Below are 135989 nucleotides of genomic sequence, written 5' to 3'. Positions count from 1 at the left end.
CTGCAAACACTTACCAACCATCACATTGTTGGGTATTTCAGGAAGAGGTCTGATATCCTCCTCATGAATCAGGGAGAGGTGGGGATGGGCGGGGTCCGGGATGTAGGGTCCCATGTAAATGATGTGGGCCCCCACATCTTCAATTGGTGGTTCCGGTGGCACTTCCTGACACCTTCTGTGGATTGAAAAGAATAAAATACCAGTGAGTGGTCCATTGCCTTCTCCATAAGGATCACAAAGCTCATTCTTATAGATTGGGGGTTGGGCTAGAAGACCTTCAAGGTCCCTTCCAGCTTGGAGGGAGACTATCTTTCTTCCTATTAGCCCAACCAGGATTGAAACTGAGTAACTGAAGAGAATCACAAAAGAATCCAGGTATCGGATTCCACATAAATGATGTGAGCCTACTCATCAATCAGGAAAATGTAGGGATAGCTGGAATCCGGAATCTCGGATTCCACATTAATGATGCGCTCCTCCTCATCAATCAGGAAGAAGTGGGGAGGTATGGGCTCCGGGATGTAGGGTTCCACATAAATGATGCGAGCCTCCACATCTTTGTTTTTTGTTTTTTTTAATCTTTTTATTAATTTTTCATAAAATAGACAAACAGTCATACATATATTTAACATAAAAGGGTGGGGACGTATATTCCCCGCTTATCTCGAAAGTATATATTTCAATACAGAAAAAAGAATACATAATTGAATATATAATTGAATATTAGAAAAAATGATTTGTTAAACTTTTCATTTAAAAAAGAATTCTTCTCATAATAATTCTTAATATATAACCTAATTCTACTATATTTCTAAACCAAACTTAGTTTATCTAAAACTACTATAACCTAAAAAAAATCTTATCCTTACCAAAACAATTACACATTTGTATCTTAATTTTCTATTATTTTTTCTTATTTATCCATATACAGTATAAACTTTGTTCCACGTTTCATAAAATTGTTGATCATTTAAGCGTCTTGTCATCATATCCATCTCGGCGCAGTCTAATATTTTAGTGATGACTTCTTCTTCTTTGGGGATATTCTCTTTGTTGTATGGTTCCGGTGACACTTGCTCCCATCGCCTTTTGTGGAGTGAAGAATACAAAAAGAACAAAATATCAGTGAGTGGTCCATTGCTTTCTCAATAAGGATAACAAAGCTCATTCTTATAGATTGGAGGTTGGGCTAGAAAACCTTCAAGGTCCCTTCCAACCCCGAGGGAGACTATCCTTCCTCCTATTAGCCCAACCAGGATTTGGGGGGGCCTTGCCAGAGCCCCAGGCCTCCCTCGGTTGTGGAGCCACTTACTTGCAGTAGCGCAAAAAACCCACAGGCAACAAAAGTGTATGTTCCAAGGATGAGGACAGTCACTTTAAACGCTAGGTCCTTTGGCGGATCCATAGCTGAAAGAGAAAAGGGGAGCGGGAGAAGAGTAAATTTCTGCTCTCCATGGTTGGTGCTTCCCTACTAAGATTAAATATCCCAAGGTGGAATGCCAAGGAAGGGGAAAAAAAATTCCCGGGACTAAAAATAAAGTCCTGCTTACCACTCGGCCTCGCTGTGGATGTAGTTATGGTCTTCCTCTGCCAATGCCCCTCTCTTTCTTGATCTCTCTCTCTCTCAGACACCACTAAAACTGAGTAACTGAAAAGAATCCCAAAAGAATCCAGGTATCGGATTCCACATAAATGATGTGAGCCTCCTCATCAGTCAGGAAGATGTGGGGAGGGATGGGCCCCGGGATGTAGGGTTCCACATAAATGATGCGAGCCTCCACATCTTTGTTGTGTGGTTCCGGTGACACTTGCTCCCATCGCCTTTTGTGGAGTGAAGAATACAAAAAGAACAAAATTTCAGTGAGTGGTCCATTGCTTTCTCAACAAGGATAACAAAGCTCATTCTTATAGATTGGAGGTTGGGCTAGAAAACCTTCAAGGTCCCTTCCAACCCCGAGGGAGACTAGTCTTCGGAGAGGGGCGGCATACAAGTCCAACTAATAAATAAAATATAAATAAATAAATCCTTCCTCCTATTAGCCCAACCAGGATTTGGGGGGGCCTTGCCAGAGCCCCAGGCCTCCCTCGGTTGTGGAGCCACTTACTTGCAGTAGCGCAAAAAAACCACAGGCAACAAAAATGTATGTTCCAAGGATGAGGACAGTCACTTTAAACGCTAGGTCCTTTGGCGGATCCATAGCTGAAAGAGGAAAGGGGAGCGGGAGAAGAGTAAATTTCTGCTCTCCATGGTTGGTGCTTCCCTACTAAGATTAAATATCCCAAGGTGGAATGCCAAGGAAGGGGGAAAAAAATTCCTGGGACTAAAAATCAAGTCCTGCTTACCACTCTGCCTCGCTGTGGATGTAGTTATGGTCTTCCTCTGCCAATGCCCCTCTCTTTCTTGATCTCTCTCTCTCACAGACACCACTAAAACTGAGTAACTGAAAAGAATCCCAAAAGAATCCAGGTATCGGATTCCACATAAATGATGCGCTCCTCCTCATCAGTCAGGAAGAAGTGGGGAGGGATGGGCTCCGGAATGTCGGATTCCACATTAATGATGCGCTCCTCCTCATCAATCAGGAAGAAGTGGGGAGATATGGGCTCCGGGATGTAGGGTTCCACATAAATGATGCGAGCCTCCACATCTTTGGGTTTAAAAAAAATCTTTTTATTAATTTTTCATAAAATAGACAAACAGACATACATATATTTAACATAAAAGGGTGGGGATGCATATTCCCCGCTTATCTCGAAAGTATATATTTCAATACAGAAAAAAGAATACATAATTGAATATATAATTGAATATTAGAAAAAATGATTTGTTAAACTTTTCATTTAAAAAAGAATTCTTCTCATAATAATTCTTAATATATAACCTAATTCTACTATATTTCTAAACCAAACTTAGTTTATCTAACACTACTATAACCTAAAAAAAATCTTATCCTTACCAAAACAATTACACATTTGTATCTTAATTTTCTATTATTTTTTCTTATTTATCCATATATAAACTTTGTTCCACGTTTCATAAAATTTCGTGTCTTCTTGATCATTTAAGCGTCTTGTCATCATATCCATCTCGGCGCAGTCTAATATTTTAGTGATGACTTCTTCTTTGGGGATATTCTCTTTGTTGTGTGGTTCCGGTGACACTTGCTCCCATCGCCTTCTGTGGAGTGAAGAATACAAAAAGAACAAAATATCAGTGAGTGGTCCATTGCTTTCTCAACAAGGATAACAAAGCTCATTCTTATAGATTGGAGGTTGGGCTAGAAAACCTTCAAGGTCCCTTCCAACCCCGAGGGAGACTATCCTTCCTCCTATTAGCCCAACCAGGATTTGGGAGGGCCTTGCCAGAGCCCCAGGCCTCCCTCGGTTGTGGAGCCACTTACTTGCAGTAGCGCAAAAAACCCACAGGCAACAAAAATGTATGTTCCAAGGATGAGGACAGTCACTTTAAACGCTAGGTCCTTTGGCGGATCCATAGCTGAAAGAGAAAAGGGGAGCGGGAGAAGAGTAAATTTCTGCTCTCCATGGTTGGTGCTTCCCTACTAAGATTAAATATCCCAAGGTGGAATGCCAAGGAAGGGGAAAAAAAATTCCAGGGACTAAAAATCAAGTCCTGCTTAACACTCTGCCTCGCTGTGGTTGTAGTTATGGTCTTCCTCTGCCAATGCCCCTCTCTTTCTTGATCTCTCTCTCTCACAGACACCACTAAAACTGTGTAACTGAAAAGAATCCCAAAAGAATCCAGGTATCGGATTCCACATAAATGATGTTAGCCTCCTCATCAGTCAGGAAGATGTGGGGAGGGATGGGCCCCGGGATGTAGGGTTCCACATAAATAATGCGAGCCTCCACATCTTTGTTGTGTGGTTCCGGTGACACTTGCTGCCATCGCCTTTTGTGGAGTGAAGAATACAAAAAGAACAAAATTTCAGTGAGTGGTCCATTGCTTTCTCCACAAGGATAACAAAGCTCATTCTTATAGATTGGAGGTTGGGCTAGAAGACCTTCAAGGTCCCTTCCAACCCCGAGGGAGACTATTCCCTTCCAACCCCGAGGGAGACTATCCTTCCTCCTATTAGCCCAACCAGGATTTGGGGGGGCCTTGCCAGAGCCCCAGGCCTCCCTCGGTTGTGGTGACGCCACTCCCCTGATCAGGAGCCATTTACTTGCAGTAGCGCAAAAGAAACCACAGGCAACAAAAAATGTATGTTTCCAGGACCAAAACAGTCACTTTAAATGCTAGGTCCCTTGGTGGATCCATAGCTGAAAGTGAAAAGGGGGGGGGGGGGAGAAGACAAAATTTCTGCTCTCCATGGTTGGTGCTTCCCTACTAAGATTAAATATCCCAAGGTGGAATGCCAAGGAAGGGGGAAAAAAATTCCCGGGACTAAAAATCAAGTCCTGCTTACCACTCTGCCTCGCTGTGGATGTAGTTATGGTCTTCCTCTGCCAATGCCCCTCTCTTACTTGATCTCTCTCTCTCACAGACACCACTAAAACTGAGTAACTGAAAAGAATCCCAAAAGAATCCAGGTATCGGATTCCACATAAATGATGTGAGCCTCCTCATCAGTCAGGAAGAAATGGGGAGGTATGGGCTCCGGGATGTCGGATTCCACATTAATGATGCGCTCCTCCTCATCAATCAGGAAGAAGTGGGGAGGTATGGGCTCCGGGATGTAGGGTTCCACATAAATGATGCGAGCCTCCACATCTTTGGTTTTTTGTTTTTTTTTAAATCTTTTTATTAATTTTTCATAAAATAGACAAACAGATATACATATATTTAACATAAAAGGGTGGGGATGTATATTCCCCGCTTATCTCGAAAGTATATATTTCAATACAGAAAAAAGAATACATAATTGCATATATAATTGAATATTAGAAAAAATGATTTGTTAAACTTTTCATTTAAAAAAGAATTCTTCTCAAAATAATTCTTAATATATAACCTAATTCTACTATATTTCTAAACCAAACTTAGTTTATCTAACAGTACTATAACCTAAAAAAAATCTTATCCTTACCAAAACAATTACACATTTGTATCTTAATTTTCTATTATTTTTTCTTTTTTATCCATATATAAACTTTGTTCCACGTTTCATAAAATTTCGTGTCTTCTTGATCATTTAAGCGTCTTGTCATCATATCCATCTCGGCGCAGTCTAATATTTTAGTGATGACTTCTTCTTCTTTGGGGCTATTCTCTTTGTTGTGTGGTTCCGGTGACACTTGCTGCCATCGCCTTTTGTGGAGTGAAGAATACAAAAAGAACAAAATATCAGTGAGTGGTCCATTGCTTTCTCAACAAGGATAACAAAGCTCATTCTTATAGATTGGAGGTTGGGCTAGAAGACCTTCAAGGTCCCTTCCAACCCCGAGGGAGACTATCCTTCCTCCTATTAGCCCAACCAGGATTTGGGGGGGCCTTGCCAGAGCCCCAGGCCTCCCTCGGTTGTGGAGCCACTTACTTGCAGTAGCGCAAAAAAACCACAGGCAACAAAAGTGTATGTTCCAAGGTTGAGGACAGTCACTTTAAACGCTAGGTCCTTTGGCGGATCCATAGCTGAAAGAGAAAAGGGGAGCGGGAGAAGAGTAAATTTCTGCTCTCCATGGTTGGTGCTTCCCTACTAAGATTAAATATCCCAAGGTGGAATTCCAAGGAAGGGGGGAAAAAATTCCCGGGACTAAAAATAAAGTCCTGCTTACCACTCGGTCTCGCTGTGGATGTAGTTATGGTCTTCCTCTGCCAATGCCCCTCTCTTTCTTGATCTCTCTCTCTCACAGACACCACTAAAACTGAGTAACTGAAAAGAATCCCAAAAGAATCCAGGTATCGGATTCCACATAAATGATGTGAGCCTCCTCATCAGTCAGGAAGATGTGGGGAGGGATGGGCCCCGGGATGTAGGGTTCCACATAAATGATGCGAGCCTCCACATCTTTGCTGTGTAGTCCCGGTGACACTTGCTCCCATCGCCTTTTGTGGAGTGAAGAATACAAAAAGAACAAAATATCAGTGAGTGGTCCATTGCTTTCTCAACAAGGATAACAAAGCTCATTCTTATAGATTGGAGGTTGGGCTAGAAGACCTTCAAGGTCCCTTCCAACCCCGAGGGAGTCTATCCTTCCTCCTATTAGCCCAACCAGGATTTGGGGGGGCCTTGCCAGAGCCCCAGGCCTCCCTCGGTTGTGGAGCCACTTACTTGCAGTAGCGCAAAAAAAACACAGGCAACATAAATGTATGTTCCAAGGATGAGGACAGTCACTTTAAACGCTAGGTCCTTCGGCGGATCCATAGCTGAAAGAGGAAAGGGGAGCGGGAGAAGAGTAAATTTCTGCTCTCCATGGTTGGTGCTTCCCTACTAAGATTAAATATCCCAAGGTGGAATGCCAAGGAAGGGGGAAAAAAATTCCCGGGACTAAAAATCAAGTCCTGCTTACCACTCTGCCTCGCTGTGGATGTAGTTATGGTCTTCCTCTGCCAATGCCCCTCTCTTTCTTGATCTCTCTCTCTCACAGACACCACTAAAACTGAGTAACTGAAAAGAATCCCAAAAGAATCCAGGTATCGGATTCCACATAAATGATGTGAGCCTCCTCATCAGTCAGGAAGAAGTGGGGAGGGATGGGCTCCGGAATGTCGGATTCCACATTAATGATGCGCTCCTCCTCATCAATCAGGAAGAAGTGGGGAGGTATGGGCTCCGGGATGTAGGGTTCCACATAAATGATGCGAGCCTCCACATCTTTGGTTTTTTGTTTTTTTAAAAATCTTTTTATTAATTTTTCATAAAATAGACAAACAGATATACATATATTTAACATAAAAGGGTGGGGATGTATATTCCCCGCTTATCTCGAAAGTATATATTTCAATACAGAAAAAAGAATACATAATTGAATATATAATTGAATATTAGAAAAAATGATTTGTTAAACTTTTCATTTAAAAAAGAATTCTTCTCATAATAATTCTTAATATATAACCTAATTCTACTATATTTCTAAACCAGTTTATCTAACACTACTATAACCTAAAAAAAAATCTTATCCTTACCAAAACAATTACACATTTGTATCTTAATTTTCTATTATTTTTTCTTATTTATCCATATATAAACTTTGTTCCACGTTTCATAAAATTTCGTGTCTTCTTGATCATTTAAGCGTCTTGTCATCATATCCATCTCGGCGCAGTCTAATATTTTAGTGATGACTTCTTCTTCTTTGGGGCTATTCTCTTTGTTGTGTGGTTCCGGTGACACTTGCTCCCATCGCCTTCTGTGGAGTGAAGAATACAAGAACAAAGTATCAGTGAGTGGTCCATCGCTTTCTCCACAAGGATAACAAAGCTCAAAATATCAGTGAGTGGTCCATCGCTTTCTCCACAAGGATAACAAAGCTCATTCTTATAGATTGGAGGTTGGGCTAGAAAACCTTCAAGGTCCCTTCCAACCCCGAGGGAGACTATCCTTCCTCCTATTAGCCCAACCAGGATTTGGGGGGGCCTTGCCAGAGCCCCAGGCCTCCCTCGGTTGTGGAGCCACTTACTTGCAGTAGCACAAAAAAACCACAGGCAACAAAAATGTATGTTCCAAGGATGAGGACAGTCACTTTAAACGCTAGGTCCTTTGGCGGATCCATAGATGAAAGAGAAAAGGGGAGCGGGAGAAGAGTAAATTTCTGCTCTCCATGGTTGGTGCTTCCCTACTAAGATTAAATATCCCAAGGTGGAATTCCAAGGAAGGGGAAAAAAAATTCCCGGGACTAAAAATCAAGTCCTGCTTACCACTCGGCCTTGCTGTGGATGTAGTTATGGTCTTCCTCTGCCAATGCCCCTCTCTTTCTTGATCTCTCTCTCCCACAGACACCACTAAAACTGAGTAACTGAAAAGAATCCCAAAAGAATCCAGGTATCGGATTCCACATAAATGATGTGAGCCTCCTCATCAGTCAGGAAAATGTGGGGAGGGATGGGCCCCGGGATGTAGGGTTCCACATAAATGATGCGAGCCTCCACATCTTTGTTGTGTGGTTCCGGTGACACTTGCTCCCATCGCCTTTTGTGGAGTGAAGAATACAAAAAGAACAAAATTTCAGTGAGTGGTCCATTGCTTTCTCCACAAGGATAACAAAGCTCATTCTTATAGATTGGAGGTTGGGCTAGAAAACCTTCAAGGCCCCTTCCAACCCCGAGGGAGACTAGTCTTCGGAGAGGGGCGGCATACAAGTCCAACTAATAAATAAAATATAAATAAATCCTTCCTCCTATTAGCCCAACCAGGATTTGGGGGGGCCTTGCCAGAGCCCCAGGCCTCCCTCGGTTGTGGAGCCACTTACTTGCAGTAGCGCAAAAAAACCCACAGGCAACAAAAATGTATGTTCCAAGGATGAGGACAGTCACTTTAAACGCTAGGTCCTTTGGCGGATCCATAGCTGAAAGAGGAAAGGGGAGCGGGAGAAGAGTAAATTTCTGCTCTCCATGGTTGGTGCTTCCCTACTAAGACTAAATATCCCAAGGTGGAATGCCAAGGAAGGGGAAAAAAAATTCCCGGGACTAAAAATCAAGTCCTGCTTACCACTCGGCCTCGCTGTGGATATAGTTATGGTCTTCCTCTGCCAATGCCCCTCTCTTTCTTGATCTCTCTCTCTCACAGACACCACTAAAACTGAGTAACTGAAAAGAATCCCAAAAGAATCCAGGTATCGGATTCCACATAAATGATGCGCTCCTCCTCATCAGTCAGGAAGAAGTGGGGAGATATGGGCTCCGGAATGTCGGATTCCACATTAATGATGCGAGCCTCCACATCTTTGGGTTTAAAAAAAATATTTTTATTAATTTTTCATAAAATAGACAAACAGACATACATATATTTAACATAAAAGGGTGGGGATGTATATTCCCCGCTTATCTCGAAAGTATATATTTCAATACAGAAAAAAGAATACATAATTGAATATATAATTGAATATTAGAAAAAATGATTTGTTAAACTTTTCATTTAAAAAAGAATTCTTCTCATAATAATTCTTAATATATAACCTAATTCTACTATATTTCTAAACCAGTTTATCTAACACTACTATAACCTAAAAAAAAATCTTATCCTTACCAAAACAATTACACATTTGTATCTTAATTTTCTATTATTTTTTCTTATTTATCCATATATAAACTTTGTTCCACGTTTCATAAAATTTCGTGTCTTCTTGATCATTTAAGCGTCTTGTCATCATATCCATCTCGGCGCAGTCTAATATTTTAGTGATGACTTCTTCTTCTTTGGGGCTATTCTCTTTGTTGTGTGGTTCCGGTGACACTTGCTCCCATCGCCTTTTGTGGAGTGAAGAATACAAAAAGAACAAAATATCAGTGAGTGGTCCATCGCTTTCTCCACAAGGATAACAAAGCTCAAAATATCAGTGAGTGGTCCATCGCTTTCTCCACAAGGATAACAAAGCTCATTCTTATAGATTGGAGGTTGGGCTAGAAAACCTTCAAGGTCCCTTCCAACCCCGAGGGAGACTATCCTTCCTCCTATTAGCCCAACCAGGATTTGGGGGGGCCTTGCCAGAGCCCCAGGCCTCCCTCGGTTGTGGAGCCACTTACTTGCAGTAGCGCAAAAAAACCACAGGCAACAAAAATGTATGTTCCAAGGATGAGGACAGTCACTTTAAACGCTAGGTCCTTTGGCGGATCCATAGATGAAAGAGAAAAGGGGAGCGGGAGAAGAGTAAATTTCTGCTCTCCATGGTTGGTGCTTCCCTACTAAGATTAAATATCCCAAGGTGGAATGCCAAGGAAGGGGAAAAAAAATTCCCGGGACTAAAAATCAAGTCCTGCTTACCACTCGGCCTCGCTGTGGATGTAGTTATGGTCTTCCTCTGCCAATGCCCCTCTCTTTCTTGATCTCTCTCTCTCACAGACACCACTAAAACTGAGTAACTGAAAAGAATCCCAAAAGAATCCAGGTATCGGATTCCACATAAATGATGTGAGCCTCCTCATCAGTCAGGAAAATGTGGGGAGGGATGGGCCCCGGGATGTAGGGTTCCACATAAATGATGCGAGCCTCCACATCTTTGTTGTGTGGTTCCGGTGACACTTGCTCCCATCGCCTTTTGTGGAGTGAAGAATACAAAAAGAACAAAATTTCAGTGAGTGGTCCATTGCTTTCTACACAAGGATAACAAAGCTCATTCTTATAGATTGGAGGTTGGGCTAGAAAACCTTCAAGGCCCCTTCCAACCCCGAGGGAGACTAGTCTTCGGAGAGGGGCGGCATACAAGTCCAACTAATAAATAAAATATAAATAAATAAATCCTTCCTCCTATTAGCCCAACCAGGATTTGGGGGGGCCTTGCCAGAGCCCCAGGCCTCCCTCGGTTGTGGAGCCACTTACTTGCAGTAGCGCAAAAAAACCACAGGCAACAAAAATGTATGTTCCAAGGATGAGGACAGTCACTTTAAACGCTAGGTCCTTTGGCGGATCCATAGCTGAAAGAGGAAAGGGGAGCGGGTGAAGAGTAAATTTCTGCTCTCCATGGTTGGTGCTTCCCTACTAAGATTAAATATCCCAAGGTAGAATGCCAAGGAAGGGGAAAAAAAATTCCCGGGACTAAAAATCAAGTCCTGCTTACCACTCGGCCTTGCTGTGGATGTAGTTATGGTCTTCCTCTGCCAATGCCCCTCTCTTTCTTGATCTCTCTCTCTCACAGACACCACTAAAACTGAGTAACTGAAAAGAATCCCAAAAGAATCCAGGTATCGGATTCCACATAAATGATGTGAGCCTCCTCATCAGTCAGGAAGAAGTGGGGAGGTATGGGCTCCGGAATGTCAGATTCCACATTAATGATGCGCTCCTCCTCATCAATCAGGAAGAAGTGGGGAGGTATGGGCTCCGGGATGTAGGGTTCCACATAAATGATGCGAGCCTCCACATCTTTGGGTTTTTGTTTTTTTTTTAAATCTTTTTATTAATTTTTCATAAAATAGACAAACAGACATACATATATTTAACATAAAAGGGTGGGGATGCATATTCCCCGCTTATCTCGAAAGTATATATTTCAATACAGAAAAAAGAATACATAATTGAATATATAATTGAATATTAGAAAAAATGATTTGTTAAACTTTTCATTTAAAAAAGAATTCTTCTCATAATAATTCTTAATATATAACCTAATTCTACTATATTTCTAAACCAAACTTAGTTTATCTAACACTACTATAACCTAAAAAAAATCTTATCCTTACCAAAACAATTACACATTTGTATCTTAATTTTCTATTATTTTTTCTTTTTTATCCATATATAAACTTTGTTCCACGTTTCATAAAATTTCGTGTCTTCTTGATCATTTAAGCGTCTTGTCATCATATCCATCTCGGCGCAGTCTAATATTTTAGTGATGACTTCTTCTTCTTTGGGGCTATTCTCTTTGTTGTGTGGTTCCGGTGACACTTGCTCCCATCGCCTTTTGTGGAGTGAAGAATACAAAAAGAACAAAATATCAGTGAGTGGTCCATTGCTTTCTCAACAAGGATAACAGAGCTCATTCTTATAGATTGGAGGTTGGGCTAGAAAACCTTCAAGGTCCCTTCCAACCCCGAGGGAGACTATCCTTCCTCCTATTAGCCCAACCAGGATTTGGGGGGGCCTTGCCAGAGCCCCAGGCCTCCCTCGGTTGTGGAGCCACTTACTTGCAGTAGCGCAAAAAAACCACAGGCAACAAAAGTGTATGTTCCAAGGTTGAGGACAGTCACTTTAAACGCTAGGTCCTTTGGCGGATCCATAGCTGAAAGAGAAAAGGGGAGCGGGAGAAGAGTAAATTTCTGCTCTCCATGGTTGGTGCTTCCCTACTAAGATTAAATATCCCAAGGTGGAATTCCAAGGAAGGGGGGAAAAAATTCCCGGGACTAAAAATCAAGTCCTGCTTACCACTCGGCCTCGCTGTGGATGTAGTTATGGTCTTCCTCTGCCAATGCCCCTCTCTTTCTTGATCTCTCTCTCTCACAGACACCACTAAAACTGAGTAACTGAAAAGAATCCCAAAAGAATCCAGGTATCGGATTCCACATAAATGATGTGAGCCTCCTCATCAGTCAGGAAGATGTGGGGAGGGATGGGCCCCGGGATGTAGGGTTCCACATAAATGATGCGAGCCTCCACATCTTTGTTGTGTGGTTCCGGTGACACTTGCTGCCATCGCCTTTTGTGGAGTGAAGAATACAAAAAGAACAAAATATCAGTGAGTGGTCCATTGCTTTCTCAACAAGGATAACAAAGCTCATTCTTATAGATTGGAGGTTGGGCTAGAAGACCTTCAAGGTCCCTTCCAACCCCGAGGGAGACTATCCTTCCTCCTATTAGCCCAACCAGGATTTGGGGGGGCCTTGCCAGAGCCCCAGGCCTCCCTCGGTTGTGGTGACGCCACTCCCCCGATCAGGAGCCATTTACTTGCAGTAGCGCAAAAGAAACCACAGGCAACAAAAAATGTATGTTTCCAGGACCAAAACAGTCACTTTAAATGCTAGGTCCCTTGGTGGATCCATAGCTGAAAGTGAAAAGGGGGGGGGGGGGGAGAGAAGACGAAATTTCTGCTCTCCGTGGTTGGTGCTTCCCTACTAAGATTAAATATCCCAAGGTGGAATTCCAAGGAAGGGGGGAAAAAATTCCCGGGACTAAAAATCAAGTCCTGCTTACCACTCTGCCTCGCTGTGGATGTAGTTATGGTCTTCCTCTGCCAATGCCCCTCTCTTTCTTGATCTCTCTCTCTCACAGACACCACTAAAACTGAGTAACTGAAAAGAATCCCAAAAGAATCCAGGTATCGCATTCCACAGAAATGATGTGAAGCCTCCTCATCAGTCAGGAAGATGTGGGGATGGGAGGGGTCCGGAATGTCGGATTCCACATAAATGATGCGCTCCTCCTCATCAATCAGGAAGATGTGGGGAGGGATGGGCTCCTGGATGTAGGGTTCCACATAAATGATGCGAGCCTCCACATCTTTTTTTTTTTTTAATCTTTTTATTAATTTTTCATAAAATAGACAAACAGCCATACATATATTTAACATAAAAGGGTGGGGATGTATATTCCCCGCTTATCTCGAAAGTATATATTTCAATACAGAAAAAAGAATACATAATTGAATATATAATTGAATATTAGAAAAAATGATTTGTTAAACTTTTCATTTAAAAAAGAATTCTTCTCATAATAATTCTTAATATATAACCTAATTCTACTATATTTCTAAACCAAACTTAGTTTATCTAACACTACTATAACCTAAAAAAAATCTTATCCTTACCAAAACAATTACACATTTGTATCTTAATTTTCTATTATTTTTTCTTATTTATCCATATATAAACTTTGTTCCACGTTTCATAAAATTTCGGGTCTTCTTGATCATTTAAGCGTCTTGTCATCATATCCATCTCGGCGCAGTCTAATATTTTAGTGATGACTTCTTCTTCTTTGGGGCTATTCTCTTTGTTGTGTGGTTCCGGTGACACTTGCTCCCATCGCCTTCTGTGGAGTGAAGAATACAAAAAGAACAAAATATCAGTGAGTGGTCCATTGCTTTCTCAACAAGGATAACAAAGCTCATTCTTATAGATTGGAGGTTGGGCTAGAAGACCTTCAAGGTCCCTTCCAACCCCGAGGGAGACTATCCTTCCTCCTATTAGCCCAACCAGGATTTGGGGGGGCCTTGCCAGAGCCCCAGGCCTCCCTCGGTTGTGGTGACGCCACTCCCCCGATCAGGAGCCATTTACTTGCAGTAGCGCAAAAGAAACCACAGGCAACAAAAAATGTATGTTTCCAGGACCAAAACAGTCACTTTAAATGCTAGGTCCTTTCGCGGATCCATAGCTGAAAGTGAAAAGGGGGGGGGGGAGAAGACAAAATTTCTGCTCTCCGTGGTTGGTGCTTCCCTACTAAGATTAAATATCCCAAGGTGGAATGCCAAGGAAGGGGGAAAAAAATTCCCGGGACTAAAAATCAAGTCCTGCTTACCACTCTGCCTCGCTGTGGATGTAGTTATGGTCTTCCTCTGCCAATGCCCCTCTCTTTCTTGATCTCTCTCTCTCACAGACACCACTAAAACTGAGTAACTGAAAAGAATCCCAAAAGAATCCAGGTATCGGATTCCAGATAAATGATGTGAGCCTCCTCATCAATCAGGAAGAAGTGGGGAGGTATGGGCTCCTCATCAATCAGGAAGAAGTGGGGAGGTATGGGATCACTGTAACTGAAAAGAACCCCTAAAGAATCCCGGTATCGGATTTCACATAAATGATGTGAGCCTCCTCATCAGTCAGGAAGATGTGGGGATGGGAGGGGTCCGGAATGTCGGATTCCACATAAATGATGTGAGCCTCCTCATCAGTCAGGAAGATGTGGGGAGGGATGGGCTCCAGGATGTAGGGTTCCACATAAATGATGCGAGTCTCCACATCTTTGTTGTGTGGTTCCGGTGACACTTGCTGCCATCGCCTTTTGTGGAGTGAAGAATACAAAAAGAACAAAATATCAGTGAGTGGTCCATTGCTTTCTCCACAAGGATAACAAAGCTCATTCTTATAGATTGGAGGTTGGGCTAGAAGACCTTCAAGGTCCCTTCCAACCCCGAGGGAGACTATCCTTCCTCCTATTAGCCCAACCAGGATTTGGGGGGGCCTTGCCAGAGCCCCAGGCCTCCCTCGGTTGTGGTGACGCCACTCCCCCGATCAGGAGCCATTTACTTGCAGTAGCGCAAAAGAAACCACAGGCAACAAAAAATGTATGTTTCCAGGACCAAAACAGTCACTTTAAATGCTAGGTCCCTTGGTGGATCCATAGCTGAAAGTGAAAAGGGGGGGGGGGGGGAGAGAAGACGAAATTTCTGCTCTCCGTGGTTGGTGCTTCCCTACTAAGATTAAATATCCCAAGGTGGAATTCCAAGGAAGGGGGGAAAAAATTCCCGGGACTAAAAATCAAGTCCTGCTTACCACTCTGCCTCGCTGTGGATGTAGTTATGGTCTTCCTCTGCCAATGCCCCTCTCTTTCTTGATCTCTCTCTCTCACAGACACCACTAAAACTGAGTAACTGAAAAGAATCCCAAAAGAATCCAGGTATCGCATTCCACAGAAATGATGTGAAGCCTCCTCATCAATCAGGAAGATGTGGGGAGGGATGGGCTCCTGGATGTAGGGTTCCACATAAATGATGCGAGCCTCCACATCTTTTTTTTTTTTAATCTTTTTATTAATTTTTCATAAAATAGACAAACAGTCATACATATATTTAACATAAAAGGGTGGGGATGTATATTCCCCGCTTATCTCGAAAGTATATATTTCAATACAGAAAAAAGAATACATAATTGAATATATAATTGAATATTAGAAAAAATGATTTGTTAAACTTTTCATTTAAAAAAGAATTCTTCTCATAATAATTCTTAATATATAACCTAATTCTACTATATTTCTAAACCAAACTTAGTTTATCTAACACTACTATAACCTAAAAAAAATCTTATCCTTACCAAAACAATTACACATTTGTATCTTAATTTTCTATTATTTTTTCTTATTTATCCATATATAAACTTTGTTCCACGTTTCATAAAATTTCGTGTCTTCTTGATCATTTAAGCGTCTTGTCATCATATCCATCTCGGCGCAGTCTAATATTTTAGTGATGACTTCTTCTTCTTTGGGGCTATTCTCTTTGTTGTGTGGTTCCGGTGACACTTGCTCCCATCGCCTTCTGTGGAGTGAAGAATACAAAAAGAACAAAATATCAGTGAGTGGTCCATTGCTTTCTCAACAAGGATAACAAAGCTCATTCTTATAGATTGGAGGTTGGGTTAGAAAACCTTCAAAGTCCCTTCCAACCCCGAGGGAGACTATCCTTCCTCCTATTAGCCCAACCAGGATTTGGGGGGGCCTTGCCAGAGCCCCAGGCCTCCCTCGGTTGTGGAGCCACTTACTTGCAGTAGCGCAAAAAAACCACAGGCAACAAAAATGTATGTTCCAAGGATGAGGACAGTCACTTTAAACGCTAGGTCCTTTGGCGGATCCATAGCTGAAAGAGAAAAGGGGAGCGGGAGAAGAGTAAATTTCTGCTCTCCGTGGTTGGTGCTTCCCTACTAAGATTAAATATCCCAAGGTGGAATGCCAAGGAAGGGGGAAAAAAATTCCCGGGACTAAAAATAAAGTCCTGCTTACCACTCGGCCTCGCTGTGGATGTAGTTATGGTCTTCCTCTGCCAATGCCCCTCTCTTTCTTGATCTCTCTCTCTCACAGACACCACTAAAACTGAGTAACTGAAAAGAATCCCAAAAGAATCCAGGTATCGGATTCCACATAAATGATGTGAGCCTCCTCATCAGTCAGGAAGATGTGGGGAGGGATGGGCCCCGGGATGTAGGGTTCCACATAAATGATGCGAGCCTCCACATCTTTGTTGTGTGGTTCCGGTGACACTTGCTGCCATCGCCTTTTGTGGAGTGAAGAATACAAAAAGAACAAAATATCAGTGAGTGGTCCATTGCTTTCTCCACAAGGATAACAAAGCTCATTCTTATAGATTGGAGGTTGGGCTAGAAGACCTTCAAGGTCCCTTCCAACCCCGAGGGAGTCTATCCTTCCTCCTATTAGCCCAACCAGGATTTGGGGGGGCCTTGCCAGAGCCCCAGGCCTCCCTCGGTTGTGGTGACGCCACTCCCCCGATCAGGAGCCATTTACTTGCAGTAGCGCAAAAGAAACCACAGGCAACAAAAAATGTATGTTTCCAGGACCAAAACAGTCACTTTAAATGCTAGGTCCCTTGGTGGATCCATAGCTGAAAGTGAAAAGGGGGGGGGGGGGAGAAGACGAAATTTCTGCTCTCCGTGGTTGGTGCTTCCCTACTAAGATTAAATATCCCAAGGTGGAATTCCAAGGAAGGGGGGAAAAAATTCCCGGGACTAAAAATCAAGTCCTGCTTACCACTCGGCCTCGCTGTGGATGTAGTTATGGTCTTCCTCTGCCAATGCCCCTCTCTTTCTTGATCTCTCTCTCTCACAGACACCACTAAAACTGAGTAACTGAAAAGAATCCCAAAAGAATCCAGGTATCGGATTCCACATAAATGATGTGAGCCTCCTCATCAGTCAGGAAGATGTGGGGATGGGAGGGGTCCGGAATGTCGGATTCCACATTAATGATGCGAGCCTCCTCATCAGTCAGGAAGATGTGGGGAGGGATGGGCTCCAGGATGTAGGGTTCCACATAAATGATGCGAGTCTCCACATCTTTGTTGTGTGGTTCCGGTGACACTTGCTGCCATCGCCTTTTGTGGAGTGAAGAATACAAAAAGAACAAAATATCAGTGAGTGGTCCATTGCTTTCTCCACAAGGATAACAAAGCTCATTCTTATAGATTGGAGGTTGGGCTAGAAGACCTTCAAGGTCCCTTCCAACCCCGAGGGAGACTATCTTTCTTCCTATTAGCCCAACCAGGATTTGGGGGGGGGGGGTGCATTGCCAGAGCCCCAGGCCTCCCTCGGTTGTGGTGACGCCACTCCCCTGATAGAATAGAATAGAATAGAATTTTTATTGGCCAAGTGTGATTGGACACACAAGGAATTTGTCTTGATGCATATGCTCTCAACGTACATAAAATAAAATATACATTTGTCAAGAATCATGTGGTACAACACTTAATGATTGTCATAGGGGTCAAATAAGCAATGAAGAAGCAATATTAATAAAAATCTTAGGATATACGCAACAAGTTACAGTCATACAGTCAACATGGGAGGAAATGGGTGATAGGAATAATGAGAAAAACTAGTAGAATAGAAGTGCAGATTTAGTAGAAAGTCTGACAGTTTTGAGGGAATTATTTGTTTAGTAGAGTGATGGCGTTCGGGAAAAAACTGTTCTTGTGTCTAGTTGTCTAGTTGTCTAGTTGGTCAGGAGCCACTTACTTGCAGTAGCGCAAAAGAAACCACAGGCAACAAAAAATGTATGTTTGAAGGACGAGGACAGTCACTTTAAACGCTAGGTCCTTTGGTCCATTCCTGACGATTTTCCACCATAGTCTCAGGAGAGCGACAGACCCACCATCTCCACACCACTATATTTATAATGAGCTGAAGTAGCGGTTCAGCTAGGTCTTCAGCTCCACCAGAAAGAGTCTAAAAAGTCTAAGGACAGCTTCCTACTCTCTTGCGTAGCATCTTGACTTTGATCTTTCTGGAAGTTCTCCCTGAAGGTCAGGTCTTGAGAAGGTCTGAATGAATCTCCCTTCCTCGGGATTCCCAGTTCCAGCTTCCATGGATTTCTCCCTGGCACGTGGGGCGATGGCATAGAATCGCACAGCTGATAGAAAGAGCAAACAGCTTTTCAAGTTCCCCTCTCCTGTCTTGGGAAAGGCTCTGGCGCATCTCATGAAAGTGAAGTATGGACTCTGTACATTAAAAACAAAACCCAAAATTTGGAATAGGCACAAACTGGAATGAATCTGAGTCTGTATCATGTTACTTTGAAGGTATAAAGCTACTATTAGACATCAAAGCAATTCCCCACAACTTGCAAAACCAAAGACGTTCATATTTCCAAAAGCGGCATAAAATATCCCTGCAGTAGTTAACATATATACAAAGCTAATTCAATGTTTTTTGCAGGAATATATGATTTAATAACAGTTAATAATAATATCCCAGGTCAAAATGGAAAATTCAACTTTTAAAATTTTCTACCTAAGCAACAAAAACAAATCTATAATCAATAAGAATAAATGTATAGAAAAAAGTAGCATATAGAAAGAACATTATTTAACAGGCAAAAAAATCAGCTGGGATGATAGAAAACATCGGTCTAGCAAGGAAGATCACTGTCATTCTTCTAGCAGTCTGCAGCAATCTCAGATTCCATTATTATTTTGACTGACCTGTTGTGATCCGCCCTGAGTCCACAGAGAGGGGTGGCCTACAAGTCCAATATATAAATATTCCAGTCTATTGTGGCCATCCAGGGCGAACCCGAGAACGTCCCTGGAGATCCTGGACAGTGACCTTCTTCATCCTTGGGGTCTGTGCATGCTTGGCCATTGCGTTCAAGAGGTTGCAAGTGTCACCAGAACCATTGGGTGAAGATGAGCAGGCGGCCTCCATCACTGTTGGACCCCCATCCCAGAATCCATCAATTCCCACATCCCCAAAACTGATGAACGAGGAGGTCAGACCTTCAGCCCTGCTCGACAATGTCATGGTCGCCGCGATTTGTCCCTGGACAAAAAAAGCACAGTGTGGATGCTGTCAAAGTCCCTAGTGAGGGCAATGCCCTCAAAAGGGGCTAAGTGCAACCCAGCCGTGTGGGGTCACTCACAAACGTGAATCCTAGAAAGAAAGCTTGGACACATTGTCTCTCTCTGGGTGAAGTGACATAGTGTAGAGCCATGTACTCCTTTTTATTTGGGAACATAAGGAAATGGGGGATAATTACATATACATGTCAAATGATACATCAATAACATTACTTCAAACGTATCTTTTGAGTTCTTCCTATTCCCATAGATATCAAGAAACAATTTCCAAGAAAACTCTTTCCAAGAGCAGATGTTCTCACACCTAATTTCTCTGAAGTCTTCTTATCTCACTAATCTTCCTTAATTACTCTGTCGTCCTGTTGTATGCTTCAGGCAATGTAAACCCCCCCCCCCTTGATCCTATAACTTGTTCTATAATCTGTCCGGAGTGGTGAAAACTTCCTTTATTGTGAGATGTTTATTTGAGCCCTTTTGTTTCCCTGTAGTAATTGCCAGGAATGCAGATTAGGCAGGTTAGTGCCCTTCCTTGTCCTGGGTTATAGAATCAGGGTGAGTAGAGTATTCTTATGCTAGAGGTCCGGATTTATAATTATAATTATAATCCTATTCTAACATTCATGCTATACTGCAACATCTCCTCCTTTTTTATTTGAACGCAAGTACCTATGTGAGTACTCTGTTCTTATTTTTTCATCCCTGGAGAAGTGAAAGGGCTTCTTCTTTTCCATCGGATCATCACAAAACGGTCCGAGGGGGGGTTTGAGGGGCTGAGCAGACTTATACAACACATCGTGAACAAAGGCAGAACGACACATAGAAAACAAGGAAGGAATGCATTGGATAAAACAACATAACAATATAGCGGCTGAAATGATACCTATCACATACATAAAAATTACCCTTAACCAAGAGCCATCCGGAAGCCATGACCATAGAGCATTCCACCAATTGGGTAATATGTCCGTGCCCATGTTGTCCACCAATTGTTTCATCTCCTTAATCTGTTCTTCTATGGTGGCAGAGTTATCAGTGAGATTGAAACAACACATGTTCTTAACTGCCTGACAACCTTGAGGGTGGAGTAACAGTAAGAAGTCAATGGCAGCCCTGTTATCTAATATTGCATGTCTCAGGTCAGATTGCTCTTCATTTAAGGCAGCCAAGGCGATGGAGGTTCTGTTAATATCTTTTGCCAAGGCACAAGCAAGATTTCCTATCAAATGCTGATTGTACACTGCCAAAGCGGGCACCCCTAGAAGTGAGGCAGTTAAAGGAATATATTCAGCTTTGTTCAATAAGGCAATGCTATCATCACAGGTGTTATCCAAGGGAATAATAGTTCTGCGCTGCCGATAATGGTGAGGCAAAAGTACATCTTGCTTGGAGGGGAGAACAGGAACTAGGCGGGTCAGGCTACAAACGGTTTCAGATAAGTTTGCTGGAATATAGTTGAAGGTCCTGTCACCACATGTAAAAAACCAGCCTGGGGGAAGCAGAACATGACCATAGGCAAATGATACATTTTGAACGGTTGAGCAATTGCGCTTCCACGTGGCAGGTGACAATTTCAAGCAGCGTGGGTGGGACTGATGGGTGGAACAATTAACAATACGGGCACACGTCACATCTGCTCCTATGGCAACGTGAGGGATATATAATGACATTGCTCCAGAAGGGAGACGATATGACTTGGGACCCCATTCATAAAACCGGGCATAATGTAGTTCCTGGGCAGTTAAAAACATCGACAAAGAGGAATCATTAAGGAACACAGAAAAGGGGGTGCATACAGGAATCAGACAATGCCCAAGAACCATATGCATATCAACAGTTTGCGACAAACAGAATGTATATTTTAATAACAATGAACAAAGAAACAAGAGAATAAATAAAACAGAGCAACCAAATTAACATTAAAGGCTCCGACCTTTCTTGCCTGTTAGCTTCCACTGCTTGGAAGCCTGGCACAGCTTCCCTGTGGTTTCTTCCTCCTGACCTGGGCCTCCCTTGCGCCTCTTTTTCCCTCTGGGGGCCACCACGAGAAAGCCCGAGCTGGCCAGGAGAGGGCTCTTTGTGGCAGGCTGATCCAGGCAGGGCAGGAGGGAGGAGAGGAACTGGGGGATTGGAAAACGGGGGCATTAATTGCGAACACTCCAGTAAAGCAGGTCTCCGCTCAAAAGCCCAGTTAAATCCTTAACAAGGTTTCTTGGAAGATTCATCTTTATTCCTCAATCCTTGTGTTAGCTTATCTAGCTCTGCACAATCATACTTTTTTTTAATCATAACTCTCTCTGTTGGTGTTTCTCCTTTTTTCCAATTTTGACCTATGCATATCCTGGTTGCCGTAATGATGTGTTGGATCATTCTTCTAGCAATCCACAGCAATCTCAGATTACATTGTTGTTTTGACTGATCTGTTGTGATCCGCCATGAGGGGCGGCCTACAAGTCCAATATATAAATATTCCAGTCTGTTGTGGCCATCCAGGGCAAGCCCGAGAACGTCGCTGGAGATCCTGGACAGTGACCTTCTTCATCCTTGGGGTCTGTGCATGCTTGGCCATTGCGTTCAAGGGGTTGCAAGTGTCACCAGAACCATTGGGTGAAGATGAGCAGGCGGCCTCCATCACTGTTGGACCCCCATCCTGGAAGACATCAACTCCCACATCTCCCTGCTTAACAATGTCAGGGTTGCCGCCATCCTCATTTTGGGCATCTTTCCACCATTTACTACAACATTTTTTAATTTATATTTTTAATGCCTCCCTTGTTCTTTTTAAGAAACCACTCTGGGTGGCCAAGACACTCCCCTTGTTTGTCTCCCCTTTGCCCCCCAACAGCAGAAGCCCCTGGGCTGGGAGAGAGACAGGGGAGGGCTGGCCCAGAGGAGGGGGCTGCTAAGGGGGAAGGGGGAGGTGGGTTCGCCCCTGCGGCTCTGAGTGCTGGCCACGGGTGCACCTGGGCCATGGGTGTACCTGCGTGTCCGCACACAATTTTGCTACCTGCCCAGGTGCAGTAGTGTAATTGTATTGGGCTCCGCCAGCACTCAGGGCGAGCAGCCCCCCCTCTGGGTGACACCCTTTTCAAGCCAGGTCCTGGGGGATTTTATTTTCAACATATACAGTGAACCCTCGATTATCGCAAGGGTTCCGTTCCAGGACCCCTCGCGACAGTCGATTATTCGCGAAGTAGCGGCGCGGAAGTAAAAACACCATCTGCGCATGCGTGATCTCTCTCTTTTTAAAAAAAATGGCCGCGCATGCGCAGATGGTGGGGCGACGGCAGTTCGGAGGCTGGCAATGTTTACTTTCCATGCCGGCCACCCCCCCCCAGCGCCTCCGAGCTCCTCGCCGCTACACCCCACCCGCCCGATTCGCCCCTCTCCCCGATTCGCCCCGTTTTTTTGCCCTGCCCAAGTTGCTAGCTCTCAGTGAGGAAAATTTACTTTGTGATTCTAAACTTCATTTGTAACCAGGTTTTTTGCCCTGCCCAACCAAGTTGCTAGCTCTCAGTGAGGAAACTTTACTTTGTGATTCCAAACTTCATTTGTAACCAGGTTTTTTGCCCTGCCCAACCAAGTTGCTAGCTCTCAGTGAGGAAACTTTACTTTGTGATTCCAAACTTCATTTGTAACCAGGTTTTTTGCCCTGCCCAACCAAGTTGCTAGCTCTCAGTGAGGAAACTTTACTTTGTGATTCCAAACTTCATTTGTAACCAGGTTTTTTGCACTGCCCAACCAAGTTGCTAGCTCTCAGTGAGGAAACTTTACTTTGTGATTCCAAACTTCATTTGTAACCAGGTTTTTTGCACTGCCCAACCAAGTTGCTAGCTCTCAGTGAGGAAACTTTACTTTGTGATTCCAAACTTCATTTGTAACCAGGTTTTTTGCCCTGCCCAACCAAGTTGCTAGCTCTCAGTGAGGAAACTTTACTTTGTGATTCCAAACTTCATTTTTAACTAGGTTTTTTGCCCTGCCCAACCAAGTTGCTAGCTCTCAGTGAGGAAACTTTACTTTGTGATTCCAAACTTCATTTTTAACCAGGTTTTTTGCCCTGCCCAACCAAGTTGCTAGCTCTCAGTGAGTAAACTTTACTTTGTGATTCCAAACTTCATTTTTAACCAGGTTTTTTGCCCTGCCCAACCAAGTTGCTAGCTCTTAGTGAGGAAACTTTACTTTGTGATTCCAAACTTCATTTGTAACCAGGTTTTTTGCCCGGCCCAACCAAGTTGCTAGCTCTCAGTGAGGAAACTTTACTTTGTGATTCCAAACTTCATTTGTAACCAGGTTTTTTGCACTGCCCAACCAAGTTGCTAGCTCTCAGTGAGGAAAGTTTACTTTGTGATTCCAAACTTCATTTGTAACCAGGTTTTTTGCCCTGCCCAACCAAGTTGCTAGCTCTCAGTGAGGAAACTTTACTTTGTGATTCCAAACTTCATTTGTAACCAGGTTTTTTGCACTGCCCAACCAAGTTGCTAGCTCTCAGTGAGGAAAGTTTACTTTGTGATTCCAAACTTCATTTGTAACCAGGTTTTTTGCACTGCCCAACCAAGTTGCTAGCTCACAGTGAGGAAACTTTACTTTGTGATTCCAAACTTCATTTGTAACCAGGTTTTTTGCACTGCCCAACCAAGTTGCTAGCTCTCAGTGAGGAAACTTTACTTTGTGATTCCAAACTTCATTTTTAACCAGGTTTTTTGCCCTGCCCAACCAAGTTGCTAGCTCTCAGTGAGGAAACTTTACTTTGTGATTCCAAACTTCATTTGTAACCAGGTTTTTTGCCCTGCCCAACCAAGTTGCTAGCTCTCAGTGAGGAAACTTTACTTTGTGATTCCAAACTTCATTTGTAACCAGGTTTTTTGCCCTGCCCAACCAAGTTGCTAGCTCTCAGTGAGGAAACTTTACTTTGTGATTCCAAACTTCATTTTTAACCAGGTTTTTTGCCCTGCCCAATCAAGTTGCTAGCTCTCAGTGAGGAAACTTTACTTTGTGATTCCAAACTTCATTTGTAACCAGGTTTTTTGCACTGCCCAACCAAGTTGCTAGCTCTCAGTGAGGAAACTTTACTTTGTGATTCCAAACTTCATTTGTAACCAGGTTTTTTGCACTGCCCAACCAAGTTGCTAGCTCTCAGTGAGGAAACTTTACTTTGTGATTCCAAACTTCATTTGTAACCAGGTTTTTTGCACTGCCCAACCAAGTTGCTAGCTCTCAGTGAGGAAACTTTACTTTGTGATTCCAAACTTCATTTTTAACCAGGTTTTTTGCCCTGCCCAACCAAGTTGCTAGCTCTCAGTGAGGAAACTTTACTTTGTGATTCCAAACTTCATTTGTAACCAGGTTTTTTGCACTGCCCAACCAAGTTGCTTCGTAAAAAGCACTTAAACAATGACAGAATAAAAAACCCCAGCCCTCACCTGTGTTTGAATTTCATTCACTCAGTCATTCATTCATTCTTCTCTATGCCACTTAGTCCCAACACTGTCAACCCACAAATTACCATTTCCCATCCCCTTAATGTACTGTACTGTACCTCTACCTGTACCTGTACCTGTACTGTACACATTGAATAACACACTTAGTCATCCTGATAGAAATAACAAAAATATTTATTTACAGTTTTACATTTTTGGGGGGGGGGTTAGCATAACTAGGATAAATCGGGATCTTCTTCTATCACCATGTCTACAATGGACGCTGCAGGTGATGGTGTGACAGACCTCTTGGTTTTCGTGACAAACATAGTTATGGGCAGTTGTTGGCGCTTTTTCTTTTCCTTGGCTAACAAGGCTCTGTATGGTGCAATGGTGTTGTCAAGGGAGGCCTTAAATTGAAAATAGCGAGTCATGTGGGGATCCCAAAGTTCCGCCATGCGTTGGAGATTTGCAGCAGCTTTGTTCATTTCTGCAAGCCGCTCAAGCGTTAGGCCAACATCTTCTTGTTCCTCAGCTTGTTCAGCTCCCTCTTCCTCCTCTTTTTCACTCGCTGACCTGGTCAGCTCCTCCAGATCTCTGTCTGTCAGCGGTAGGCCATGCTCATCAAGCAAACCATTGACTTCCTCTGGTGTCATGTCAACGAAGCCTTCTCCACCCAGTGCCTGTGCCAGCTTCACAGAGTTCTGGACTGCAGCATCTTGAATTTCTTCGGGAGCAAATCCCCTGTGAGCATGCACCACTTCTGGCCACAATTTCTTCCAGCAGGCATTCATTGTCTGTGACTTCATATCCATTAAGGCACTCTGAATGTTCGTCAGACAAGATGCAATTGTGTACTGACGCCAGTAGGCCTTCAATGTGAAGTTTGCATCAGCATCCATTGCTTCCACGATGCTTGCAAGAGAATTGCGCATGTACAGTGCCTTAAATGCGCGGATAACACCTTGATCCATTGGCTGGATAAGCGATGTGGTGTTTGGTGGCAAGAATTCGACTTGCACCCCATCATGTTCATGTTCCAGGTGATCATGGCCTCCCGCATTGTCCATTAGGAGAAGCACTTTGAAATTGAGTCCTTTGGCAGCCAAATAAACCTGCACCTGTGGGATGAAGCACTGATGAAACCAGTCCCGCGTGAGGGGTTTTGTAATCCATGCTTTAGGATTATGCATCCAGTACACTGGCAATGAATTCTTATTTCTGTTCTTGAGGGCTCTTGGATTTCGTGACCTATAGATTAGCCCTGGCTTCAGCAAAAAGCCTGCTGCATTCCCACACATGATCAAAGTCACCCGATCTTTCATGGCCTTAAAGCCAGGGGCTTTGGCTTCATCTTGCATCAAGAAAGTCCTTGAAGGCATCCTCTTCCAGAACAGGCCTGTTTCGTCCATGTTGAACACCTGTTCTGGAAGGTAGCCCCCTTCTGCAATTAGGTCTTTAAACGTGCCCTGGACAAAGTTTTCGGCTGCACCTGTATCTGCTGAGGCAGCTTCTCCGTGCAATGACACACTCTTCAGGCCATAGTGCCGTTGAAATTTCTCAAACCACCCTTTGCTTGCTGTGAATGTGGCTGGGGCTGAGGCTGAAGAAGCAGAAGATGTTGACGGCTGGGGGTCTCCAGGGTCATCAGCGCCTTCATCTACAGAGAATGACAGGAAAGGGAGAGAGAAGTGACTTGAATGAAAGCATACAGTCCTTCCTTCCATCCATCCCTCCTTCCTTTCTCTCCCTCCTTCCTTCCATCCATCCCTCCTTCCTTTCTCTCCCTCCTTCCTTCCATCCATCCCTCCTTCCTTTCTCTCCCCCCTTCCCTACCTCCCTCCTTCCTTAAAAAACACTTAAATACACTTATAAAAAACACCATTCCTTACCTCGGTCTACCCCATCTGCATCTGTGTCTTCAAGACGGTTGTACAATTGCTGCGCCTTGGTTCGGATAGTGTTCGTATCCAAAGCAATGCTCTTTTTTCGGCAGTCTTCTAGCCACACAGACAAACCAGCTTCCATCTTCATAAGGCGTTTGTTTCTAGGCATCACTACTCTTTTGGCAGCCTTGTTGAATGATATCAGAGAAGTTTGCCTTATCTTCTTCTCATCTTTCTTAATGTATCGCACAGTCGATTCGTTGAGCCCATAATGGCGACCAACCTCTACATTAGAATGTCCCGCTTTCAGCATGTCCAACAGTTCAATCTTTTCCTTGATTGTCAGCATCTTCCGGGTCTTTTTAGCATCGCCGCCGCCTCCACTCCGCATGGAACGTTTAGGTGCCATCTTCAAAGAAGTCTTCACAAACAGATCCAAGAAACAGATCCCAGACACAGATTCAAGAAACAGATCCCAGACACAGATCCAAGGAACAGATCCCAGACACAGATGCAAAGCACAACAACTCCAAGGCACAGATGGAAGACACAGCTCGAAGGAACGGCTCGAAGAAACGGCTCGAAGGAACGGCTCGAAGGCTCGAAGGAACGGCTCGAAGGAACGGCTGCAAAAACTTTTGCAAAAGTTGCAAAACTGATTGCAATGGCAAAGCTGATTGGCCGAGATTTCGGCCAACCAGCAATGACGCGTGACGTCATCGGGCGGGAAAAACCAAGCACGTATTTTTTTTTTTTTAAAAAAATTTTCCGGAAAATCGTGATGTAGCGTTCGCGAGGATCGAGATGGTAACAATTGCTTTAAAATAGCGAAATAGCCCTTTCGCGATGCTCGAGGACGCGAAACTCGAGGGTTCACTGTATCCATACAAATGTCAATGCATATATAACAAATAGCACATTAGTCCATATTTTCCATTTCTATATCCTTATTTATTAAATCAGAAACTGAATAAAAACTATTTACACTTTATGGACACCCCTTTCCCCTTTCCCCATTTGAAACTGAATAAACTATTTTTAAATTAAATTACAAACTATTTACAAAAAAAAGAGAAGGGGTTGCAAGTGTCACCACAACCAGTAGGTGAAGATGAGGCGACAACCATCAGTTTGGATCCTCATCCCGGAAGTCTCCAATTCCCACATCTCCCTGCTCGACAATGTGTTGATCGCTGTCATCTGACGCTGGGCAAAAAAAGCGCAGATTGAATATTTTAATAATGGAGAAAGAAACAAAAGAATAAATTAAAGGCTCCTACTGTTCTTTCCCGCTAGCTTCCATCCTCCAAGCACCCCTACCCAAGGTTCTGGTGACGCCACTCCTCCGATCAAGAGCCACTTACTTGCAGCAGTGCAAAATATAGCAGAGGCAAAGTACCATGTAGACCCCAAGGAAAAAATGGGTTATTTTAATGGGTCGGTCACTGGGTAGGTCCAACTCTTCATTTGGATCCATAGCTGAAAGAGAAAAGTGGGGGGGAGAATAAGTGTCACCAGAACCAGTGGGTGAAGATGAGGAGGCAACAACCATCAATGTTGATCCTCATCCCGGAATCCATCAATTCCCACATCTCCCTGCTCGACAATGTGATGGTCGCTGTCATCTGACCCTGGGCAAAAAAAGCACAGATTGAATATTTTAATAATGAAGAGAGAAACAAAAGGATTAGAAAAAAACCGAGCAACCAAATTCACATTAAAGGCTCAACTTTTCTTTCCCGCTAGCTTCCATCCTCCAAGCACCCCTACCCAAAACAGGAAATGCAAATGCACAAAATACTGGGAGAATTAAATAACACCAACAATAAAAACAGAATAAATTTCAGATAGAAAAATAAAGAAAAATTGATGACCAACTTAGCGCAAACACTTACCAACCATCACGTTGTCGTGTATTTCAGGAAGAGGTCTGACATCCTCCTCATGAATCAGGGGGAGGTGGGGATGGGAGGGGTCTGGGATGTAGGGTGCCACGTAAATGATGTGGGCCTCCACATCTTTAATAGGTGTTTCCGGTGGTACTTCCTGAAACCTTCTTCGGTGGATTGAAAAGAACAAAATATCAGTGAGTGGTCCATTGCTTTCTCCACAAGGATAACAAAGCTCATTCTTATAGATTGGGGGTTGGGCTAGAAGACCTTCAAGGTCCCTTCCAGCCCCAAGGGAGTCTATCCTTCCTCCTATTGGCCCAACCAGGATTTTTTTGTGGGGGGGGGCTTTCCAGGGCGCCAGGCCTCCCTTGGTTGTGGTGACACCACTACCCCGATCAGGAGCCACTTACTTGCAAAACCGCAAAAGGTGCCAGAGACCATTCATAAGAATCGTCACCACAAAAAACCTCTCGTTTTCCATGGCTGAAAGAGAAAAGGGGAGGGGGAGAAGAGTAAATTTCTGCTCTCCATAGTTGGTGCTTCCCCATCAAGATTCAATATCCCAAGGTGGAACTCCCAAGGTTGTGGTGACGCCAGTACCCCGATCAGGAGCCACTTACTGGCAATAGCGCAAAATTTGCCAGAGACAAATGAAAAAGTAGGCCACAAAGATGGTAATTGTGACTATTGTGGCTGCATCTTTTTCTGGCTCCATGGCTGAAAGAGAAAAAGGGTGGGGGGGAGAGTAAATTTCTGCTCTCCATGGATGGTGCTTCCCCACCAAGATTAAATATCCCAAGATGGAACTCCCAAGGTTGTGGTGACGCCACTCCTCCGATCAAGAGCCACTTACTTCCAGTAGTACAAAATATAGCAGTGGCAAAGTGCAATGTAGACCCCAAGGAAAAAATGGGTTATTTTACAAAAAATCAAAAATCAAGTCCTGCTCACCATTCTGCACCTGGGCCACGGGTGCACCTGCGTGTCCGTACGCAACTTTGCTACCTGCCCAGGTGCAGTAGTGTAATTCTACTGGGCTCTGCTAGCACTCAGAGCGAGCGCACCTTAGCAGCCCCCCCTCTGGGTGACACCCTTTTCAAGCCAGGTCCTGCCACCTTTTTGGGGGGGATTTTATTTTCAATACATATCCATACAAATGTCAATGCATATATAACAAATAGTACATTTTCTATATTCTTTCTATATTCTTATTTATTAAATCAAAAACTGAATAAAAACTATTTACAATTTATGGACTCCCTTTTCCCCTTTCACCGTTTGAAACTGAATACACTATTTTTAAATTAAATTACAAACTCTTTCTTTGGCTCTGTCTTTGTTAACAGCAATGACTCATTCCCCAATTTCATCAATCGCACCTCAAACTCCCTCAACGACTTAACCCAAGTAGACTTCACTGAAGACCAAGTTGAAAAAGCATCACGTGACCTTAAACCTTCTCTATCAGTCGGACCAGATGGTCTATGTGCATACTTCCTAAAAAAGCTCTCTTCTGCCATAGCTGAACCACTAAGCATAATTTTTGAAAACTCCTTCAGAACCAGCACACTTCCTAAGCTATGGTCGAAAGCAATGGTCATCCCCATCTTCAAAAAAGGAGACCCCTCTCTTGTAGATAACTACAGACCAATTTCACTATGCTGCGTCCCATGCAAAGTCATGGAATCAATGATAAACAAATCAATTACTCTCCATTTAGAAACTAATAATTTGCTCTCTAACAAACAATATGGTTTCAGAAAAAACCTATCCTGCAACCTGCAGCTCCTCCACTGCAAAAATATATGGACAACTCATCTAGATCAAGGGAAATCTACAGATGCAATTTATATTGACTTCTGCAAAGCCTTTGATTCAGTGATCCACGACAAACTACTCCTAAAACTCAAATCCTATGGCATCTCAGGATCCCTCCACAGATGGATTACAGCATTCCTGTCAAACAGACAACAAGTGGTCAAAATAGGAAGCACCATATCCACCCCCGTCCCAGTTAAAAGCGGTGTTCCCCAAGGTAGTGTACTGGGACCAACGCTCTTCATTCTCTACATCAATGACCTTTGCGGTTACATCACAAGCAACTGTGTCCTTTTCGCCGATGATGTAAAACTCTTCAACACCAAGATTAAATATCCCAAGGTGGAACTCACATGGAAGGAAAAAAATTCCCGGGACCAAAAATCAAGTCCTGCTCAGCATTCTGCACCTGGGCCACGGGTGCACCTGCGTGTCCGCGCGCAATTTTGCTACCTGCCCAGGTGCAGTAGTGTAATTGTACTGGGCTCCGCCAGCATTCAGAGCGAGCGCACCTTAGCAGCCCCCCCTCTGGGTGACACCCTTTTCAAGCCAGGTCCTGCCACCTTTTTGGGGGGATTTTATTTTCAATACATATCCATACAAATGTCAATGTATATATAACAAATAGTACATTTTCTATATCCTTATTTATTAAATCAGATACTAAATAAAAACTATTTACAATTTATGGACCCCCTTTTCCCCTTTCACCATTTGAAACTGAATAAACTATTTTTAAATTAAATTACAAACTATTTACAAAAAAAAGAGAAGGGGTTGCAAGTGTCACCAGAACCAGCAGGTGAAGATGTGGAGGTGACATCGATCAATGTTGATCCTCATCCCGGAAGCCTCCAATTCCCGCATCTCCCTGCTCGACAATGTGATGGTCGCTGTCATCTGACCCTGGGCAAAAAAAGCACAGATTGAATATTTTAATAATGAAGAAAGAAACAAAAGGATAAATAAGCAACCAAATTCACATTAAAGGCTTCTACTTCTCTTTCCCGCTAGCTTCCATCCTCCAAGCACCCCTACCCAAAACAAGAAATGCAAATGCACAAAAAATATAGCACTAGTGCAAACACTTACCAATCATCACATTGTCATGTATTTCAGGAAGAGGTCTGACATCCTCCTCATGAATCAGGGAGAGGTGGGGATGGGAGGGGTCTGGGATGTAGGGTGCCACGTAAATGATGTGGGCCTCCACATCTTCAATTGGTGTTTCCGGTGGTGCTTCCTGAAACCTTCGGTGGATTGAAAAGAACAAAATACCAGTGAGTGGTCCATTGCTTTCTCCACAAGGATAACAAAGCTCATTCTTATAGATTGGGGGTTGGGATAGAAGACCTTCAAGGTCCCTTCCAGCCCCAAGGGGGTCTATCCTTCCTCCTATTGGCCCAACCAGGATTTGGGGGGGGGGCTTTCCAGGGCCCCAGGCCTCCCTCAGTTGTGGTGACGCCACTACCCCGATCAGGAGCCACTTACTTGCAATAGCATAAAAGGTGCCACAGACAGATCAAAATATACGCCACCAAGATTGTAATTGTGACTATTGTGGCTGTATTTAGCTCCATGGCTGAAAGAGAAAAGGGGAGGGGGAGAAGAGTAAATTTCTGCTCTCCCTGGATGGTGCTTCCCCACCAAGATTAAATATCCCAAGGTGGAACTCCCATGGAAGGAAATAAAATTCCCGGGACCAAAAAATCAAGTCCTGCTTCCCACTCGGTCTTTCTTTGTGGCTGTGATTCTTCCTCTTGCAGGGCCAACACCTCTCGCCTTCCTTCTCACTCCAACCACTAAAAGTGAATAACTGAATAGAATCCCAACATAATCCGAGTCTCCGGAGAGGGGCGGCGTACAAACCTAATAAATTATTATTATTATTATTAATCCAGGTACCCAGGTAACCTAGACATCAAACAACATGTCTGCCTCTGCTCAATCTGTGACCCCTCCCTCCCTTGGAATCCCCCCCCTTCAGCTCACAAGGGAAGGTTAAGAGTTGAGTGGCGCTCAGCAGAGGGGAATCCATGGGGTCCTGCCTAAGCGAGGGGTTGGACTAGAAGACCTCCAAGGTCCCTTCAAACTCTGTCATATTCTGCATAATTCTGCCCCACTGAAACTGCCAACAACCAGCCCTGGCAGCCAACGCACAGATCCCCCCCTGCTCAGGGATGGAAGGCCACGGATAAGCCCCCTTTGGAGTTCTCCCCTGGGTCACGAAGCAGAGCCCCGAATGTGGACCCTCGGATGGCCAGGCACTGTGGGGCTCCCCCAGAAGTGACCACCCAAGCCCACCTGTGTCCATGGACTAGGCCATCCAATCATATCCACCCCCCATGGCAAAACCCGGATTCCCCCCAAGCAGGCCTGGCAGGTTCCACTCCTATTTGCCAAGGGAAGCTCAGGCCCCAGACCCGAGGGGCAGCCGAAAAGAACGGCTCTTCCCCTTCACCCCTTTTCCTTCTTCAGGGACGGGAGGGACCCCAGAAGCCCCAGTCAGCCCAGATCCCAAAGGGGCTTTTCAAAAAAGGGATTTTGGGAGGTTTTCCCCCTTGAAAACCTTTTGCTTCTCATATAAGAAGCTTCTTCAGTTCTGACTGAATGGTGGGGAATGGAAAGGTTTCTCCTCTTTGCAGAGTCATTGGGTGGTGAGCATTGGGAAGGCAAATTTTGGGTTTTCTGGGATGCCTAGAGGCCCCCTGGGGGTTTACCTGCACCCTCCGGGTCACCTGAATCAGGGGTCTTCCAGTGAGCCTTTGGGGAGAAGCCTTTGTAGCCTGGGGAACACGAGCCTACTGGGCCCAGCAAAGTTGGGAAAGAGGCCATTTCCAGCCTCCAGAGGGCCTCTGGAAGGCAGGGGAAGCTGTTCTCGGCCTCCCCAGGCCTTCAATTCTGGGGGTGGGCACTCGCGCATGCACAATAGCGCACACCCACGGGCTTTCGGCACCTGAGGAAAAAAAGGTTGGCCATCCCTGCCCTAATCCATCATCCCCACCGAAGAGAAGCCTTGCCAGCTGTGTCCACCTCTCCATCGCCTGGGAAAGCTACCCTGGGGTGTCTCCCTGCTGGACAGCTCCTCCTGACCTGGGCCTCCCTTGCTCCCCTTTTTCCCCCCGGGGGGCCACCAGCGGTGAAGGTTGCAAAGGGCGATCACGTGATCCCGGCTCATTGACAAACCCCCAAACTGTGATCCCATGACTGTGGGGATCCAGCAGCTATTATCAGTGCAAGGACCGGTCATCAGCCACTAGTTTGCAGTGCTGCTGTTGTTAAATATCCAGATGATAGACCAGAGATACTGGTAATAATTCACTAATACAGACCCCCCAGACACCCACTGGACTGGGCCTCGCAGCGTCTCCCAGGCAGCAGAGGCGAAGGGACCTCTGGGCTCACTTGGAGGGCCGGGAGGGAAGAGGGGCCGTGCAGGCCGGGGAGTTCCGGGTGGGGAAGCCCAGCCCTCCTCTTAAATGGGCCAAGATGGAGAAAGAGGGCGAGACTGACAGCCCAGTGCTGGCTCTCTTCCTCCCCCCTCACCAGCCCCCACCTTTCCAACTCATCCGACCTTGGCAGAGACTCTACCCAGAGATGGGTTGCTAAGGGGGTACGGTCAGGTGTGTTCCCCCTTGTGGCCCTGAGTGCTGGCGGAGTCCAGGGCAATTCTGCCACTGCCCCTGGGCAGGTAACAAAATCCCGTGCAGACACTGCCCAGGTGCGGTAGTAGAATTGCACTGGACTCTGCTAGCACGCACGAGCAAACGTCACCGTTCCCCCTTAGCAGCCCACCTCTGGAGACGCCCCACAGCTTCCTCCTACCCCTCAATCCAAAGTCCCAAGTCCTCAAGAACAGCAGCAACCTCCCTTGCCTCCCCAGTTGGGGCTCCCCAGGCCGAAGCCCCGGTTGCATCACGTCTTGCAAAGCTCCCTCCGTCACTTGGGGGGATCTAGAGCTGCAGCAGGGTTCTCCCAGGATCCCAGACCTGAGCGGTCCACGGAGAAGCCTCGTATTCAGCAGAAAAGCCAAGGGGGGAATCAGAGGCCCACATATGGCCCATTCGACAGGAACCGTCCCAGCTGCAGCCCAAGCCAGAGCAAGATCGCCTCTACGGACATAATAATCTAAGAAGAGCCATGCTGAATCAGGCCAAATCACATCGAGTCCAGCATTCTGTGTCACCCAGTGGTCCACCAATTGTCCATGGGGATTCTGAGCAGAAAGAGAAGGAAAAAGCCTCCCTTTCCCTCGACCCCCAACAAATGGGACCCAGGGGAACCCTGCCTGCCTCAACCACCATAGGGGCGGCATATGGACATCCGTTTCAATAACCACCGAAACACTTGGCCTCCCTGAATCTGTCTAATCCTGCCTTGAAACTATCCAGGCTGACAGCTGTCATGACCTCTTCTGGATGGGAATCCCATAAACCAGTGATGGCGAACCTATGATACGCGTGTCAGCACTGACACGCGTAGCCATTTTCAGTGACACGCGGCCGCTAAGGAAGTCAGATGTCCATTTTTTCCAGATGAAGAAATATCGTGGCTTCGCGTTCACTTTCACTGGGTGAGCCGATTCTTTCCCTTAGAGCGAAACCTGTTCCTTCCAAAGAGCCCCTTCCGGGAACGGAGCTGGGCCGAAGTGGGTTTTCTACTCATTTGCGAGGGAGCAATGCCACGGTTTGTCCAGCAGATGGCACTACGATCCCATTCATCGCTCGCGCAGAAAATGGGTCTTAGCACGAAATCGCCGCCTTTTGCCTTACTCTCGACCTCGACCGGATTTCAAATCTTCGAACCAACTGCGGTTCAGAGATTTCAAACAATGGGAGGAACGATGGAGGGATCTGGGGCGCCCGCGCGTGAGGTGGGGGGGAATCTTGTTGTAGCTCTTACATTCCCTCTTCCGGATGAAGCTCCCCCTCTCTCCGTTCGATTTTCTATGCCAGCAATCGGGCAACGGAGGCAACTGTCGGAGCGGCCTTTGCTTTCTTTCCACAGCTTCAGCTGGGCGCGGGCTGGAGATAGCCTTGCTCTTCGGGCTATTCCCGCTTCTCTCCGGAAAGAGAGAGGCTGGGCTGCCCTTCGACGCACACCCCCCTTTTCAAAGCCCATGGGATCTTTCTTTTTTTCTTTCTTTCTTTCTCTCTTTTTCTCTTTCTTTCTCTCTCTCTCTCCTTCCTTCTCTCTCTGTCTCTTTCTTTCTGTCTTCCTACCATCTTTCTTTCTTTCCTTTGTTTCTCTCTCTTTCTCTCTCTCCCACTTTGTTTTTTTCTATCTTCCTTCCTTCTTACTTTTCTTTTCTCTCTCTCTCTCCTTCCTTCCTTCTTTTTCTTTCTTTCCTTACTTCTTTTTTCTCTCTTTCATTCTCTCTTTCCTTCCGTCCTTCCTTCATTTTTTCCATCTCTCTCTCTTTTTCTTTCTATCTAACTTCCTACCATCTTTCTTTCTTTGCTTCCTTTCTTTCTCTCCCTTTCTCTCTCTCTCCTTCTTTCTTTCTTTCTTTCTTTCTTTCTGTCTTCCTTCCTTCTTACTATTCTTTCTCTCTCCTTCCTTCTTTCCTTCCTTCTTCCCTCTGCTCTCTCCCTTCCTCCTTTTGCCTCCTCCTTCCCTCCCGTCTTTCCCCTTCTTTTGAAGGATATCTGTCCCAGGCTTCTGGAAATAACCTGCAATTGACGTGAGAATTCGCCGTTTCAGTGAGTCTTTGGGGCAAGGGCGCCCCTCCCTCTCCTGCAGGAGTTTTTTTTTAAAAAAGAGTCCGGCGACTATTCCGCAAAGTGAAAGTAAGACTCCGCGAAGCTTCTTTGTTGACTTGAGGTCAAAGCTTGAGAATCTAGAAAGGTGACGCTTGGATAATCAAGAGGAGTGCCACTATGAACAGGAAATTTGGAGTGCCTGGAATTGGTTACCAGACACTTTTAGCACAAAATTATGTTTTTTTTCTCAAGGTGACACACCACCCGAGTTATGCTCGGTTTTTTGGCGAATTTTGACACATCAAGCTCAAAAGGTTGCCCATCACTGCCATAAACCAAGGACCCTCTGGGTGAAGAAATATTTCCCTTGATTTGTCCTCGCTTTCTTACCCGTGAGCTTTACGGAGAGCCCCCTCCTCCTAGTAATGTGTGATAGAGAAAAGAATTGCAGAAGAGGGAAAGAGAAAAGAATTTTTCTCAATCCACCTTTTCTGCCCCCTGCATGATTTTAAACCCTTCGACCAAGTCGCCCTTTAAACGCCGCCTTTCAAGGCTGAAGAGACCGAGGGGTTGCAACCTGGTTTCCCAAGGGAGGGGCTCCATTTCCTGGATCCTCCTTGTGGCCCTTTTTTGCACCTTCTCCTGTTCCCTTATGGAGAGACGGCAGACGCTGCGCCTAAGGTCCTGCCACCTTTTTCTTTTTCTTTAAATTTTTATTTTCAACCCATATCCATACAAATGTCAATGCATATATAACAAATAGTACATTAGCCAATATTTTCCATTTCTATATCCTTATTTATTAAATCAGAAACTGAATAAAAACTATTTACACTTTATGGACCCCCTTTTCCCCTTTCCCTTTTTACCATTTGAAACTTAATAAACTATTTTTAAATTAAATTACAAACTATTTACAAAAAAAGAGAAGGGGTTTCAAGTGTCACCAGAACCAGCAGGTGATGGAGGCGACAGCCGTCAATTTTGATCCTCACCCCGGAATCCATCAATTCCCACATCTCCCTTTTCAAGCCAGGTCCTGCCACCTTTTTGGGGGGATTTTATTTTCAATACATATCCATACAAATGTCAATGCATATATAACAAATAGTACATTTTCTATATCCTTATTAAATCAGAAACTAAATAAAAACTATTTACAATTTATGGACCCCCTTTTCCCCTTTCACCATTTGAAACTTAATAAACTATTTTTAAATTAAATTACAAACTATTTACAAAAAAAAGAGAAAGGGTTGCAAGTGTCACCAGAACGAGCAGGTGAAGATGTGGAGGTGACATTGATCAATATTGATCCTCATCCCGGAAGCCTCCAATTCCCACATCTCCCTGCTCGACAATGTGATGGTCGCTGTCATCTGACCCTGGGCAAAAAAAGCACAGATTGAATATTTTAATAATGAAGAGAGAAACAAAAGGATTAGAAAAAAACCGAGCAACCAAATTCACATAAAAGGCTCCTACTTCTCTTTCCCGCTAGCTTCCATCCTCCAAGCACCCCTACCCAAAACAGGAAATGCAAATGCACAAAATACTGGGAGAATTAAATAACACCAACAATAAAAACAGAATATATTTCAGATAGAAAAATAAAGAAAAATTGATGACCAACTTAGTGCAAACACTTACCAACCATCACGTTGTCGTGTATTTCAGGAAGAGGTCTCACATCCTCCTCGTGAATCAGGGAGAGGTGAGGACGGGCGGGGTCGGAGATGTAGGGTGCCACGTAAATGATGTGGGCCTCCACATCTTCAATAGGTGTTTCCGGTGGTACTTCCTGATGCCTTCGGTGGATTGAAAAGAACAAAATACCAGTGAGTGGTCCATTGCTTTCTCCACAAGGATAACAAAGCTCATTCTTATAGATTGGGGGTTGGGCTAGAAGACCTTCAAGGTCCCTTCCAGCCCCAAGGGAGTCTATCCTTCCTCCTATTGGCCCAACCAGGATTTGGGGGGGGGGCTTTCCAGGGCCCCAGGCCTCCCTCAGTTGTGGTGACGCCACTACACCGATCAGGAGCCACTTACTTGCAAAACCGCAAAAGGTGCCAGAGACAGATGAACAGGTATCCAACCAGCATCAGAATCGTCACGACGAAAAATCTCTCATTTTCCATGGCTGAAAGAGAAATGGGGAGGGGGAGAAGAGTAAATTTCTGTTCTCCGTGGTTGGTGCTTCCCCACCAAGATTATGGACCCCCTTTCCCCTTTCCCTTTTTAACATTTGAAACTATATTTAAATTAAATTACAAACTATTTACAAAAACTATTTACAGGGGTAGCAAGTGTCACCAGAACCAGCAGGTGAAGATGTAGAGGTGACATCGATCAATTTTGATCCTCATCCCGGAAGCCTCCAATTCCCACATCTCCCTGCTCGACAATGTGATGGTCGCTGTCATCAGACCCTGGGCAAAAAAAGCACAGATTGAATATTTTAATAATGGAGAAAGAAACAAAAGGATAAATAAGCCACCAAATTCACATTAAAGGCTCACCGAAACACTTGGCCTCCCTGAATCTGTCTAATCCTGCCTTGAAGCTATCCAGGCTGACAGCTGTCACGACCTCTTCTGGATGGGAATCCCATAAACCAGTGATGGCGAACCTATGATACGCGTGTCAGCACTGACACGCGTAGCCATTTTCAGTGACACGCGGCCGCTAAGGAAGTCAGATGTCCATTTTTTCCAGATGAAGAAATATCGTGGCTTCGCGTTCACTTTCATTGGGTCAGCCGATTCTTTCCCTTAGAGCGACACCTGGTCCTTCCAAAGAGCCCCTTCCGGGAACGGAGCTGGGCCGAAGTGGGTTTTCTACTCATTTGTGAGGGAGCAATGCCGTGGTTTGTCCAGCAGATGGCAGTACGATCCCATTCATCGCTCGCACAGAAAATGGGTCTTAGCACGAAATCGCCACCTTTTGCCTTACTCTCGACCTCGACCGGATTTCAAATCTTCGAACCAACTGCGGTTCAGAGATTTCAAACAATGGGAGGAACGATGGAGGGATCTGGGGCGCCCGCGCGCGAGGTGGGGGGGAATTTTCTTGTAGTTTTTACATTCTGTCTTCCGGATGAAGCTCCCCCTCTCTCCGTTCGATTTTCTATGCCAGGAATCGGGCAACGGAGGCAACTGGCGGAGCGGCCTTTGCAACAACCATCAATTTCGATCCTCATCCCGGAATCCATCAATTCCCACATCTCCCTGGTCGACAATGTGAGAGAAAAGGGGGGGGGGAGAAGAGTAAATTTCTGTTCTCCGTGGTTGGTGCTTCTCCACCAAGATTAAATATCCCAAGGTGGAACTCCCAAGGTTGTGGTGACGCCACTTCTCCGATCAAGAGCCACTTACTTGCAGTAGTGCAAAATATAGCACTAGTGCAAACACTTACCAACCATCACATTGTCGTGTATTTCAGGAAGAGGTCTGACATCCTCCTCATGAATCAGGGAGAGGTGGGGATGGGCGGGGTCAGAGATGTAGGGTGCCACGTAAATGATGTGGGCCTCCACATCTTAAATTGGTGTTTCCGGTGGTACTTCCTGAAACCTTCTTCGGTGGATTGAAAAGAACAAAATACCAGTGAGTTGTCCATTGCTTTCTCCACAAGGATAACAAAGCTCATTCTTATAGATTGGGGGTTGGGCTAGAAGACCTTCAAGGTCCCTTCCAGCCCCAAGGGAGTCTATCCTTCCTCCTATTGGCCGAACCAGGATTTGGGGGGGGGCTTTCCAGGGCCCCAGGCCTCCCTCAGTTGTGGTGACACCACTACCCCAATCAGGAGCCACTTACTTGCAAAACCGCAAAAGGTGCCAGAGACAGAAGACCACGTATAAAACGATCAGCAGAATCGTCACAACGAAAAATGTCTCGTTTTCCATGGCTCTCCATAGTTGGTGCTTCCCCACCAAGATTAAATATCCCAAGGTGGAACTCCCAAGGTTGTGGTGACGCCACTACCCCGATCAGGAGCCACTTACTTGCAATAGCGCAAAATTTGCCAGAGACAAATGATAAAGTAGGCCACAAAGATGGTAATGGTGACTATTGTGGCTGCATCTTTTTCTGGCTCCATGGCTGAAAGAGAAAAGGGGGGGGGAGTAAATTTCTGCTCTCCATGGATGGTGCTTCCCCACCAAGATTAAATATCCCAAGGGAGTCTATCCTTCCTCCTAGTAGCCCAACCAGGATTTGGGGGGGGGGCTTTCCAGGGCCCCAGGCCTCCCTTGGTTGTTGTGACAGCACTCCCCCGATCAGGAGCCACCTACTTGCAGTAGCGCAAAAGAAACCACAGGCAAAAAAAATATGTCTGTAACAAGGACCAAGATGGTGACTTTAAAGGCTAGGTCACTTGGTGGATTCATAGCTGAAAGAGAAAAGGGGAGGGGGAGAAGAGTAAATTTCTGCTCTCCATAGTTGGTGCTTCCCCACCAAGATTAAATATCCCAAGGTCGAACTCCCAAGGTTGTGGTGACGCCACTACCCCGATCAGGAGCCACTTACTTGCAGTAGTGCAAAATATAGCAGAGGCAAAGTACAATGTAGACCTCAAGGAAAAAATGGGTTATTTTAATGGGTCGGTCACTGGGTAGGTCCAACTCTTCATTTGGATCCATAGATGAAAGAGAAAAGGGGAGGGGGAGAAGAGTAAATTTCTGCTCTCCATGGTTGGTGCTTCCCCACCAAGATTAAATATCCCAAGGTGGAACTCCCAAGGAAGGAAGAAAATAATTCCCGGGACTAATAATCAAGTCCTGCATACCTTCGGAACCGTCTTCTGCCGCACGAATCCCATCAACCGATAAGGTCCCACAGAGTTGGCCTTTTCCGGGTCCCGTCGACTAAACAATGTCGTCTGGCGGGCCCCAGGGGGAGAGCCTTCTCTGTGGTGGCCCCGCTCTCTAGAATCAACTCCCCCCCCCGGAAATTAGAACCGCCCCCACCCTCCTTGCCTTTCATAAGCTAATGAAGATTCTCCTATGTAGTCAGGCATAGGGAATTTGAGATACCCCTGGGCTTATATTGTTTATGTATGGTATGATTGTGTTGCATGGTTTTAATAATGGTTTTTATATGTCTTTTTAATATATTGGATTTGTCACATTGTTGTTATTGTTGTGAGCCGCTCTGAGTCTTCGTAGAGGGCAGCATACAAATATAATAATAATAATAATAATAATAATAATAATTATTATTATTATTATTATTATTATTATTATTATTATTTCAAGTGCTTGGGAACTGACCTGTATTTAATGACAAGCTGAAACACCCAGCAGCCGTGTGACTGAGATTTTTGATGTATTTTTCTGCAGAAAACGGCAAAAAAAAGAACTGGATATGCTGGATTCATTTAATAACCTTGAGAACCATGCTGACTCACTTTATGACGGTCTTAAAATGTTCATAAAATTTAGTCCGGTCATATCAGGTCATGCTTAACGACTACCTGAATTTACAACTTACAACCCAACTTCTGGGCTCAATTGCAGTTATACATCGAGGAGGCATTAAAATGTGACTCCAAAGATCAAATACGTTAAAGCCGTAATATTATTCATGCCTTGCAGACAGCAGCAGATAATGCTGTGGCTGAAAGCAGCTTGCAAAATGCACTTAAGGTGAATAAAAAATAAAAATAAAAACCATGGATCAGCTGCTTTGTTGCTCTTTCAGATTATCTAAAAATATCTATTTAACTCTATAGGAACGCTTAGGGAAGCTGCAGGAAAAATCACAGTTCACTTTCATCGAAGCAGTATATGTTATGAAGTATCAGCTGAAACACTTAATAAATATAATAAATTGAATTAATAAAACAAGTGCATGAATGACTTTTAAAAAAAATGTTTAAGAGGAGGCATGAACATACAAAGATACATTCTGTAGTATGTCAAAACATGAGTCATCTAGACCAGTGTTTCCCAACCTTGGCAACTTGAAGATATTTGGACTTCAACTCCCAGAATTCCCCAGCCAGCAAATGCTGGCTGTGGAATTCTGAGAATTGAAGTCCAAATATCTTCAAGTTGCCAAAGTTGGGAAATACTGACTAGACACTATGTACCACTCTCTATAAATAGAGTACCAAGTTAATCCACATTGTTTAAAATAAAAATTATGAAAAATTATCATCAAAACGCTGTGTAAAGTTATGCATTGATAAAGAACAATAAATGGAGTATACTGCAGGCCAATAAAGCTGACTGCTAGATCTGCAGGTCAGCGGTTCAAATCTCAACACCGGCTCAAGGTTGACTTAGCCTTCCAGCCCTCCGAGCTGGGTAAAATGAGGATCCGGATTGTGGAGCTGATAGATAAATTAGTGAAAATTGGACTTAATCCCTGGATAGTTCAGTGGATTTCAAGCTGGCTGAAGCGTAGACATCAGAGAGTTGTTGTTAATGGCGAGTATTCTGAGCAGAGACAGGTTACAAGCGGTGTGCCACAAGGGTCTGTTCTGGGTCCTATTCTTTTTAATATGTTTGTGAGTGACATAGGGGAAGGTTTGGTAGGGAAGGTTTGCCTATTTGCCGATGACTCTAAAGTGTGCAATAGGGTTGATATTCCTGGAGGTGTTTGTAATATGGTAAATGATTTAGTATTACTAGATAAATGGTCAAAGCAATGGAAACTGCAGTTTAATGTTTCCAAATGTAAAATAATGCACTTGGGGAAAAGGAATCCTCAATCTGAGTATTGTATTGGCAGTTCTGTTTTAGCAAAAACTTCAGAAGAGAAGGATTTAGGGGTAGTGATTTCTGACAGTCTCAAAATGGGTGAGCAGTGTGGTCGGGCGGTAGGAAAGGCAAGTAGGATACTTGGCTGCATAGCTAGAGGTATAACAAGCAGGAAGAGGGAGATTGTGATCCCCTTATATAGAGTGCTGGTGAGACCACATTTGGAATACTGTGTTCAGTTATTATTATTATTATTATTATTATTATTATTATTATTATTATTAATTAGATTTGTATGCCGCCCCTCTCCGCAGACTCGGGGCGGCTCACAACATTGACAAGAACAACATATATTGACAAATCTAATAATTAAAATCTAAGATAACAATTACACATTTAAAAATCTAAAAGCAAGGAACCCTAGTTCTGGACACCTCACCTACAAAAAGATATTGACAAAATTGAATGGGTCCAAAGACGGGCTACAAGAATGGTGGAAGGTCTTAAGCATAAAACGTATCAGGAAAGACTTCATGAACTCAATCTGTATAGTCTGGAGGACAGAAGGAAAAGGGGGGACATGATCGAAACATTTAAATATGTTAAAGGGTTAAATAAAGTCCAGGAGGGAAGTGTTTTTAATAGGAAAGTGAACACAAGAACAAGGGGGCACAATCTGAGGTTAGTTGGGGGAAAGATCAGAAGCAACGTGAGAAAATATTATTTTACTGAAAGAGTCATAGATGCTTGGAACAAACTTCCAGCAGACGTGGAAGATAAAATACAGGAAATAGTATAAGGGCAGACTAGATGGATCATGAGGTCTTTATCTGCCGTCAATCTTCTATGTTTCTATGTTTCTATCATTCTCCCGTGATGAGATATTTCTCCATCTTTGTGCATGTAAGATTTTCCCTCTTGTCTGGTCTATCTTGAAAGGTTTCTAGAATCTGAACTTTTATTTATTTATTTTATTTATTCATTTGTCCAATACACAAATACATAGGAAGAAAAATAGACATGTAGTAATATATATAAGGGTAAAGTGAACTTAGAGGAGAGGATATATGAAAGAAAGGGTTCCGGGTTGAGCGGTATGGAGATGGTGGGTCTATCGCTCTCCTGAGACTACGGCAAAAATCGTCGGAGATGGGCCAGTCCAGCTTCGAAATGTCCCGAGGTTGGTCTGTTGTCCTGCCCCCCATTGAAGCAGCCAGAGACTGAGCGTTCTCGCTGCTGCTGGGGACGCTGGGGAGCGTTGGAGGCTGCAGGCTGTAGTGCCGATCAGCGGAGGCGCGGAAGATGGCGGCCGCGCCTGAACGCTGAGCGAAAATGCCGAAGGAGGGGAGAGAGGAGAGAAGCTGTGAAGGTGGAGAGCTGGACCGAGCCAAGCTTCCTGGCGTGGCACTGGTGAGTGAGAGTGACCAGTGCCGAGGCGGTGGAGGCGAGGTTCGAGGGTCGACGGAAAGGAGGGGAGCGGAGAGAACGGAGCTGAATGGAGCAGAGACCAGCACTGGAACTGCCGGCTCGTGAGACTGAAGCCGCTGACGATTCGGGCCGGTGGGAGCGACCTGCAGTCGGTGGTGGAGAGCACCTGAGAAGATCTAATGGGCGAGGAATATCCAGAAACAACACCCCCCCCCCCTGTATGGCACTGGTGGGTGAGAGCTGCTGGTGCCAAGAGGGGGGGACGACGAGAGAAACGAAGGAGACAGACGCCCAGTATGGGTGCTTACAGAGACCTGAAGAACTTGAGAGGGGGCGAGAACTATGAATTACTGGCAGAAACATCATGGCCAATGAGACCGGGGTTATTGTGTATCATTTTAATCCCTGCTTTTGCCATCAATTGTCATAAACTGTCACCCCCCCCCCCACCATTTCTTCTCACTTTTTTCCCCATTTCCTCAACTACAGTACTGTACTATTAAGATCATAGAAGAACTGCGCCCCTAGTGGCAAGACCATAGACTATAGTAAAAACAGCAAACTTTAAGACTAACTATATGGAAGATCTATAGAGGACTCGGACCTGGACTGGTTGATTGGCTGATGATTGCTATTAATTAAGATCTTATTTCGTATTCTATATTTTTATACTATTTTATTAACTTTCTAATTTTTTATCTTATTAACTTATTTATAAGGATAATTTTAATGTTTTAGTGTTTTAATCTTTATTACTGCTATTTTATACTGTTATTGATTTAATTGTTTTTTAAAATATTGGGTGGGCTAAGTAATGGATGACTGGGATAAATATGCTTGTGGGTATGAATGGAATGATTGGTATAACTGGGTTGGGGGAGGGGGTTATGGTATGGATGAGTTGGCTGATAGTGGTGTGAATGATAGATTTGGCCCACCTGACGCTCGGGAGACAGGAGAGGAGGGGGCACCGATCTCTGGGGTGGCAGAGGGTCGGAATATCCCTGTGTTGCTGGGGAGAGGCAGATATGGCGGGGGCCACAGAGCTAGCCGTTCCAGGGGAACGAGGGACCGTTGCTTATTAACAGTCCCCTGTTCCGGCTCTGTGAGCCCAATCTTGGGTACTGATGATGGGTGTAACTCTGGCCCTGGACTCAGGTTGCTGCTGCTTAATGCCAAGTCGGTGGTAAATAAAGCTCTCCTCATCCGGGATTTGATCCTGGATGAGGAGGCCGACCTGGCATGTATTACTGAAACCTGGCTGGGCCCGGAGGGAGGTGTCCCTCTCTCCGAAATTTGCCCAGCCGGGTTTCAGATATGGCAGCAACCTCGACCCCAGGGAAGGGGGGGAGGAGTGGCTATTGTTGCCAGGGAGAGCCTTTGCCTGCGTAGACTCATTGCTCCGGAAATTGCGGGTTGCGAGTCTCTCTTGATGAAATTGGACTTAGGGGTTCAGGTGGGCTTATTTCTCACGTACCTGCCTCCCAGCTGCGTGTCTAAAGCCCTGCCTGTGCTACTCGAGGAGGTAGCCGGGCTGGCGGTGGAGTTCCCCGGACTTATAGTCCTGGGGGACTTCAACCTGCCGTCGCTCGGCGAAACCTCTGGGTTGGCACAGGAGTTCATGGCCACCATGACAGCCGTGGACCTGACTCAAGTAGTACAGGGTCCGACTCATGAGAGAGGGCACGCACCTGACATGGTATTCCTTTCCGAGCAATTGAGTAATGGTCTGAGACTAAGGGGCTTAGAAGCATTGCCTTTGTCATGGTCAGACCATTTTCTACTACGGCTTGACTTCCTGGCTCCAATCCTCCCCCGCAGGGAGGCGGAACCAATGAAGATGTTCCGCCCCAGACGCCTGATGGACCCAGAGGGCTTTCAGACGGCGCTTGGGGTTATTCCAGAGGCACTCGTCCACAGTTCGGCAGAGTCTCTCGCGGAGGCCTGGAATACGGCTGCTGCGGAGGCTCTAGACCGGATTGCGCCTTTGCGACCTCTCCGAGGCGTTAGACCCCGTAGAGCCCCATGGTTCAACAAGGAGCTCCGGGAGTTGAAGCGCCAAAAGAGACGTCTAGAGAAGCGATGGAGGAAGAGTAGGTCTGAATCCGACCGAACACTTGTAAGAGCTTTTATTAAGACTTACAAAGTGGCGCTCAAGGCGGCAAGATGCGCGTACCATGCCGCCTTGATTGCATCAGCGGAATCCCGCCCGGCCGCTCTGTTTAGGGTGACCCGCTCCCTTCTTAATCAGGGGGGAGTTGGGGAGCCCTTGCAGAGTAGTGCCGAGGACTTTAACACGTTTTTTGCTGATAAAGTCGCTCGGATTCGAGCCGACCTCGACTCCAATTGTAAAACAGAGTCGACTGACAACGAGTCAGTCGAGGTGACTGGGGCACGTACTTGTCCACCTGTCTGGGGAGAGTTTGATCTGGTGACACCTGATGAAGTGGACAAGGCCATTGGAGCTGTGAGTTCCGCCACCTGTTTACTGGATCCGTGTCCCTCCTGGTTGGTTTCGGCCAGCAGGGAGGTGACACGGAGCTGGGCCCAGGAGATTACCAACGCTTCCTTGGGGAGGGGAGTTTTTCCATCACTCTATAAAGAAGCGCTTGTGCGCCCCCTCCTCAAGAAGCCCTCCCTGGACCCAGCTGTGCTTAACAACTATCGTCCAGTCTCCAACCTTCCCTTTATGGGGAAGGTTGTTGAGAAGGTGGTGGCACTCCAGCTCCAGCGGTCCTTGGAAGAAGCCGATTATCTAGGTCCCCAGCAGTCGGGTTTCAGGCCCGGTTACAGCACGGAAACCGCTTTGGTCGCGTTGATGGATGATCTCTGGCGGGCCCGGGACAGGGGTTTATCCTCTGTCCTGGTGCTCCTTGACCTCTCAGCGGCTTTCGATACCATCGACCATGGTATCCTTCTGCGCCGGCTGGAGGGGTTGGGGGTGGGAGGCACTGTCCTTCAGTGGTTCTCCTCCTACCTCTCTGGCCGATCGCAGTCGGTGTTGGTGGGGGGTTAGAGGTCGACTCCTAGGTTTCTCCCTTGTGGGGTGCCTCAGGGGTCGGTCCTCTCCCCCCTGCTATTTAATATCTACATGAAACCGCTGGGCGAGATCATCCAAGGACATGGGGTGAGGTATCATCAATATGCGGATGATACCCAGCTTTACATCTCCACCCCTTGCCCAGTCAACGAAGCGGTGGAAGTGATGTGCCGGTGCCTGGACGCTGTTGGGGCCTGGATGGGTGTCAACAGACTCAAGCTCAACCCGGATAAGACGGAGTGGCTGTGGGTTTTGCCTCCCAAGGACAATCCCATCTGTCCGTCCATTACCCTGGGGGGGGAGTTATTGACCCCCTCAGAGAGGGTCCGCAACTTGGGCGTCCTCCTCGATCCACAGCTCACATTAGAACAACATCTCTCAGCTGTGGCGAGGGGGGCGTTTGCCCAGGTTCGCCTGGTGCACCAGTTGCGGCCCTATTTGGACCGGGACTCACTACTCACAGTCACTCATGCCCTCATCACCTCGAGGTTCGACTACTGTAATGCTCTCTACATGGGGCTACCTCTGAAAAGTGTTCGGAAACTTCAGATCGTGCAAAATGCAGCTGCGAGAGCAGTCATGGGCTTACCTAGGTATGCCCATGTTTCACCATCACTCCGCAGTCTGCATTGGCTGTCGATCAGTTTCCGGTCACAATTCAAAGTGTTGGTTATGACCTTTAAAGCCCTTCATGGCATTGGACCAGAATATCTCCGAGACCGCCTCCTGCCGCACGAATCCCAGCGACCGATTAGGTCCCACAGAGTGGGCCTACTCCGGGTCCCGTCAACTAAACAATGTCGGTTGGCGGGCCCCAGGGGAAGAGCCTTCTCTGTGGTGGCACCGGCCCTCTGGAACCAACTCCCCCCGGAGATTAGAACTACCCCTACCCTTCCTGCCTTCCGTAAACTCCTTAAAACCCACCTCTGCCGTCAGGCATGGGGGAACTGAAACATCTCCCCCGGGCACGTTTAACTTATGCATGGTGTGTCTGTGTGTGTGTCTGTTAGTATCTGGTTTTTTTAAAAATATTTAAATATATTAAATCTGTCTGATTACTATGATTTGTTTTACATGCTGTGAGCCGCCCCGAGTCTTCGGAGAGGGGCGGCATACAAATCCAAGTAATAAATAAAATAAAATAAAATAAATAAATATATGATAAGTGAGAGAAAGGAAAGACAATTGGACAGGGGACGAAAGGCACACCAGTGCACTTATGTATGCCCCTTACTGGCCTCCTAGGAACCTGGAGAGGTCAGTTGTGAGAAGCCAGGAGAAAAAAACATAAGGATTTGAAATCAAATTTAGAAAAGATGGCTTGGATCACCTAAATGGACTGGAACCAAAACTGAATTGCTTACATGGAACTGAAATAAACTTAATTAAATTTACATTATCTGAGGAGGTAGCAGATGTTAGCTGGCCTTGGAAACTAAACAAGATTGAATCTGGGTAATATTTGGAGAGGAGATCACCGACAACAGCAAGACTATCAGCCCAGAACATAAGAAGGCAACATAAACAATGTCTTTCTTATTGCCAAGAAAAACAGACCCTGGTGGCCAGTGCAAATCATGTGGTTTTGGTGTTTCGATTGTTGGAAGAAATATCCATTGGGTTCAGTTCCAAGTGGGGGGAACGCCAGTAATGGGCAGCCAAAAATTTTACTGCCACACTGTGGGTGGGGCTAATTTTGGGGGTGTGGTTTAATGGTCATGTGACTGGGTAGGAGTGGCTTGCCAGCCCTGTGACCAGGTGGGAGTGGCTTGAACAATCATCATTGTTCAAGTTAACTGTTAAGTCCCCGACTTACAACCTTACCAGTGTTGCTCGCTGGGGCAACAATTCGAATATTGCAACGCTCTCTACATGGGGCTACCTTTGAAAAGTGTTTGGAAACTTCAGATTGTGCAGAACGTAGCCGCGAGAGCCATCGTGGGGCTTCCAAGATTCGCCCACGTTTCCTCAACACTCCGTGGCTTGCATTGGCTGCCAATCAGTTTCCGGTCACAATTCAAAGTGTTGGTCATGATCTTTAAAGCCCTACATGGCATTGGACCAGATTACCTCCAGAACCGCCTGCTACCGCACGAATCCCAGCGACTGATAAGGTCCCACAGACACCGTTCCCTGTAGGCTGCGCATGCCTGCGCCAGCGCACCCCAAAATGCCCCCCCGTGCACCCTTTTCCAAGGGTGCGCACGAGCCCGCGGCTGCCCCCGCCCCCCCACGCCTCTAGCCCCCTGGCTATTCACCGCTGGCCCCTGCCCACCCGCCCGATCCGCCTCTCTTTCTCCTCCGCTGCAAGAGGCGGGGCCGGCGTTCTCACAGCGGGGACCGGCGAAGGCGATTTACAATGTCGGACGCGCGGGCCGGCGCGCGCTCTCCCCATCCCCCTGCCAGCCCGCCCGGAACATTCAAAGTAAGAGTGAAGGGTTTTCTTATTTTGAATGTTCTGGGCGGGCTGGCAGGGAGATGGGGAGAGCGCGCGCCGGCCCGCGCGTCCGACATTGTAAATCATTTTCGCCAGTCTCCGGAGAACGAGAGTGAGAGCGACAGAGCAAGATAGAGAGAAAGTGAGAAAGAGAGAGAGAGAGAAAGAGGGGGGAGAGAAAGAGATAGCAAGAGAGAGAGAACGAGAGAGAGAAAGAGTGAGAGAAAGAAAACAAGAGAGGGAAAGTGAGAAAAAGAGAGAGAGCAAGAGGGGGAGAGATAGAGAAAGAAAGAAAGAGATGAGAGAGGAAGGAAGAGAGTGAGATAGAGGAAGAAAGCAAGATAGAGAAAGAGAGAAAGAAAGAAAGAAAGAAAGAGAGAGATGAGAGAGGAAGGAAGAGAGTGTGAGAGAGGAAGAAAGCAAGATAGAGAAAGAGAGAGAAAGAAAGAAAGAAAGAGATGAGAGAGGAAGGAAGAGAGTGAAAGAGTGGAAGAGTGGAAGGAAGAGAGAGAGAGAAATGATAGAAAAAAGGGGAGAAAAAAGAGAAATGAGAAAATGATTGAGGCAGAGAATGACAGGAAAGAGAGAGAAACAGAGAGAAGTGACTCTTGATTTAAAGCATATGGTAAAAGCACTTAAATAATAGAGAAAAACCCCCAGCCTTCACCTGTTTTTATTAATAGTTTTGCTGGTTGTTTTAGTTTTAATAGTAATGGATTTTAGTTTTTTTAAATTATTAATTTCTTTTAATAAAAAAGAAGGGATTGATTGATTGATTGATTGATTTACTTATTTATACTTCTATGCCGTCCAGTTCCAAAGGCACTGTCGCTCAGACACTAAACTTTTCCGCCCACACCGAAAAAAAATTAGAGGGAACATTGCCCACAGAGTTGGCCTTCTCCGGGTCCCGTCGACTAAACATTGTCGTTTGGTGGGCCCCGGGGGAAGAGCCTTCTCTGTGGCGGCCCTGGCCCTCTGGAACCAACTCCCCCCCGGAGATTAGAATTGCCCCCACCCTCCCTGTCTTTCGTAAACTACTCAAGACTCATTTATACCGCCATGCATCGGGGAGTTGAGATATTCCTTCCCCCTAGGCCATTACAAGTTATGCATGGTATGTTTGTGTGTATGTTTGGTTTTATAATAAGGGTTTTTAGTTGTTTTATTATTGGCTTGTCACATGCTGTTTTTATCATTGTTGTTAGCCGCCCCGAGTCTACCGAGAGGGGCGGCATACAAATCCAATAAATAAATGAATAAATAAATAAATAAATTTGCTTCGTGTTTCCCATGCTCGCTTTCCTGGATCGCCCTCTCCCCCCCACCTCAGGCTGGGTAGTTAGGTGAACGGGTGTTGCCAGAAGCATAAATGCATACATTGAATATATACAGTGATCCCTCGATTTTCGCGATCTCGATCTTCGCAAAACGCTATATCGCGATTTTTCCCACCCGATGACGTCACTCTCTTCCTTCCTTTCTCATCTTTCTTTCTCTCTCTCTTTATCTTGCTTCTTCCTCTCTCACACTCTCTTCCTCTCTCTCTCATCTCTTTCTTTCCTTCTCTCTCTTTCTCTATCTCTCCCCCTCTTGCTGGCGGTGGGCGGGCGGTGGGCGGGCGGGCGAGCGGGGGTATCAGCGAGGAGCCGGGGTTTCCCCTTTGCGTGGGCGGCGGGGAAACCCCGATCTTCGTCTGCTCGCTGCTGCTGCGTTGCCGAGCAGATCAGCTGCTGGGCGGCCGCAGCAGCAGCGAGCAGACGAAGATCGGGGTTTCCCCGCCGCCCACGCAAAGGGGAAAGCCCGATTCGGCTCCTCGCTGCTGCCGCCGAGCAGATCAGCTGCTGGGCGGCCGCAGCAGCAGCGAGCAGACGAAGATCGGGGTTTCCCCGCCGCCCACGCAAAGGGGAAAGCCCGATTCGGCTCCTCGCTGCTGCCGCTGAGCAGATCAGCTGCTGGGCGGCCGCAGCAGCAGCGAGCAGACGAAGATCGGGGTTTCCCCACCGCCCACGCAAACTCCACCATCTGCGCATGCGCGGCCATGGAAAAAGGGCACGCATGCGCAGATGGTGTTTTTACTTCCACAACCCTACATCGCGAAAAATCGATTATCGCGAGGGGTCTTGGAACGGAACCCTCGCGATAATCGAGGGATCACTGTATATGATAGAGTATTAAGAAACTAAAACGATAAGGTTTTCCTGTTAGATTGAATAAGTGAATTCTAATTATTTTATAACATTGTAATAATAGATATAAAGTAATAGATAAAAAATAGTATAAAGATAGAGTATTTTTGCAATATTATAAATTTTAAATGTTTTCTTATTTTCTTATTTGTTTCATTAATTAATTGACATTAACCATTTTAATTATATTATCAAACTGATATTTTATAGATAGGTGAATTTATTTGAGTTATACGAAGTGTAACATAAAGACAGTAGAAGTAAATTTAATAAGAACATACAATATATGTGTTATATTTCTGTATTGATCTGATTATAGTTAGGTTTTTCTTTTTTGTATTAGTCAGACTTCTATGACAAGCGGAGCAATGGTAGCTCCTTTAATTGTTAAATGTTGTCTGTCTTGTTTGTCTAAAGAAAAACAATAAAAATATTATACAGGTATATATATATAAAAAAGAAGCATAAATGCTGCCAGTGTCACTTCTAGCCACGCCTTCTGCTTGCACCTGACACGGAAGGTGGCCGTGTGAAGCTGGAGGGGAGCCGGGAAGGAGAGAGGGAAACTCGTCCGAGGCCAGGAAGGAGGTCTTAAGTAGAGGCGTTCTTAATTAGTGTTCTGCCTGACTGGGCTCAGGCAATGCGTAACAGTCCAAGGAAAAGAAATCAAACACACACGTGCTCTGCTAATCAGCAAACTTGTATTAGGTAAACAAAAAAGGGTTACTCAAAACAGTTCTTAGTGTCCAAAAACAATGATAGTGCAAGGCTTACTTCAGCCGCATACAAAAACACAGGAAAAAACAAAGACAACCCAGAATGAGCAAAGATCTTTCAGGAGTCCTTTTCAATCTTTGGAGCAAAAAGCAAGTCCCAGAGTTTTCAACTCCCACTTGTCTGAAAAAGCTGGGTTGAAAACTCCAATGGCACGGAACAGAAACTTCAGAGCAGGAACCACAAAATAACACAGATAAACAGCCACAGTTTGCCTTGGCCTTTGTTCCCTTTTATCCCTTTAGCCCTCATTAAGGGAACCACACCCAGCCCTCAGTATAAGAACCACACCCAGCCCAGGTGCTCCTATAATGACTTATAATACTCCATAAAGCGATCCCTTCTTTGCATAGCTCTTCGGCTACGCAGATCAATATATTGATCTGCAGAAGAACCCGGGGACGAAAGACTGTCTGAGGGATTGCAGGCCAAATCCCCTGGGCTGTCTGCTGAATCCTGCGTCCCAGTGGCCTCGTCCTCCTGGCTGTCTGCCACGTCCTCTTGGCTGTCTGCCAGGTCTTCCTGGCTGTCTGCCACGTCTTCCTGGCTGTCTGCCACGTCTTCCTGGCTGTCAGCCAGGCTTTTGCATTCACTTGGTGCCGCGTCTCTCCCATCTGTGGGAGCAATGGCTGGCCCAGGCCCAAACACAACAATTAGAGGTACCACTTTATTCATATGCATGATATTAGTAACAAGAAAAGAAAAAGAAAAAAATAAGAAGAAACATTCGATACAATAATATTCATATGCATGGTACCAGTAAAAAATAAAAGAGACATTAGAACAGGGGACGGAAGGCTAGCAGTGTGCACTTATGCACACTCATTTGGAGGGTAACTAATGTAAGAGCAAGCAAAGTACCTGAAATCTTTGGAAGCGTCTGGATTATATTTGGCAGCAACAATGCATAACGGCATAGTGTCAGACGTCTCTGGGATATTGTGCGGCTATTCACATCCCTGCAGCCGTTTTTCTGTTTCTTTCTGCAGACGGCTTGGTCCAAGAGCTGGAGCACTACCAGGAAAAAGGGTTCAGCTTCTGAGACCCCCTTGCTGGAAGCTCTGGACTCCATCATCCCTCCTTCCCACCCTGTTAGCAACCCGCTCCGTCTGCCTCTGCAGGATATTTACAAGATTGGGGGTATGTACACAACTAGGAAGAAGGAAAGTGTGTTGTCTCTTAGGCTAAGCAGGAGTGGAAAACGACGGAGGTTTCCATACGGCCTTTGTTTGCCCAATGCAGGTAGTTGTTACTTACAGGACTGCCTTCTGCCACACAAATCCCAGCGGCCGATAAGGTCCCACAGAGTTGGCCTTCTCCAGGTCCCTTCGACCGGGCAATGTCGTCTGGTGGGTCCTAGGGGAAGAGCTTTCTCGGGGGCGGCCCCAGCCCTCTGCAATAAGCTCCCCCCAGAGATTCGCACTGCCCCCACCCTCCTCGCGTTTCATAAGACCCTTAAGACCCATCTATGTCGCCAGGCATGGGGCAGCTAGATCAAGCCCCCTTCTTCTCTGACCATTAAATGTTATGTATGGATGTGAATGAGTAGACTGTTTTTTTAACATAATGGGATTTTAGCTTACTGTTTTAACTATTAGGTTTGTATTCATATTCATATTCTTATTATTCTTATTTATTAAATTTATATGCCACCCCACTCCGAAGACTCGGGGCAGCTGACAACAATAAAACATAGTACAAATCCAATTATTAAAACAGTTTAAAACCCTTAATGTAAAAACAATCAAACATCCCAAACATACCATTTCCCCATGCCTGATGGCAGAGGTGGGTTTTAAGAAGTTTGCAAAAGGCAAGAAGGGTGATGGGCAGTCCTGATCTCCCGGGGGAGTTGATTCCAAAGGGTTGGGGCCGCCACAGAGAAGGCTCTTCCCCTGGGGCCCACCAGACGACATTGTTTCGTCAATGGGACCTGGAGAAGGCCAACTCTGTGGGACCTAATTGGTCGCTGGGATTGTTTTGTATGTATGTTGTGAGCCACCCCGGGTCCTCGGAGAGGGGTGGTATACAAGTCTAATTAATAATAATAATAATAATAATAATAATAATAATAATAATAATAATAATAATAATTTATTAGATTTGTATGCCACCCCTCTCCGAAGACTCGGGGCGGCTCACAGCAATAATAAAAACAATGTTATAGCGAGACAAATCTAATATTAAAAAGAAGCATATAAAACCCTATAATATTTAAAAACCAAACAACACATACATACCAAACATAAAATATAAAGAGCCTGGGGGAAAGGTGTCTCAACTCCCCCATGCCTGGCGGTCTAGGTGGGTCTTGAGTAATTTGCGAAAGACAAGGAGTGTGGGGGCCGTTCTAATCTCCGGGGGGAGTTGATTCCAGAGGGCCGGGGCCGCCACAGAGAAGGCTCTTCCCCTGGGGCCCGCCAAACGACATTGTTTAGTCGACGGGACCCGGAGAAGGCCAACTCTGTGGGTCCTTATCGGTCGTTGGGATTTGTGCGGTAGCAGGCAGTTCCAGAGGTATTCTGGTCCAATGCCATGTAGGGCTTTAAAGGTCATGACCAACACTTTGAATTGTGACCGGAAACTGATCGGCAGCCAATGCAAGCCACGGAGTGTTGTAGAAACGTGGGCGAATCTGGGAAGCCCCATGATGGCTCTCGCGGCCGCATTCTGCACAATCTAAAGTTTCCAAACACTTTTCAAAGGTAGCCCCATGTAGAGAGCGTTGCAGTAGTTGAACCTCGAGGTGATGAGGGCATGAGCGACTGTGAGCAATGATTCCCTGTCCAAATAGGGCTGCAACTGGCGCACCAGGCAAACCTGGGCAAACGCCCTCCTTGCCACAGCCAAAAGACAACTTTCCTCCAGGTCTTCCTGGCTTCTATCTCCCCCCCACCCCGTAAGTTCACGCCCAGATAGCCACTAGAGGGCAGCAAAGAGTTGTCTTTGAAAATATACTACTGTATATTCCTGGCTGTCATTTCACAGTCTAAAGTTTTGAGCAGAGATCTGGCAGCCCAATTCAGTATGAAGCACATGCAAAAAGCAGTTCTCCGTTCAGGGAAGGGAGTCGATTCCTGACGGGCACGTCTAAATACAGTGATCCCTCGATTTTCGCGGTCTCGATTTTCGCGAAACGCTATGCCACGGTTTTTCAAAAAATAATAATTAAAAAATACTCCACGGTTTTTTTTCTATACCACGGTTTTTCCCACCCGATGACATCATACGTCATCACCAAGAGTCTCTTCTCTCTCCCTTTCTCTTCCTTTTTCTCTATCCTTTCTACCTCTTACTCTTTCTTTCTCTCCCTCCTTCATTCAATTTTCTCTCCCTCCCTTTCTCTCTCTTTCCTTTCTCTCCCTCCCTCCCTGTGCCTGCCCCGATCGTCGGTTCGTCGCCCCCCACCCCACCCACAGAGGGAGATCGGGCTGCGCGGGCAGTGGATCCGGGTCCCCAGCCACCGGCTTGGATTCCCCTCCCGGTGGCATTGGGCTGCCCTGCATCGCTCATGCGCTCGACTGCGGTGGCTGCTTTGGCGGGGAAGGAGGAGTTTGGGGAGAAGATGAAGGCAGCGGGCAGAAGCTGAGGCGAAGCGAGGCGAAGGCGGCGAGGAGCGGCAAATAACAGAGCAGCTCGCGCCCGGTGGGGTCTCTTCTCCCCAGTCAAAGGAGGAATGGCTTGTGTGTGTAACATATTTTCGCTGATAAGGAAAAGGATCAGCATGGCTTTACTGAAGGCAAATCATGTCAGACTAATCTCATTGATTTCTTTGACTATGTCACAAAAGTGTTGGATGAAGGTGGTGCCGTGGATATTGCCTACCTGGACTTCAGCAAAGCCTTTGATATGGTTCCACATAAAGAGCTGATAGATAAATTAGTGAAGATTGGACTTAATCCCTGGATAGTTCAATGGATTTGCAGCTGGCTGAAGCGTAGACATCAGAGAGTTATTGCTAATGGCGAGTATTCTGAGCGGAGTCAGGTTACAAGCGGTGTGCCACAAGGGTCTGTTCTGGGTCCTATTCTTTTTAATATGTTTGTGAGTGACATAGGGGAAGGTTTGGTAGGGAAAGTTTGCCTATTTGCCGATGACTCTAAAGTGTGCAATAGGGTTGATATTCCTGGAGGGGTCTGTAATATGGTAAATGATTTAGCTTTACTAGATAAATGGTCTAAGCAATGGAAACTGCAGTTTAATGTTTCCAAATGTAAAATAATGCACTTGGGGAAAAGGAATCCTCAATCTGAGTATTGTATTGGCAGTTCTGTGTTAGCAAATACTTCAAAAGAAAAGGATTTAGGGGTAATGATTTCTGACAGTCTCATAATGGGTGAACAGTGCAGTCAGGCGGTAGGGAAAGCAAGTAGGATGCTTGGCTGCATAGCTAGAGGTATAACAAGCAGGAAGAGGGAGATTATGATCCCGCTATATAGAATGCTGGTGAGACCACATTTGGAATACTGTGTTCAGTTCTGGAGACCTCACCTACAAAAAGATATTGACAAAATTGAACGGGTCCAAAGACGGGCTACAAGAATGGTGGAAGGTCTTAAGCATAAAACGTATCAGGAAAGACTTCATGAACTCAATCTGTATAGTCTGGAGGACAGAAGGAAAAGGGGGGACATGATCGAAACATTAAAATATGTTAAAGGGTTAAATAAGGTTCAGGAGGGAAGTGTTTTTAATAGGAAAGTGAACACAAGAACAAGGGGACACAATCTGAAGTTAGTTGGGGGAAAGATCAAAAGCAACATGAGAAAATATTATTTGACTGAAAGAGTAGTAGATCCTTGGAACAAACTTCCAGCAGACGTGGTTGGTAAATCCACAGTAACTGAATTTAAACATGCCTGGGATAAACATATATCCATCCTAAGATAAAACACAGGAAATAGTATAAGGGCAGACTAGATGGACCATGAGGTCTTTTTCTGCCGTCAGACTTCTATGTTTCTATGTTTCTATGGTGGGGGCGGCGAATCCACCTCCCCAGCCACCGGAGGGAAATCGGGCGGGCGGGGGGGCAGCCAAAAATGGTGTTTTTACTTCCGCACCGCTATATCGCGGAAAATCGATTTTCGCGGGAGGTCTTGGAACGTAACCCCCGCGAAAATCGAGGGATCACTGTATACTGAGGACCTGGTTTGTGGGGGCAATATGCTGGCTCTGTTAAAAAATGCTATTGCTAACATGTTGTAAGTCGTCCCGAGTCTAAGGAGAAGGGTGGCATAAAAACTGAATAAATGAATGAACGATTGAACGATTGAACGAATGAACGAACAAACAAACAAACAAACAAACAAACAAACAAACAAACAAACAAACAAACAAACAATAAATACTGCTCGAAAAAATAAAGGGAAGCTTCAACCACAATAACACACGAGCACACAACAGATTCAAACTTAATGTAAACCGCTCCAAACTCCACTGCAAAAAGTATGACTTTAGTAATCGAGTGATCGAAGCATGGAACTCACTACCTGACTCTGTAGTATCATCCCCTATCCCGCAAAATTTTACCCTTAGACTGTCCACTGTTGACCTCTCCAGATTCCTTAGAGGTCAGTAAGGGGCGTGCATAGGTGCACCAGTGTGCTTTCCATTCCCTGTCCAAATGTCTATGTTTTACTAGCATCATGGATATGAACTCCTTTATTTCAATGATTATTTTCTTCTCTACTTCCAATGTTTTTCTAACCCATTTTCATGTATATTGATATGTTATTTCTACTCATTATGTACTAGACAAAACAAACAAACAAAAACAAAATAAATACTCAAGTAACACATCCTAGATCTGAATGAATGAAATGTTCTCATTGAATTCTTCGTTCTGTACAAAGTTGAATGTGCACAACAGCATGTGAAATTGATTGTCAATCAGTGTTGCTTCCTAAGTGGACAGTTTGATTTCACAGAAGTTTGATTTACTTGGAGTTATCTTGTGTTGTTTAAGTGTTCCCTTTATTTTTTTGAGCAGTGTATATACAAGCAATTGATGAGCTACAATTCTGTACTTCTAAATTTGAGAATAACTTCCCTGGAATTCATCCTTTGGAATATTACAATTGAATACTTACTTACTTACTTACTTACTTACTTACTTACTTACTTACTTACTTACTTACTTACTTACTTACTTACTTACTTATTTATTTATTCATTCATTGGATTTGTATGCCTCCCCTCTCCGGAGACTCAGGGCGGCTAACAGCAACAATAAAACAGTGTACAATAGTAATCTGATACTAGAGATGATTAAAAAACCCATTAATATAAAAAATTAATATACTTTTTATAACAACAGAGTTGGAAGGGACCTTGGAGGTCTTCTAGTCCAGTGATTTTCAACCTTTTTTGAGCCGCGGCACATTTTGTACATTTACAAAATCCTGGGGCACACCACCAACCAAAATGACACAAAATGACACCCTAAGACACTCTCCTCTCTTTTTCCAACCCTGTCTCCTCTCCCCCTTGTGTGTGTGTGTGTGTATACACTCTTGAACCATTTCCAAAAACAGGTGAGGGCTGGGTTTTTTCTCTCTCTTATTCTTTAGGTGCTTTTTATCATAGGCTTTTAATCAAGAGTCACTTCTCTCTCTCTTTTGTTTCTATTTCCTCTCATTCTCTGTCTCAATCATTTTCTCATTTCTCTTTTTTCCTCCCCTTTTTGCTCATTGCTCTCTCTCTCCCTTCCTCTCCTTTTCTCTCTCTCTCTTGCTTGCTTTCTCTCTCTTTCTTTCTCTCTCACTCTTGCTTTCTCTTTCTCTTTTCTTTCTCTTGCTTGCTTTCTCTCTCTCTCACTCTTTCTCTCTCTTTCTCTCTCTCTTGCTTTCTTTCTCTCTCTCTCTTGCTTTCTTTCTCTCTCTTTCTTTCTCTCTCTCTCTCACTCTCACTCTCTCTCTCAGCAAAAAGTTGCGAGACTGGAACCTGAGCTTCCTTCTTCGTGGCACACTAGTGTGCCACGGCACACTGGTTGAAAAACACTGTTCTAGTCCAACCCCCTGCTTAGACAGGAAAAGCCTACACCATTTCAGACAGATGGTTATCCAACATATTCTTAAAAACTTCCATTGTTGGAGCATCCACAACTTCTGTTCCACTGATCAACTGTTCTGACTGTCAGGAAATTTCTCCTTAGTTCTAAGTTGCTTCTCTCCTTGATTAGTTTCCACCCATTGCTTCTTGTCCTGCCCTTAGGTGCTTTGGAGAATAGGTTGACTCCCTCTTCTTTGTGGCAGCCCCTGAGTTATTGGAACACAACTATCCTATCCCCCCTGGTCCTTCTTTTCATTAAACTAGCCATGCCCAATTCCTGAAATCATTCTTCATGTGTTTTAGCCTCTAGTTCCTAATCATCTTTGTTGCTATTCTCTGCACTTTTTCTAGAGTCTCCACATCTGTTTTGCATCCTGGTTTCTGTTAGTACCTTGTGTATAACTACTGTAGTTGGGTTTTCCAATATATAAACTACATCTCCCAGAGTTCCTCGGGGAAGAGGGGGGGAAGCGAGGCTCTGTTTCTCCTCCCCCCTCCCACCCCGCCCCGGGCGAGGCCGAGCCGGCCCTGCTGTCACGTGACGCCGGAGCGGTCGGCGAGTCACGTGATTCTGGGAGGATGGCGCCGGTCGAGAGGCTGCTGCTGGCGGGGCTCCTGCTGCTGCTGGGCGGGCTCGACCGTCAGAGTTCGGGGAACGCTGCCGGTCCGGTGCCGCTGGTCATCTGGCACGGCATGGGTGAGCGGGGTTTTGCCCGGGGGCGGGGGGGGGCTGGTCGTTCTCCCTGCAGCCGCTTCGAAGCCGGAGCTGCGTGGTTTGCCTTCTGTTTTGCAAGCGCGGCTGGGGATGATGGGGCTTGTGCTCCAGGTTGGAACTCAAGCCCCATCATCCCCCAGCTTCTCTCCCTCGGGGTGACCTTTATAAACCAAACCTTATTTGGTTGAGCCCTAATTTTGTGCAACGAAATCTTGGTCCGCCTCCTCCTCCAAGCGGATTACTAGTTACCGGGTGGGTTCCCACTGGAAACCAGTTTGAAAATCGAAAACCAACCAGTAGAAACCAGTCGACCTTGTGAATCGGACGGGGGGGGGGGAAGCCTAGCATGCCAGCCAGATCACTAAATCTGGACGCCTTGCTAAAGAGGACAGCCCTGGCCACTGGACAAAATACCTCCAGGATGGAGGCACATCTGATTTGGTGTGTGTGTGTGTGTGTGTGTGTGTGTGTGTGTGTTGCAATATTGGGTGAAACCCCTCTGGAGAAAGTGGGTTTTCCATCTCTGCTGATGTACTTTGGGGTACCCTAGGCTCTTTCCTTCCTTCCTTCCTTCCTTCCTTCCTTCCTTCCTTCCTTCCTTCCTTCCTTCCTTCCTTCCTTCCTTCCTTTCCTGTCTGTCTGTCTGTCCATCTATCCATCCATCTATCCATGCATCCATCTATCTATCTATCTATCTATCTATCTATCTATCTATCTATCTATCTATCTATCTATCTATCTATCTATCTATCTATCAGCTTTCTATCCTGCCCTTCTCCTGGGACTCAGGGTGGCTCACAATAAAACAAATACACTAACATGGAGAAATCTAATATTAAAGTATACTAATATATCGCTACTAAAAACACACAGAAATCTAGTTTAAATAATATTCCAAAAACCTTTACATATTAAAAAAAAAAATAAAGCATCCACATTCTTTCTAATATACTTCACTCATAGGCTGGGGTAGGTGTTGTAAAAATTCTCAATGACCCCTGCCAGGCTGTCAACAAAAATGCATTTTCAAGGCCTTGCGCAAGGCTGGTAGGGTGCAGGCAGTATGAATCTCTAGGGGCAGGAATTCTTCCTACTAAGGGTAGTCCTTGACTTACAGCAGTTACTTTACTGAGGGTTTAAAATGACAACAGCAGTAAAAAAAATGTGGTTTACGACCATTTTCCCCCCAAAGATATGACCTCACAATCCTGTGATCAAAATTCAGATTCTGGCTAACTGTTTCATATTTATGACCATTTCCCCCCTTTTGTGACCTGATGCGCAAAGGCCATGGGAAAGCCAGATTCACTTAATGACTGGGTAACTAACTTTATTGTGTTTCACTTAATCGCTGTGGTAAGGAAGGTCGTGAAATGAGGCAAAAACTCACTGAACAACTGTCTCCCTTAGCAATGGAAATTTTGGGTTCAATTGTGGCATTAACTCTAGGATTATCCGTAGATTGTTAAAGAAAACAATCTTACACTTAACACCAAAAAACCTAAAGAACTGATAATTGACTTTAGGAGGAAGAAAGATGTATATTCACCATTGCACATAAATGGCGAGGAGGTGGAGAGGGTTGGTAGTTTCAAATTTCTGGGCACTTATATCTCAGAGGACTTCTCATGGACTATGAATGTTAATATGCTTGTGAAGAAGGCACAAAAGAGGCTGTACTTCCTGAGAATGCTCAGGAAGATAAATTTATCTCAGCAACTACTGCTGTCCTATCGCAGCACCATTGAGAGTGTGTTGACATACGGCATTCTAGCTTGGTGTGGGAGCAGCTCTGTAGCGAACAAAAATGCTCTACAGAGAATTATTAAAACTGCCCAGAACATCATTGGGCTCCAGCTACCCGCCCTGGATGACATCTTCACATCTCGCTGTTCTAGGAAGGTGCATACCATTCTCAAAGACTCTTCTCATCCTGCTAACAATCTTTTTGAACTGTTGCCTTCTGGCAGAAGATACAGAACAACTAGAACTCGACCACACATTTCCTGAATAGTTTTTATCCCAGAGCTATACTCACACTTAACAACGAACTAAAGGGTCACTATCAGTGAACTGTTGGACAATATTACTCGGTTTGTCATGTAGATGATTGAGTGGTTTAGGGTGGGGAATTTGTAGTGGGTGGGACATTTTATTCTACTTTTTTATTCCATTTTTTATTCTATTTTTAAACTTACCTATTCTAATTTTATATATGGTGGGACTGGTCTCTGGGTGTCACACGACTTTCGTTGCCAATGACAATTCGTTGCTTTGACAATGACAATAAATTTATTATTATTTATGGGGCACAGCAGACCCCACATGGCTGGCTGGGGAATTCTGGGAGTTGAAGTCCAGTCCTTTTTAAGTTGTCACCTAGAATGATTATAAAAGAAGAAAATGGAGAAATGAACGGTGATAGACCCAGATGACAAATTAGATTTTGAGGAGATAGCATTAGATAAGTGGCACATACCTAAAATAAAGAATTGTATGTATAGTAATGATCAAATATTTAGAAGAGACACCGATAGTTTTAAAATGTATGAGAACAAATTATCAGTCAGTTAAATGAGAGAGAAACCAAAATAAGATTCACTCAAGGAAAGGCAAAGAAGGAGAAATAAGAAGGAAAAAGGGGAAGGGAAAAGAGAAGGAGTGGAGAGAAGTAGGAAGGGGAAGAAGAGGAGTAAGGTAGAGGGAAGAGAGGAAGAAAAAGGGAGGTGCGTGTAAAGACATGAAGGAGAATAGCAGACTGATGAATAGATGTAATCGGTGCAAAGTAGGACATTGATTTAAGAATGATTTATAAAAATGTATAATTGTCTATATTACTGATATATTTTAAGGTACAGCAATACCTCGTCTAACAAACGCCTCGCCATACAAACTTTTCGAGATACAAATCCAGGGTTTAAGATTTTTTTGCCTCTTCTTACAAACTATTTTCACATTACAAACCCATCGCCGCTGCTGGGATGCCCTGCCTCCGGACTTCTGTTGCCAGCGAAGTGCTCATTTTTGCACTGCTGGGATTGCCCTGAGGCTCCCCTCCATGGGAAACCCCACCTCTGGACTTCCGTGTTTTTGTGATGCTGCAGGGGAATCTAAGCAGCGGAATCCCAGCAGCGCAAAAACGAGCACTTCGCTGGCAACGGAAGTCTGGAGGTGGGGTTTTCCAGTGAGGGGAACCTCAGTGAAATCGCAGCATCGCAAAAACACAGAGGTCCAGAGGTGGGGTTTCAAGGACTTTGGTGTTTTTGCAATGCTGGGATTTCACTGATGCTCCCTTCGCTGGGAAACCCCACCTCCGGACTTCCGTTGCCAGCGAAGCGCTCGATTTTGTGGGCGCTTCGGCTGGCAAAAGGGGTGAATTTTGGGCTTGCACGCATTAATCACTTTTCCATTGATTCCTATGGGAAACATTGTTTCGTCTTACAAACTTTTCAGCTTAAGAACCTCGTCCCAGAACCAATTAAATTTGTAAGACAAGGTATCACTGTATATGCATTGATATATGCATGCATTTTTAAAAAAAAGAAAAGATTGGACAACCTGTCAACAGTAGGGCACATTATCCTGTTCTACACACAGTCCCAGGAGCGTGTGGTTAAAAACTTTGGCCATAGTGTACTGGACAGAGACCCAGCCTCATGTGTTTCCTTGTCAGTGGCATTCAAAAATGTTTTAAGGTTACTCGGTTGCATTCACCCAACTTCCCTTCCGAGGTTTTGTTTGGGCCGATAAAATTGGAGATGACTTTTAGTTACACTTCCTTAAATGTTAAAAGGGAAAAAAAGGGGTTTGCAAAGTTGGCAAAATAAAATGTTATTGTTGTACTCATTTTATGTATCATGATTCTGTAAGGGGCACACATATTGTGATGACAGATATCAATTAATTGGTTTATTTCCTATTTTTTCCTCCATATGCTTAGCAGTGGAAGCATGGTGGTGCCCCTGGCAATAATTTCTTTGTGAGCAGTTAATTGCTCATTGGTGGAAAATTAATTGTGGCAACACCCTATGTATATTTATTTGGCATTAACTTAAATGGTTTTCAGTTCACAGGAGTTTCTGAATTGGTATAAATAGTCAGTTTCATTTCAAATATAATATTGGTGGTATGCACTTAATAGATTCAAATCCACCAAGGTTGGAATCAAATACTAGCTTCGTTGTAAAAATATTTTAGTTGCAAGAATCACACAGTGGAATTTGGAGGCTGAAACATGAAAGAAGTTGAGGTTTCTTGCTGCAGTAATTGACTTGCTGGTATAAAAATAAAAGCAGCTATGAAAATGTTAAGATGTAAAAACAAGAAAATCAATAAAAATTATTGCAAAAAAAATATATGAAAGCAGCTATGACTAAGTTCCTGTTTCTGAAATACCAGAGTTCCTTGTTCTTCTCAGCAAAAGAGTTGATTCCTTTATTTTTGGAGGTGGGTCAAGTATTCATGTGATAGTGTTTATGAATTGTAAAAGGGAAGATTAGCCTTTCCTTTTAGCATTACAAGTTGATTTGACTTATAACTTTAATTGAGCCCAGAATAATAGTCATGCAGATTCAATTTTATGATCTTTTTTGCAGTTGTGGTTAAGCAAATTACCCTGAATGTTAAGAAAACACATCAGTCGTTAAGGAAACCCATTTATACAATGGTGGTTTTTTTGTAAACAGTTCATTATCCAACTAGGTAATTTCAACAGTGCAAGTGCTAGCACTGATGGTGTTACCTGGTTTGGCAATGAAACGTCTGCCATAAACCCAGCCCCACCAAACTTAGAGAGAACCAAGAACACCTCTTGTGTCTCTTCAGATTGTATAAATCTTTCACTCAATCATTTTATGTGTGCTGCAGCTGTCAAAAGCCCCCAATATAATCCTCGGCTGCATTAACCGAAGCATAGAATCAAGATCACATGAAGTGTTAATATTACTTTATAATGCCTTGGTAAAGCCACATGTAGAATGCTGCATCCAGTTTTGGTCACCATGATGTAAAAAAAAAGATGTGGAGACTCTAGAGAAGTGCAGAGAAGAGCAACAAAGATGATGTCGTTTGGCGTGCCCCGGGGGAAGAGCCTTCTCTGTGGCGGCCCCGGCCCTCTGGAATCAACTCCCCCCAGAGATTAGAAATGCCCCCACCCTCCTTGTCTTTCGTAAATTACTCAAGACCCACCTGTACCGCCAGGCATGGGGGAGTTGAGACACCTTTCCCCCAGGCTCTTTATATTTTATGTTTGGTGTGTATGTGTTGTTTGGTCTTTAAATATGATAGGGTTTTATATGCTTCTTTTTAATATTAGATTTATTTCGCTATAATATTGTTTTTTATTATTGTTGTGAGCCGCCCTGAGTCTTCGGAGAGGGGCAGCATACAAATATAAATAATAATAATAATAATAATAATAATAATAATAATAATTATTATTATTATTATTATTATTATTATTATTATTATTATTATGGGACTGGAGGCTAAAACACACAAAAACTGGTTGTTGGAATTGAGTATGTATCGTTTAATGAAAAGAAGGACTAGGTGTGGCACGACAGCAGTGTCCCAATATCTCAGGGGTTGCCACAATCCAAGACATTTTGAGCCACTTCATGAAAGTTTAGAACAACCCGTGAATTGGAGCATAATATGGTTTCAAAGCTCAGCTAAAGCAGCTTTTCCTTAGAGAGGGTGGGATTAGACCATTTTATGCAACATTTTTTTTTTGCTGACCTTATTATGTTTATTATGTTTCTATTTAGTTGGACTGAGTGTGTATGACTGTGTAGTAGATAAGTTTTTATAATATATTTTTAAATTAGTTTTTTCATTTTTTTAATATTAGACTTGTACCTATATTGTATTGCTATTGTGTTGTGAGCGGCCCCGAGTTCTTTGGAGAGGGGCGGCATACAAATCTAATAAATTATTATTATTATTATTATTATTATTATTATTATTATTATAGAGCAAAAAAGGGTGCATGTGCCTGCTATTGCACATGTGTGCATTCCCACACCGGTAATGCAAGGCAAGGAGGGTGGGGGCAGTACTGATCTCCAGGGGATTTGATTCCAGAGGGCGGGGGCCGCCACAGAGAAGGCTCTTCCCCTGAGTCCTGCCAGACGGCATTGTTTAGTCGACGGAGGCCAACTCTGTGGGACCCAATCGGTCGCTGTGATTAAGTAACCTAGAGCCACTCTGATTTTTTAAACTTCTCTCTTTTCTTACAGGAGACAGCTGTTGCAACCCCATAAGCATGGGGTACATTAAAAAAATGGTGGAGGAGAAAATCCCAGGGATTTATGTGCTGTCTCTGAGGATAGGCAGCAGTTTAATTGACGTGAGTGGATTCATACAACGTGTGCTTTCAGCATGCAGATATGTGGATTAGATGTTTGCAGATTGTCTTCTAAAAGGAAGAGTCAAAATCTTAGGGGCAGAGTGATGGACAAAGGGGGGGGGGTCTTTTGAATTCAAAACAATTTGTGTCCTTCTAGTTGATTGGGTGCACCAGCTGTGTGTATCATACCAAGAGGGAGAAGTATTCATAGATAAAGAACCTTCAAGTTTGGGAACTTGAGAGTAGACCGACCAATTCAAGCGAAGACTCACCTAGCTTCTGTCATAAGGTGTCAGGTACAAAGAATCAGGACTACCAGTTAGGCTGCTTGTACAGCAACAGGTGTCTCCAACCTTGGGCACTTTTAAGTCCAGCGGATTTCAACTCCCAGAATTCCCCAGCCACCTTTGCTAGCTGGGGAATTCTGGGAGTTGAAGTCCAGCGGACTTAAAGTGGCCGAGCTGGAGACCCCTGGTATAGACGGTTTATTGACCTTCCAAATAACATCTGAGAAATAAATCAGAGTCCAAACTTTGGTCTTCTCCCAAATTCCAATTTATTAATAGAGCCATGTTAGTTACGAACTGTGCTCATCCCGATACTAACTTGCCCTACAGTTTTCCACCCAGGTTAAGGTCCATCCCTCGTCCCTATGCCCACAAGTTCATAACATGGACCACTCCGGTTCCTTCAACATCTATCATCCCATGTACTTCCGGCTGGTGCTGAACAAAGGATGACTTTGAATCTTCTGGAAAGAATTTGTTTGTTGAGCCGATGCAGAAGTTGGGGATAAATCAACTGCTTCTGAAGAAGGCCTGATGTTTATGGGAACTTGGGAAGGGGTGAATTCACGAGGGAGCAGATACAGCCAGAAAGCATTGTTTTGAGAAGTTCAAGGCCATCCTATGCCCACCACCTGGGTGGAAGCAGGAGTTGCCACGCTGCCACTACCTGAGTGGGCAGCATGATAAGTTTGTGGGTGGGGGCCCCTGGCATGTGAACTTTCAACTGGGCGGGAAGCTCGGATTCGGGTTCCCCTGTGGAATTAAATTGGAATTTTAAACAATTTATTTATTTTACTTATTTATTTTATTTATTGGATTTGTATGCCGCCCCTCTCTGTAGACTCGGGGCGGCTAACAACAGTAACAAAAAACAGCATGTAAATCCAATACTAAAACAACTAAAAAAACCCTTATTGTAAAACCAAACATCCATACATACAGACATACCATGCATAAAATTGTAAAGGCCTAGGGGGAAAGAATATCTCAGTTCCCCCATGCCTGATGACAGAGGTGGGTTTTAAGGAGCTTACGAAAGGCAAGGAGGGTGGGGGCAATTCTAATCTCCGGGGGGAGTTGGTTCCAGAGGGCCGGGGCCGCCACAGAGAAGGCTTTTCCCCTGGGCCCCCCCAAATGACATTGTTTTGTTGATGGGACCCGGAGGAGGCCCACTCTGTGGGACCTAACTGGTCGCTGGGATTCATGCGGCAGAAGGCGGTCTCGTAGATACCATGCCTTGACAATGCCTTGACTTGGACTCCGATTTAAATTTGGATGCTACTTGGAACCCTAACATTGTTGTGGTTAGTATCCTTCCCTCTCATGCAACCGCCCCTCCCCAATTCCCACAATGCCATTCTATTTGTGGCAGGCCAAAGTCTCTAACTCAAAATGATGCGTTGGGCCTGACACTTACACACAATCTGATCAACTAAATTTCAACTCAACCCTGATAAGACGGAGTGGCTGTGGGTTTTGCCTCCCAAGGACAATCCCACCTGTCCGTCCATCACCCTGGGGGGGGGAATTATTGACCCCCTTGGAGAGGGTCCGCAACTTGGGCGTCCTCCTCGATCCACAGCTCACATTAGAGAACCATCTTTCAGCTGTGGCGAGGGGGGCGTTTGCCCAGGTTCGTCTGGTGCACCAGTTGCGGCCCTATTTGGACCGGGAGTCACTACTCACAGTCACTCATGCCCTCATCACCTCGAGGTTCGACTACTGTAATGCTCTCTACATGGGACTACCTTTGAAAAGTGTTCGGAAACTTCAGATCGTGCAGAATGCAGCTGCGAGAGCAGTCATGGGCTTCCCCAGGTATGCCCATGTTACACCAACACTCGCAGTCTGCATTGGTTGCCGATCAATTTCCGGTCACAATTCAAAGTGTTGGTTATGACCTTTAAAGCCCTTCATGGCATCGGACCAGAATATCTCCGAGACCGCCTTCTGCCGCACGAATCCCAGCGACCGATTAGGTCCCACAGAGTGGGTCTTCTCCGGGTCCCGTCAACTAAACAATGTCGGTTGGCAGGCCCCAGGGGAAGAGCCTTCTCTGTGGCGGCCCCGACCCTCTGGAACCAGCTCCCCCAAGAGATTAGAACTGCCCCTACCCTCCTCGCCTTTCGCAAACTCCTTAAAACTCACCTTTGTCGTCAGGCATGGGGGAACTGAGACATCTCCCCCGGGCCTATACAATTTATGTATGGTATGCTTGTGTGTATGTCTGTTTAATAATGGTTTTTTAAAATATTTTAAATTGTAAATTATTAGATTTGTTATAAACTGTTTTTATTGTGTTGTGAGCTGCCCCGAGTCTACGGAAAGGGGCGGCATACAAATCTAATAAATAAATAAATAAATAAATAAATAAATAAACACTTACAGTAAATTGGCACCAGATAAGGGTCAACTAAATTCCGGAAGAGTTGGCCTTGCAGTTCTTGTGGTAACTCAAGGACTCTAAACTGATGGCTTGTTTAATTCTGCCCTCCCCCCCAAGCTCTGCCTGCTTTTCGCCTACATAAAGTAGCACAGCAGATGTTTTTAGGAAGCTGAGCAATAGGAGGAAAAGGCAGTCCTCTTCTCCCACTGTTGCTCCCATGCAGCAGGTGTTAGGGGTGTATTTGGAGACTACACCTTGTCATCAAGGCTGGTAGCTCTGGATAGACCTGTTCTCTAGGGTTTTGCAAATCAGATCGTGCCTTTCTGAACAGGTTTCCTACCCTATCTGTAAGGGCAGCCTCTTGGAGCCTGCACAGCTGGCTAGCCACTCACCAACCTCCCATTTTTCCCCCCTTAGGACATGGAGAACAGCTTCTTCATGAAGGTCAATGATCAAGTCAAGAAAGTGTGTGACCAGCTTTCTAAAGATCCTAATCTTCAAGGTGGCTACAATGCCATGGGCTTTTCACAAGGGGGTCAGTTCTTGTAAGTATTTCAAATAGCAATAGCGCTTAAAGTTATATAGAAACATAGAAGATTGATTGCAGAAAAAGACCTCATGGTCCATCCAGTCTGCCCTTATACTATTTCCTGTATTTTATCTTAGGATGGATCTATGTTTATCCCAGGCATGTTTAAATTCAGTTACTGTGGATTTACCAACCACGTCTGCTGGAAGTTTGTTCCAAGCATCTACTCCTCTTTCAGTAAAATAATATTTTCTCACGTTGCTTCTGATCTTTCCCCCAACTAACCTCAGATTGTGCCCCCTTGTTCTTGTGTTCACTTTCCTATTAAAAACACTTCCCTCCTGGACCTTATTTAACCCTTTAACATATTTAAATGTTTCGATCATGTCCCCCCTTTTCCTTCTGTCCTCCAGACTCTACAGATTGAGTTCAAACAGCTTCACAACTCCCTCTCTAAGCAGTTTACAGAGTCAGGCTCTTGCCTCTAACAATCTTTACTCACCTCGGAAGGATGGAAGGCTGAACCAACCTTGAGCCAGTCAGGATCGAACTGCTGGCAGTTGGCAGAATTTGCCTGCAATACTGCCACTGTGCCACCACAACTCCCCTTCCTTCCTTCCTTCCTTCCTTCCTTCCTTCCTTCCTTCCTTCCTTCCTTCCTTCCTTCCTTCCTTCCCTCCCTCCCTCCCTCCTTCCTTCCTAAACTCCTTCCTTGCTTCCTTCCTTCCCTCCCTCCCTCCTTCCTTCCTTCCTAAACTCCTTGCTTGCTTGCTTGCTTGCTTGCCTGCCTCCCTCCCTCCCTCCCTCCTTCCTTCCTTCCCTCCCTCCTTACTTCCTTCCTTCCTAAACTCCTTCCTTGCTTCCTTCAATCTGGCTCCTCCTTTTACTCACCTTGGAAGGATGGAAGGCTGAGCCAACCTTGAGCTTGGTGAACTGCTGGCAGCTGGTGATCAGCAGAGGTAGCCTGCAGTATTGCTCTCTATCCACTGCACCACCGTGGCTTTCTCCAATAGGAGATAATGGAAGACCCTGGAATGAAGCCAGTGAACGGAGTGCCCCTCGTGTTAGTGGTAGAATTCCTGGTTGCATACCCGAGAATCTCTGAGTCAGTCCTTGATTTCTCCAATGAAAGAGTAACAGATGATGAGCTGTTCTCCTGGAGAGCCATCCTAGCTCAGAGTAGATCTGTTTGGTAATACAGTGAAAGTCTGTTGACCAGTCTGCTTATTAAACGAAAGCCACGATGCCACTCTCATTTGTTTTGGGTTAGTATCCTATGCAATGCAGGCCATGGCAGTTTATAAAGCATGATTGATAGCTTTCAGGTTTCTGCTCCTCTTGCCAATCATGCCTTATTTGACAAACAGGATTCACTGAATCCAGCAACAGTTTATACCGGCCAACCTGGGGGCGATCTGGATATTCTGGAACTTCAATCCTTTCTCTGTCCCAGTCATGCAACACCAATGATTAATGCTGTACCAGAAAACTTTAAATCGTAAAAAGGTTAATTTTGGGGTTTGTTCCAGGGTGGAAGATGTCTTTCTGGTAGTGATCTGTTTCCCCCCCCTTCCTTAGGAGAGCCGTAGTGCAGCGATGTCCATCTCCACCGATGTTCAACCTGATTTCCATCGGAGGTCAACAACAAGGTAACTCTGTTTTTCAAAGACGAGTATAGTTGTAGGCCATCATAAAAACTGTCCTCATAACAAGGTGGAATTTCACCCCTTCAAGGTCTAGTCGATGTGTCTTCTGATTATGAAGGATCCGAGGTCCAAGTTGGGAAAACCCTGCAAAAGCACCGAGATACTGAAAGCACCGTATGTTTCGGAGTATAAGATGCACCCAAAAAAAGGATGGAAATTTTGATGTCTCTTATACACCAAATACAGCCATTTTTGGCCTCCTGAAACCCTGGCCCATGCATCCCATTTTTTGCCAAATTTTAATTTTAATTTTAATTTTAATTATTTTAATTTTAATTATTTTAATTTTAATTAATTTGTTTGTTTTGTCAAATTTTCCTTTTCTTCACAGACTCAGGGTGGCGAACAACAATAAAATGAATACAAAGTTAAAACCCCACAATAAAAAAACATCCATCCATCAATCATTCTTCAATAGGCCAGAGCAATATGTTGGTTTTCAACAACCTTCCCAGGCCTGTCGGCAAAGCTATGTTTTTAGGGCCTTTCCGGCTTACAGTACCACGGCTTACAATAACTGCAAAAGATTAAACCAAGAAATAAATCACATGAAGAATAATGTGTAAAACACTGTAGAATAATGTGTGAACCCAGCCAGTATCTCCAGTAGTACTTTAGTCCAATAGCACTTCAGGCAAATAAAGAATAGATAGGCTCACTTGTTTATTATATCTATTATTAGAACCCAGTGCATTTTATAGTCTGAAAAATACGGTAGCTTTTTTCCTGGTAGAAAATTAGGGCCAGGAACCCTAGGTGCATCACACAGCCACCAAAATGTGCATCACACAGCCACAGCCACTGAAAATCAGTGACAAAAGACCCATTTTCAAAGGCACAATTTTCATTAGATTTGGAATTATGGGGGTTTGTCTCTAGGTAGAGCAGAAATGACAATAAGAAGACTACAAGCTGCAACTATAAAGCTGTTCCGAGTCTCCGGAGAGGGTTGGCATACAAATCTAATAATAAAATAAATAATAATAATAATTCCCTTTCCCATTCTTAAACCCTCATCTTCCCCAAACCTCAATATCAAGCCACCATTGGTGTTTTAACACAATCTTCTTGGCATTTTTTTGTCTGTTTCTGGAAGTGCTCTGGTCGGCTTTTTTCCCACCCTTTAATGGGACAAAAATTTGTTGTCTGCTACAAAGGATGAAAGTGCTTTTATAGCTGCAGTGATATATCAAGAAGGAGAAGAAAATCTTTTAACACAGTTGTGGCTTGATGTTGAGATTTGAGGAGGATGGGGGTTTAAGAGGGAGGAAGGGAGTGGTACAGATTACAATCTTGTGCTGTCATTCTTACTTTTCATTTTTTTTCCAAAGTTTATTTTTATTTTTGTTAACTCCATATTCACACATATATTACTGCATATACGATACAAACATTTCCATAACATATATTATTATATCTTTCTAACCTCTCTCTCTTCTATTCAACATCTTTGTCATATTTATAAAATTATCATATATTTATGCTTCCCTTTCTCACTCCCCTCCTATTCTCTCCATCTCTTCCATCTACCTTCTGTATCTTCCTTCCTTCCTTCCTTCCTTCTCCTCCCTCCCTCCTTCCTTCCTTCCTTCCTCCACCCTACCTCTACCTCTCTCCTCCTACTTCCTCTCTTTCCCTTTAAACCTTCCCTTGAGTGATTTTAATTCTATTGAAATTTTATACTAACCAAACGGATAAAATATTACTATTTTGTTATATTTTTATAGTATCCCATCTCTTATGATATTTTTTTTTCTTTTTAAAGTATTCATCACCATTATCCTTTAGTTGTTGGTAAACACTTTTACACTAATATCTCTTACATCCTAATTTTGTCATCTGGTGTAAAATATTTCTTTATCACTCCTAATTTTTAAATTTGTGCGCATTTTACTACAATTTCTAATGATAATTTAATCATTTTCTATCCAATTACTTTTCTTACACACAACCCACAGACCTCCAAATCTACTGATAAATTGTGCGGCTGAAAATGGGCTACTTGTTCTAAGGCTCTTTGATGGTTGTATGCTACTCATAGATTACCTAGTCCTGATATACTAGCAGGAAACACCTGCTTCCAGCGTCCCAGTCTTACTACAGGGTTTTACCAACTTTTGAAGGCTGTGGAACTTGTTCGTTTTTTTAAAAAAAGACAGCAATCCAGAAATTGTGATCAAGAGCCAAAGTTCTTGTGATAGAAAACCTGTTGTGTTTGTGTCATCTCTGCCCCTCCCTTTTAGTCTCTTATCAAGCCCTGTTCAAACTCCCATGGGATTCAGTTGGAGAAACTGCTCCAGTGGGCGTTAAACCTGAACTACAGGTTCACTAGGATGGGTCCTGAGGTCTTTGTCTAAACTTGCTGTTTCTGATTTAAAACTCCATTTACTGGTTTTTAATTTAGCAATGAAATTTACTTACTTTTCCTACCGGTTTGGAAGTATGCGCTTTGCATGCGCTCGCTTTACTCACGCACACGGTTTTTCACCCTCTGCGCATGAGCAGAACATTTTGCACATGTGCAGACGGTTAAAAAAATAAAATGGCATTGGACCAGATTACCTCCGGAACCGCCTGCTACTGCACGAATCCCAGCGACTGATAAGGTCCCACAGAGTTGGCCTTCTCCGGGTCCCATCGACTAAACAATGTTGTTTGGCGGGCCCCAGGGGAGGAGTCTTCTCTGTGGCGGCCCCGGCCCTCTGGAACCAACTCCCCCCAGAGATTAGAACTGCCCCCACCCTCCCTGTCTTTCGTAAACTACTCAAGACTCATTTATGCCGCCAGGCATGGGGGAGTTAAGATATTCCTTCCCAGTAGGCCATTACAAGCTATGTATGGTATGTTTGTGTGTATGTTTGGTTTTATAATAAGGGTTTTTAGTTGTTTTATTAATTGGATGGTTACATGCTGTTTTTACCATTGTTGTTAGCCGCCCCGAGTCTACGGAGAGGGGCGGCATACAAATCCAATAAATAAAATATATAAATAAATAAAATGGTGGGTGTCTGGGCAGATGGGCAGAGCCTTGTGCTGCCGCCGCTACTGGGTTTCCAAACCACCACCGCCTGCCGCTACCGGTACACTTGAGTTGGTAGCATGTCACCCATTTTAATTTGCACATCAGCCACCTGATTTTGGGCTCATGTGGCGGCTCTGGGAGGGGACCTTCGGCCTTCGGAGGGCCTCTGGGGGGGCAGGGGAGGGTGTTTTTGTTCTCAACATCTTTTAAGGAGTGCGGTGACCAAAATTGGTTGCAGTATTCCAGGTGTGGAATACTTACTAGGGTTTTCTAAATGGCTCTCTTCCTGCTGCAGGTGTCTTCGGTTTCCCACACTGCCCTGGAGAGAGCTCCCATATCTGTGACTGGTTGAGAAAAGTGCTGGATATTGCTTACACAGATGCAATTCAGCAGCAGTGAGTTTGCTTTTCCAGGAGATAGATTGTTTGTCTGTTTATCATCTCTCTCTCTCTCTCTCTCTCTCTCTCTCTCTCTCTCTCTCTCTCTCTCTCTCTCTCTCTCTCTCTCTCTCTCTCTCTCTCTCTCTCTCTCTCTCTCTCTCTCTCTCTCTCTCTCTCTCTCTCTCTCTCTCATTTCTGTCTGTCTACCTATCTATCATCTATGTCATCTATCTATCATTCTCTCTCTGTGTGTCATCTCTATCTCTCCCATCTATCATCTATATCTATTTATCTATCTATCTATCTATCTATCTATCTATCTATCTATCTATCTATCTATCTATCTATCTATCTATCTATCTATCTATCTATCTATCTATCTATCTATCATCTCTCTCTCTCTCTTATTTCTGTCTCTCTGTCTACCTATCTATCATCTATGTCATCTATCTATCATTCTCTCTTTGTGTGTCATCTCTCTCTCCCCATCTATCATCTATATCTATCTACCTACCTACCTACCTACCTACCCATCTATGTAATCTATCATTCTCTCTGGGTGTATCATCTCTCCCTCCCTCCCTATCTTATCTATCATCTATATCTTTCATATATCATTATCTCTCCTATCTATCTGTCTGTCTGTCTGTCCATCCATCCATCCATCCATCCATCATCTATATCATCTATCTATCATTCTCTGTGTCATCTCTCTCTCTCTCCCTATCTATCATCTATATCTATCATTTTTTATCTATCTATCATTCTCTCGTCTATCTGTCTTTCTATCATATTGAGGGTACCCCAATACATATTGGCGAAGAAACGCCTGGGTGGAATGGGAAAAATTCAGAGGCTCTTTTATGATTTGCCGTTTGCCCTTCTCTCTCTCTCTGCCACAGCCTCGTCCAGGCGCAATACTGGCACGATCCGAGGAACGAGAAGCAATACCGCAAGAGCAGCCTCTTCTTGGCTGACATCAACCAGGAGCGGGTAGGCCAAACCAAACACTCTAACCAATGCAAAACACGACTAAGCTGCTCTGATTCACACATTACACGTTGAAGGGCTTCTTTGCTAGAAAAATGAGCCAAAGGTTTTGCAGTTTGTAATTTGCTGCCTCGACTCAGCTTTCGTAAGACGGGCAGCATATAAGTTTAATAATGCAAATAAACAAATGAGCGATTCGGAATGTGTCAACAAGCCACAGCTTAGCAGAGCAGCAAACTCAGGTCACTCTAAACCAGTGATTCCCAACCGTGGCAACTTGATGAGATCTGGACTTTAACTCCCAGAATTCCCCAGCCGGCATTCGGGGAATTGAATCTCAATTCCCCATGAACTTCGTGTCGGATTGGTAACTTCCTATTTGCTGGTAATGCAAGAGTTAAACAGGAAAGCAACAGGAGGAACAGCCCACACATCATTTGATTGACATCAGTGAAGGGACAGTTTGTTTTTGGCACCCAGAAGCACCAAACAGAAAACATCAGGAATCTGAAGTGAACAGATCAAATGAAGCTGCAGTCTAGCAAAGGGGCTTCACGGCCAAACAAAGGGCAGATAACATTTATATATTTAATGAAACAACTAGTTATCTGTTCCTTCCTATCCTTTTTCTCTAAACTGCATATAATAAACATTGAAAAATATATTGCTTGAATATAAAAATTCTCAGTGTACAGTGATACCTCGTCTTACAAACGCCTCGCCATACAAACTTTTCGAGATACAAACCTGGGGTTTAAGATTTTTTTGCCTCTTCTTACAAACTATTTTCATCTTACAAACTGACCGCCGCTGCTGGGATGCCCGCCTCCGGACTTCTGTTGCCAGCGAAGCACCGGTTTTTGCACTGCAGGGATTCCCCTGAGGCTCCCCTCCATGGGAAGCCCCACCTCTGGATTTCCATGTTTTTGTGATGCTGCAGGGGAATCCCAGCATCGCAAAAATGAGCACTTCGCTGGCAACGGAAGTCCGGAGGTGGGGTTTCCCAGCAAGGGTAGCCTCAGTGAAATCGCAGCATCGCAAAAACACAGAGGTCCGGAGGTGGAGTTTCGAGGACTGCCAGCGAAGTGCTCATTTTTGCGATGCCTGGATTTCCCTGCTGGGATTCCCCTGCAGCACCACAAAAACACAGAAGTCTGGAGGTGGGGTTTCCCATGGAGGGGAGCATCAGGAGAATCCCAGCAGCGCAAAAACAGGTGCTTCGGCTGGCAAAAGGGGTGAATTTTGGGCTTGCACGCATTAATTGCTTTTCCATTGATTCCTATGGGAAACATTGCTTCGTCTTACAAACTTTTCACCTTAAGAACCTCGTCCTGGAACCAATTAAGTTTGTAAGATAAGGTATCACTGTACTTCTTTAAATGGAGTCTACATATGATCCAGAAATTATAGATAAGTTAAATAAATATATCTAACACTTACTCATCAGAAGGTTGCAAAATTCAATCACTTGGCTCCAGGGATGCGGCCACCGTTATAAATGTGAGTCAGTTGTCAGGCATCTGAATGTAAATCGCACGACTGTGGGGATGCTACAACCCCCATAATTGTGAAAAATGGTCCTAACAGGGTAGCAAAATCGTGCATGGACAGGCAGGGGCGCTACAGGCACTCCTGTGTATCCACACATGATTTTGCTACCTGCCCAGGTGCAGTAGCATAATTGCACTGGACTCCGCTAGCACTCAGAGCCATGGGGGCGAGCTCACGTCACCATTCCACCTTAGCGGCCCACCTCTGGTCCTAACTTACTTTTTTCAGTGCTGTTGTAAGTCCAAACAGTCATTAAGTGAACTATTGTAAGTTGAAGACTGCCTGTGTCTTGCTCAGGTTGAGAAACACCGCTCTAAACTATGGGATATCTGCCTGAAAAAAGTGTGACTTTTGAAACATTTGGAAGAAAATCCAGTTAGCCAAACCAGAATTGATTCTATCCTTTAGTCCTAGGATGTTGTTTGTCGACAAAATACAGAGCAGATTTAAAGAAACGTAAGGAGGTCTGGTTGTGTTCGGCGCTTTATACTGCATTATTCAGACAACAGCTTTCTATTGTGTTACATTTTGTACTAGAAAATCATTCTGGAAAATTTAAGAACCTAAGAAGAGCCATGCTGAATCAGGCCAGAGCCCATCAAGTCCAGCATTCTGTGTCACACAGTGGCCCACCAATTGTCCATGGGGATCTTGAATAGAAAGAGAAGGCAAAACCCTCCCTTTCCCTTGACCCCCAACAAGATTATTTATTTATTTATTTATGTTATTTATTTATTTTGTCCAATACACAATAATACACAATGAAGGTTATAGAGGATATAGTAGAGAAGAAATACGAGATATAGGAGAGACTATAGGACAGGGGTGGAAGGCACTTAGTGCGCTTATGTACGCCCCTTACTGACCTCTTAGGAATCTGGAGAGGTCAACCGTGGATAGTCTAAGGGTAAAGTGTTGGGGGTTAGGGGATGATACTACGGAGTCCGGTAATGAGTTCCACGCTTCGACAACCCGATTACTAAAGTCATATTTTTACAGTCAAGTTTGGAGTGGTTAATATTAAGTTTGAATCTGTTGTGTGCTCTTGTGTTGTTGTGGTTGAAGCTGAAGTAGTCTTTCACAGTCAGGACGTTGCAGCATATGATCTTGTAGGCAATACTTAGATCATGTTTAAGGCGTCGTAGTTCTAAGCTTTCAAGACCCAGGATTGTAAGTCTAGTTTCGTAGGGTACTCAAATGGTACTCAAGGGAATCCTGCCTGCCTCAACCAACATAGAGGCAGCACATGGACATCCATTTCAATAACCACTGATACACTTGGCATCCATGAATCTGTCTAATCCTGCCTTGAAGCTATCCAGACTGACAGCTGTCACGACCTCTTCTGGAAGTGAATTCCATAAACCAAGGACCCTCTGGGTGAAGAAATATTTCCCTTTATTTGTCCTCACTTTCTTACCTATGAGCTTTAGGGAGTGACCTCTCGTCCTAGTATTGTGTGATACAGAAAAGAATTTTTCTCTATCCACCTTTTCTATCCCATGCATGATTTTATACACTTCGATCAAGTCACCCCTTAAACGCCGTCTTTCAAGGCTGAAGAGACCAAGGTGTTCAACCTGGTTTCCTAAGGGAGGGGCTCTTTGAAGGATGGAAGATAAAATATATGTCAATCTGCCCTTTTCCATTTATACATACCCTAGTACAGTGTTTCTCAACCTTGGCAACTTGAAGATATCTGGACTTCAACTCCCAGAATTCCACAGCCAGCGTTCACTGGCTGAGGAATTCTGGGAGTTGAAGTCCAAATATCTTCAAGTTGCCAAGGTTGGGAAACACTGCCCTAGTATTAAACGGTAACAGTAGCAGTGGGCTACCATTGTCATGTAAAATCTAATTATTTCTGTCATTAACACTATTCTGATATTATTTATCTTCCCCTGCCTGTTTGCCCAGGTCATCAATGAGACTTACAAGAAAAACCTGATGACTCTGAAAAAATTTGTGATGGTGCGGTTTCTCAATGACACAATGGTGGATCCCGCGGCCTCAGAGGTGAGCGGCTTGGAAGGGTGTGGTGCTGAAAAAAGATGTGCCCATCCGAAAATCAAAGTGGGATTTAGCTTTGGTGTGCTAGTCCAAAACAACAACAACAAACCTACAGGAAGTCCTCAAATTAATTAATTAATTTATTTATTGGATTTGTATGCCGCCCCTCTCCGTGGACTCGAGGCGGCTAACAACAGTGGTAAAAACAACATGTGACAATCCAATACTAAAACAGCTAAAAACCCTTGTTATAAAACCAAGCATACATACAAACACACTGCATAAATTGTAGAAGCCTCTTGAAAAAGCTCCTTTGGGATCACAGATATTTTCATGCCTTCTTGTTTCCTTCCCGTCCAAGTGGTTTGGTTACTACCGGAGCGGTCAGACCAAGGAGACCATCCCTCTTCAAGAGACTCCGCTCTACACGGAGGTAATTATACGGAGTGCTGCTGTCTTCCATGTGAATTACAGTGATCCCACGGGTATTGTGACCCCGATCATTGCGAAATGGCTATATGGCGATTTTGCAACCCAGAAGTAAAAACACCATCTGCGCATGCGCGCCCTTTTTTCTATGGGCACGCATGCGTAAATGGCGCCGGGCAGATCAGCTGCTGGGCGGCTTCCCTAGGTCTTCCCCCTCTTGCTGGCGGGAGGGCGAGCGGCGGGCATCAGCGAGGAGTTTCCCCACCGCCCACGCAAACTCCTCGCTGCCGCCCGCCCGCCCTTCGCCCGCCCACGCCGTTCATTCTCGCCGCTTCCCAGCTGAGTCCTGAAGCGAATTGGCTTCAGGACTCAGCTGGGAAGCGGTGCGAGCGAACGGCTTGTCCGCCGCCCGCCCTTCGCCCGCCCACGCCGTTCATTCTCGCCGCTTCCCAGCTGAGTCCTGAAGCGAATTCGCTTCAGGACTCAGCTGGGAAGCGGCGCGAGCGAGCGGCGTGGGCGGGCGAGTGGCAGCGAGGAGTTTGCGTGGGCGGTGGGGAAACCCCAGCGCCGCTTCCCAGCTGACTCCCCTTCCCAGGAACCCCAATCTTCGGCTCCTCGCTAGCGCTGCGGAAGTAAAAACACCATCTGCGCATGCGCAGATGGTGTTTTTACTTCCGCAGCGCTACTTCGCGAAAACCCGATCATTGCTAGGGGTCCTGGAACGGAACCCTCGCAATGATCGGGGGATCACTGTACTGAAAACTCAACTTAGCTTTGAAACAAACATACTGTCTGAAGTTGCAATCCTCACTTTGCCAAGGGCCATAATTTCTCAGTCCAGGCAGCACCATAAGAAGGAGGTCTATATCAATATCAATTTGAAAATTGCTCCCAGGATTGGAAACCCATCAGGGATTTATTTTTATTTATTAGATTTTTATGCCACCCACTCCCGAGAGACTCAGGGTGGCAAAAACAGTATAAAATGATTAAAATACAACAATTAATAATAATACAAAACTCTTTAAATATGATCACAACAGTCATACTGTCAAACATCCCAATCAAATCATGTCTAGGCTGGAATTAAAGGTTTCAGTTCTCACACCGCCCCCCCCCCCCCCCCGGCTTGCTGAGCCAGGTTTTTAGGGCCTTTCAGAAAGCCAATAGGGTGGGGGCGGTACGGACCTCGGGGTGGGGGTGGGGCATTTGATTCCAAAGAGCAGGGGCCACCACAGTGAAGGCCCTCCCCCGTAGGGCCACCAACCGACACTCCTTAGTCGATGGGACCCGGAGCCCAACCTTGTGGGCACTAATCGGTCGCTGGGTGGTATGAAGCAGGAGAGGGTCCCATAAATAATCTGATCCTAAGTCATATAGGGCTTTATAAGTGTTCTGTCGGGCTCTCTGGTAGACTCCTCCCAAAAATTCACAGGTACAAATTTCAGACACACACGTTTGAAAATTCAAAACAATGTTCTTTATAATGAAAATTCACTTAAACCAAGCCCTCTTTTGGTATAGCCAAGAGCACTCGTCTCCAAACAAACTGGTAATTTGTACAAGTCCTTTATCAGTTCTGTGATACTTAGCTTGCAGTTGTGAGGCAATTCACAGTCCTTCTTCTTTCACAAAGTGAAACACACTTTGCTCTGGTTTAGTTTCAAAGCCGGGAAAAATCAGCACACAAAAGGTCAAAGTCAGTAAAGCAGTCACGAAACACAATGATCAGATAATCCTCCACAATGGCCAAACCCACAGGCTGCTATTTATAGCAGCCTCACTAATGACCACAGCCCCACCCAACCACAGGTGGCCTCATTTTCTTTGATAATAATCTCTCAGTTGTTGTTGCCTATGCATCGCTCTCCGCATGCGTGGCTGTATCATTAACTCTTGTTCCGAATCCAAGGAGGAGCTAGAGAATTGATCTCCTTCTGAGCTGTCTGCCACACTCTCCTCCTCCCTGTCACTCCTGTCTTCTTGGTCAGAGGAGCCTTCATCAGCAGATTCCACCGGGGGCAAAACAGGCCTGCAGCATGTGGATGTCTCCCCCACATCCACAGTCCTTGGGGCAGGAGCTGGGCCAGAGCTAACCACAACACCAAGTAATAACAAACACCTTGAATTGTGACCGGAGACCAATTAGTAGCCAATGCAGCACATGGAATTGCTCACACAGTCGCATTCTGGACTAGCTTAACTTTCCAAACACTTTTCAAGGGTAGCCCTACACACTCTACACACATGTAGAGTGTGTTGCAGTAATCAAGGCATGAGGTGATAAGTCCAGAAGGACCTCTAGAGCAGCGATCCCCAGCCCTCAATCCGTGGACTGGCACCAGGCATGCCAGAAACAGGGTTGCGCAAACGAAGCTCCATCCATGGGATTTAGGCAGCCTGTGAAACCACAGCCCCTCCGATATGCAGAAAAAACCCTCTCCCCATGGAATTGGTCCCTGGTGCCCAAAATGTTGGGTGGGGGCACTGCTCTAGAGTTTTGTCCCTCCCTAACAAACTTAACTAAGTCAGTTAAGGAGTATGGCTATATCCATGTCCTAAAACATTTTCAATTCTGGCTGGCTACCTAAGCTTTGCTATTGCCTGCCTTAATTCTTTGTCTACTTCTCAGTCTAGGCAGAGGTGGGTTCCTCCCAATTCACCCGAACTGGTCACACAACCCATTGGTAATGTTACAGTGATGTCACAGAACTGGTTTGGTTGGTGGGTGGGCACTGCCATTTTTTTAAAAAAAATTCCCCCTGCCCTGAATTTTTTTTGGAGAATTTTTCCCCAGGTTTTTTCCTGGCACTGCGAATGTGTCGCCATCTTGCTTTTGCCTTTAGGGTGTGTGTGTTAATTTCTCAGCACTGCATATATGCGCGCTCAAAGCTTTTTAATGTTGGCCAGCTCAGGGGTCTCCAACCTTGGCAAGTTTAAGACGCGTGGACTTCAACTCCCAGAATTCTTTAGCCAGCAAAGCAAAGCTGGCTGGCTGAGGAATTCTGGGAGTTGAAGTCCACACGTCTTAAACTTGCCAAGGTTGGAGACCCCTGAGCTAGATGATGCCCCCTGCCAAACCTTCAAGCTGTATCGGGCGAAAGCCTGAACAATCCTATGAATTGCTCAATTAAGCCAGATGTCTTGGTTACACCCTAAACGCTAACGGCAGAATGTGGTTGGCTGGGTTAGGGTGCGAACATTACCGTTGTCTCTGTTTAGTTTCTGACTAAATTGTTCCTTGGTTTAACGGACATCTTCCCTTTTTCCAGGATCGTTTGGGCCTGAAGGCGATGGACCAAGCAGGAAAGCTGGTGTTCCTCCAAGTGGAAGGGGAGCACCTGAGTTTTTCCAAAGAGTGGTTCTTCAAGAACATAGTGCCAATTCTAAGTGTTGCTGCTGATGGGAGTCAGGTTGTTCTAGCGTAGGGTTTGGGGGCTGAAGGCGATTTTCAAGGTGGGATACGTCCTACAGCAGTGATGGTGAACCTATGGACCATATCTCAGGGTATACAAGGCTTTCCCGTTAGCCGGAGTGCATGTGTGCGCTGGTCAGCTGATTTTTAGTCTTTAGGAAAGCCTCTGGATGGCGAAAAATGGACCCAGCGCGCCTACTGGAAGTTCAGAAATTAACTTCCTGTAGGCCCATTGGGCTGTTTTTTGTCCTCCAGGACATTACATTATGGGTTTGAGCATGGCCATGCGCACTGTTGTGCCCTTTTGGCACCCAAGGAAAAAAAGGTTCGCCACCACTGTCCTGTATAGAGCTATTCTTGAAAGACAGGTTGTTTCTACTAATCTGCTAACTAGGCACCGCTCTGTTTCGGGATTAGCAGTTTAGTCCAAGTATTTTGACTTTTTCAAAACCCAGCCTGGCCTTGTCTCCAGGGCCTGCCTGCTGCAGATCTTAATCAGTATGGTATTTGTACGGCACAATGGAGCCGGTCACCATTGTTTGGGGAGGGTGTAAAGGATTACCATTCACACGTTGTAAAATTCCCACTTCAGGTGGCGTGTCATATTTGACACAGGGCCCACTTGATTTTGTTGGAAGTGTCAGTCTAAAGGAATTCGAAAGCACTGTTACATGCCCTTGTGTAGTTGCTCTGGATGGAGATATTGAATAGGTTTAAATAGGGATGCCTTCTGAATGAGGCATGGAGGGTTGAGGTCTTTCCGCAACTAAGGTTTTTTCTTTCTGAAAACTGTGAGCTTGGTGGGTGGAAGGCATCGCTGTCAATACTGGAAGGAATTCCGATAGAAAAGTCATTGATTAAATTTCCCAAAAGAGGGCAGGTGATTTAAAATATAGCAATAGCACTTACATACCACTTCATAGTGCTTTTACAGCCCTAGGCGGTTTACAGAGTCAGCCTATTGCCCCCCAAAATCTGGGTCCTCCTTTTACACACCTGGGAAGGATGAATCAACCTTCAGCTGTTGAGATTTGAACTGTTGAACTGCAGCTAGCAAGTCAGCGAAGTAGCCCGCAGTGCTGCACTCTAACCACTGTGCCACCTCGGCTCTTATGTTGAAATCAATTCATACTTTCTTTGGTTTACAAGATGACTATTTTGCAACTTGACACAGTCTAATAAACCAGTTTTAATTTAAATCGCATTGGTGGTAACTTCAGGGCTAGTGGGACTTAGCGACACACATCTCTAGGTACGTATACTTGACAGTTGTACTTTCAGAGTACAATTTCAGAGTGTTACAGCATAAGCCCAGAATCCCCCAGCCAGTATTGGGCTGAACCGATCCCTAGTAAGCTACAGACTCATCCAGGCAGTATACAGTGGTACCTCGTGATATGAACCCCTCGCCATACGAACAATCCGAGATACGAATCCGGGGTTCGGAAATTTTTTGCCTCTTCTTCCGAACTTTTTCCGTCTTACGAACCTGCCGCCTGAATGCCGAACCCGGAAGTTCGGCGTTCGGGAGACCGCCAAGAAGCCCCGCCGCCCGGCTGTTGCCTTTTGAAACAGCCAGGGGGGCTTCTTGGCGTTCTCCTGAACGCCGAACCCGGAAATTCAGCAAGTTTGGGGGCGGCATTCGGGTTCAGGATGATGCTGAGAAGCCCCGCCGCCCGGCTGTTAGCTTTTCAAAAGAGCCGCGGAGCTGTCAGAGCCGCGGAGCTGTCGGGCCCGTCGGGAGGCTGGAAAGGAGGTGGGGAATCCCAACAGGGAATTCCATGGGCGGAGCTTTGATGTCACGAAAACGTCCTTCCTGGCCGGGCGAAACATGGACTCCAGGAAGGACGTCTTCGTTACGTCAAAGCTCCGCCCATGGAATTCCCTATTGGGATTCCCCACCTCCTTTCCAGCCTCCCAACCAGCCCGACAGCTCCGCGGCTCTTTTGAAAAGCTAACAGCCGGGCAGCGGGGCTTCTCGGCGGCCTCCCGAACGCCGAACCCGGAAGTTCGGCAAAAGTTCGGGTTTGGCGTTCGGGAGGACGCCGAGAAGCCCCCCGGCTGTTTCAAAAAGCGACAGCCGGGTGGCGGGGCTTCTCGGCAGCCACCCAAACCCGAACTTTTGCCGAACTTCCGGGTTTGGCATTGGGAGAACGCTGAGAAGCGCCCGGCTGTTTCAAAAGGTGACAGCTGGGCGGCGGCGGTTTTTTTGCGTTTTTTTTTCTTGCACACATTAATTCATTTTACATTGTTTCCTATGGGAAACAATGTTTCATCTTACGAACTTTTCGCCTTACGAACCTCCTCCGGGAACCAATTAAGTTCGTAAGACGAGGTATTACTGTATTTTAAAAGCCTTCCAAGGCGCAGATTATTCAAGCAAGAGAGAACAAGCATTCTGGCCAGAATTATAGAAAACCAACAATGGAACATCAGCGACCAGCTCGAAAGACGCTTGTGGCAAAGCCTTAGTAAAAATCACACTTTATGAGCAACTTGGCATTAACTTTATTCTATCTTCAGTATAATTTTTAAGTACATAAGAAAGATTTTTTTATATATATTCCACAAGCCTCAAGAGAGAAGTGAGAGTCACAGGACAGTTTCAAAATAAAGAGTTGCATATCTTGTGTTAAATTTCCAAGTGGAGAAAACAAAAAAAACGTGGCAACGAGGGACTACCTGCATTACTACAGTTAAGGCAAGGCAGCTCCCCATGGTGGGTCATTACAGTACCATGCCTTCAAAACCTGGGCGTGATCGCCCAGAGTGCTGTGTGACACAAAAATCTGCAGAGAAGCAGCAGGGAGAGAAGGGAGAACTAGCTAAAGAGTGTGTGTGTGTTTGCACAAATGCTAGGGCAGTGTTTCCCAACCTTGGCAACTTGAAGATATCTGGACTTCAACTCCCAGAATTCCCCAGCCAGCATTCGCTGGCTGGGGAATTCTGGGAGTTGAAGTCCAGATATCTTCAAGTTGCCAAGGTTGGGAAAACACTGCAAGGGGGCTAATAAATGCCAGTGAGCAATAGAACTAAAACACCATGGAATTGTGCTTACAAACAATTAAATACTTCTGTTGGAATGGAGAATTAATTCTGCCCTGGTGGGTCGGTGGAAACTGGGGGGAACTGTCCTGGAAAATGAGGAGTGTACATCAGCTGTTCCAAAGAGGCCTCTTGGGTACAATTTTCCCTTTCATAGGAGAGATTTGAATGGAAGAGGTCGAGGGGCAGCTTTCGGACTGCTGGACGGGCGCCCAGGACGGAGAATTGGTCCCAATCTTGTGGCACCTGCGCCAGGGGGCGGTTTCCCCCCCCTCCCCTCACACCATGGCACAACACAGAATTTACACGGACAAGACAGGAAGGTGGGGTGGTGGTGGTGGTGGTGGAATAAGGGGAGAGAAGGAATGTTACACATCCCATTTTCAGCCTTTGGTCCAGCAAAGCTAATTTCCAGCATCTCTTGGGTGAGATTAGTTAAAGAGAAGAAAAATCCCCTTGGGTTTCCCCCAATTTATGCCCAACAAGCATAACTTTTAATGGGGTGTGTGTGTGTGAGGTACCATATCCTGACAGAAACCTTAGCCCCTCCCCCAACGTTCCTCATTTAACTGACGCTCCTCGGCGCCTGTACCTCAACTGGACAAGATGGCGGCTGCCTGACTGAGGGGGGGAGGGGGAGGGAACGCCACACCTCCCTGCCAGTCAAGGGAGTGAAGAATGGGATGAACCTGCCACCCTGCCCTAAATCCCAGCCTGAGGTAATTTCCGTGAGGGGAAGGACGCAGGACTTTCAGAAGACAGAAGCAGACAAGAGTTGAGGGGGGGTGAGGGGAAATATGTGGGAGAAGGAATCTAAAAGCCGCCCCCCGGAAAGCATATTTTTTTTGTGTGAATCCCCCACAGTGATGGGTAGAGGCCATCTTATCCGGCGATTTCCGTCACCGTGGTGACCAACTTCCGCCCGTTCCACTGCGTCTTGAATTGTTCAGGGACAGGAAATTCGTTCTGAGGAAACAAAACGTATAAACCATTGACCTATTATGTCAATTGTGTAGAATTTAATTTAATACATTTCACTTCTCTGCTGCGCAATCCCAATGGAACTCAGGGCGTCTTGCCACAGTAAATAGTTACATACAATAAAGTCAAATATTAGTTAATAAGAACAGTAAAACCCACAATAAACCTTAATAAACTATCCAATCAAACACACATACATATGGAATCTGTCATAATTCGGACATGATAAGAAGATAGACATCTCCTGAGGACATCTTCATCTCTGGGCATTGCCAGGCATGTGACCGATCCCTTTTACTACCGTCGCAACATACAGCCGTAAAGGTCAGGCGCCATTACAGCCTTGTGTCAAAGATTAGCTATATCTCCCCCACTTTTCAGCCTCAATGGACCCCCCCCCTTCCGAGTAATATGGAAAAGAACTCACAAAGTCACCGTTGTCTGTCGGAACAAGAACGTTCATCTCCGAGGACTTGGCACTGACAATCTCACACTCTAGAGAGCCCTTGCTCAAGTAGACTTGACAACCGTCTGTCTTGTTGATGGAAATGGTTGGCACTTTACCTATTACCTAATTTTAAAAAAGGAAAGGAAAGAAGACTATGGTGAGAATCAGCCAAGGGCTCCATCTCCTTTGCTAAGATTGGCCAATGTTTTTTCTTCCTTTTTAGAAATCACATTTCCCTTCATAGTGCCTTTAGAACCTAAGGTGGACAGGAATAGAACAAGTGGCAGGAAGAGCAAGTCCAAAGACAGAAATTGAGATCCATTGGCTTCTTCTGAACCTTCTTTCTACATTTTCCCAAGAAGAGGCATATGGATTCTTAAAAGGGACATATGGATTCCTAAAACCAAGGAGGCACGTATGGATTGTTAAAACGAAGAAGGGACATATGGATTCCTAAAGCCAAGGCGGGACGTATGGATTCCTAAAGCCAAGGAGGCACATATGGATTCCTAAAACCAAGGAGGCACGTATGGATTGTTAAAAAGAAGGGACATATGGATTCCTAAAGCCAAGGCGGGACGTATGGATTCCTAAAACCAAGGAGGCACATATGGATTCCTAAAACCAAGGAGGCACATATGGATTGTTCAAACGAAGAAGGGACATATGGATTCCTAAAGCCAAGGCGGGACGTATGGATTCCTAAAACCAAGGAGGCACATATGGATTCCTAAAACCAAGGAGGCACGTATGGATTGTTAAAACGAAGAAGGGACATGGATTCCTAAAGCCAAGGCGGGACGTATGGATTCCTAAAACCAAGGAGGCACATATGGATTCCTAAAACCAAGGAGGCACGTATGGATTGTTAAAACGAAGAAGGGACATATGGATTCCTAAAGCCAAGGCGGGACGTATGGATTCCTAAAACCAAGGAGGCACATATGGATTCCTAAAACCAAGGAGGCACGTACGGATTGTTAAAACGAAGAAGGGACATATGGATTCCTAAAGCCAAGGCGGGACGTATGGATTCCTAAAACCAAGGAGGCACATATGGATTCCTAAAACCAAGGAGGCACGTATGGATTGTAAAACGAAGAAGGGACATATGGATTCCTAAAGCCAAGGCGGGACGTATGGATTCCTAAAACCAAGGAGGCACATATGGATTCCTAAAACCAAGGAGGCACGTATGGATTGTCAAAACGAAGAAGGGACATATGGATTCCTAAAGCCAAGGCGGGACGTATGGATTCCTAAAACCAAGGAGGCACATATGGATTCCTAAAACCAAGGAGGCACGTACGGATTGTTAAAACGAAGAAGGGACGTATGGATTCCTAAAGCCAAGAAGGGACATGTGGATTTCTAAAACCAAGGAGGCACGTATGGATTGTTAAAACGAAGAAGGGACATATGGATTCCTAAAGCCAAGGCGGGACGTATGGATTCCTAAAACCAAGGAGGCACGTATGGATTGTTAAAACCAAGGAGGCACGTATGGATTGTTAAAACGAAGAAGGGACGTATGGATTCCTAAAGCCAAGAAGGGACATGTGGATTTCTAAAACCAAGGAGGCACGTATGGATTCCTAAAGGACTGCAGAAATTTGGCTAAGGGTCACAGCTTAACCGCTCCTTCCCTAAATGTAAGATGGAAATGAAGGACAGGAAGGTGACCTACAGCATTTTCATGTCCAACACTGGGAACGGCTTGAGAAACCTGGTGGGAGGCAGTTACGGTCAAGATGAGACGAACCAGGGACATTACCTGAATTTGAACATCACGGCTGTTGATTATCTCAACAATGCCCACCACATCATCAAACACCAGCCCAAGCTTCTTGCAGTTATCTGCATGAGGCAAGGAAGAGAGAGATGAGACGAGCATGGAGCGTTTCCTTTAAGAAGACAAACCTCAACATAGCTACGATCTATCGTTTGTCCACTGATCAACCCTGGGCAACCCAATGTAAAAACATAGAAACATAGAAGTCTGACGGCAGAAAAAGACCTCATGGTCCATCTAGTCTGCCCTTATTCTATTTGTGTATTTTATCTTAGGATGGATCTATGTTTATCCCAGGCATGTTTAAATTCAGTTACTGTGGATTTATCTACCACGTCTGCTGGAAGTTTGTTCCAAGGATCTACTACTCTTTCAGTGAAATAATATTTTCTCATATTGCTTTTGATCTTTCCCCCAACTAACTTCAGATTGTGTCCCCTTGTTCTTGTGTTCACTTTCCTATTAAAAACTGTAAAATGTAAAAAATGTAAAAACTTCCCCCCACAGTTATCAAATGCAAGAGAAAGAAAACCCAAAACACCACAATGCTGAGCACACATGGGTCAATTTCAGAAAGGAAGTCTCCCTAGAATCCAACTCAGCTACTGACTTCATTAACAACAGCTTGTAGTTTTCCAGTTAGCAGCATGGAAGGGGTTAGTCAGTCCTTCCTTTCAGAGTACTTGTGTGTACTGTTTTGAGTCAAATACAGGAGCAAAATACAGGACTCTCAGGTTTGTCTTATACACAGTGGTTTATATAGGCACATACTAGGCAATCAATCACTCAAGAACTACAATGCAGATTGAACACGCAGAAGAGAGATACACAAGGCCCTCTCATAGGCCCTCATGGCTCCCTTATATAGACAGCTTCTTAAAGTGGAAGTAACCCTGCTGATTCATCCTCATTGCAATCAGCATTTCATTTTACAACCTTCCATCAGCTGCTCAGCTATTAAATCATCATTACTCTGATATTTTGCCTAAGCTTAAAATGTCGGAATTTCCCGCAGGTCTGAAAACATCTAAATCAGGGGTGTCCAACGTTGGTGGCTTCAACTCTGAGAGTTGAAGTCTACAGAAGTTTTAAAGTTGCCAGGGTTGGACATCCTTGATCTAAATGCTGCCATCTAGATGTGCCTTATAAAATCAGTACATTATCTGAGACTGAGACTCTAGGAGTTAATTTCATCGCAGAAGTGTATAAATGAATCAACATATGTGAACCAGTCCTCAAGGTCAATCTCTACTTGGGAGCCAAAATGGTTTCAGAGTTTAATGATGGTTTTGTTTTCTATCCTATTTCTAGACAGATTTCCAGGCCATTTTTTTCTAGAAATTTTGTTTCCTATCCAACGTGTCTTAAATTGGTCCTAATTCCACCACTTAATTCGGGACCGCCTTCTGCCGCACAATTCCCAGCGACCGGTTAGGTGCCACCGAGTTGGCCTGCTCCGGGTCCCGTCGACGAAACAATGTCATCTGGCGGGACCCAGGGAAAGAACCTTCTCTGTGGTGGCCCCGACTCTCTGGAACCAGCTCCCCCCAGAGATTAGAACTGCCCCCACCCTCCTTGCCTTCCGTAAAATCTACCTTTGCCACCAGGCATGGGAGAATTGAGACATCTCCCCTGGGCCTATGTGTGTATGTCTTTTTAATTATGTGTGTATATCTTTTTAATTATGGGTTTTTTAGTTTTTTAAATATTAGATTTGTATTTTACATTGTGTTCTACTATTGCTGTGAGCCGCCCCGAGTCTACGGAGAGGGGCGGCATACAAATTTAATAAATAATAATAATAATAATAATAATAATAATAATAATAATTCTCAATTCAGCAACTCAGATAGCGTCATTGATGCAATGAACGGAAACTTAGGCAAGCTCCAGGAGACAGTGGAAGGGCTGACACACTATGGCCCCTGGGCAGAGGTGGGCAGCTAAGGTGGAATGGTGACATGTGCTCATCCCTGTAGCTATGAGTGCCAGCGGAGTCCAGCGCAATTCTGCTACTGCACCTGCGCAGAAGCAAAACCCCGTGCCGAAACACGGGTGCACCTGTGTCTCGGCATGCGATTCTGCTACCTGCACAGGTGCAGGTAGCAGAATCGCCCTGGACTCCGCTGGTACTCAGAGCCACGGGGGCGAGCACATGTCATTGTTTGTTCATTCATTCATTCATTCATTTGTTGGATTTGTATGCCGCCCCTCTCCGGAGACTCGGGGTGGCTAACAGCAACAATAAAGCAGTGTACAATAGTAGTCTGATGTTAGAAATAATTAAAAGCCCATTAATATAAAAAACCTCCAAACATACATACATAAATACCATGCATAGAATTGTAAAGGCCTAGGGGGAAGATGGTCTCAATTCCCACATGCCTGACGGCAGAGGTGGGTTTTAAAAGCAGCTTATGAAAGGCAAGGAGGGTGGGGGCAATTCTAATCTTTGGGGGGGAGTTGGTTCTAGAGGGCCGGGGCCGCCACAGAGAAGGCTCTTCCCCTGGGTCCCGCCAAGTGACATTCTTTAGTTGATATCGAAAGCCGCTGAGAGGTCAAGAAGCACCAGGACAGAGGACAAGCCCCTGTCTTGGGCCCGCCAGAGATCATCCATTGTTCAACCTTAGCAGCCCACCTCTGCCTCTGGCGTTGCAAAGAGTGGGACACAACTTTGTGACTTAACAACAAAATTCCAAAGAAGAGGTATAAACCTACCCAGCGTGATGGAGTTGATCTTGCCTTGGATACGGAGTGTACTGTTCACACATTTGTAGACATAGGCCACCTGCTTCAACTCTGTGTCGCTGATCACCAAGTTGGAGGCGTTCTCTTGGTTCTCCTAAAGGGGGGAACGAGCAGCTGCCATTATTCAAGATTCCTCCCCTTCTCTAGATGCAAACGGGAGCAGCAGAAAAAATGACAAATTACACAGAAAAAACCCACCCACAACTGGGGCGGGGGCTCGACCACTTGCACTTGACCACTTGCATCAGGCTAAGAGCTCTTAGCTGAATTGCAGATAGCGGTAACACCCTTTCATCATGGCCAAAGTACAGTAGTACCTCTAGATACGAGTTTAATTCATTCCAGAACGGAGCTCGTATGTCGATCAACTCGTATCTGGAACAAATGGCTTTAGACTTTGTTTTTCCCCGCTGAGATAACCAGAAGCAAGGATTCTTGCGCCACCTAGTGGAAGCTTGGCTCATATCCCGAATTTGAGCTCAGGTGTCGAACAGAAATTTCGCTCCCGTCGTGGCTCGTAACTTGGAATACTCGCATGTGGAGCAGCTCGTATCTAGAGGTACTACTGTATTTGAGTTTCATCAATCCATGAAACTCAAATACTTTGGCCACCTAATGAGAAGGAAGGACTCACTGGAGAAGAGCTTGATGCTGGGAATGATGGAGGGCAAAAGAAGAAGGGGACAATAGAGAACGAGGTGGCTGGCTGGAGTTGGCGTAATTTTAAACGGGCACCAAGGGAATGGCAGAGGACATGAAGGCCTAGAGGAACTTTGTCCAGGGGGTTGCGATGGGTCGGACATGACTTCACAACTAACAACAACAACAAAAGTAACCCACTGGGAGAGAGAGAGGCAGACCACACTTCTCATCTCATGGCAATTGTTCATGGGGCAAAACCTGGCCCAGAGCAAGTTTATCAATGTTTAATTTTACAGGTAAGTCCTTGACTTACAAACCTAATCAAGTCCAGAATTGCAGTCATATCATGGTGGCCGTAAAGGGGGTCACTATGTAAATGTGCCCTTTTATTGCGGAGGTTGTTAAGTGACCGACGTGATCATTAAAGCAATCTGTTTCCTCCAATGGGTGTTCTTCGATTGCAACTTTGCAGGACTGCTAAGCGAGGGCTACCTGTGGTTACATTTCCAGGTAATTGAGGGTTTGTCCTGGCTCCTATTACAAAGGGGGCTGCCCCACCCAACGTGCCTCTTGGGAGGCTAAAGGTCTGGAAACAAAGGATGTCCCATGCCTCAAGATAATGCATGCTTTTTGCATCGACACAATTTACACACTCCCGGAACAAGCAAAGTGATTTCCCAGATTCCTGTCTGATAGACTCCTTTTAACCAAGGAGGTTCTCTTGCAAAGAACTAGCCTGTTGAAAGGCGGCGGACTCACCACTCTCCATTTCTTGCCTTCTAACTCCAGCATGGGAGGCTCCTTCTTTGCCGGCAATTTGGAGGAAACGTTGACTGTGCAGGGTGGCTTGACAGCTGTGAATGGCTTGGGTCCCGTTCGTACAGGGCCCCCTTGGGTTTTCAGCGACGGGTTTTTGTGGGTCTTCATTGCATCGGACACGTGTTTCAAGCCTAGGAGGGTAAAGCATCGTTGGCAGGGTTCATACCATTACGCATTGTGCTGTCCTGGGAACTCAAAACACTTGACTTAACACCTCGATGTATGACCACAACTGAGGCCAAAATTGTCCCCATTAAGCAAGCCAGTTGCCAAATTAGTTTTGCTCCATTTTACAACCTCCCTTGTCATATCTGTTAAGTTGAATCACTGTAGTTGTTAAATTACTGTATTTTTCAGAGTACAATTGGACTTAATCCCTGGATAGTTCAGTGGATTTAAAGCTGGCTGAAGCGTAGACATCAGAGAGTTATTGTTAATGGCGAGTATTCTGAGCAGAGACAGGTTACAAGCGGTGTGCCACAAGGGTCTGTTCTGGGTCCTCTTCTTTTTAATATGTTTGTGAGTGACATAGGGGAAGGTTTGGTAGGGAAGGTTTGCCTATTTGCCGATGACTCTAAAGTGTGCAATAGGGTTGATATTCCTGGAGGGGTCTGTAATATGGTAAATGATTTAGCTTTACTAAATAAATGGTCAAAGCAATGGAAACTGCAGTTTAATGTTTCCAAATGTAAAATAATGCACTTGGGGAAAAGGAATCCTCAATCTGAGTATTGTATTGGCAGTTCTGTGTTAGCAAAAACTTCAGAAGAGAAGGATTTAGGGGTCGTGATTTCTGACAGTCTCAAAATGGGTGAGCAGTGTGGTCGGGCAGTAGGAAAAGCAAGTAGGATGCTTGGCTGCATAGCTAGAGGTATAACAAGCAGGAAGAGGGAGATTGTGATCCCCTTATATAGAGCGCTGGTGAGACCACATTTGGAATACTGTGTTCAGTTCTGGAGACCTCACCTACAAAAAGATATTGACAAAATTGAACGGGTCCAAAGACGGGCTACAAGAATGGTGGAAGGTCTTAAGCATAAAACGTATCAGGAAAGACTTAATGAACTCAATCTGTATAGTCTGTAGGACAGAAAGAAAAGGGGGGACATGATCGAAACATTTAAATATGTTAAAGGGTTAAATAGTGTTCGGGAGGGAAGTGTTTTTAATAGGAGAGTGAACACAAGAACAAGGGGACACAATCTGAAGTTAGTTGGGGGAAAGATCAAAGGCAACATGAGAAAATATTATTTTACTGAAAGAGTAGTAGATCCTTGGAACAAACTTCCAGCAGACGTGGTAGATAAATCCACAGTAACTGAATGTAAACATGCCTGGGATAAACATATATCCATCCTAAGATAAAACACAGGAAATAGTATAAGGGCAGACTAGATGGACCATGAGGTCTTTTTCTGCCGTCAGTCTTCTATGTTTCTATGTTTCTATAAGACCCACCGGACTATAAGACACACCTTAGTTTTGGGGGAGGGAAATAGGGAAAAAAAATCTGCCTACCAGATATTCATCAGGCTAGTGTTCTTAGTCTGGTCAGTTTCAACACATTATTTTATCCCCTGGTTACGGCTTAAAAAACCTTTATTTGGAGCGAGTAACAATGAAAAAGCCTGCAATCTGGGAAGATTGTTAACACCTTTTTAGGGCTGGGGCAGGAGCTGGGCCAGAGCCAACCACAACACCTGGTAGGCAAAATTCCCCCCCATTTCCTCCCCAAAAACTAAAAATACCGAAAAATACGGTAAGTACTTTTCTTTCCACATGGAAACGGCTTCTGAGTTTTGTGCTTGATGTGGGAAATAATATTATTTTGACTTTGGGTTTTACGGATTAGATTGGTAGATCTTTATAGAAATGACTTGTTCATGCTATAAGGGAAAAGCAAAAAGTTGTGACTTGAAGTTTTATTTTACTGCAACAGAGTCGGAAGTCGATGCTTCCTTATTCTTTTCTTTTTCCTACCCTTCCCTCTTTCCCCTCCTTCCACAATTGGGGGGGGGGGGGGGCGTTTGCCCAGGTTCGCCTGGTGCACCAGTTGCGGCCCTATTTGGACCGGGAGTCACTGTTCACAGTCACTCATGCCCTCATCACCTCGATGCTCGACTACTGTAATGCTCTCTACATGGGGCTACCTTTGAAAAGTGTTCGGAAACTTCAGATCGTGCAGAATGCAGCTGCGAGAGCAATCATGGGCTTCCCCAAATATGCCCATGTTACACCAACACTCCGCAGTCTGCATTGGTTGCCGATCAGTTTCCGGTCACAATTCAAAGTGTTGGTTATCACCTATAAAGCCCTTCATGGCACTGGACCAGATTATCTCAGGGACCGCCTTCTGCCGCACGAATCCCAGCGACCAGTTAGGTCCCACAGAGTGGGCCTTCTCCGGGTCCCGTCAACTAAACAATGTCGTTTGGCGGGACCCAGGGGAAGAGCCTTCTCTGTGGCGGCCCCGACCCTTTGGAACCAACTCCCCCCAGATATCAGAGTTGCCCCCACCCTCCTAGCCTTTTGTAAGCTCCTTAAAACCCACCTCTGTCGTCAGGCATGGGGGAATTGACATGTTCCCTCCCCCTAGCTTATAAAATTTATGCATGGTATGCTAGTATGTATGATTGGTTTTAATTTGTGGTGTTTTTTAAATTAACTTAAATATTAGATTTGTTTTACATTGTATTGTTATTGCTGTGAGCCGCCCCGAGTCTGCGGAGAGGGGCGGCATACAAATCTGATTAAACTTAAACTTCTCTTGACAAATGTATATTTTATTTTATGTACGTTGAGAGCATATGCACCAAGACAAATTCCTTGTGTGTCCAATCACACTTGGCCAATAAAAATTCTATTCTATTCTATTCTATTCACTTTTACATTTTGCATTTTATACTATTTAACCATTCAATAAAAAATGTTTGGGGGGGGAAAAGAAAGAAAGGCAACTCTGGAATGTAAGACTACTGTGTTTCACTGCAGGGCAATGCATGTGCTTGTGGGGTTGCCCTAGTCACAGGAACCCCAAAGGACACGGAATTTATTTAACTCTGTTTAATGCAAGAAAAATTGGGAAACATCCCTGAAATTCTGGGGCGCAGAATTCCATAGACGCACGCAACGATTTAAATGTTTTTCCTTGGTCATGTTTCCATAGCTGCATATTTGGAAAATGTAACTCTCTAGTTTCTTTATTTCATCAAAAGGCTGTGCAAACCCCCGCAAGTTGAATTTCAACTTAATCTGCTCCCAGAATTTATTTCTGAGTGCTTGGTTCGCTTCAATTCTGAGGCTAAGTTACTGTTCAAAAAGACATTAATTTGCTTTCGGTTGTAAACATCCCACGGGATTGAGCAGCAGAGAAGTCAAATAAATAAATAAATAAATCCAAGTTGCTGCTATCTTTAGCCCCACCCACCATCTGTCCACATTAGAGAATTAACATTTGTGACATTTGGCAACCTGTTAAAAACAAGCTTAACTTGGTTATGTAATGCTGTTAAAACTGCACTTTTCAGAAACTCTTACCCCCCTGGACCAGAGGTCTTCAAACTCGGCAGCTTTAAGACTTATGAACTTCCAACTCCTAGAATTCTGGGAGTTACTATTATTATTATTATTATTATTATTATTATTATTATTATTATTATTATTAATTAGATTTGTATGCCGCCCCTCTGCGTAGACTCGGGGCGGCTCACAACAATAACAAAGACAATGTACAACAAATCTAATAATTAAAAAAACACTAAAAAACCCATTATTAAAAGCAAGCATACACACAAACATACCATGTATAAACTATATAAGCCCGGGGGAGATGTCTCAGTTCCCCCATGCCTGACGGCAGAGATGGGTCTTAAGAGCTTTACGAAAGGCAAGGAGGGTGGGGGCAGTTCTGATCTCCGGGGGGAGCTGGTTCCAGAGGGTCGGGGCCACCACAGAGAAGTCCACAAGTCTTAAAGTTGCCAAGTTTGGGGGATTCCTGCTCTAGACTAATCCTCTGCATAGAAGACTGAAGAACAATTCCATCTGGGACCTTGTTAATTAAGATTTTTTTAAAAAATGCATCAAGAATTTAGCTAGCTTCCAAAATTTGCGGCTGGTCCGCTTGTGGCTGAATCGATTAATCATCCGCCTACCAGAAGTGATGGCTTCTCCCTGGTTGATCTGAGCAAAAAGCGCCGAACGGGAAGTAGTGGAATCTGAGCTGGCATTCGGAGAGGCGGGTGCTGGAGGGGGAGGGGGGCCAGGGGGAGGAGGTGGTGGCCCCCCACAAGCAGGAGCCCGAGATCCATTTGCAGCACCAGTCGGCTGAGGTCCCTGGAAGGATTCAGGGGAGGGAGGGGGGGGAAAGAAACAAGAGCATCCAATTAGGCTATTTGATAAAACAGACAAATGAAAATATCCCAAGGAAACAGCCTGGAATATGGATGTGCAGGCTGCACTCACCGTTTTGCTCCAGGTGAGTCCAGTGGTGTGGTACTGCTTGATGTATGCCTGCAGCTCAGTCCAGATGCTGAGATAAGCCTTGACCCAGTCCACATGCTTCTTATCGCTAGAGAAGGAAGATCCAGACAACTTAATTGGGCTGGGCCATCTGAAGTTCTGCTTACAACAACGGTTCTAGTTTACCACCTCCATTTTACAGACAGAATTGCTTGGAGAAAGTGACTCCTCAAAGCTTTTTGGCAGGAGAAGGAAGCTAACGTTCCCAAAGGTGCTTTTTCAAGAAGCAACTGTTTTTCCCTTGAAGGCGTTTTGCTTCTCATCCAAGAAGCTTCTTCAGCTCAGAGCTAAACGTCTTAAAAGAAAATGCAGCTGCGAGAGCAATCATGGGCTTTCCCAAATATGCCCATGTTACACCAACACTCCGCAGTCTGCATTGGTTGCCGATCAGTTTCCGGTCACAATTCAAAGTGTTGCTTATGACCTATAAAGCCCTTCATGGCATCGGACCAGAATATCTCCGGGACCGCCTTCTGCCGCACGAATCCCAGCGACCGATTAGGTCCCACAGAGTTGGCCTTCTCCGGGTCCCGTCAACTAAACAATGCCGTTTGGCGGGACCCAGGGGAAGAGCCTTCTCTGTGGCGGCCCCAACCCTCTGGAACCAGCTCCCCCCAGAGATTAGAACTGCCCCCACCCTCCTCACCTTTCGTAAACTCCTTAAAACCTACCTTTGCCGTCAGGCATGGGGGAATTGAAACATCTCCCCTGGGCCTATACAGTTTATGTATGGTATGTTTGTGTGTATGTTTGCTTTTAATAATGGGGTTTTTAGTGTTTCTCTTAAATTATTAGATTTGTTATATATTGTTTATTATTGCTGTGAGCCGCCCCACGTCTCCGGAGAGGGGCGGCATACAAATCCAATAAATAAATAAATAAATACAAATCTAATAAATAAACAAACAAACAAATAAATTAAAAAATAAACAGAAAGTCCAGTTGCCTCTTGTAAAAGCATCCTTTGGACAACCATGACCTGGATGACTGAGAATCTCCATAGACATCAATCTCACTTGCGATAGTGAATATCTAAGGGAATCTCCTTCTAATATCTCTCGGCCACCACTCTGCCTCCCCGTATGTTTTCATAAGTGGGGTTTTGTTTTTGCCATGAAATTTTCCCAAAACCATTTTTTTGGACTTTCCTCATTCTAACGACTATCTTGGTTTTCAATATTGATTGTTTCTTCATTGCTTATTTGACCCCTATGACCATCATTAAGTGTTGTACCACATGATTCTTGACAAATGTCTCTTTTTCTTTCATGTACACTGAGAGCATAGGCACCAAGACAAATTCCTGGTGTGTCCAATCACACTTCGCCCATAAAGAATTCTATTCTATTCCATTCCATTCCATTCTGGATTTTAAAACATCCAATTTATGAAACCGAGAAACATATCAATGCTCCCATTGCAAGATATGAAATTCTATCCAAAGAGGATTTATGAGCCTCGGTGGTGCAGTGGTTAGAGTGCAGTACTGTAAGCTACTTCTGCTGAGAAATTTGGCAGATCGAATCTCACCACTGGCTCAAGGTTGACTCAGCCTTCCATCCTTCTGGGGTGGGTAAAATGAGGACTCAAATTGTTGGGGAAAATATGCCGGCTCTTTGTAAACCGCTTAGAGAGGGCTGTAAAGCACTGTGAAGCGGTATATACGTCTAAATGCTATTCACAAGTCCTGCCTTTACTCTTTAGCCATACATTTGTTTCTTGCAATTGAGTTAAAGGTAGTCCTCAACATATGACCAGTTGGCTTAGCAACCATCCAAAGTTATGACAGACCTTACCCAAAAGTTACTTATAACCCAGTTCCAATGGCCACATTCCATGTCATGTGGCTTTATTTCAGCTGCTTTGCAACTGGACCACATTTACAGCAGTGTTGTGGTTAGCTCTGGCCCAGCTCCTGCCCCACGGACTGTGGATGTGGGGGAGACATCCACATGCCGCAGGCCTGGTTTTGCCCCCGGTGGAATCTGATGATGAAGGCTCCTCTGACCAAGAAGACATGAGTGACAGGGAGGAGGAGAGTGTGGCAGACAGCTCAGAAGGAGATCAATTATCTCTCTCCTCCTTGGATTCAGAACAAGAGTTAATGATACAGCCACGCATGCGGAGAGCGATGCATAGGCAGCAACAACTGAGAGATTATTATCAAAGAAAATGAGGCCACCTGTGGTTGGGTGGGGCTGTGGTCATTAGTGAGGCTGCTATAAATAGCAGCCTGTGGGTTTGGCAATTGAGGAGGATTATCTGATTGTTGTGTTTCGTGACTGCTTTGCTGCGTTTGACCTTTTGTGTGCTGATTTTTCCCCGCTTTGAAACTAAACCAGAGCAAAGTGTGTTTCACTTTGTGAAAGAAGGACTGTGAATTGCCTCACAGCTGCAAGCTAAGTATCACAGAACTGATAATGGACTTGTACAAATTACCAGTTTGTTTGGAGACGAGTGCTCTTTGCTATCCCAAAAGAGGGCTTGGTTTAAGTGAATTTTCATTATAAAGAACATTGTTTTGAATTTTCAAACGTGTGTGTGTGTCTGAAATTTGTAGCTGTGAATTTTCGGGAGGAGTCTACCAGAGAGCCCGACAGAACACAGCAGTAAGCAGCATTCTGCAATCATGCGACTGTGATTTATATTTTTGCCAAACACTGGCATTTACTTGCGATTTTTGGCAAAAATGCTCCATACAGAACAATGGGTTTGCTTAACGACCACTGCAAAGAGAGGTCATTAAAATGGATCTGATCACATAGTGACACACTTTTATGACTATCACAACTTAAAGCTGTAATGAGCAGGCTCTGTTATCGTTATAGGTTGAGGACTATCTGTATTAAGTACAGTGATACCTCATCTTACAAACGCCTCGTGATACAAACTTTTTGAGATACAAACCCAGGGTTTAAGATTTTTTTGCCTCTTCTTACAAACTATTTTCACCTTACAAACCCAGCACCACCGCTGGGATGCCCCACCTCTAGACTTCCGTTGCCAGTGAAGAGCCCGTTTTTGTGCTGCTGGGATTCCCCTCCATGGGAAACCCCACCTCTGGACTTCCGTGTTTTTGTGATGCTGCAGGGGAATCCCAGCAACGCAACAACAAGCGCTTCAGTGAGGGGAGCCTCAGTGAAATCGCAGCATCACAAAAACACAGAAGTCCGGAGGTGGGGTTTCAAGGACTTCGGTGTTTTTGCGATGCTACGATTTCACTGATGCTCCCTTCGCTGGGAAACCCCACCTCCGGACTTCCGTTGCCAGCGAAGCGCTCGATTTTGCGCTGCTGGGATTCCCCTGCTGGGATTCCCCTGCAGCATCACAAAAACACGGAAGTCCGGAGGTGGGGTTTCCCATGGAGGGGAGCCTCAAGGGAATCCCAGCAGCGCAAAAACGGGTGCTCCGGCTGGCAAAAGGGGTGAGTTTTGGGCTTGCACGCATTAATCGCTTTTCCATTGATTCCTATGGGAAATATTGTTTCGTCTTACAAACTTTTCACCTTAAGAACCTCGTCCCGGAACCAATTAAGGTATCACTGTATTCCTATTCACTTAGAGATCAACCAATTATCGTAATTTCTTTTTTCAAAGAAATTGAAATACTGGGCAGTGCTTCTTTTGTAACACTAAATCCAGTTACTTCCTCTGAGAAACAGAATACTTGCAGCTTTCTGAAAGGAAACATACACATCTTTATATTCTTTAAGGACTCGATTGCTGTAAAACATGGCGGCATCCGTCATTTCCTTCACATAAGGGCCTGGCTTGGGGGCCTATGAGAAAAGAAAACAACACAGAAAATAAGCCTTTTATCCTAGCAGGAAAACCAAAGCAACGTCATTTTTAAAAACCAACCATTTTAATTTATCTAATTTACAGCCAAAGGCTAGAAAAATGGTGCAGAAGAAGTGATTTACAGGAGACTACTGGTAACCTTCCAAAGGTTCTATATAAAAGAGAGAATAACAGACCCAAAGCAATAATAGGTATGCAAAATTCAGCATCCTTAGCCAGCACAGAATTAATTCAGAATGTTCTTTCTGCGCCAGCTCAGGAAGCTCAAACTGCCCAAGGAGCTACTGATACAGTTCTACAGAGGAATCATTGAGTCTGTCATCTGCACCTCTATAACTGTCTGGTTTGGTGCTGCAACCCAACAGGACCGACACAGACTTCAGAGGATAATCAGAACTGCAGAAAAAACAATGGCTGCCAACCTGCCTTCCATTGAGGACCTGTATACTGCACGAGTCAAAAAGAGGGCGGGGAAAATATTTACTGACCCCTCACATCCTGGACACAAACTGTTTCAACTCCTACCCTCAAAACGTCGCTACAGAGCCCTGCACACCAAGACAACTAGACACAAGAACAGTTTTTTTTCCGAACGCCATCACTCTACTAAACAAATAATTCCCTCAACACTGTCAGACTTTCTACTAAATCTGCACTTCTATTCTACTAGTTTTTCTCATCATTCCTTTCACCCATTTCCTCCCATGTTGACTGTATGACTGTAACTTGTTGCTTATATCCTAAGATTTTTATTAATATTGCTTCTTCATTGCTTATTTGACCCCTATGACAATCATTAAGTGTCGTACCACATGATTCTTGACAAATGTATATTTTATTTTATGTACGCTGAGAGCATATGCACCAAGACAAATTCCTTGTGTGTCCAATCACACTTGGCCAATAAAAAATTCTATTCTATTCTATTCTATTTTAACAGCAACAAGAACCGGGTAAAATTTTGCTACCTTCCTGGAAATTTTAGTTGGAAATTCTACAAGAACAAAAACCTGGAGTTTTGGACCAGCGGAGTGATTCTATAGATCTGACTTCAGAGTCAGAACAGACAGAAATATTCTGCTTAAGATTCTGCATTGCAGATTTTTGCGAATTAAGATTCTGCATTATCTCTCTCTTCCCAGCCAGGATTCAATACTGGCAATGCCAAAATGAACGATCGTCCTTGAGGAGCTGGGAGCAATTTTGCAGGGGAAGTTTTAGTTCCCAAATCCTTACCATGGCCACCCAGCCTAGTGCAGGGATGCTTTCGCTGACTGTCGAGAGGTGGTTGAAGAACTTGCTGCCACGGTTCTTCTCCCTGAAATTCTGGACCACTTGGATCTGATCCGATATTGGCTTCAACACGACGGAGAAGTTACTCTGCAGTTGCAAAATTAGGAAAACCAGGAAGTGAATTATTTTATGCACCCGAATCCTCTTGCTGCCTAGGGCTCTCCTTCATCATAATTGAAGGCTGCCTGTTGCCACTGACGTTATTTTTCTTATGTCCCGGGATTAAGCATGGAAATAGAAAATAACCATACAGTAGTACCTCTAGATACGAGCTGCTCCACATAGAAACATAGAAGTCTGACGGCAGAAAAAGACCTCATGGTCCATCTAGTCTGCCCTTATACTATTTTCTGTATTTTATCTTAGGATGGATATATGTTTATCCCAGGCATGTTTAAATTCAGTTACTGTGGATTTATCTACCACGTCTGCTGGAAGTTTGTTCCAAGGATCTACTACTCTTTCAGTAAAATAATATTTTCTCATGTTGCTTTTGATCTTTACCCCAACTAACTTCAGATTGTGTCCCCTTGTTCTTGTGTTCACTTTCCATGCGAGTATTCCAAGGTACGAGCCAAGACCCGAGCAAAATTTCTGTTCGACACCCGAGCTCAAATTTGGGATACGAGCTGAGCTTCCACTAGGTGGCGCAAGAATTCCTTGCTTCCAGTTATCTCGGCGTGAAAAACAAAGTCTAAAGGCATTCGTTCGAGATGCGAGTTGATCGACATACGAGCTCAGGTCTGGAACGAATTAGACTCGTATGTCGAGGTACCACTGTATTGTATGTTTAATTCTGCCTTTTGGAGTGGCATAAAGTTCTCCTCCCCTCTATCTTTCACTTTCCAATTAAAGAAGGACCAGCTTGTGAGTAATACCGAACTATGGTCTATTGACCCAAAACATCATGCTAACCCTTGGTTTGTTTTAACAATAGTCGTTTGAAAAAAAAAAGAGAAGGGCCCAGTTTGTGGATTGTACTAAGACCGTCGGCCTCAAACTTTATAATCAGGGGGCCAATTCACGGTCATTCAGATTGGGGGGGGGGACTGGGTGAGTGGGTGTAGCTATGTCATGTGACTAAGTAGGAGTGCACAATCTAACAGTCCATTAAACAATGCACACAAATTAAACTTTGTGGGGCTGTGTTATTTGCATGTTGCTCTTTTTTGGCTGAATTTTCTTTTTACTAAATCATTTTTTCAGTTGTTTAGGATCTTGAGAAATCTCTCTGCCTCTCTTCTCTCTCTTTCAATCTCTCCCCCTCTTTCTTTCCCTCTCTATCTCTCTTTCTCTATTTTCTCGAGCCAAAGGAGGCGGAAAAAAAGGCCATTTTTGCCTGTTTTCTGGCCTCCTGTGGCATCTGTGCACCTTGTTTTTCAGGCCCAAACCAGGCAAAACCAGGTTGTTTTTCAGCCAAAACCCGTCTGTTTTCTTCCAATTTTCGGCCTCCTGGGGCATCTACATACCCCCTTTTCACCTCCCCTGCTTACAGAACATCTCTGCGGGCCAAAACTGTGGGCCTTACCTTTCAGTTCCAGCCCGCGGGGCTTGCGCAGCTAAGTCCTATGCTCAGCTAAAGAGTGTGCAAAGCGATGTGGGTGGGGCAGCCTTGTAGGCCCACGCGGGCTGGATTAATGACTTCAGCGGGGCTGCATGCAGCCCACGGCCCATAGTTTGAGGACCCATGTACTAAGACTTCAATCAAGCTGCAATGATTCTTTTTAGTTTCCGTTAGAGGCAGTTCTTGACTTTAACGACCACAGCTGAGTCCAAATTTCTATTGCTAGTGTTAATTGAGTTTTGCTCCATTTTATAACCTTTTTTTTTTGCTGCGGTTGTTAAAAGTGAATCATGCCATGCTGGCACAGTGGTTAGAGTGCGGTACTGCAAGCTAACTCACTGCTCATTCCAGGCGTTTGATCCTGACATGACTCAAGGTCGATTCAGCCTTCCACTCTTCTCTCCTGGTCACTAGTCCCAAGTCACCACCCACCTGGGTTTCATGCCTAAGGCAGAGTTAGGACACTAACTCTTTTCCTGCTTTTTTCTAGCCTGGTGCTTTAACTACCACAGCAAACACCACTCTAATTCTAAAGGTTTTTCTCCACTTACTGCTACGGGCTGCTGGCACTGTGATGCTGTCACCAGGAGAGTTCTCTCGGTCATCAATCCAGCATGGACCATCTCAGCCTTAAAGAGGAGGAGAAACAGACAAATCCATTAATTAGCTGCCACGATTGGTTGGCGAAATAGAATTCCAAGAATGACTGGCTGAAAGACAGGTTATATACGCTGCTCAAAAAAATAAAGGGAACTCTTAAACAACACACTAATGTATAACCAAGACCTTGAATTGAGCCCGGAGACCAATAGGGAGCCAGTGTAGCTCACGGAGGATTGGTTTAATGTGAGTGTACCTAGGTGCACCCACAACTACTTGTGTGACTGCATTCTGGACCAATTGTAGTCTCTGAATATTCTTCAGGGGTAGCCCCGTGTAGAGTGCATTGCAATAATCCAACCCTCCATCTCTTTTCTATTTCTGTTCTTTTCATGCTTTTTTCTCTGAATTTGCATTGTTGCCCAGTATTGTAAAGCACCAATATACTGTGGAGCTTTTTTGCTTGCAGATCTTTCATTACCTAATTAGGCAACATCGTTAGTGTTGCTGAGGAACGCCACAATCCTGAGCTACATCTCTTCTGCCGAAATTTAACATTTTCCCCTAAACAATGTCGTCTGGCGGGACCCAGGGGAAGAGCCTTCTCTGTGGTGGCTCCGACCCTCTGGAACCAGCTCCCCCCAGAGATCAGGATTGCCCCCACCCTCCTTGCCTTTCGTAAACTTCTTAGAACCCACCACTGCAGTCAGGCATGGGGGAATTGAAACATCTCCCCCTTGCCCATGTAGTTTTTGGGTATGATTCGACTGTGTGTTGTTTTTTATATATTGGGGTTTCTTTTTTTTGGGACTTTTAATCTAAAACTGTAACCTAGATTTTTAAATATTAGATTTGTTACTGTGTACTGTTCTTCACCATTGTTGTGAGCCGCCCCGAATCTGCGGAGAGGGGCGGTATATAAATCCAATAAATCTAATCTAATCTAATCTTGGCTCCTGCCCATATGCTAATATACTGCTCAAAAAAATAAAGGGAACACTCAAATAACACATCCTAGATCTGAATGAATGAAATATTCTCATTGAAAACATTTATATATGTTAAAGGGTTAAATAAGGTTCCTAAAGCCCGTACAGAGATGTTTTAGAAATAGGTCATTGGTGGGGTATATTTCTCTTTGCCCCACTTAGTAGTCTATTTTATAGGGTTACCCTAAAAATTTATGTAGAATTATCCCCATTCTCTTGTCAGTGCAGCTATCTAGAAAACACAACAGCCAGTAGTTTCAAGAGAAGTACGTGGTATCCCTTTGCACAAAAACAATACCCATGGAAATACAGTGGTACCTCGGTTCTCGACCACAATTCGTTCCAGAAGTGTGGTCGAGAACCGATTTGGTCGAGTACCGAATTAATTTATCCCATAGGAAATAATGGAAATGGATTTAATTGGTTCCCAGCCCCTGTTGACTCCCTGGGAACCAATTAAATCTATTTTCTTTATTTCCTATGGGATAAAAAATCTGAGGAGCTCTACAGTCTAAGCGCTCCAAGCTGCAGGAAGGGTGGGGGCGGCTGCAATCCCGGCAGCTTCGGGGGTCTCCTTTCCTCAGTGCTTCGTCTTGTTACCTGTAGGCAGCTGCACCAACTTTCTCCTTCCAGGCGGTGGCAATGGCGGCGGCTTCCCTTCGAGTAGCAACAGCGCCGGGAACGTCACGTAATGAAGGGAAGCTGCTGGAGCGGTGGCAACTACTGAGAAGGCTCCGGCGGCTTCCCTTCATCACGTGACGTTTCCGTCGCTGTTGCTCCTTGAAGGGAAGCCGCCGCTGTTGGGAAGGAGAAAGTTGGTGCAGCTGCCTACAGGTAACAAAACGAAGCAATGAGGAAAGGAGCCCCCCGAAGCTGCAGGGATTGCAGCCGCCCCCGGCGGTAACATTTCGGATAATTAACAAAATTTGCTGTGGCTGTTCGGTATCCGAATTTTTGTTTGGATACCGAAGGAAATTTTTGCTGAAAATTTTGTTCGCTATCCGAAATGTACGACAACCAAGGCATTCGAGAACCGAGGTACCACGGTATAATACAGGCCAAGTTCCTATTTTTAATTCAAACTTGTTCCTTAGTAAATTGAATTTTCTATTCTGGAGAGATCTGAAGGTGGCATGCCAAAATTACTGCAGCCTTCAGAATCTAAACATTTTTTCCCTCTTTTGCAGTCTCTGGACACCAAAGTTTTAGGACTGCCAAAGTATTGCCAACCTCCCCACCCCCGCCAAGTGTACGAATGGGGGTCTACATGGTCTCCCTTCACCATTTACTGTGTGAGCTCGATCATACCACCTCGGTTCCTGGGCAAAAAGCCCGTCAGCCTCAATTGATTGCCTGCCAGAGGTCTCAAGGGGGGATGGGTGTATTTATGTCCACTCAAAATAGGAAACAGGAAGGAAGGGTGAGTCATACGTGTTTTTGGACTTCGCTGCCAATTTCTTTGCTGATCTTGATGTACGCAGACACTGGACCTGCCAAAAGCTCATCAAACGCTTGCACAAACTCGGCGACGCCTGCAGAAGGAAAAAGAAGGAGATGAGAACTGGTAGGTGAGGCCGGCTACACATCACACATGCAGTCAGGTTTGCAGCTGCATCAGTGCCACGGACACAGTCCCCAAGAGAGGCTTCAATGTGTAAATGCAGCAGCCTCCTTCATGGCACCGGGCCAGAATATCTCCGGGACCGTCTTCTGCCCCACGGATCCCAGTGACCGGTTAGGTCATAGAAACATAGAAACATAGAAGACTGACGGCAGAAAAAGACCTCATGGTCCATCTAGTCTGCCCTTATACTATTTCCTGTATTTTATCTTAGGATGGATATATGTTTATCCCAGGCATGTTTAAATTCAGTGACTGTGGATTTATCTACCACGTCTGCTGGAAGTTTGTTCCAAGAATCTACTACTCTTTCAGTAAAATAATATTTTCTCACGTTGCTTTTGATCTTTCCCCCAACTAACTTCAGATTGTGCCCCCTTGTTCTTGGGTTCACTTTCCTATTAAAAACACTTCCCTCCTGAACCTTATTTAACTCCTTAACATATTTAAATGCTTCGATCATGTCCCCCCTTTTCCTTCTGTTCTCCAGACTATACAGATGGAGTTCATTAAGTCTTTCCTGATACGTCTTATGCTTAAGACCTTCCACCATTCTTGTAGCCCGTCTTTGGACCCGTTCAATTTTGTCAATATCTTTTTGTAGGTGAGGTCTCCAGAACTGAACACAGTATTCCAAATGGGGTCTCACCAGCGCTCTATATAAGGGGATCACAATCTCCCTCTTCCTGCTTGTTATACCTCTAGCTACGCAGCCAAGCATCCTACTTGCTTTTCCCACTGCCCTACCACAGAGTTGGCCTTCTCCGGGTCCCGTCGACTAAACAATGTCGTCTGGCAGGACCCAGGAAAAGAGCCTTATCTGTGGCGGCCCCGACCCTCTGGAATCAACTCCCCCCAGATAGCAGAGTTGCCCCCACCCTCCTTGCCTTTCGTAAGCTCCTTAAAACCCACCTGACATGGGGGAATTGAGATATTCCCTTCCCCTTAGGCTTACAAAATTTATGCATGGTATGTTTGCATGTATGATTGGTTTCTTAAATTGGGGTTTTTAAAACTACTTTTAATATTAGATTTGTTTACATTGTTTTTTACTGTTGTTAGCCGCCCTGAGTCTACGGAGAGGGGCAGAATACAAATCTAATTGATAAATAAGATAAATGATAAATAAAAGCAGCTGTCTCTTTCCCAAGTCCATGCACGTCATCCCTGCAAAACTGTAGTCGGTTTTAAGGGGCTACAAACTAGAGTTGTACGTTTTGAGAACAGGAAGAGTTGGGAAGGGGAGTGAATTTGCTTACTCGGGCTGGCCAACTGCTTTGGAGTTAATCTCCAAAAGAGAACTCCAAACTCCAACCTTAGTAAGCAAATTCACTCTTTTCAATTACTCCAGACTCTCAAAAGATAATACAGTGATACCTCGTCTTACAAACGCCTCATCATATAAACTTTTCGAGATACAAACCTGGGGTTTAAGATTTTTTTGCCTCTTCTTACAAACTATTTTCACCTTACAAACCCACCGCCACTGCTGGGATGCCCCACCTCCAGATTTCCGTTGTCAGCGAAGCACCCGTTTTTGCGCTGCTGGGATTCCCCTGAGGCTCCCCTCCATGGGAAACCCTACATCCGGACTTCTGTGTTTTTGTGATGCTGCAGGGGAATCCCAGCAGCCCAAAAACGGGCGCTTACCTGGCAACAGAAGTCCGGAGGTGGGGTTTCCCAGAGAGGGGAGCCTCAGCGAAATCGCAGCATCGCAAAAACACGGAAGTCCAGAGGTGGGGTTTCAGTGTTTTTGCGATGCTGTGATTTCACTGATGCTCCCTTAACTGGGAAACCCCACCTCCGGACTTCCGTTGCCAGCGAAGCGCTCGTTCTTGCGATGCTGGGATTCCCCCCTGCAGCATCACAAAAACACAGAAGTCCCGAGGTGGGGTTTCCCATGGAGGGGAGCCTCAGGGGAATCCCAGCAGCGCAAAAACAGGCGCTTCGGCTGGCAAAAGGGGTGAGTTTTGGGCTTGCACGCATTAATCACTTTTCCATTGATTCCTATGGGAAACATTGTTTCGTCTTACAAACTTTTCATCTTAAGAACCTCGTCCCGGAACCAATTAAGTTTGTAAGACAAGGTATCACTTTATTTTCTTTCCTGCACTTTGTGCCCTTCCAAGCAGTCCACTGCAGCAGAAGTTCCACCCATGGGGTTGGAGAACACTTTCACAGGGTACCCTATGCCAGTGTTTCCCAACCTTGGCAACTTGAAGATATTTGGACTTCAACTCCCAGAATTCCCCAGCCAGCGAATGCTGGCTGGGGAATTCTGGGAGTTGAAGTCCAGATATCTTTAAATTGCCAAGGTTGGGAAACACTGCCCTATGCATAAGCAGTCTTTTTCAGTGGGTGAATACATTTGGATTGCTGCGAACATATTGTGGGTGCTTCTCAACAAAAGACCTGCCATGAGGGCATGGCCAATGCCAAGGAACTAGTTCATTCTTCCCCCTCTGGCTGCCTCACAGGCCTCCTACTAGATCCATTTATCATAGCTTGAAACTGAATGCAGATGCTACATGCTGACATTTTACAGCATGCCGGCTTCTCTTTCTTTAATTAGGAGAAAGATAAATCAAGGAACATTCTGATATTGGCAGCATGCGGTATCACTCCGTGCTTATAAAGGAGGCAAGTGCACCCCACATTGTGGCTGTTGTGGGGAGAATAGGACGGAGATTAAATATAGACCGTATTTTTCAGAGTACAGTGGTGCCTCTACTTATGGACTTAATTCGTTCCGTGACCAGGTTCTTAAGTAGAAAAGTTTTTAAGAAGAAGCGATTTTTTCCCATAGGAATCAATGTAAAAGCAAATAAGGCGTGCGATTGGGGAAACCACAGGGAGGGTGGAGGCCCTGTTTCCTTCCAGGAGATTCCTAAAGAGGCCCCACGGAGGATTCTCTCTGCCTTTTCCAGCTCTGTTTCCTCCCAGGAGATTCCTAGAGAGGCCCCACGGAGGCTTCTCTCCACCTTTTCCAGCCCTGTTTCCTCCCAGGAGATTCCTAGAGAGCCCCCACGGAGGCTTCTCTCCACCTTTTCTAGCCCTGTTTCCTCCCAGGAGATTCCTAGAGAGGCCTCACAGAGACTTCTTCCCGCCTTTTCCGGCCCTGTTTCCTCCCAGGAGATTCCTAGAGAGGCCCTACAGAGGCATCTCCCTGCTTTTTCCGGCCCTGTTTCCTCCCAGGAGATTCCTAGAGAGGCCCCACGGAGGCTTCTTTCTGCCCTTTCCGGTTACAGTTTCGGAGGCTCGGGTTTGTAAGTGGAAAATGGTTCTTGAGAAGAGGCAAAAAATTATTGAACACCCGGTTCTTATCTGGAAAAGTTTGTAAGTAGGGGTGTTCTTAGGTAAAGGTACCACTGTGTAAGACGCACCTTTCCCCCCTTAAAAGTGGATGGAAATTTGGGTGGGTCTTATATGTAGCTTTTTTTAAGCTTCTTCCCCGTCTTGATGAGGTGCTAAGGATCTTTATCCCACCTCTTACCAACAATTGGTGAAGAAAGTCCTATTTAAGCATCTGAATGTTTTTACCTGTCACAGGTGTGACATCTATATATGTAATATAATAGTAGGTATATAAAAACAGGCACATATTTGAATGCAATGGTGTCAACATTTCAAAGCAATCGGTGAAGAAAGTCCTCTTTAAACACCTGTATGTTTTTACCTGTCACAGGTGTGACGTCTATACAATATAGGTACATAAAAACACGCAGGTATTCAAAAGCACCATTGTGTCAAAATTTCAAAACAATTGGTGAAGAACATTTGGAGATTTAGGATTTTGAACAAAGGAACATTTACATTTTTATTTATATAGATATCTGTGTACGTATGTATACTGTATCTGCCATTGAGTATAAAAGCAATAAAGGTAAGATGAAAAATGAACGGATGAATGGATAGAACAGAAGGGAGGGAAGAGGAAGGAAATACCTCCCAAAGACCAATAAGAGCACACAGATTAAGCAATGCAGGTTGGCAGGATGTGGTGGTGGGGGCCTTCTCTGTTGCTGCTCCGGCTCTATGGAATCAACTTCCCCCTGAGGTCCCTACTGCTCCCACCCTATTGGCTTTCCGTTAGGCCACAAAGACCTGGCTTTGCCGTCAGGCTTGGGGGCCATGAATTGACATCTATCATGGCCAAATTGCATGGATGGTAGTCATGTATGGTGATTGGATAGTTTAACTATGGGTTTTAATCAGGGTTTTGTAGCTTTAGACTGTATATTTGACTTCTTCTTTTTTGTATTTTTGTAATTTTTTATTGTTGTGAGCCACCCTGAGTCCTTCGGGACTGGGCGGCACAGAAGTCGAAATAAATAAATAAATAAAGGAGGGAGGGTGGGTTGGAGGGAGGGGAGGTAGATAGGAAGGAAGGAAGGAAGGAAAGAAAGAAGGAAAGAAAGAAGGAAAGAAAGAAGGAAGGAAAGAAGGAAGGAAAGAAAGAAGGAAAGAAAGAAGGAAAGAAAGAAGGAAGGAAAGAAGGAAGGAAAGAAAGAAAGAGAGAGAGAAAGAAAGAAGGAAGCAAGGAAGGAAGGAAGGAAAGAAGGAAGGAAGGAAGGATCACATCTGACCACTCCATAATGCTATTATACATTTTTGACTTAGAGCTGATGGACCAGGGTAGAGTCGGCCTCTTGGAATATGAAAGGATGCCCTCTGGGCACAGGGATCTTACCTGTTTGGGGGCTGTCCCCATGGCTACCATGCACGCCAGGACCACGAGACACCATCTCCAGCCGCCCCACAGCCTTCTCCAGTCGTTCAACCAGGCCCTGCAGCTCTGTCATCGTTCAGCACCTGCTAAAGTTGACCATGGCGTTAGGAGGAAACTTAAGGCACCTCGGACCGAATCCTATTGACTTTCAGGGCCTTTTGAGAACCACCCGAGAGCCAAACACTGAAAAGGGAAGCTTATTTACAGAACACTGACCAAAAGACAAACAAACCCTCTCCGCTGAAAACCGAGCCCGGAGCAGAAATACAATATTCCCTGCTCAGCAATTACACAGAGATAAACAATGTGGGTGAACCCAGCCAATGTTCTTACCTGTGAACTTTAGAAACATAGAAACATAGAAGACTGACGGCAGAAAAAGACCTCATGGTCCATCTAGTCTACCCTTATACTATTTCCTGTATTTTATCTTACAGTGGATATATGTTTATCCCAGGCATGTTTAAATTCAGTGACTGTGGATTGACCAACCACGTCTGCTGGAAGTTTGTTCCAAGGATCTACTACTGTTTCAGTGAAATAATATTTTCTCATGTTGCTTTTGATCTTTCCCCCAACTAACCTCAGATTGTGCCCCCTTGTTCTTGGGTTCACTTTCCTATTAAAAACACTTCCCTCCTGCACCTTATTCAACCCTTGAACATATTTAAATGTTTCGATCATGTCCCCCCTTTTCCTTCTGTTCTCCAGACTAGACAGATTGAGTTCATGAAGTCTTTCCTGATACGTTTTATGCTTAAGACCTTCCACCATTCTTGTAGCCCGTCTTTGGACCCGTTCAATTTTGTCAATATCTTTTTGTAGGTGAGGTCTCCAGAACTGAACACAGTATTCCAAATGGGGTCTCACCAGCACTTTATATAGCGGGATCCTAATCTCCCTCTTCCTGCTTGTTATACAGTAGCCCCTCACCTATCGCTGGTGTTACGTTCCAGACCTGGCCGCGATAGGTGAAATCCGCGATGGGGAATTTATCGACTGATAGTACTTATTTAAGTATTTATATTGTAATTGTTTGGTGAGTTTTCATTGTTTTAAGTGTTTATAAACCCTTCCCACACAGTATTTATTTTAGATACAGTATTTAAATACAGTATTTACAATTTTAGATATTTTTTTTTTGAAAAACCTGCCGATCGAGTTCGGCGGGCTGTTTAAATCTGCCGATCGACTTCCTCAGAAACCCGCAAACCAGCGAAGATCCGCGAATGATTTTTCTCATTAATATTTCTTGAAAACCCGCGATGAAGTGAAGCCGCAGTAGGTGAAGCGCGGTATAGCGAGGGACTACTGTACCTCTAGCTATGCAGCCAAGCATCCTACTTGCTTTTCCTACTGCCCGACCACACTGCTCACCCATTTTGGACCCCTTCAATTTTGTCAATATCTTTTTGTAGGTGAGGTCTCCAGAACTGAACACAGTACTCCAAATGTGGTCTCACCAGAGCTCTATATAAGGGGATCACAATCTCCCTCTTCCTGCTTGTTATACCTCTAGCTATGCAGCCAAGCATCCTACTTGCTTTTCCTACCGCCCGACCACACTGCTCACCCATTTTGAGACTGTCAGAAATCACTACCCCTAAATCCTTCTCTTCTGAAGTTTTTGCTAACACAGAACTGCCAATGCAATACTCAGATTGAGGATTCCTTTTCCCCAAGTGCATTATTTTACAGATATTTTGGTGTAGCCTTGCTCTTGGATAGACAATGAAAATTACACAGGTGGAAGTAACTGGAACATTTTAATCTCTTAAATCCCCTTCTCCTGGTAGAGGTATCTGTCAATCTCTCCCGTGTTTATTCTAATGTTTTAGCTTGGCTGGGGATTGTCAGTTGCTGAGTTTGTATTTAGTCACTGAAAGTTGTGGGTGTTTTGCCTTTTTTATCGCCTCCGCAACCACACAAACTAACGGGGGTCCTAAATGGCTTTCAATCAGACCTTTCATCCATGCAGAGTATCTGAACTTTGGGCAGCTCCGGAGAGTTAATTACGGGTGGGTGGAAGGCTGTACGTAGCCTTCAAGTAGCGAGCTCCACATTGGGTCATACTAGGACAAATGATTAAATGTCATTTTTAAACAGAATGCGATTAACATAAATTACTTTCTGGCAGGCTGCCGATTGGAAGGAGCACTTTTGGGCCGTGAGCTAGTTCGGCTTCCTTCTCAGATCCCTTAGTTAGAGAAACTGGACCTTTTGGGCTTGAAGGAATCCTCTGCTTTTAAGACCCTCCTTGATCTTAACAAACGCATTGGTTGCCGATCAGTTTCCGGTCACAATTCAAAGTGTTGGTTATGACCTATAAAGCCCTTCATGGCATCGGACCAGAATATCTCCAGGACCGCCTTCTGCCGCATGAATCCCAGCGACCGGTTAGGTCCCACAGAGCTGGCCTTCTCCGGGTCCCGTTGACTAAACAATGTCATCTAGCGGGGCCCATGGGAAGAGCCTTCTCTGTGGTGGCTCCAACCCTCTGGAACCAGCTCCCCCCAGAGATTAGGATTGCCCCCACCCTCCTTGCCTTTCGGAAACTCCTTAAAACCCACCTCTGCCGTCAGGCATGGGGGAATTGAAACATCTCCCCCTTGCCCATGTAGTTTTTGTGTATGATTCGATTGTGTGCTTGTTTTTTTATATATTGGGGTTTCTTTTGGATTTTTAAACTTAAAACTGTAATTTAGATTGCAAAATATTTTGTTACTATGTTTTGTTTACTATTGTTGTGAGCCGTCCCGAGTCTACGGAGAGGGGCAGCATATAAATCCAATAAATCTAATCTAATCTGTACCAGGAGAAGGGGATTTAAGAGATCTTTATGGGAAGAGCCTTCTCTGTGGCGGCCCCGACCCTCTGGAATCAACTCCCCCCAGAGATTAGGATTGCCCCCACCCTCCTTGTCTTTCGCAAACTCCTTAAAACCCACCTCTGTCGTCAGACATGGGGAAATTGATTCCCCTAGGCCGTTTCCGTTTCATGTATGGTTTGTCTGAGATGTATGACTGTTTTTTATATTAAGAGGTTTTAAATTGTTTTTAACTATTGGATTTGTACTGTTTTCTTGTTGTAAGCTGCTCCGAGTCTTCGGAGAGGGGTGGCATGCAAACCAAATAAATAAATAAACAAACAAACAAACAAATAAATGGATTCCACGTGTTATCCGCATATTTATTTATTTATTATTTAGATTTGTATGCCGCCCCTCTCCGCGGACTCGGGGCGGCTCACAACAAGGCATAAACAAATCGTAACAAATCCAAATAAATTTAAATATTTAAAAAAGTTTAAAAAGAACCCCAATATACTAACAAGCACACACACAAAATACCATACATAAATTGTACATGCCCGGGGGAGATGTTTCAGTTCCCCCATGCCTGACGGCAAAGGTGGGTTTTAAGAACTTTACGGAAGGCAGGGAGAGTAGGGGCAGTTCTAATTTCCGGGGGGAGTTGGTTCCAGAGAGTCGGGGCCGCCACAGAAAAGGCTCTTCCCCTGGGGCCCGCCAACCGACATTGTTTAGTTGACGGGACCCGGAGAAGGCCCACTCTGTGGGACCTAATCGGTCGCTGGGATTCGTGCGGCAGGAGGCGGTCTCGGAGATATTCTGGTCCAATGCATATCTGTGCATTTCATTTTATTTTAAGTCTAGAATATAGTAAAATTCAATACAGCTCAAAGAAAAAGAATAGAAAGTAAAAAGCACAAGAAAAGTGATGGATAATAATAATAATAATAATAATAATAATAATAATAATAATTTATTAGATTGGTATGCTGCCCCTCTTTGAAGAAAGAAAACAAGCTGGAAGTGACTTTCAACCATCCCCATAAATGTAAACAGATGCAATAACTCTTCACGCTCTCTAAGGTTGCAAAAACATTTACCGCTTCATCTCCCATCCAATCCCTTATCTAGAAACAAATCCATAAAACATCATCTTTTCAGTCCTGATGTCAGCAGAACCTGCCAGGAAAACACCCCCTGCTTTAACCTTGTTCAGACAACCTAACTTTATATTCTTTCCTTTGGGTTCTAATGGTTCTTAGTTGCTGCACGATTTGACTTCTCTTAGTGAAGGTTCCTTATGGAGAACAGCCTCGTTCTTTTAGCTCAGGGGTCTCCAACCGTGGCAACTTTCAGTCCTGGAGGACTTCAACTCCCAGAATTCCCCAGCCAGCTTTGGAGACCCCTGTTTTACGAGGGTCGTCCAGAAAGTAATGCACCACATTTTTTTTGTTCCACAATTATTTATTGAACACAATGAAACCTACACACAAGAAAGAATGATGTTTCTTCTACACTCCCTATTTTTCCACGTAATCTCTGTCCTGTTCTATGGCCTTCCTCCAGCGAGACACAAGGGCGTGTATGCCCTGTAGGTACTACTCCTTGTTCTAATAGCCTCACCCTCTGTGCCCAGCGACTAACCGTACTTCTGTCGACTACAGATTCTTCATAAACTGTACAGAAACATTTGTGAATGTTCCCAACAGTTTCTTTCTCCGCAGTGAGAAATTCAATGATGACACACTGCTTGTAACGTACATCACTTAAAGACGCCATTTCGAAACACTGCTGCAGCTACGCTACCTGTCTGAAGAAACACAACATTTACACACGCACTCCTGACAATTCAAATAATGTATATCTAAAGTTTCGCATTTGTACCATTACTGTAGGCTGAGAAAAAAAGTGTGGTGCACTACTTTCTGGGCGACACAGCAAAGCCATAACAGGAAGTAGAGAAATGTTGCACAAACATGAGACCCAAAGTCCAATTTCCAAATTGGGGCAACCGTTTTAGCTTCACCATCCTGCCAGGCTGGGCATGTGCCAAGATAAGCAGGTGTCCAAGATAACAAACAAAAGCAGCCGTGTTCGCTTTCCTATCCAACCTTATTTTCCAAGGAATATTAAATAAGGGAGGGTGGCGCTTCGATTTTTGAAAGCTATCTTTCCTCTTCCCATCCATCTCTCACTTTTATGGAAATGCCAAGAGGGACCATAGGCCAACTTCATTTTAACCGGTTATGCCATTTGGTTGCTGATCAGTTTCTGGTCACAATTCAAAGTGTTGGTTATGACCTATATGGCATCGGACCAGAATATCTCCGGGACCGCCGTCTGCCGCACGAATCCCAGCGACCAGTTAGGTCCCACAGAATTGGCCTTCTCTGGGTCCCGTCAACTAAACAATGTCGTCTGGCGGGACCCAGGGGAAGAGCCTTCTCTGTGGCAGCCCCGACCCTCTGGAACCAGCTCCCCCCAGAGATCAGAACTGCCTCCACCCTCCTCGCCTTTCATAAGCTCCTTAAAACCCACTTCTGCAGTCAGGCATGGGGGAATTGAGATATTCCTTTCCCCCCAGGCGTATACAATTTATGCATGGTATGTTTGATTTTTAATAAGGGTTTTTAGTTATTTTATTTATTTAGATTTGTATTTAGATATTTAGATTAGATTTGTATGCTGCCCCGAGTCTCTGCAGACTCCGCAGATTTTAAATATTAGATTTGCCATATGCTGTTTTATTATTGTTGTTAGCCGCCCCGAGTGTATGGAGAGGGGCGGCATACAAATCTAATAAATAAATAAAATAAAATAAATTTGATCAATGAATCATCCCTCTCGCTCAGAGCTCTGAATCACAGCTCTGGTCAAAATAAAAACCTTCTATTAGTTAGATCTGAAAAGGTTTGAATCCACTGTCACCACCTGCAACCTGCTGTGCTCCGAGAACCAACCGAGTGTTCTTAGAAAAGACTTGGGACATTTTCATCTTTTAAATTCCAAGCGATACAGCGCAATGTAAATTTCATGGGATATGAAACGAAGGCTTCTCAAGAGAGTGAAGCCAGAGCCCGAGGCAGCTACTAATGTGATACGAAGGATGACTATTCAGACCTACCCACCCTTAATCACAATGCCATCTCACACTCTACAAAAAAGGAGGTTATAACAGGGAGCACAAGTGGGTTGGTGGGTGGAGATCCTTGGAGGGCATGGGGAGGACTGCGCTTGAAGGAATACCGTAGTTGTCGGAGTATAAGATACACCAAAGTATAAGATGCACCTTAGTTTTTGGGATGGAAAACAGGGGCAGAAAATTCTATCAACCAGGTATTTGGTATCTGGCTAGTGTCCTTAGTTTGGTCAGCTTCAGCACATCATTTCATCCCCTGGTTAGGGCTGGAAAAAAACCTACTTGGAAGGGAATAGCAATGAAAAAGCCCGCAAGCTGGGAAGATTGTTAACACCTCATTCAGGCTAGAAAAAAAGCTTCACAAAAACTATATATCTGTGGTGGCCCCGACCCTCTGGAACCAACTCCCCCCAGAGATTAGAATTGCCCCCACCCTCCTTGCCTTTCGTAAGCTTCTTAAAACCCACCTTTGCCGTCAGGCATGGGGAAACTGAGATATTCTTTCCCCCTAGGCCTTTACAATTTATGCATGGTATGTTTGCATATATGTTTGATTTTATAATAAAGGGGTTTTTTTTAGTTGTTTTAATATTGGATTGTTACATGCTGTTTTTTATCACTATTGTTAGCCCGGAGTCTACAGAGAGGGGCGGCATACAAATCCAATCAATCAATCAATCAATCAATCAATCAATCAATATTTGGAGTATAAGATGCACCCAAATTTTCAGTCTCTTTTAGGGGGGAAAGATGTCTTATACTCAGAAAAATATGGTAAATGACTATAAAGGCACTTTCAATTTATAACTGTTTGATCAGTGAACTGTTCAAAGGACTGAAAAATAGTGACTTATGACCCATTCTCACATGACTGTTGCAGGATCCCAATAGTCACTCATTAAAATTTGGACAATTGGCAACTGGCATGTAATTACGACAGTTGCCTTGACCTAGAGCAGTGACCTTTTTTTCGTCGGGTGCCGAAAGCGCGTTTATGCACACTATTGTGGATGCATGAGTACCCATATCCATAGCTGCCCTGAGTCCCTTGGGATTAGGCAGCACGGAACAGTGTTTCCCAGCCTTGACCACTTGAAGATATCTGGACTTCAACTCCCAGAATTCCCCAGCCAGCAAAGGAAGAAGATGAAGAAGGGGAAGGAGAAGGAGGAAGAAGGAGGAGGAGGAGAAGACGAAGAATGGATTTCATCACCTAACTCCCAAAACTTTACCCTTAGGCCAGTGTTTCCCAACCTTGGCCACTTGAAGATATCTGGACTTCAACTCCCAGAATTCCCCAGCCAGCGAATGCTGGCTGGGGAATTCTGGGAGTTGAAGTCCAGATATCTTCAAGTGGCCAAGGTTGGGAAACACTGGGATAGAAGTCAAAATAAATAAGTAAATGGATGGATGGATGGATGAATGCCTGGGGAGGATGAAAATGGCCTCCCCTGCCCCCTGGAGGCCAAAAATGGCCCATTTCCCAACTTTTGGTGGGTCTGGTAGGCCCGTTTTTCACCCTCCCCAGCCTCCAGAGGCTTCCCTGGAACCTGGGAAGGACAAAAACGCCCTCCCCCATGTTCTGTCTGGGTTCCCCCAGACCTCAACACCAACTGGAAAAAACAGCCAGACTCTCTGGTAAAAGCCAAAAGTATTTTATAACTGGAAAAAATAAGCACAGAGGAAAACCTGTTCTTCCCAACAGACAGGATATAATACGGTACAGCAGGATCCTGATGTCCAGTCAATACAGCAAGCTTCTTGCTGGCACCTCCCCCCAAGGTTTCAATAGTCAAAGGCACAAACCAGGATTCCAAGACACCAAAGTTCACAGTCAGGTCCCACGACTCTCAAAGATAAAACTCCACAAGCCAGGAAGGGTGGGTCTGCCTTTTAGCCTTTCCCAAGAGCACCACACCCAAACCCAGCTGCTGCCACTTTAATGCTGAAAGTATTTAGCCAATTGACTCCGTCTCTGATTAGCTCTTCGTTGTCGCAGATCAATTATGGCTTGTGCACTTTCCTCTAAGGAATCCAGGCTGCTTGCTGAGGAGAGCTCCCCCTGATGGGACTCTGGCTGTCCTCCCTCTTCTTCAGCCTGGGATTCCTCCTCGTCTGTCTGCACCTCCTGTTCCTCAGCCTCTCCCTCTGAGCTGGAAACCGACAGAAGGTCAGCCGTTCCCGGAGGGGCCTCAGACGGAACCACAACACCCCATCTCCCCTGAGGCCCTCTGGAAGATGAAAATGCCCTCCCAGAACCTCTGTATGAGCCTAAAATCAACTCACCGGCGCACACATGCGTGCTGGAGCTGAGCTAGGGCAACGGCTCGTGTGCCGGCAAACATGGCTCCGCCTGCCACCTGTGCCAAGCGTGCCATAGGTTCGCCATCGCTGACCTAGAGTCCTAGGATCACCATCTGCCACCTGCCCGCTCAGCTTCAGACAAACAACTCAATGGGGGAAATCAGATTCACTTCAGGGATTCACTTAACCCCCCTGGGAGAAGGTCATAAAACGCAACGCAAACTCAACAATTGCCTGGCTTTCAAGGCTTTCAAAAAGACATTTCTTGCTTAAGCAGCCGAAAAAGTTGGGCTCAACTGTGGTCATAAGTTGAAGACCACCTAGGCCAGTGACTTTCAACCTTTTTTGAGCCGTGGCACATTTTTTACATTTACGAAACCCTGGGGCACATTGAGCACATCCCTCTTTCTTTATCTTCCTTCCTTCCTCTCTTTTTTGCTCTCTCTCTCCATCCCTCCTTCCCTCTATGTCTTTCTCTCTCTCTCCTTCCCTCCCTCTGTTTCTCTCTCTCTCTTGCTTTCTTTCTCTCTCTTGCTCTCTCTTGCTTTCTTTTTTTGTTCTCTCTCTCTCTCTCTTGTTCTTTCTCTCTTGCTTGCTTTCTCTCTCTCTTGCTTGCTTTCTCTCTCTTGCTCTCTCTCTTGCTTTCTTTTTCTTGTTCTCTTTCTCTCTCTCTTGTTCTCTTTCTCTCTTGCTTGCTTTCTCTCTCTCTTGCTTTCTTTCTCTCTCTTTCTCTCTCTCTCTCTTGCTCTCTCTCTTGCTTTCTTTTTCTTGTTCTCTTTCTCTCTCTCTTGTTCTCTCTCTCTCTTGCTTGCTTTCTCTCTCTCTCTCTTGCTTTCTTTCTCTCTCTCTTCCTTTCTTTCTCTCTCTGAGCTTCGCGGCACACCTGACCATGTCTCGCGGCACACTAGTGTGCCACGGCACACTGGTTGAAAAACACTGACCTAGGCAGCTGAGTATGAGGTCAGCTTAACACAGCATATCAAGACAAACACCCGGCTACAGTACTGAACTTGCAAGCTACTTGATCCCGTTTCAGTCTAGTTTGGTGCAGTTGTGCGCATCCAGCCAACAAGGAAGCAAGAGTTGCCTGAAGCAACACTTTGCTTCCAAGCCACCGCATACGCCTCAAAGGGGAAGGACGCTTCCTCATTCCCATAACAGAAAACTCTTTTAACTTCCTCTTTGCTGAAAAGAATTGATCCTGGGCTTGCAGAAAAAGCTCCTCTTCACTAAGCTTCGGTCCCACAGAGTTGGCCTTTTCCGGGTCCCGTCGACTAAACAATGTCGTCTGGCGGGACCCAGGGGAAGAGCCTTCTCTGTGGCGGCTCCGACCCTCTGGAACCAGCTCCCCCCTGAGATTAGGATTGCCCCCACCCTCCTTGCCGTTTGCAAACTCCTTAAAACCCACCTCTGCCGTCAGGCATGGGGGAACTGAAACATCTCCCCCTTGCCCATGTTGTTTTGGTGTTAGATTGATTGTGTGCTTGTTTTTTTTTAATATTCTGGGGTTGTTTTTATGAATTTAGCTTAACATTGTAATTGGATTGGTGGGTATTGGATTTGTTATTATGTATTGTTTTTACTTTGTTGTGAGCCGCCCTGAGTTTGCGGAGAGGGGCAGCATATAAATCCAATAAATCTAATCTAATCTAATCTAAAAGATGCCACTTGTTCCCAAGCTTTAAACTTTGCCGGTTCTGGAGAGAACATGTGAGAATATATATACTGTAAAAGCAAAAACCACTCACGCCGTAATCACAAGATCTCCAGAACCGTAAAAAAGAGGTCAAAAAGAGGGCGGGGGAAATATTTACTGACCCCTCACATCCTGGACACAAACTGTTTCAACTCCTACCCTCAAAACGTCGCTACAGAGCACTGCACACCAAGACAACTAGACACAAGAACAGTTTTTTTCTGAACGCCATCACTCTGCTAAACAAATAATTCCCTCAACACTGTCAGACTTTCTACTAAATCTGCACTTCTATTCTACTAGTTTTTCTCATCATTCCTATCACCCATTTCCTCCCATGTTGACTGTATGACTGTCACTTGTTGCTTATATCCTAAGATTTTTATTAATATTGCTTCTTCATTGCTTATTTGACCCCTGTGACAATCATTAAGTGTTGTACCACATGATTCTTGACAAATGTATATTTTATTTTATGTACGCTGAGAGCATATGCACCAAGACAAATTCCTTGTGTGTCCAATCACACTTGGCCAATAAAATTCTATTCTATTCTAAAGCTTACAAACTTGAAATTTGCCATGTATCTTCCTCTTGGCTTTTAGGTGCTTGCTAAGAAAGGATTTTTCAAAATGACCGTCAGATTGTTACTTATTTCTTAAATTATTATGAAGATGCTCTGATGCTAAGGGGTTAGATGTTCTACTCTACCTCCCCACCTGAAAAGAACTCTGTTCCAACTGCCAGTGGGCATGGCAAGCACATGACTCATTCAGTCTGCGGGCTAGGAGTTTAGACATTCTACTCCATACTAAGGAGTTCAGTTTTGTAGTGAAGCATAGGTATCCAGCTACTAGTAGGGAATATTTACAGAATTGGTGGATATCTGCTGTTAGGAAAGGGATTTTTTTCCCCTCCAACTAAGCAGATTACATAACTTTGGAGTTTCTATCCTCATGCAGGAAACTGCAATGGAAAACTAGGATACATTTTCCAGAACTAAAGGAATTTGCTTGTAATCTTCGGCAAATGGAATATAAGGTACGTCATAAACAAAGGGAGGGATCAGCTCCTCAATGACTCACAGCAACCTTTGGTGGTGCAATGGAACATTTTGGGAGAAATTTAACTATGCAAAATCTAGAATGACCCCAGCAACCACATGGAGAGTGATTTGACATGCACCTCGACTTACAATTTGCTTGGTGATTGTTCAAAGCTACAACGGCACTAAAAAAAAGTGATTTCTGACCATTTTTTATGCTTTTGACCAATGCAGCCTTCCCATATTTATATGATTTACATATCTTGGCAACTTGTTCATATTTATGTCAGTTGCAGTGTCCTGGGGTTGTGTGATCCTTTTTTGCAACCTTTTGACAAGCAAATTCAATGGGGAAACCTGGTTCATTCAACAACTCTGGCAACAAAGGTCATAAAATGGAGCAAAACCCATGTAACAAATTTCTCACTAGCAATATAAATGTTGGGCTCAGTTGTAGTCATTAAGTCGAGGACTATCTGTATTGTCTTACGCTGGGGTGGGGAACCGTGGCCCCTTTATGACCTGTGGACTTCAACCCCCAGAATTCCTGAGCCAGCCATGCTGGGAGTTGAAGGCCACAGGTCAGGGCCACCTGGTTTATGCCGTAATTTATTTATTTATTTATTGCATTTGTCTGCCGCCCCTCTCCGGAGACTCGGGGCGGCTAACAGCAATAACAAGACAGTGTACAATAATAATCCAATACTAAAAACGATTAAAAATCCATTAATATAAAAACCAAACATACATACAGACAGACATACCATGCATAAAATTGTAAAGGCCTAGGGAGAAAGGGAATCTCAATTCCCCCATGCCTGGCGGCAGTGGTGGGTTTTAAGTAGCTTACGAAAGGCAAGGAGGGTGGGGGCAATTCTAATTTCTGGGGGGAGTTGGTTCCAGAGGGCCGGGGCCGCCACAGAGAAGGCTCTTCCCCTGGGTCCCACCAAGCAACATCGTTTAGTTGACGGGACCCGGAGGAGACCCACTCTGTGGGACTTAATCGGTCGCTGGGATTCGTGCAGCAGAAGGCGGTCCCTGAGATAATCTGGTCCGGTGCCATGAAGGGCTTTATAGGTCATAACCAACACTTTGAATTGTGACCGGAAACTGATGTCTTGTCTGGCTTGACTTTATGTATTCTGCATACAGAGGCATTCCGATTTGTAAGCCACCATTTGTGGCTTAGTTGCACAATGCCTGGAAGTTCATGCAAGACCTAAAGCACCCAAAATAATTTCAAAAAAGAAAGATCACGGTTTTTGGTCTTGCTCATTTGAAGCAAACCACAAAATGCCAAAGAAAAGCTGTTGGCTGCACTCTTGTGAATTCTTTGCCTTGTAGCAATTTGTGAACCCCGACAATTAAGGACTGCTCAGCAGAGCATGCTTTAGAATACAGTACAACACTGTGCAGTGTCAAACTTGATTATGATATCCCGTCTTTATTTTATGCAACCCACGACAGCCCAGACAATTCAAGTGTACTGAACCAAAAATAATCAAATCATATTTTGGCTGAATGCAATGTACAATATCCAGTCATGGGTGGCTTCCTTTTTTTAAAAAAAACATGGCAATGACTACCATATTTCTCAGAGTACTAGATGCACCTTTTTCCTCCTTAAAAGAGGCTGAAAATTTGGGTATGTCCAAATGTAACTTTTTTTTTAAGCTTCCCCCCCCCCAACCCTAATTAGGTGCTAACAATCTTCCCAACTCTTACCTTGCAGGCTCTTTCATTGTTACTCTCTGGCAAGAATGTTTTGCAAGCCCTAAGTCTTTGCAGATTTTTTTTCATGGCTCTAACTTGCTCCAAATGTTTCTTTCCAGCCCTAACCACGTGCAGTCAGGCGGTAGGGAAAGCAAGTAGGATGCTTGGCTGCATAGCTAGAGGTATAACAAGCAGGAAGAGGGAGATTATGATCCCACTATATAGAATGCTGGTGAGACCACATTTGGAATACTGTGTTCAGTTCTGGAGACCTCACCTACAAAAAGATATTGACAAAATTGAACGGGTCCAAAGACGGGCTACAAAAATGGTGGAAGGTCTTAAGCATAAAACGTATCAGGAAAGACTCAATGAACTCAATCTGTATAGTCTGGAGGACAGAAGGGAAAGGGGGGACATGATCGAAACATTTAAATATATTAAAGGGTTAAATAAGGTCCAGGAGGGAAGTGTTTTTAATAGGAAAGTGAACACAAGAACAAGGGGACACAATCTGAAGTTAGTTGGGGGAAAGATCAAAAGCAACATGAGAAAATATTATTTTACTGAAAGAGTAGTAGATCCTTGGAACAAACTTCCAGCAGATGTGGTAGATAAATCCACAGTAACTGAATTTAAACATGCCTGGGATAAACATATATCCATCCTAAGATAAAATACAGAAAATAGTATAAGGGCAGACTAGATGGACCATGAGGTCTTTTTCTGCTGTCAGACTTCTATGTTTTCTATGTTAACCAGATGCTAACAATGTTCCCAGCTCTCACTAGGTTGCAAGCTCTTTCATTGTTACTCTCTCTGAATAAGGTTTTTTAAAGCCAGACTAAGGATACAAGCTAGATGAATATCTGGTAGGCAGATCCCCCCCCCCATTTTACTCTCCCAAAACTAAGGTGCATCTTATACTCCCAAAAATACGGTAAATTTCAGCTTAATTGGATTGTTGGGGGGAAAAACCCACACACAATTGGCTATGTTCATGCATCATTTATTTATTTATTTATTTATTTATTTATTTTTTGATTTGATTTGATTTGTATGCCGCCCCTCTCCGTACACTCGGGGTGGCTAACAACAGTAACAAAAAACAGTATGTAAATGCAATACTAAAACAACTAAAAAAAAACCCTTATTGTAAAACCAAACATCATATTAAGACAAAGCCAAATAAAGAACATAATGGATTCACACAACATACAAACCCGGTCCACTGCAACAAATATTATCTACCCAATTATCATTTCTGACAACTATTAGCTAAAACACTATTATTTTTATTTTAGTAGAACTGAATAGAACAGCATTACTCCAGCAAAGCAGGCACACACAGAGAGAGTAGGTTCCAATTAATATGCATAAATCTAAAGGACATATTTTAATGCATACAAAATGCTACTTTCATACATGTTTAAATAATTTGGAGAGTGTCTACCTACATACATTTCGTTAAAAGAAATTAATGTATTTGTTAATACAACAAACTGAAGTCTATTACTACATACCATAATGGTCTGTTTGAACAGCTACCCCATGTTCTCCACCAAGCTGAGCTTCAAAGCTGCAAGTAATTGCGTCTAATCTTAAGGAATCTTTCAAACAATTGCAGGTCTGAAGTTACAAGTACACCCAGCCCTATTTGGAAATGGACACTAGAAATATTTTTACAAAACACCAAGAAAGTTTGCACTGGCCTTCAGGATGTGAAACTTCCCTAAGTTTTTCCTATGCTCAAGCAGGAACATTTTACCAATGCGAAAACTTTTCAAACTTTGAAACCACATCCAAACTTTGCCTTCCTACTGGGAAGCCGCGGCCCTCAAATAGTTTAATTATTAATAGCACAAAGTGTAGGAAGGAGCAATATAAAATATTGTGTAAAATGTAAATGCATAAATACTTTACAAGTATATCTATGGCAGTGTTTCCCAACCTTGGCAACTTGAAGACATCTGGACTTCAACTCCCAGAATTCCCCAGCCAGCATTTGCTGGCTGGGGAATTCTGGGAGTTGAAGTCCAGATATCTTCAAGTTGCCAAGGTTGAGAAACACTGATCTATGGCACCCAGTTTAGCATAGCGTTAAGGCAATGAAGCAGAAATCAAGAGATTGCAAGAGTTTTAGTCCTGATTTGGGCACAAATCCAGCAGTGTGACCTTGGACCTCTCCCTCTTTTAGCCCTAGGAAGGAGAAAGGAAGGACAAACTACTTCCAAAACAAGTGGTAAGAAAACTGCTTAGACAACTGCCAGCAGTCAAGATTGATTTGAAGACACACACACAAAAGATTCTACCTAGATTGAGAACAGTTTTCACAAAGTGATCAAGTAAGTGCAAGGTTTAAAAGGACAGAATGCTTCTGAATTAAGCAGCTCTGCTTTTTAAATACCATCTTAAAAGATTCCACGGGAAAATTGCAAATCGGGAACTTCACATACTGCACTTAGTCATGTATTTCTCAGTGCAAATGTAATATTTAATTAGCCACAGCTTCCGCAAGAAGTTCAGCATCTACTTCTACTTCTGCCAGTTTACACCTGATATAGCTAGCAGTAAAAGCCTCATCCTACAAAGATCAAATAGCTCAGTATATCACCTAGCTTTGTTTTTGGACAAGCCTTTTCTGGGGGGGGAAAGCTTTTGTGCTTTACAGTTAGCAAATGCAAAGTGATTTTTGTAGTTATTCATAATCACACCATCAAACAATTATACCATCAATGAATTCTTGAAGGATAAGTATCTGCAAACAAGAAAGAAATTTTAGAATGGGTTCTAACTGGGGGAGGGAAATCCAATTAGCCAGGTTCTATTGTTCACAGGCAAAGCTTAGTTGTTAAAAGAGGCAATTTAGAGCAGGGGTCTCCAACCTTGGCAACCTTAAGCCTGGCAGACTTCAACTCCCAGAATTCCCCAGCCAGCAGTGAAGTCAATCATGAGACTGTGAATTCTGGGAGTCGAAGTCTGCCAGGCTTAAGGTTGCCAAGGTTGGAGACCTCTGCTTTAGAGCAGTGCTTCCCAACCATGGCAACTTGAAGATATCTGGACTTCAACTCCCAGAATTCCCTAGCCAGCAGCCAGAATACACTGCTTTAGAGAAACTCGTCAAGTGAGCATGTAAATGCTACAGGACAGACTTTCTTCTCCACAATCATAGTTCTCAACATAATGCTTCAAGGACTTTAATTCCAAAGCCAACCTCTGCTCTGGGCTAGTTATCAGATGGACTTTGAACAGGAAAGGGATACTTAACCACATTTTGCTGATAAGCCTATAGTAAGCACGCAGGGAAAAAGTAACAGCAGAAACTAAGAGAATAACATGCTGTTAAAAACAGAGGGCTAAGCAATTTGAAAGCATCACTATGTAATTTACTGTACCTGAATTCTCCTTTTCAACAACAAAGCTAATTCCCCAGAGTGTTTACAACTTGAGCCAAGGATTAGTAGCAAATTCATGAGTAATGTTACCTCTACAAAGTGGCTTGCCTTGTATTGGCTTGTGTTAATAAACATATCCAATCAACAATATTATTGCTTAGAATGTGTGGATTCAGCCAATCGTGCCTAGCAAAAATTCATGGTTTAAAGAAATAATAGTGGTTTAATGATGTCTGAATGCAGCCAAAAGAACTGTCCTCTCTGACATTTAAAAGGGCCTTTTCACAATATCCCTATTAGGGGTTATTCCCCATTGATTCAAGTAGTTATCAAAAATGATAGAATTTGTTTGTACTTTCAATGGAGTTTATGTTGCCAAGTCTATGAAAACTCACAGCAGCTTTACAACAAAATTAAAACAGCCACTACATAATAATAATAAAAAATTGAACATAGCATTAAAACTTAGAACAAGAACAGGTACCACAATAATATTAAAATGTCCACATTACAACCAACCAAACCCATAAATATCATATATATCCAATCATAACCATACAGATCTCACAATAACAATGTGAATTACCTTTCCCACACCACTCAATATATATTTTGTTTCGAGATTTTTCTCTTGGATGAACATCAAAACTACATAGCTTGATTGTAAGTACACGGCTGCATACTTCTCTTCTCTGTGGTTCTAGTCATTATTTCCTGTGTTAAACCTAATATTGAAACTAGTTACATGCCTATGATTTTGTCCATCCAGCGGAATACTACAACAGCTTCATCTTCCACTTAACTATACAGGTTCCAAGGATCTTAATTCCTGTATGTAACTCACTGGGAATTTACAACACTTGATCTGCAAGTTACAACATGGGAATTTCCTCCTGTGTGATGAGACACAAATAAGGTAAGACAAATAAAAAAGATTTCTGCAGCCTAGTGCAAACCAAGCTAAGAGTTATTTTGTAAATAAGCTGATCTAAAGTACGGTATCAATAAACATTTCTTAAATAAGCCACAACTAGTCTCCAGATCATGGCATAAGCAAAAATCAGGAAGACACACTGTAGCACAGTGGAATTTATAAACTCAATAACTGTCCCTAAGGTATAATGCACAGCCATTTTCGAAGCAATTGATGGTTTAAAGTCAGCACATCTTTGTACATCTTTCATTTAACCTTCAAATTTCTCCTGAACCAATAATAAATTGTGGCTGTATTCCAATCACATCACTTGATACACCCCGGGAGACCAAACCACAAAATTGAATTATTCTATTCTGACTCTCCAGCCATCTTCCTCTTGCTGGTTTCATGCTCACATATTCCCCCCACCCTCCACACACACACACACACACATTCCAATGCAGGGCATTCAAAGACATATTCCAAAATGAATTCCGACTAGCGACTGTTTTCTCTTTTCCGTAAGGACAACACCTGCTTCTGCAAGCAAGCAGGTTTTTCCTAACCTGCTTGCTCTCTTTGAACTGTGCCATCGATCTTGAAGCCCTAATTCTGCTTTCAGGTCTACTGGCAAAATATGTCACGCTGAGTCAGTCTCCCTTCTCCTTTGCCCACAATGACTAAGAATATTGGAATTGGAAGGCCACCTCCATCTTTTAAAGGCCAGGATCTGGGGACCAGCCTATTTTTTAGGCAAATTGTGTCAAAAAATCTGCCTGATCATTAAGGCACTTAAAATATAAATGGAAGTGTTAGTTACACAGCACACAGAAACCTCAGCCGTTTGCAAATGCTTTTTCCTACACAAAGCTTTTCAAATCCTTTCATTCCACTTAAAGGTTAAACAGGACATTAAAACATCTATTGTTTTTTATATGTTGTAAGCAGCACCAAGTCTTTGGAGAGGCGCAGCATATAAATCCATTCAATAAATAACTTAAATTCGGGAGAAGGGATTTTAATAGATGCCCCCCTCGTAAAGGACAAGTGGATCCCGGAGCTGCCCCAACCCAGAGAACGGGTCTGTCTGCAGGCTTAACCCCGCCAGCCTCCCCACCTGACACCGCAGTTTCCAAAGGGAGCCCTCCCACGCACCGCCGAGAGCACGGAAAAGGCCTTCTTCCAAGGAGCTCCGGGGGTTGCAACCAGGACGTTCCCCGGAGCCGCGTCCTCCTTGCAGAGGCAGACACGTGTCTACCGACCAAGTTGCACGTGTGCAAGCCGGGGGTCCCAGTCCAAGAGGTCGAACGCGGCTTTGGCTTCACCCGCACAAAAAAAAGGCAGCTCAGCTGGGTGTCGGCGTTTAACGACTCCCGGCCAAGAGGCTTGCTGCCCGGTCGGGCGAATGCAGGAAACGGCCTTGCAGAAGAAGCAGGTTCGGTGGGTCGTGGGAACCCGAACACGCCTCCAGATGTGCACAGCGGCTGCCATTCAAGGCTACTCTCTCCCCACCCGCCTCAACCCACCCGGGGACGCCGAGCCAGGCTCCGGAGAGCCAGCGGCTGCCTCACCTCGCGCAGTGGCTCAGGGCGCGGCTCCTTCTCCGGCTCGCCTCCTCGCCGCCCGCCGCTGCCGCCTTTCCCGACAGCTCCACTTCCGCCTGGAGACGCCCAGTAGCCCTCCCCGCACCACTTCCGGCATTACCGGAAATACGCTAAGAGAGAGAGAAAGAGAGAGAGAGAGGAGGCAGGTAAAAAAGGCGCGCCAGATGGGCGGGGCTTAAAAGGGAAATGCCTCCACTAAACCACGGCTCTCTCGCTTGGTTAGGCTTGGGCAAGGTGGGATTTGGGCGGAAGGCGCTGAAGCCCAAGGCTCGAAAGAAGGGCGGGGAGGGGGCGGGGCTCCCCCCGTCGGGGCGGGCTTTGCATAAGATGGACAGCTAGACGAGAAGTACAAAGGGCGGGAAAGTTAAGGGATGGGGCGGACGAAGGTTCCGCTTGCAGGCAGAAGTAAAAATGGTGCTTAAACTTGACTTGGACCGGTTGGAATTTTTTGGCCTGACGTAATTTATAGGAGTTTTTCTACCCCTTTGCGGCGTGGTTGAAATTGCATGCGCGCGGGCACCACCACACACTTCCTACAACCGGTTGAAATTCTTCTGCCTGTCCTAATGGCAGGAAGTTTACACTTTGATTGCAATGAGTCTGAAATCAATGTACACACACATAAACCACACACTTCATCGACCGGGTGCATTTCTGCCTATCATCGTTCTAGCAGTATACGATCACAATGAAGGCCGAAATTTCTGTTGCTTAGTGAGACTGTTGTTAAGGGAGTTTTGCCTCACTTTATGACCTTTATTGCCAGAATTATTAAATCACTGCAGTTCTGTTGTAAACTGAGGATGACCTGTATATGTACACGCATGCATGGACGTAGGATGCTTATTCACAACCAAAAAACAGCCTTTTCATGTTTCCCCAGCTTTGTCTCTGGGGTGCTGGATTGCAGAGCCCATAATCCTGTGCTTTACTCCTGAGTGGCTCTGTTGAGATTCTCAGTCATCCAGGTCATGGTTGTCTCAAAGGTGATTTTTCTGGAGGCAACTGGACTACAGTTGTCCCTCATTTTTCGCAGGGGATGCGTTCCAAGACCCCCTGTGAAAAATGAATTTCTGCGAAGTAGAGGAAAGATAATTTTTAATGTATTTAACGAGTATTTGGACTTTCAAAATCCACCCTTTGCATTAAACAGTCATTCTATAATGTTTCTCAGCTGGAATGACATGTGATATCCTACCAATTTCTTTAATAGAGTACAGTAGTACTGTAGAACAGTGTTTCCCAACCTTGGCAATTTGAAAATATATCTGGACTTCAACTCCCAGAATTCCCCAGCCAGCGTTCGCTGGCTGGGGAATTCTGGGAATTGAAGTCCAGATATCTTCAAGTTGCCAAGGTTGGGAAACTGCTGTAGAAGAATTTTATGAATTTTTAATGGGTTTAAAAGTTTCAATGCATTTAAGCCCCCATTAAAAACACATGAAGTAGCGAATGCGTGAAAGATGAACTGCGAAGTAGCGAGGGATTACTGTACTTGTTATTTTCTTTGAAGATGTTTTGCTATACAATTTGGGATGAAGACCATTTGAATGGTGTGGGAGTAGGAATGGATTTCCAGGGGGGGGAATTGCAGACTTTAGGAACCAGGAGCATCACTCAGGTGACCCTGAGGACACAGATAAACCTCCAAGTCCTTCAAGGGACCTCTAAAGCAGTGGTTCTCAACCTGGGGGTCGGGACCCCTTTGGGGTCCTAAGACCATGGAAAAAGAGAAATTTCCCTTGGTGTTAGGAACTAAAGCTCCTATTCTGACACCTTGGAACCTATTTTTACAATCCAACCAATCAGGTGTTTACAGTAGGGGTGTCCCACCCCTCTGACCTTCCTGCCAATCAGCTTAAAACTCTGCTGGGAGAATTGGCGCTAGACTTATGGTTGGGGGTCACCACAACATGAACTGTATTAAGGAGTCGCGGCATTAGAAAGGTTGAGAACCACTGCTCCAAAAGCATGCAAATGACCAGCTGCCTGCAAGGAATATGAATCCTTCCATTCCCCACCATCCAGTCAGAGCTGAAGAAGCTTCTTAGATGAGAAGCAAAACGTCTTCAAAAGAAAAAAACCCAAGAAAGTCCAGTTACCTCCTCAAAAAAGCACTTTGGGACAGCCATTTATTTTATTTATTTGTCAAAACGTGTACAAGATAATAAGTATGGTAAAAACAAAATCAGTCAAGTTTGGAGCGGTTTGAATTATTGTATGCGCATGCGTTGTTGCAGTTGAAGCTGAAGTATTCATTGACTGGTAGGAATTGTAATGATTTTATGAACTACATTTATTTATTTATTTCATCGGACCAGAATATCTCTGGGACCGCCTTCTGCCGCACGAATCCCAGCGACCGATTAGGTCCCACAGAGTTGGCCTTTTCTGGGTCCCGTCGACGAAACAATGTCCTCTGGCGGGCCCCAGGGGAAGAGCCTTCTCTGTGGCGGCCCCGACCCTCTGGAATCAACTCCCCCCCGGAGATCAGGACTGCCCTCACCCTCCTCGCCTTTTGCAAACTCCCTGTCAGGCATGGGGAAATTGATTCCCCTGGACCGTTCCATTTTATGTATGATTTGTTTGGGATGTATGATTGATTTTATATTAATGGGTTTTAAACTGTTTTTAGTCATTAGATTTGTACTGTATTTTGTTGTTGTGAGCCGCTCCGAGTGTCCGGAGAGGGGCGGCATAAAAATCTAATAAATAAATAAATCTATGTATTTATTTATTTTATTAATTTTGTCCAATACACAATAATACACAATGAAGGTAATAGAGGACACCTTCGAGGAAATAGAATTAGAGAAAGAATAGAAGAGAGAATATAGGATAAAATAATCAATGAGAGAATAGAAGAAAGATATAGGAATAGAAGAGAAGATATATGGGATATAGGAGAGACAATAGGACAGGGGTCGGAAGGCACTCTAGGGCACTTATGCAAACCCCTTGATGTAGCTTCAGATCGAAGGCAACATAGCTCTATGTTGCCCAAGCCCAAAATTTCAAGTCTGGTGGAAGGAGGTATTCTGTTGCCCGCAGAGGAGTGGAGGACTCCTCGTGGACTCTCTCAATTGTATTAACGTCCGATATGCAGTGCGGGTTCCAGACAGGTCAGCTGTATTTGAGGATTCTGGGTCATCCATGACCTGGATGACTGAGAATCTCTACAGTCCTTTAGCTATGCAATTTGGGAGGAAGAACCATTGAACGGTGGGGAGTAGGAATGAGCCTCCGTGGTGCAGTAGTTAGAGTGCACTACTGCAAGCTACTTCTGCTGATCACCAGCTGCCAGCAGTTTGGCAGATCAAATCTCACCAGGCTCAAGGTTGACTCAGCCTTCCATCCTTCCAAGATCTGTCAAATGAGGACCAAGAATGTTGGAGGCAATTGCAGACCAATTGCGGGAACCAGGAGCACCATTCAGATGACCCTGAAGGCACAGATAAATCTCTTAAAAGGATGCAAATGACCAGCTCTGTTTTGTGAGGATTATAAATCCTTCCATTCCCCACCACCATCCTGTCAAGAGTTGAAGAAGCTCCTTGGATGAGAAGCGAAACGTCTTCAAAGGGAAAAAAAACTCAGAAAGTCTAATTGCCTCCTGAAAAAAAACCCTTTTAATCCCCAGTTGGAGCCTTATTCGACCCAGGCAAGGTCTCCACCCAACCCAGCTGGGCTGGTTGCCCTACACCCCCTCCCTTGCCCTCCTCTTCCTCATTCATCCTCTTGCCAAGCGAGCAAGCTTTCAAAAAACACAACCACCAGAAAAGAGCGGTTGGGGGATATTTATGGGACTCGCAGCCTGCCGAGAGGAAGGAGGCAGCGGGCTGGGGGTTTTTTTTTCAATTTATTTTTTTTAAACCTGGCTTCCTGCTCGTCTCGGTGTTTTTGACCATAGATGGTAAAATCGACAGTCATTGGCATGTGGGAAGTGGAAGCGAGCAGGCGTGACTGGCCCGCAAGCGCTGAAATTTGTCAGCAGAGACGTCTGCTCTGTTTCGAGGCTTTGGAAATAGGGGGAGGAGGCGGGAGTTGGGGGGGGGGGAGGATGGTTTCTGGCTGGAGGAGGAAGAGGAGGAGAAGGGGGGCAGCTGAATGCAGGAGGTATGGGGAGGGCTTGCGAGGAATGTGGAGACATTTAAAGCTGCTAGTCCATCTGTGGAAGGGGTGGGGAAAAAATGCAGGATTTATTTGGGGGGGGGGGGAGGACTTAGAAGTGCATAAAAGCAGATCCTCTCCCTCCCACCCACCCCCGCCATCCCAAAATACAGCTGCCAACAAGTGATTTATTTTATTCCTGCCCTTGTTTGTT

General features: G+C 44.7%; 3 protein-coding genes across 4 annotated transcripts; 1 reads left to right on the top strand and 2 right to left on the bottom strand.

Annotated features, from left to right (window-relative positions):
- Nucleotides 1-24991: 24991 nt before the first annotated feature.
- On the bottom strand, nt 24992-26796 carry LOC139173951 (tigger transposable element-derived protein 1-like). Its single transcript, XM_070763922.1, has 2 exons — nt 26657-26796; nt 24992-26424 (listed from the first exon to the last, which is right to left on the bottom strand). The coding sequence occupies exons 1-2, from the start codon at nt 26790-26792 to the stop codon at nt 25001-25003; spliced, it is 1560 nt and encodes a 519-aa protein (XP_070620023.1). The 5' UTR covers nt 26793-26796; the 3' UTR covers nt 24992-25000.
- Nucleotides 26797-60214: 33418 nt separating this feature from the next.
- On the top strand, nt 60215-84654 carry PPT1 (palmitoyl-protein thioesterase 1). Its single transcript, XM_070763874.1, has 9 exons — nt 60215-60383; nt 66641-66750; nt 69841-69968; nt 71531-71601; nt 74976-75075; nt 75963-76053; nt 79519-79617; nt 79973-80044; nt 83313-84654. The coding sequence occupies exons 1-9, from the start codon at nt 60266-60268 to the stop codon at nt 83466-83468; spliced, it is 945 nt and encodes a 314-aa protein (XP_070619975.1). The 5' UTR covers nt 60215-60265; the 3' UTR covers nt 83469-84654.
- Nucleotides 84655-85939: 1285 nt separating this feature from the next.
- On the bottom strand, nt 85940-131757 carry CAP1 (cyclase associated actin cytoskeleton regulatory protein 1). 2 transcript variants are annotated; one of them, XM_070764687.1, is made up of 14 exons: nt 131633-131757; nt 113006-113130; nt 108126-108226; nt 105657-105734; nt 103485-103628; nt 102141-102226; nt 98392-98497; nt 98082-98262; nt 93871-94061; nt 92440-92563; nt 89704-89786; nt 87909-88052; nt 86497-87466; nt 85940-86330 (listed from the first exon to the last, which is right to left on the bottom strand). In XM_070764687.1, the coding sequence occupies exons 2-13, from the start codon at nt 113115-113117 to the stop codon at nt 87383-87385; spliced, it is 1434 nt and encodes a 477-aa protein (XP_070620788.1). In that variant the 5' UTR covers nt 113118-113130; nt 131633-131757; the 3' UTR covers nt 85940-86330; nt 86497-87382. The 2 variants fall into 2 exon arrangements, with proteins under 2 accessions (XP_070620788.1, XP_070620789.1); XM_070764688.1 differs by having other exon boundaries at nt 113006-113127; nt 131633-131751.
- Between the last annotated feature and the right edge of the window lie 4232 nt (nt 131758-135989).

Source organism: Erythrolamprus reginae, chromosome 11 (genome assembly GCF_031021105.1).
Source record: "Erythrolamprus reginae isolate rEryReg1 chromosome 11, rEryReg1.hap1, whole genome shotgun sequence".
Classification (NCBI taxonomy): Eukaryota; Metazoa; Chordata; class Lepidosauria; order Squamata; family Dipsadidae; genus Erythrolamprus; species Erythrolamprus reginae.
Note: the sequence above shows the minus strand (reverse complement) of the source record. Positions and strands in the feature narration are given on the sequence as shown.

Coding starts and splice junctions, on each gene's coding strand:
- PPT1 (XM_070763874.1), top strand. CDS start 60,266: ATGGCGCCGGTCGAGAGGCTGCTGCTGGCGGGGCTCCTGCTGCTGCTG. Junction 60,384..66,640: donor GGTCATCTGGCACGGCATGG/GTGAGCGGGGTT, acceptor CTTTTCTTACAG/GAGACAGCTGTTGCAACCCC. Junction 66,751..69,840: donor TAGGCAGCAGTTTAATTGAC/GTGAGTGGATTC, acceptor TTCCCCCCTTAG/GACATGGAGAACAGCTTCTT.
- CAP1 (XM_070764687.1), bottom strand. CDS start 113,117: ATGACAGAGCTGCAGGGCCTGGTTGAACGACTGGAGAAGGCTGTGGGG. Junction 108,227..113,005: donor TGGGGACAGCCCCCAAACAG/GTAAGATCCCTG, acceptor TTCCTTCTGCAG/GCGTCGCCGAGTTTGTGCAA. Junction 89,787..92,439: donor GATCAACTCCATCACGCTGG/GTAGGTTTATAC, acceptor TGCCTCATGCAG/ATAACTGCAAGAAGCTTGGG.
- LOC139173951 (XM_070763922.1), bottom strand. CDS start 26,792: ATGGAAGCTGGTTTGTCTGTGTGGCTAGAAGACTGCCGAAAAAAGAGC. Junction 26,425..26,656: donor TGCAGATGGGGTAGACCGAG/GTAAGGAATGGT, acceptor CATTCTCTGTAG/ATGAAGGCGCTGATGACCCT.